This window comes from Bidens hawaiensis, unplaced genomic scaffold (assembly GCF_021521415.1).
Source record: "Bidens hawaiensis isolate Kalapana, Puna unplaced genomic scaffold, B.hawaiensis_p1.1 tig00029390_1, whole genome shotgun sequence".
In the NCBI taxonomy this organism is placed as follows: Eukaryota; Viridiplantae; Streptophyta; class Magnoliopsida; order Asterales; family Asteraceae; genus Bidens; species Bidens hawaiensis.
The window spans coordinates 21898-166076 of NW_027494874.1; the positions used below are offsets into that span (position 1 = coordinate 21898).

A 144179-nucleotide genomic window follows, 5' to 3' on the forward strand; every position below is an offset into this window, starting at 1 on the left:
CAGCGTTTTTCTGTAGTAAGCGTTTGAGTAAGGTGCGCGTAGGATCAGTGACTGTTGGGCCAATGGTAACAGCCTGGTCAGGGTATTTGCCATTGAGGGCCCATTCTTCTGGTTCGGTGATGGTTGGTTTAGCCATCTTTGGTTTGGGTTTAGATGAGACAGATGCGATGCATACCTGGGGAATACCGGTGATCATCGCTACACCCTCAGCTGTTGGCCATCCCATCATGCCGTGGACTGAAGATACCACGGCATTGAATCATGCCATCCCGTCTCTCCCGAAGAGAATGTCGTATGTGTGGTGTGGCTTCCTCATCACGACAAAGTCCACGTCTTCTGTGCGGGAGTGTTTCCCGTATGTGAGAATGACGGGGAAAGATAGGATACCCAGGGGGTGTTTGTGCTGCCGTCGAACCCTTCCATCGAGGCGTAGACCGTTTCCAGGCGTTCCTTGTCTTCGTCGTCTAGCTTGTCGAAGAACTGCCTGTACATAACCGTTGACGAGGCGCCGTTGTCAGCAAGAGTGCGGGAAGTGATGTAGTGTCCCAGCTGGCTTTTGATGACGATAGGGCCTTCTTTGCTGGGTCCTCCTAGCACTCGCGGGAAGCGCACCTTAGCTTCCTTCCACGTGCATGGTTCTGTCGTTCGTCTTTTTCTTCCTCTGATGTTACTATGAACCATGTGGATGCTGATGTCAACGGGCTTTCGTCCGTTGCCTTTGTATCGGTTATCATTCCTCCCTCCATTCTTGATTGATGCCACAAGGTGTGTAAGTCTTCCATCCTTGACGAATGTTTCAACAATATCTTTCAAGGATGTACACTCCTCAGTGTTGTGACCCTTTGTCCCGTGGAAGTCACAGGATTTGCTCTGATCCGCATTAGGTCGCTGCCGGATCATTGGAGCTTTCGGCCATGGGAGTTTTTCGGTGGCAAATATCTCCGTGACGCTTTTGGTGAGTGGCGTCCACCGGTGTTTTCGGCTTGATGGGTGCGTGTTATCCCTTCCGCCTACTAGAGGGCGGGAGCTGGATGAGGTGTCAAAGTTTACCCTTGACTGCCAAATACCTAGCTTCCTCTTTTTGTTTTGCCGGGCGGTCCGAACGTTGTTTTCTCTAGTCCTTTGCGTGTAGAGGTGTGTATTCTGGGGAAGATCCCTACCCAGTTGCTTCTCCGTTTCGGCAAAGCGCTTGGCCACCGTCATGATGGCATCCCATGTGGATGGCATGCCGTCCTTACCCGTCAACGTGCGGATAAGCTCTGGGTATTCGGCGCCCTGGATGAAAGCGGCGCGAACAAGATCTTCGCTGCTTTTTGGAGTTGAAGCGAGTGATGAAGTCTAGTAAAGATTCATCTTCCTCTCTAACGCAGTTGAGGATCGTCCACTGCTCTTCAGTATATTTCCTCTGTTGACTGAAGTGTTGGCTGAACTTGTGTTGAAAGTCCGCCCAATCATAGATGTGGTGGACCGGTAAACGATCAAACCATGCCCTGGCCGCTCCAACCAGCGTCATCTGGAACATATAACACCACGTGGGTTCCGTCCAGTTGCTGACGGTTGCCCCCGCTATGAATCTGTTCAAGTGATCGTCTGGGTCGGATATACTAGTCATAAGTGCCTATGTTGGACATTTGTTTGGCACTCTTCGGGGCGATTGCTTCCGCAATGTCCCTTGGAAACTTGGATGTTCCCGCATTTGCAACAGTTGGTCTAAAGGTTTTGGAGAAGTCACGTGGGTTTCCACCCGCGTTTTTTGGTTTGAAGGTTTCTCCAAAATTCCTTCTCGGTTGGAAGTCCGTTTCCTTACGCTTCCCTTTCGCCCTATGGCGAGGGTTTGCGTCGCTGTCGGACTCCTCCCAATCATCGTCCAAGTACTCGCACTCATTGCTCATGTTGAGCTGTTGTCGAGTGCTTCCGAATTCGTCAGCCTGTTGGAGTGAACGTAAGCGTTCATCCAACTCAGATTGGAATTCCTTTTGACGTGCTTCCGCCCACGCTTTAACTTGATCAAGTGTTTGGCGGGGGAGCCTCGTCTGTTGTCTTTCCACCTGGGTATCAATGAATCCCAGGTGAGGATTGTTTACTGCACTTGCCCCGGCTTGGGTAGCCGGGGTAGTGTTCGTAAAATGTGTGTACTCGCCGGTGTTCCCCCCAGTAGCTGGGGTTGTGGTTACCGGGGTCTCTTGGTCACTCGCTGGCCTTGGCACCGGAGTAACCTTAACCATTTTTCCAGAAGTTTTTAAAAAAACTGAGAATTAGTTCTAGCTTTTATGCACGGATGGCGCCAATGAAGAAACACTAAGTGACCCCGGGCAGATTACGGATAATCTGGGGGTTAAATAGATGTTTCCCACGAGGGTTAGGTCCGGCAAAGATGGTTGTTCTTCTGATGACCTGCAAAACAGACACCGTGAGCTCGTCACTGAGAGGGGGGGTTCCTCCTTGTGACCACCCTCCGGCGTGAGAATCAGACTAGATTGCTCTGAATATAAGTGTATATTGAGAGAGATTGCTAGAGAAGATAAGATACAAGATAATGATACCGTTCCAAGGTGTTGGAGTATTTATAGCCGAAGGTAGGTTTCCAAGCATGTATAGCCAGCTGTATAATATTCCTTTTCTACCAACTGTGGGCTACGCACGTGCCATGCTGGTAGTTGGTGGGTAGGCAGCGGCTGATAGTGACATGGCCGGCTGTGTACTATTCCTTTTCCACCAACTGCAGGCTATGTACATGCCACGACAAGGGTTGGTGAGTAGGCAGCGGCTGATAGTGACATTTTGTACTAGAGCGTGCTCCTCGTACTGTTGTCGGTGAGCTGTCACCCTGTGATTGGTTCATGGGCTACTTTGGTTAGATCTTGTCTATTTTGTCCATACCTTGGCAGGTATAGTACAAAAGATCTTCCAGAAGCGTACGGACTGGCTCATTTGGGCGGGAGTATTCCCGCCTTGCTCATTCCTTCAGGTGACTGAATTATTGAGTGCCTTGTGCGTGTAGCCTTGCTATTAGTGCGGGTAGCCTTCCCTGATGGCTTGTATCCGCAACTGCGGGAACAGGCGGGGTACTTCACCATTGGGAGGCTTTTCCTGCGGGAACAGCTGGCGTACTGCGCGTAAGGTTTTCTTCTCTGAGCATGGTTGGTCCTGCGGAACCAGTTGGTCCTTGCGCAGACGTCCCTCTTCAAGGTGAGTCTTGCGGGTCCAACTGGGCTCTGCTGGGACCTACCTCTTCAGTTAGGAAAATTATAACGACATGTAGTTCAAATGATCACTTTAGGAAAGATTGTGTCACTTGACGGTCAAATTGATTAATAGTTAATTGGGTTACCGGTAGTTAGTAATGACCACTCGGTTGTTGATTACCCAAGTTGTTTATGGTTCTAGCTAGTTAGTTCCTACCGTAGGATCGGTTTATATGGATGGATAAACTTATTTCTATCGGTCGCTTCTATCAGCAGACCATTTTCTAGTGATTGACCAATTTCCACTAATGATCATTTTTTGTACAAAATATCGTTAAATATGTAGATCAAAGCAAGTTCCAAAAGCTTCCATGTAGTTTTGGTCATCGCTTTGGGCGCCACGAGGTTCGTTGTCACAAAAGAGTGTTCACTTCTCGTATCATAACTCATATAGATGTTTAATTAGATTCACCTTTGGTTTTAAATCCCAAATAGTTAAAGTGGCTTTGTGACTCAAGTCACCAACAAACCTCTTCATCCGAAACAAGTGGGGCATGATGTTGGTTATCTAAAACTAGTAGCAAGATGTTCAAACATGATTTACTTATTGTCTTTTTTATATATAATTAAAAATCAAAGAAAATAAAGTGTAGTAAGTTGGTAACCCGTCCAGTTACACAAATCGAGCATTTGTAAACATACGATTGTTGATATGTTGTGGTCTGGGAGAGATTATAAATTTACCGAGAGAAGTACATAAAAGATGGAATACTAAGGAATGATCTACATATTAGCTGTACTTATATTAACTTTAAGTGGTTGTTAGTCAAATCAAATGTTGGAGATGGTTAGATTGAGTTTTGTATCATAATAATTTGATGATGATGGTTAGATATAATAATACATTTATGAATAAGTTATCACGTATAAGTATGTAATAATATACGAACATCTACTGAATATCTATCTTTTTAGTATAATATTCGCTCTCTAGTCCTTAAGTCAAGAGCTTTTACCACCTACTAAGGTTGAAATGCCAACTTTGGTTGTTAGCAAAGATATTCATAGGTATAATTTTATCGGTTCTCAAATTAAACTAACTAAAATATTTTAAGTTCTTTAAACTGAAAGATTGCTATAATTATCAAACTGAAATAAAATCAAATCACACTACAATGTTTAGCTTCACTGTTAAGCTCATTGAGTTTCTAACTCTCAAAATGCAACAGTACCACAAAATATTTAAGAAGATAAACAAGCAATTTAATTAAAACGTCAGACACCCATTTAACGTGTTATTAAACAAGAAGAATGTTATGAACTTCAAGAGTCAATAATTAACCTCTTATCTATAGTTTTAGCATGATACAAATGATTGGCACTGGTAACTTACATAATTATACTATTTAGTTTCATGGTCCTTAACATATTATTAATCACTAAAACATGTGATAAGACGGTTTCTCTCACTCACTAATTCTAAATTCTAATTTGTAATACCCATATTTAGGGATTTTCGGTATCGTTACGAGTTCAGTACTAAAAATCCCAAATATAAGTACCGATACTGAAAATCCAAATATGGGTACTGATACCATAAATACTTGGTACAATATCAGTACTGAAGACAAAAAATCATGAAAATATGGTACGGTACCAGTACTATTATACCAATATTGTACCGATCTAGCAATCCTAAAGCCTCAAAGAATCAGCATTGTATCAACAATACCTTATTGAATATCGATATCGATATTGATACCGATACCGGTTCGTGGCAGCCATAACCCATAAACACATTTGGTCTTGATGCTATAGGCGATTTTGGTAAAGCATGAAAAAGTATAGGATTATGTTAAACCCATAAATCATAATATTAGACCATGTGTAGTCATAAAGCTCCACTACCAGGGTTATGCGCCACGTGGCACCCAATCAGAGTTATGGTTTTGTACAAAAACAAGCTGTAGTCATAACTCTCCACTACCAGGGGTTATGCGCCACGTGGCGCCCAGTCATTATTAATTTTATTTATTTTTTTAAATACTAAATCATTTAAATAAATTAACATAAAATTAAATACCAACTCGACCTCGGGTTGGGTCTCCGAGGCGGGTTGGGAACCTGAACCCGCAAAAATGTTTGTCATTGGGTTTTGGAAACCGGGCACCGCATTTGGCATAGAGCTTTGTAGAAGTGCAATGTACGTGGCCATTTGCGGGTCATACATTTGCGGGACGGGTACGGTTGGCGTCGGGGCGGTAGATTGGTTCGGTTGTGGATTTTGGTTGCCTTGACGGGCATATTGGCCGAAACCGAGAATATTTTGGTTGTTGTTTAGAAACATTTTGGTAGAAATATTTGTGTAAAAGATATAAATTGGTATAGAAGTAGAAGGAGTGTGTTAAAAAAAATGAGTTTGGTTTGTTTATATAGTATAAATATAATTAATATATATATATATATATATATTTATCTCAACGGCTCCAACGGCTAGTTTTTTAGATTTCTGTGCCACCATGCGCGTTTTATATACAACGCACCAAAAAAAAATTATCATAACGCAGGGGGGCGGTGTACCCCCGCGTTTTCACCCAAAACGCTAGCAGTACACATGGTCTTAGAAGGTTTGGATTAAGGCGGTGAAGTTAGTCAGAGTACTAGTAGTATTCGTGACAGTCACGTAATCCATCCATCTGCTTGCTACCAGAAACCGTTGGGGTTTGGTGTAGTATATCAATCAATCAATCAATGCAGTTTCATTCTCTTACCTGCCAAAAACACATCTCCCTCAAACACACCGACGCCAATGGGTTCTTCCGACCTGAAATCCGCTGCCTTGATGGAGCAGATGAAAGCTCATCTATCCACCGACGCCGGTAAAGCCATCACCAAGAAGATCGGCCTCGTTTACCAAATCAATATTGCTCCCAAGGTTTTTGATTGATCTGTTAGAGAATTAAATTAAATTAGTTGCTGCTACTGGATGAATTAATTTATTTATTGACAGAAACTTGGATTTAACGAGGAGAGTTACGTTGTGGATCTCAAGAAAGGAGAGGTTACCAAAGGTATCAACTCCCGCCTTTATTCCTTCAAAATTAATTGTTAATTATTCGTTCAATTTGGGGAGATAATGTTTCCACCTTCATTTTAGGTTATAGTTTTCGTGTTAAGCTTGTTCTAGTTCAAATCATCATAATTATAAGCTTTGTCCCTGCAACCAACATCTAAAATTTAAATGGTATTTTTGGTTTTCTTGCTCTGGAAGCTGTGGAATGTAAGAACAGGGTACAGTGGGTCGTGGGTCATGCGTAGTAATTTTACGACCTCTAAAACCCAAAACTTTGTTTTTAATAGAATCGGTTTTGCTATTCAAAAGGGGGTTGCGGTGCAGCTTGTTGCCCAGTTACCTGCCAATGTATTTTATTCGTGTGATTTTGAGCAATATATAAAAAACCAAGATTGAAAAAAATGTTGATTTCAGTGATCGGGACTGGTAATTGATTATTTGATCTGCTTTGATCTTAATAAACCTCAAGACTTTTACTCTTCAGTAGACTGTGATCGGATTGTTTCAAGGCTGCTAGATGTATGGTTTGAAATTCATATGAACTAAATTGATCTCACATAAACTGTTCATGTTGTACCACTAATATGCTCATAAAACAACTAAGAAGCTAAAATGTTGTCTTAACTCTTGAAATCCAAGTGTGTACATTGCTTGAGTTTTCAGTAGGCTTCCTAAATATTCCATCTTTGTTAACTGTTATTGACTTGTTGTGTTTGCTATTAACTTAGAACACATAGGAATTAGGAAATGAGGTTAATCATATAGAGTGATTGCTAATATGCCCATTAAAACTACAATCGGGTCTATAACTTTTGGTATTTTTATTATCCGTCAAGTTTGAATACATATGAAATGGATTTTTGGATAAAATCTCAGGCATTGGGGTTAATATTATGAAAAGGATTCAAGTTGAGAACATTTTTCATTTGACTTTTGTTGACGGGGATTACAGGTCCATATGAAGGTGGAAAACCGGATGCCACTTTTTCTTTCACAGATGAAGACTTCTTCAGAGTTGCCACCGGAAAAATGAACCCTCAGATGGCTTTCATGAGGTAAACATTAACGACTTTTCAAACCATTGTAAAACTATACCTACATTTGCAAAAATGAGCATGTTTTTATGGCATCTAAACACGGACAATGATTAGTAACAGTATGATATAGTTGGAAATTTGATGAGTTATTTTATGGTTTGTTTATACGCACAGGGGTGCAATGAAGGTGAAAGGCAGTTTGAGTGCAGCCCAGAAGTTCACACCTGATATCTTCCCAAAACCCGCAAAGATGTAATGTTGTTGATTATGAAACTAGATAATATAAACAAGGTAATAAGTATGTTGCTTTCTCTATGTTATAATGCTTGTTAATGGAAATGATTATTGTCCAAGTCTTGTTTGTTTTGATCTATTTTATCAGTGGAATGATTGGGTTTAACTACTCAAATGAATAGGGTTTCATATGCTACCTATGGCACCCCAGTTGTTTAGAAAATGTTATTGTGACCTGAGCAAACATCAAAAACAATACCAAGAAAAGCTCAACAACAATAGCAATGTATGAATTTGAAATAAATCAACCTGTATAAATATACTGCCTAAACTTAAAAATTGCAAGACCACCAAAAATTCATGAAAGCAATTTAGCATGACCACCTTAGTAAACAAGTGTTAACAGCATATATTTGCTAGCTCAGGTGGTCAGGTCTCCGGTTTAACCCCTACTAAGTGCAAATAATGTAAATGTGGGCGAGCACCCTTGGGAAGAATTCGAACTTGGGGTGTGGCGAGCATTGCTGCCACCAAGCTAACGTTCAAAATATAGTTATATAGACTATAGTCTAGAAGCTAATATCACTTGCTATAAACAAATTTCTGATAACCGTTTGAATAACACCCCTTAAAACGAAGTTGGACACAAGAGTCATGTATATAAAATCAGTCAACCATAACCATATATTTTTGTAGGAAACAAATATCGCAAGCCACCACCGTATAAAGAGTTAAAAACAACACTAAGGCCAACTTGGACACTTAAGAAAAATAAAATAATGAATGCTAAGACCAAATAATGTTTTATGTTATTAGTTACCACTAAAAGATAACACTTCAAAAAGGTAAAAATCACAAATACTTGGTTCTGGCCAAAACTGAGTTAGTGCCAGCTGCGCTTGATCAATCACCCTCAACAATCTCCTTTTTGGACGCTGAACACATCAACTGCGTTCTAATTTTGTAACTCTGTAGTCTTCTCTCGAACTAGTGCAGCGCTTTCTCTTCGATTATTCATGAAGACCACTTGAAGCCATGCAGAGCTTCAATTTATCCAACAGTCTCAGCTTATAAAACAATGACAGCATCATATATTTGATTTGAGAACTACTTTGAAACTTGACGACCAATCTGTCATCGTCAGAATTTTATTACATGGTAGAATTTTCATGATTAAGGTAAAAGCATTGTGTAGTGCATTTAAATTCACGGGTTAGTTCGTATTTTATGTTTTATTTGAAAACACTTCACACGTGCATATTTAACACAACTAATAAGAAAAAATTAACATTAAAGTAAAAACAACAGAGGAATTGAAAACTTAACGTCAAATGAAAACCAAGCAATTCAGGCATTACAACAATATCTTTGCTAGCAACTAAAGTACAATCAATCGTTCCATAATATTGTTTAACAGAAGTCATTACTAAGAACAATAAACAAACAAAAACCACAATATCAAGCATATGAAAGCCTGCTACTCGATATACTGAAAGAGCTAACTTTCAGTGGAGTAGCAACAACCAATGGAGCTTCTGGTGAATCACTGACTGCAAACTTCTCGTGCATGAACCGACTTTCAACAATTGAGTTGTCTTTAGGGACAATCTTGTAGCAGTAGCAACTCTTTAGACCCACTTGGTTTCTGTAGCACTCGTGGGACCCATCTTTCACCTGCTGGAAGCTCCATATCACACTAAATTTGCCCACCGTGGCCACCAGGTGGCGTTCTTGCTTCCCACCTTCTGTGACCTGTCATTTCATTCAAATTCTCATATATAAATCAAAATTAAACTGCAGATTGCTTTTAAGACGTTGCATAAGTATGCAAAAAACCAAAATTACCAAACCGTAACAAAAAAATCAAGCACAACAAAAAATTGACGATTTAATTTTAAGTTTAAAAAAACGATTTTTTGATCTGCTATCGGTTTTGCTATCAAACAAGCCAAACTGTTGGGACCAAAAAGACCGATTTTAAGTAATTTCTAAGAAACTTATAAAATAGTGTACTGTATAAAAAAAAAACAAATGTGAACAAATGACCATAAACAAACGTATACTAACATACAAAAATGAATTTTCACAAATATAAAAAAACAAATCAGGCGTGTTCAGGTTCGTTCGTTTAATATATGTGAACACGAACTATCTACCAAACGGTTCACTGAATATTTAGTTTATTTATAGACATACCTACCAATAACTAATTAACTATCTTACGAAACCAGATGTTGCAATCACCACAAAACGTTAATAAACAGCATAACATGATGCAAATAAACAGAATAAAGAAAGTATAACCAATACATACCCAAGAGAATTGAGCACCACGAAACTTGTTAAACATTCCAGCCCTATGTGAATCAAGCGGATTCAACTTCAACAACCTCGGAGCTGAAATTCTGTTCCCCATACGCCCTGCAAAACCTGTCTTCGATTTCCCATCTTTATCAGTAAACAACGTGCAGATAAGAATCAGATACGTATCAGTCGTGCCCAATATCCACTTCCCATCATAAGTAACATCCACATGTGTTATTGGTGACCCAAGCCCCGGGAATGCAGTCTTTGCCTGTCTCATTGAACTAACCGAATACAACCTTATCTTCCCATCAACCGACCCGACAACAATTGACCCGTCACCAGTTGTTGCAAAACACTGAAAGTTAGTCCCTCTAGAAAACTGATGCCCTAGTGTCCAGTTCAATACCGGAGCGTTTGAGTCAGCAAGATTCTGAACAATCCCGTGTCGGTCCCGCATGTCCCATCTGCAAAGACGATTATCATCGAGACCCAAGAAAGTCGTTCCCGAAGGGTCCATCTGGGCTCCTTTACTGTCATTTGTCACGTCCCGCATTGTAATATCCGTCCCATCTTTTGCAAACTTCCACTCAGTCACAACTTTCCCGGTTTCAATATCAAACTGGTGAACCCCATTCGTGTGCGGTTTCCCGTTAACCATCGGGCTCATCAACAACATGTTGGTTTCAGCTTTCATTAACAAAGCCTTTCTAGGAGTCGAATCAACGTGGCTTTTTATCGCGTTATCGAACCCAACGTAAACCCCTTTCCCGTGTATCCCGTGACTAAAATTCTTAACCACCTGAATACCCGAATCACTTACCAAAAAACTGTTGTCTAAAGCACCCAAAGCAAGGCTTTTTATGCTTCCACCTTTCGCAGCCTCTTCAAACTCCTCTCTCAGATCATGGTTGGCCCGAACCGGGGTCTTGAAAACCGGACTTTGCGCGAAACTATCCTCCGCATCCTCCCACATCGAATCATCCGCAGCTTCCGGGTTAGCCCACGCCACAAAATCCTTACCAAAAATCATAGCTTTATTCGCCTCGTTGCACTCGAACCCATAAGTGTTTTCAAACAAACACTTTTCATACTCCTCCACAAACTTCTTATAATCATCAACATTAAAAAACTTTATCGCGTAAACCCCATTCGCCACGAAATCAATCCGCAATTGTTCCGCAATCGGCTTCAACTGCAGCTGCTGATCAACCAAAGCCTTAACCTTTGACCCAACTTTCAAAACCCAATACAAGTCCTCATCTGCTTCATCATCGTCTTCGTACTCTTCGTCTCCGTTGGATGCCGATTTAACGAAGCGAAAGGAGACGAGCTTTTCGACAACGACCCATTTGGAATCAGCAGTGTTTCCACCGGTGTGGATGTAAAGCTTGACTGGGTTGTTTACCGTTTGGTTCTTGGATTGATATTTGAGCTTTAAAGCTTTGAGCTTGGCTTCAATTTGGTCTACGGAATTGGGGGGTTTTGGTGGGGTTTTGATGGGTGATTGGTGGTCTTTTACATCTTCATAGTCTTCTTCTTCTTCTTGTTCGGAGTGTTGTTCGGATTCGGATTCTGATTCAGAGTCAGATATTAGTAAATCTTGGCGGCTTTCAGAGGCACCCATTTGGGACTGAAATGAGTTGAATTGGGTGATTAGGGTTGATGGTGAGATTTGATTTGATTTGATTTGAAAGGTGAAATGGAGAAAGAGGAGCGTCGGTAGGTGTATGTGAAGAGGCGGGCAACTTTAAATTTTGAAATTCATACTTTTTCAATTCAAGATTAGGGTTTTGCTGACATGGATTCAATTTGGGTCCAACTTTGAAAAAATTAAAAATTTAATTAAGAATTAAAAAGTGTAATTATATATACAACTTAACGTAATTATATAAATAACACTACTTGTAAATATAATTACACTATTTGATTCTTATCGTTAACACTTAATTTAATTTATATGTTAACTTTCTTCTTTACAATTAATTATAACAAGATTAATAAAGTAATTGATGACTTTGGAGAGAAAAGTATTGTGGATAATAAAGTTTATGTAACTTTAAGAATCAAGATGCAAATTATTTTGTTACAAGCATTTATATGTATAATTTTAAAATAACTATCGAGGAGACAAACTTATATGATTAGGTTGAAAAACATGTCATCCAAAACCTTAGGTAAATTATAACAATGTTTTGATTGCTGGCTTATATTTTTTGATTGGTCATATATCCATTCATAATGTTTACAGAGGGAAGCTTTGAAGTTATGTTTCTTTTAGACCTTTAGGATCTAGTATCATTAGGTCATCTTGAGATTATAACAAAATAATTAGAGTTAAAATTTACGCTTATGAGTTTTGCTTCAATTATCATCATTTGCTTCGGTAAAATAGATGTTTATTAAAGACTACCATTGACGCATTCGGTGTCAATTTTACTCTAGATATTTAAGAAAAAAAATAAGAAATATAAAACCAACTTCTTCTATCTTTTTCACTATTTTTTAATAACAAATTTTTCCACCATAAAATTCTTCAAACCTTGCATTTACAATAATTTAACCTATCGTCTTATTTTTGCAAGTGGGAGTACCGTACCATTAGACCAATAGTCATGGGTATAAGTTTCTAGCATAAATGTGATATAAGTTGTTTTCAGCCTGTGATATAAGTTTCTAGCATAAATATGTAATTAAAAAGAACTAAAGAAGAAGATTGTTTTTGTTAGCTTAAGCCTTAATATCCTGTTAGCTAACAGAATTAGTTGGTTAACAGCTAATTGACACTTTACAATTGAACCATCTCAGGTGTGGGTTGGGAAATTGGTATAAGTACAACAAATCCACATCTGCAATGGATTAGGTAATAAGATCAATCAAATCCACATGTAAACATTAATAATAACAATATTATTATGTAGACATTTACTAAATCTGCTTGGTGTTGCTAAGATATATTGCCATTATTCTTTTCTTTTTTTCTTCTTTTTAATATAGGCATCCGTTATTCACATAGTCATGATATATTTGAATAGTCGTTTTAAAGTCTTCGATAAATAAATGGGTACAAAGTGGTTACAAACACATGATTAAAATATGGATTAATCGGTGAATACAAGTACAACACTAGAGAATACAATGTTAGAAACTATAACACTTGAAATTTTTTTTAGGGATAATTGATTCTTTTATATATAACACAAACCGAACTACATCTGGATAATGGGTAAGCGAGGAACAAGCTGCGCCGCTATCCCCTTTTGAATCGCAAAGCCTATGCTACTAAATATAAATCATTGGTTCCTCGGGCTCTGCGAGTCACTATGGACCACCTTCTGCACCCGCTCCAAGAAGCGAACCGCCTAGTACACTACATGTTCTTATCTTAATTACTAGGATGCTACCATTGAGAAAAATTTTCATCAAATAGATCCGATGGTAATAAGTGGTTCTCAAGTTTCAAAATTTACAAGCCAGCCCCTGTATGCATTATTGTTCAATATAAACCAATTTTAAGTAGATAACTACGAAAACCACATAAACAATGGAAATAAAAGTACTTATGCGATTATCACAGTTTTCTATTTAAAATTGGTTTTGTATACATAATACGCCACTATGTGTATTTTTGTGTTTCAAAAAGATGATTTGTGACCAAATAAGGATAAAAATTACATTTTTTACTTCACAGAATGAACATTACACAACCCAAACCCCAATTTTGTTATACAATAAAATTAAGAATGATCATATCACAGCTATGTTTCCTTCTTTCTCAATGCCATAAAAGCCCGCGGGAAAACCGACTCATTTTTCTTTAAACTCCCCGTCTCAGGCGACCATTCATCCGTCTTAAACACGGGCCTCGAGTTCTGGTTCAAAGGGCTAATGGACCTTACATAAAACTTCATCATCTCTTCAAAACCTTCCCTCGGGCCCACCCCGAGCCCTGATTTCCGCCTTTGCCCGTGTTCAACCCTCCAGTTTCTCAAATCCTGTTCAACACCAAGCTTTCTTTGGTTCGCCTTTTCGGCTTTTTGCAGTGCAGCATCAAAAGCTAATTCTAAAGTCAACTGTTCCAGATGACTCAGGCTTTTTGATTCAGATTCCTTTGCTACATCAATTAATGATATTACTTTAGCAGCCCGTGATTGAGCCGCCTCTTGGGCTTTCTTACTTAGTTCATAATGTTCCTCCAAAGAAACTGTAACTCCCGCTTCCTGCTCGTGTTCTGGCCTGTACTCGTGCCTTTGACGTGCATCAATGCCTGCCAGAGCTAGCTTTTCTAAAGCCTTAATTTGTTCAACTGTTTCTTTTGCTTTCTTTACATCATCACGAGCCCGTGATTTCGCTTGATCCGCTTCTCGGGCTGCCTTTTGTAGTCGTTTCGGAAGGTCTGCCACTTGTTCTCGGGTTTCCTTTTCTTTTGATCGGACACGTGCAATTTCTGATCTTGTTTGGCTTAACTCACCTTCAAGAGAAGCAACCACTGTCGCCTCCAAGTGGCGGCCTTTTCTCTCTCGACCTTGGTTGTTAACGAATTTGCAGTCGTTTTTAAATAATCAATCTCTTCTATTGCTTTTGTAATGTTTTCTTTCACAGCTTTAACATTCTTCTTTCGAGACAACCCTGACTCATTGTAAGCCGCTAATTCGGTTTTCAAGTCGTGAAGCAAAGATGTAGCAGTATCTAGTTTAGATTTCTGATATTCGGTTGCGTTAATTTGTTGCTTAACTTTCTCAAGTTCTTCTTGTGCTTGTTCTAGTTCTTGCTTCCAATTCAAAGCATCATGTTCATGTGCAATGGCCGCTTCAATCCTGTGTTCTTCAGCCTTTAAATAAGCAGCATTTGTTGATTCCAAAGATTCGTTTGTCATCATCAGTTGGATAGTGAGGCTTTCCACCTGTTTCTCAACATCTTTTGATGAAGATGCTGCTTCTCGAGCTCGTTTTACAGCTACATCTTTCTCAGACACCAATAAACCATAGTCTTTATAAAGACTTTCATGCTCGTTTCTAACGGCTGCCAGCTCAGCAACTGCAGCTTCAACAAGTTCAGAATCTTGTTTGGCTTCATGTTCTTCGGTTTCTGCTCTTTTGAGGTTCAATGTTAGTTCTTCTATGAGCCTTTTAGTGCCGTCTAGCTCCTTGAATACTTGCAGTTTAGCCTCTTCTTCTGCTTCAAACTTATTATTCATTAATGCAATCTCATCATTTATGTTCTCAAGTTGTTGTTCTATATGCACGTGTTTCTGCAAGCCCGCATAAAACTTCACTAATGCTATATGTTACAGATCAAGAAAATATAAGTTAAAGAAGATTATACCTGATCAGTGGTCTGAAGTTTATGGGCGTTGCGGTTAACAATGGAACCAAACATTGAAATGGCTTCATTAACCGACTCAAAAGGTGAAGCTATATCAATATCGCCCACTTTCAAGCTCGGGTTCTTGAGTTGGTTAACCTTTATTTCATCCATCCCAGAAAGATCATACAGCATTAATACAAAGAGAGTAATGCTGATCAAACTCGGGGATATAAATGAATCTCAGTAAATTTATGGTTTATAATTATTAAATTGGTATGATTGACAAATTTATAAGCAACTGAATCTATGGTTTAAGTCCGAATGTATTATACTAACTCTTGACATTATGTTAAAAGGTAATCAATCAATATGCAACAACTAAAGAATAAACTACAATACCTACTCCATTTCAACTTCTCTACCAAAATGGGTCCAGTATTAATGTAGCGTAAAATCGGTGTTAAAACGAAAACCTTAAGCAAAACGATGACGGATTAATGTGTGCTGCAAAAACAAATTAAATTTACTTTGAATAATTAATCGTCATCCTTCATTTTAGTTTTTATACAATGCAGAATCGAAGGTAAAGTGTGTTATAGAGGGTTTGGAAGCATATTTTCATCAACTTATAACTTATTAACTTTTTGAAAAGTTAATAAGATGTTTGGCAAACCATTAGACCTTATGGATTTTAACTTATGGTGAAGGCAAAATAGGTTTTGAAAAGTTAGGAATATGTAACTTATTAACTTAATGAGTTTGATTTACCTATTACACCCCTCTCACCCTTAAACCTCATTACACTCCTTTTAAAAAAGAGTGTCTATTTTGGTCATTTTGGTTTCCCCAACACATAAGCTAATCCAAACATTCTTTTAAAAACATCTTTTCAAAATTTCATAAGTTTATAAGTCCTTATAATCAAAAGTCTTTCACTTAAGCAATCCCGAACACACCCTTAATTTTGTTTTGGGTGGTGGAGTAGAGAGCAATCACCTGTTTTATTTTTGCATCATAGGATGAGCAAAATCGGTACTGGTACCGGTTGGTTCGGTACCGAAATTGGTACCATCAGTACCGAATCGGTACCAGAGTTTTGAGTTTCGGTACCGGTATGGTACGGGACCGGTATTTCCCGAATTTTTACCTTCAATACCGGTACCGTTCTGGTCCCGTACCGGTACCGAACCTAATATTTCAGTACTGGTACCAAGAATTCGTAATTTTCGGGACCGTGACCGGTCGGTACCGGTACGGTCCCGATCTCATCCCTACATCATAGGACTTTGGGTTTATCTGTTCAATTTTGTACATGTATGCCACGTCCATGGGACAATGTTTAATTTAAGTTGTGGTCAGTGACGAAGCTTGGACAAAAATTGTGGAGGAGTCCAGGGTTAAAATACGTATAAAATTTTTCATAAGCGGAGGGGACGAGCTTAATTTTTTGGTTAAAAACGGCTAAATTTGCACCGCGTATAAAAACTTTCAGCCAAACACCGGGTGAATTTACACTACTGTGCTGAAAACGAAGGGGGCCAGGGGTAACAATGTTTCGTCAATGGGTGTAGTGGTTTGTAGTCCAATATTACACACATTTTTGAGTTAGATCGGAAGGAAAGGATATGGAAAAAATTGTAACTTTACAATTATGTCCTCATAGTAACATGGAAAAGAGAATTGAGATATGATAAATTAGTAATATTGGAATAAGTTATAAACTTTCCTTTACAATCATGTCATATTTGGCAGAAAAATTTTGAAGGAAAAATACCTAATTTTTCTTTCCATTCTCTTTCTTTTCTTTTAATGAAAAAACTCAAAAATAAAAAAGAAAAATTTTCTACCAATCTCTTAAATAAAAAACTCACACTGCAGGGTCACAGATTGTGAGTTGAGCTATCTCAAGCTATTACACAATTAGTCCCTGTCTTCTAAACTATCTGCTCTATTACATTTTTACAATTAAGCCCATATACTCTTTTACTATGTAACAAAACATTTGTATAATAATAAATTGATTATTTATAAGATAATTACAAAAAAATACATATTCTAATCCACATAACATAGTAACATACCCTAACTAATTTTGTGTAAATAACAAGACTTCTAAAAGATATACACTATATGTATTTCAAATATAAATGAATGGAAGTGATTCCAATATTCAATGTTTGCTACTTGAATAATTATGTTTCTGTATAGTCTTACCGATACCGGAACTAAGGTATGTAATTACATTCTCACGAAAATCTTTAAGTCACTCGATGGTCGGGGGTGGAAGCTTCCAGAAGTTCCACGAGTTATAATCCTCCTGCTAACGGTACACCGAAAACGGATTAAAAAAAAGTTACATAAAATGTTAAGAGAAGTTAAAGTAAATCAAACCTCTTCATGCAAAGATATTGGCGGGAAAATTCCGTTGACGAGTGCATGAATTGAAGCATATGATCTTGAGTCGATGCAGCGGTTTATAACCACCTCACCCTGTAAAACCCCCAAACAGAGACAAAATAGACTAAATCATTGTAGTTAATGAAGTTTTGATAAGTTATTAGCAGTTGCTAAGGTTTATAAGTACCTTAGGATTGATAATGAATATTTTTCCCTTGGGTATGCCGACTTTCAGGTAACTAAACTCGTCCGTGTGTCTATTTCCAAAACCAGCATAGAATGGATTCCTATCGGGTGGAAAACATACCCTGATATCCTAGAAACCGAAACAAGTTTAAAGTTTTACGAGCCTCATTTTGTCATCAATATAAACAATCATAGAAGCAAAATAATACTCCTCCAAATGTGTAAACAAGCTAATGGTGTACACAAACCGAGATACCTCAACCGTACCTGGAATAACCAATATAACCAATATAGTCAAACCTAAATAACCGAACCCTACAAGAAGCCGATGATTTGGTTTAAAAAACGATTTTTCATTTTGGTTTCGGATTTTCTGTCATCTAAAAACCAAAAATACCAAACTGGACCGAAAAACTAAATTTGAGTAATTTATAAGAAATAAAAAATGGCATAGACCAAAAACATTAGGTCTAAATGTGTAATAATCAACTAATTAAAGAAAATAGGGTCAAAGTTTCAGGCTCAAATTCATTATTTTGAGCCACTTTTTTGCCCAAACTAAATGGTAAAACAGAAAAAACCAAACCGAACACACTGTCAAAACCAAAAACAAACGGATTTCAAAAAACAAATTGTTGGTTTTGGTTTGAAGCAAAAACTGACCCATGCAAACCACTAAAACAAGCCGAGCTCGTTCAAGCTTGGCTCGATTGAAGCTTTTAGTTAGGGAGCAGATGTCGAGTAGCTCACGAGAGATTTGGCTCGTTTACACCCTAATTCCTTTGTCTCAAAAAGACAAAAATATTCTGGATGTCCCATGAAAAAAATTGGCTATTAACATCAGAAAATAAGTGTTTACTTCAAAGTTTTGACTATCTTGTACATATTGGAGGGCATTTTAGAGATTTGATGGATTCTCAAACTATTTCCTTTATGTGGAAGTCACATAGTAATTTTCATGGGAAATAGGAGTCTTTAGTAACTAACTAGGAACTAACCTCCAAGCAAGCAATTTTGAATTCATGTGGAACTCTTCTTATAACTGCAAAAGGGTAATAAAGTAATTTTAGAGACTGTCCTAAAAGGACTTTTATAGCTATATGCTATATCGTAGGATAAAAGTTGTTTAAACTAATCTAAGAGCAATGGTAAAAAGTGAATTAAATATAATACAAGCTTGCCATAATAATAGTTTGGTTACAGAGTGATTAAAAGTTGATACAACAGGCATCCATTATTTGCAGTCGACTCATCTATGACGACCGAAAGGCAAACTTTTATGAAAAATCAAGATGCACCAAACCAATACCTTCACGAAAAAGAGAAGGAAAAAGCCCGTCTGGAGAAATAACTACAGGCCCATCAGGCAAAGTCTTCCCATCCTGCATAAACATAATTGTGAGCATATAGTTAAGAATTTGGAAACAAATTATCCATAAACAGCCGCCTTTTAGGCAAGAGAATCAAGAGTTTAACTGTTCAAGTACCTGCTTAAGGTTGAACAAGAACTGCCTAGTGACAGACGCCTGAGAAACTGCCCGAGCACTTAGATAAAGCATTTGATATCCATTTTCCTACAACACACAATCAACAAAATATTAATGTGTGTATAAACGCATATCAGCTTGAGAACGAAAGATACTTGTTTGGCCGATCAGTTCTTTACTTTATTCCATGAGTAAAACAAGTTTTGGCCATTATTATGCCACTGTAACACATGTTATGACCCTTTTTTTTGTTCGAGGGTCTTACAAAAAATACCAAGGGGCCAACATACCTTTATTGCCGAAAAGAGATGCGTTACACCAATATGTGACCAATCTCTGTTAGAATAAATATATATTTTATATATATTTATATATGGCCCTTATAATTATTTATCTTATTATTGATCATTGACCTAAATAACCTTATGTTTATAACTGGTAAATCCTTGATGGACGGAATTACCCTTACTAACATTAATAGGGTTTCCCCTTGGGTGTATATATAGAGAGCTTATTAGAGAGGTTAATAACTAATGATGAATAATAACACCATAAGAATCATCCCCTACCTCTCTCTCTCAAATCGTGTTCATCAAGAACACCTAATCTCCATCCTAACCATACACCCTAAAGGGGAACTCGATCAGATTAAGAAGATGTCAATCTCAAACATCACTGGATTATCAGGTATTACATATTTCCTTGTTTCCATTATATCATCGATTATAGAAACTGATCAACTTGTGGTATCAGAGCATGATGTTGATTAATCAGTTTCTTCGATGTCCATAAAAACCCTTATGTTTACGGTTTTGATCATCATCATAAAACTGATTGGATCTGATGTTCGTATTACTTCTAACGAATTGTTAGGTCTGATTAAAACCTGTTCATTATAAAAACCTGATTATTTTCGAAATCTGTTTTACAAAACTTTCAGATTTCGATTCCAGTATTAAATCTGATAATATAATCGAAAACAGTTTCGTAAAATTCTTGAAACTGTTCTTGTTTTTTTTTCGAAGATGTTCTTGAAGAACATCATAATTTTCGAAAACTAACCTTAATTAGGATTAACTTGGGAAAATGAAATCTGTTAAAGAGATAATATTATCTCTAAGTTTAATTTCAAAATCTTTTAATATAAAATAAAAGATATAATTTTGAAATCTTATTAAAATTAGAGATAATCTAAAACTTTAAAGAAATAATATTATCTCTAAGTTTAATTTCAAAATCTTTAATATAAAATAAAAGATATAATTTTGAAATCTTATTAAAATTAGAGATAATCTAAAACTTTAAAGAGATAATATTATCTCTAAGTTTAATTTCAAAATCTTTTAAATAAGATAAAAGATATAATTTTGAAATCTTATTAAATTTTGAGATAATCTAAAACTTTATAACAGAATCTCCCAAATCCCTTAAAATTAGGAAAAGGTTATCAGGTTGATTATTCTTTTCGAATTCTGCTAATGTTGCGAATCAAGGTATCTATTCGCAACAACTGGACTCTAATCGCAACAAATGAAATGTTGCGAAATCGCATGATGTTGCGAGAATTACATATTATCTTGCGAGTAACATGTTGCGAATGTCTACTAATTATGTTGCGATCAGAACCTAGCATCACAGAATGTTGCGAAGGGACATATGTTGCGAAAAGTCACTAATGTTGCGAACCTTAAGATGTTGCGAGTATTACTTAAGATGTTGCGACGAGCTAATTTTGCAAGATGTTGCGAGTATTACCTATTGATGTTGCGATCAGCCCATAAAATCACAGGATGTTGCGAGTACTCTTAATCGCAACAATTATGTTGCGAGTGCTTTAAATCGCAACAATGCTGATTACATCACAACAACTCCATTCGCAACATCTCTCATAACAACATCATTCGCAACATCTCTTATAAAACATCAATCGCAACATTACTTATGACTGCACTGTTCGCAACATCTAAAATCCCCTAACCAAATTCGCAACATCACTTCGAAGAAATCGCAACTTTACTTATATCTTACATGTTGCGAAATGATCAGAAACCCTTATATATAACCTAACCGATTAAGGGGCCCTGCTCCGTTAAATTACTTAACTTAAATAACACTTATAGTTCACTTCTGCCCAACGGTGATGTGTAACCGAATATTGTTATTTAAGTCTAATTAAGTATGTCACTTAAAAGTGTATGTCCTAACATTATCAGACATTCGCATGACTTTAGTTTTGCTTAACTTAAACAACACTTCATGAGTTCACTTCTGCCCAATGGTGATGTGGTAGCTTAACAAAGTTGTTTTAGTCTAACTAAGCATAGTCATCTAAAAGATGAGTATCCTAAAATTGCTAGATACTCAAATGACATTAACTTTGCCTTAAATACCTTAAATGTCTCAATTCTGCCCAACGGTGATTTGTTACATTTATGTATTGCAAACTTACCTTGTGCATAACAACTTGATTGTTCCAATTCTGCCCAACGGTGATTTGTTACAATTATTTTCGCACAAGAATTTTATACTTAAATAATACATTTTCTGCCCAACGGTGATCTATTTTATTTAAGTATAATAAAATTAATTTTGGTGTTATACTTAAAATTATCACATCTTCATAATGATCCTTACATTAATGATCCTTCATTAATGATCCTAATTTCAGTCTGCCTTATTAGATTACCCATAACATAAATCACTCTAAAATTCTTCTATAAAGTTTGAATCTCAAACCTAAATCATCCACTCTTATTACAAAACCTAAGAAGAGTTTTGCTTCTAAAAGGGTCTTATAAAATTTGCCCTTTTGAGTCTTGATTATCCTTAAAGACTTGAAATTCTTACTGCTCATTCTGATAAAAGTATTACAGAAAAACACTTGAGCATAATCAGTGGGATAAATAAATATGTCTCTTATGATAATCAAGAACTCCTTACATGATTCCTATCAGGTGAGCAATTACGGATTCTAAAATTCCTAAGACTAACGTTTTTTTTTTCTATGGAAATAATAGAATCAAAACAATTCCTAAGATGCATACAAAACACTCTAATTCTAAATAAAAAGGTTAATTGGCATTTGTGAATACATCCTAATATTTAATTCCATGACCCATAAACTGAGAGCTTATACATGGAACTTAATGAAGTCTTTTCAGTGTATTACTTTTCCACCAGTACAATTAGATGCCTTAAGAATCAACTATAACACTCAGAAGTACTAAAGGAAACTGAGTGTGTTGCTAGCAATATATGTACAGGAAAAGGAATGCCTAAAATTGAAAATCAAATGTTATTCACCTTATTACCACTAAACCTTAAAAGAGGATAGTTCTAAAGTCTTGAAACAAAATACAAGTACTGCTTCCAGCTCTAAGTTCTCAAAGGGAAAGTCTCACTGCAAAATCATGCCATTAGACTAGGCACGAGCAAAGAGACTATCCATACCTCAAGGGAACAGTTGGCTAAGAAAGGTAGTTACCAATTAATGATATTTAACTCCACTAATATTAATATCCCTATTAACACATGTTAGTTGAGTTTAGTTTTATACGTTTCCTTATCAGAAATCGATAATAATTAAGATGAGAGTCAGTGACTCATTTAATGTTAAGGTTGTAAGAACCATAAAAGCTGTTTTGTATTAAGCTTTATGATACCTTAAACATTCTAGAGTTTACTCAGAATTTAGTATCAATACTAAAGCTACATTTTGACAGTTATAAGGTTTTAAATGACCAAAACAAAGTCACTACTAACTAAAACTATCATATTATCGGTCGTTATTATCTGAATAGAAACCTTATAAGATAAAACTAAGCGATGCTACAAATTTCACCACCTTTTGTTATCATAGAAATGAGAATTTAACAAAAGATAAATGAGACTTACGTACTTCATCCATTAAGACCAAAATTTTCATGAGAAATCATGACTCGGTTGACAAAGGATGAATTGCCATTAAATCTCATTCTTAGTGATTTGAAAGCATGTGTTAAATGCCCTAAATATAAACTGGATAAAGGGAGTAAGTGAGGTCCACCATAAGTTATAATTCACTGCTATTAGTGGAGCTTAGAAGAATATCAACTTATATCTAATCTGTTTCCTACTGGACAAGTTCTTTAAAGAAATCAATTCATATATACTTATCAGTATTCCTTCTAAATATGTCCTTAAAATTTCTTATGAAATATGGACAATAAGGAAATCAAGTCTAAAATGTATGAAAGTTTCCTATGACATGAATCGCCAAAACTTGTATGGAGTTTTAGAGGCCTAAAAGATCAGTGGGAGCACTGAGTGTCCTTATATGCAAGAGATGGGGAGAAACAACTTAATCTACCTCATAAAACATCCCTTGTATAAGACACTGCTCCATTATATCTTGTCTCCTTAACATTTAATGCTACTCCTAACAAATTTTGTTGGATACCTAAATATGGAAAAAATTTGAATTTTTTACCAAGACTAATTAATATAATCCTCAATTAGAATTTATTGGTCTTCTGATGTTGACCCTAAGCATGCTGAATTCTTACATATTTCTAAGGTCAGTAGGAGCAGTAAAAGTCCTTATCATAACTTGGCTAAGTACAAGACGCGGGGGGAGAGATTGTCGCTTACTTTAACTCCGATTACACCTCTTGTACACCATACTGCACCAACTCTTACATACTTAGAAACTAATATTGCTCCTAATATACCTGAAAATATGAAACTCCTTATAAACCCAATAATCAACAAACTCCTTATAAACCCAATAATCAACTCAGGAGGTCATCTAGGTCTCAAAGGCCTACTAACTTTGATGATTATGTACCCTACCTGACTAAAGATTAAATGGATTTTGGAAGGTTTAATGATCCTACCTCTTCTAATTAAACCATTAGTATCAATCAATCTTCTAAAATAGTATAACGTTTGGGATTTGGTTGAATTACCTAAAAGGTAGTCATTACTAAACTAAATCTGAATGAATAACGTTAATACACTAAAGGTATGATTGATTGATAAAGGTATACTCAAGAGGGAATAAATTATCAAAGAACCTAGTTCCTTGTCTTACAAAAGGTTACTTTGAGGATCATCACTGTTCTAGTAGCTTATAATAATTTAGAGCTACATTACATGAACATTAAAACAACTTTCCCTAACACTGGCCTACATGTTCGTAAAATAACCTGTAAGTTCTAAACTGAAGGTTAAGAACACTTAGTTTGTAAGTCAATAAAATCCATGTATGGGTTGATGCAAGAATCAATAATGAAATCATAATGCAACTCTCTTCATCAAGAACTAAGTGGATTGATTTACCTACCTCAAGATGAGTGGGAGCAACTAATGTAAACTTGTCCTTAGATAGATGACATTCTTTTGACAAGTATATGTTACATGAGTCAAAGTATTGTTAACGCATATCTTGACCTAATCAATCTCGGAGATACCTCTTATTTAATAGTTATCAAAATACACCGAGATAGACTCATTAGTTTTATATGTTTTACATGAAACGGGTTCTTACACTTGTAACATACAATATTGCTCTCCTTTAGAGGCTAATAGGATAAATGAGATTATTTCCTTATGCATCATTAATTAGATGCCTTAAGAAGGTTCAAATCTATACTCGTTTAGATATTGGTCACATTGCTAAACACTAGACTAATTATTTCTATTGTGAAGCATCTGATAAAATATCACAATATCTCTAAGAAACGAGACACAATAATTTAAAGAAGAAGAAGTGAGAACTAAAAAACGGTTGACTACTAATATTCTAACTTTGTCAACTTCTGGGTATATCCTTATGTCAGCAGACATTACTATCTCATGAAGGAGTCCTAACTAACTGATAACAACGACCTAAGTTATAATGACATAATATGTTGCTGATCATAACGCAACGTGTCACTAAATGTTGTTGGAAAACTTTATCAGTTGACTCATAATTTATTAACTTCATATAAATCCAATATTGAAGACTTATTGTGATAAAGTCAGCTACCCTTATTTCTTGAACAGTAACAGTTCAAGCGGAGCTGCATTAGAATTCGATACAAGTCTAAATTATTGTTCGCTTATGACTTAAGAACAAATAGAGGAAACTAAACTTTTGTATCGAATGCATTCATGATATGCTTATGGATCCACTAATTAAAGGTCTGTCACCCATAAGTCTCCTAAATGGCCAATAATAGAGACGGGTTTTACCAATGACCAAGCGCAACTGCGTATCGTACTATGAATGATTAATTATTAATTTTTCCTCATACGTTGAAAATTTGTTTTGTCTCTAAATACGTTCATGCATGCCTAAAGACGTATAGACACTAATTATACAAATCAACGGTAAGGGCTTATTTGTCAATTTGATCCTAAAGTTAGGTTTTAAATTTGAGTTGTAGTATGATTAATGGGGGTCCTGAGTCGAATATTGATTCAACGACTGTATTTCTCTGCTGCAATTTGGGTTTAGAACTAAAATGAGTATTAACCTCTAATCAGACTAATCTAATGCTCATAATAAATAATTACTAGGCCAAGTGGGAGAATGTTAGAATAAATATATATTTTATATATATTTATATATGGCCCTTATAATTATTTATCTTATTATTGATCATTGACCTAAATAACCTTATGTTTATAACTGGTAAATCCTTGATGGACGGAATTACCCTTACTAACATTAATAGGGTTTCCCCTTGGGTGTATATATAGAGAGCTTATTAGAGAGGTTAATAACTAATGATGAATAATAACACCATAAGAATCATCCCCTACCTCTCTCTCTCAAATCGTGTTCATCAAGAACACCTAATCTCCATCCTAACCATACACCCTAAAGGGGAACTCGATCAGATTAAGAAGATGTCAATCTCAAACATCACTGGATTATCAGGTATTACATATTTCCTTGTTTCCATTATATCATCGATTATAGAAACTGATCAACAATCTCTTCCAACCAAAGGCATGAATTGTCCAAGAACATCGGATCTGTAAGACATATGTGATAAATTTTTGATATTTGATATACTAAAACTTGGTGTGAGAACCCATAGACTTAGTAATACTTACTTGGTGATTGTTCCATCAACATCTGAGATAACAATACGAGAATCCCACCTCCACAAATAAATTCTAGCATCCACCTAAAATATATGTATGTCAAGTAAACTTACACACAACATGCACAAATACATAACAGTAAAACTACAAATAACCTTTTGTGTCCCTAGAACCGATGTTGAAAACGTGAACGTTACTGTGTTTTCCCCTTCTGATAAATTCAAAGAAGCTAGCTGCTCGGGAGTTGGAATAAGTGTGCGCACATGCATCTTATTACACTTTGGTGGTGACCATTCTTTTTCAACGTTAGTTTTTGCTACAGCATCAACCTTAGTTTCTGCTACAACATCAACCTTAGTTTCTCCTACAGCATCAACCTTCGTTTCTGCTACAGTGTCAACATCAGAATCTTTTTTAGTGTTCTCAGAAAGATTTTTACTTCCCAATCTTCTAAACGGCCACAACCTCCACCTTCCACTGCCACCTATATCGGGAGGACCACCTACAAAAAGGTTTTCTTCATATATATTCATATCTTGATATAACTATATATAACTAATATGAATCCAAATATAGATATCTTATCTATTACCAGTTGTAACGCTACCGTCTTTAAGATCATTTGAGAAATTATCAACATTTGATGGCGATTTGTTCTCCAAGTTTGCTTCTTTGATCCTTGAAACATCAGCTTCCCTGAGCAAATCCCAGTTTGAGGATTTAAGTTTGTCAACAGCACAGTCAATTTGCGTATCCTCGTCAATATCTTCTTCAATTGGATCATTAAACTGGCCCCACATGTTGGGAAGGGATTTTGCCTGCCGACCAACTTCGGCCTCAACTTCACAACTTCTGGAAATATCCAAATTACTTGGACACCTTCTAATATTATCATTTAACCCTTCAAGATCATCTGGACAGTACATCACACTCGTTGACTCACTCCCCGCCTGTTTGATTTCTTGCTCTTCGCTGATGCTTGGTTTTACACTCGTTGACTCACTCCCCGCCTGTTTGATTTCTTGCTCTTCGCTGATGCTTGGTTTTGAATCATCAAGATCACCAAATATCAACTGTTCTTCCACATACTGTTCAGATACTTGAAGGTCACCATTAGTATCATTCGTATCATCTACTTCGTTTTCAAGACTATCGTCATGATCAATACTCTCCAACTTATTTACAAAGTGTTGCTCATGCAAAACCAAACTTGTCTCTAATCTTCCACCAGTAATCTCACCGTTATCATTTCTTGATTCTCGACCGATCTTGTTATTACTAATAGTTTTAGGTGAAAGATTCGTTGACCACCTCATTTCCAATAGATCAGCAGCAATCTCAGCACTTTCAAGTGACGTCTTTCTACCAATATTTGACTCATTCTCTTCCTTTGGCAAAACTTGTTCATTCACGGACCGCTTTCCTAAAACAAACCCCAAAAGCCTAGACCGTTTAGAGCTCGTTCTAGACATAACTGCACCGTCATAATTCACACTCGTAGAAGAATGTGATGAAACCGATTCCTCTACATCAACCTCCCTTAGAAAATACGCCTCTCCACGTGGATCCAAATGCATATGAAAATCTGCATCGACCCCATTAACATTAATATCAACAACTTTTACTCTCGCTTTCAAAACCCCTTGAAACTTTCCAAATCTAACATACCAAGGAGATGATTTCAAGCTACCATCTTGTTGTTGCACCACCACAATATCAACCGCACCACCAAACGGATGAAACGGGCCAGAGACCGTATAAACCCCTTGACTTACATAGCTACCTAATCGCCCTACCGCATACATCTTTCCCTAAATTCACCAAAATCGCATCCCCAATTTCAACCAAGTGGGGGCAAAACTAAACAAGGTCAATTTTTTCGAAATACCCAACTGATTTCTATCAAAGGCGGAAGCTTGACTACCGAAATTATCAAATCTTTCCCTAAATTCACCAAATTCAGGTACCCAATTCAAACAGTTCAAAAACAATACTCAAACCAATTGTGGGCAGAACTTAACAAGATCAAATTTTTCGAAATACCCGATTAGTTTCAACCAAAGACGGAAGCTTGAGTACCAAAATTACCAATCAATTCTTTACCTAAATTCACCAAAATCGGATCCTCTATTCAAACAGTTCTAACACACAATACTCAACCCAATTGGGTGTAGAACTAAACAAGATCAAAACTATCGAAATACCCAATTAATTTCAATCAAAGATTGAAGCTTGAATACCACCACCAAATTGAGACGAACAAAATTGAAGCTTTTGTAATGAATAAATGAATGAATAAAATAATAAAGGAACGTCAAATGGATAGAATTATTATTACAGAGTTGTCAAATGGGTATAAAGCATATTCGTTTTCAGATTATTCGATTGGACCCCAAATGCCGTAAGGAATTGATGACGACAGTCAAATCAAATGGCACCCGTCGATGATTGTTTGTTTGTTGTTAAATTACACAGATCGATTGCCGGAGTGAATATGTAATTTATTTTATGATGATGATGAGTTGGGGTTGTGAGTATTGAATATGTCAGATAGATGAATCTAGGAAACAGAGCAAGTGTATATAATAATCCAAGTTATTGTTGATTTTGGTTTATTTTTATGTTTATTGATGGAGGTTCGAGTGAGTTAGGTGTGTGTGTGTGTATGTGGAAACTGGGAGATCCAGGGACCATATCGTCTTTTCCCACACCTCTACATACTTAACCGTCTTGTAACTTTCAGTTATTAACATGACCGTAACTTAAAACAGAGTGTTTTAAATCATTAGCTTCTTATCTTATCATTAGTTAAGCTATAGCGGTTTAAAAAAAATTGAATTCGAATTTGTATATGGAATTTAAATCCGAATTATGTGAAAATCTGGATATTCGAAATATTTTTTTTAATTATTAAATAATAAATATAATTTATAAATTTCGTATAATTTTTGGATATTTCGGATAATTTTTGGATATTTTGAATAGTTTTCGAATATTCAGGATAATTTCCGAATACTTCGATAATTTTTTGGATATTTCAGATAATTTTTCGGATGTTTGGGCTATACGAAATACTTTTAAAATTAGTTTTTTAAATACTTTTGTAATAATTTTTTAAAATAATTCGAATATGAAATTTTCGGATATCCGAAGTTTGAGTATCCAATACCCTTTATATCTGACTTTGAACAACCCAGCGGAGGTGAGGAGGCGTCGTTAGCCATCTCATCATGCCAAACCACACCACCTTATGATGCCATGGTCTTCCCCACACAACACCAGGGTGCTACGGTGATAAGGACACTATTAAGTGGTGCCCACCTCCCACTAATAATCAATCTTTTTCTTTTTCTTAAAAAGAAAATCTATTTAAACCTATCTAACCCATAACATTTATTAACGCTCTGCTTGCTGCGAGCGCATATAATGTATATATGTGGGAACCCTCGGGTGGGCTAAAGTGAAAGTGCACTAATTTTAACGTTATTTTATTAACATCGTGAAAATAACGTTTAAAGTGGCGGAAGGTTAATCATGCATCATGTGGTGGCGTTGATAGCCGAAAGACAACGGTAGATGCACCAATCAGTGATGTCCCGATGGTTGAGTGTCATGTGCCTTATGTCCAAGGCTTGATGCAAAACTACTATCGAGTTATGGGTCTCACCGGAAGCAGCATCTCTATTCCTACGGTATAGAGGTAAGACTGTCTACATCTTACCCTCCTCAGACCCTACCATAACATTATTATTGGTGGGATTTACTGAGTACGATGATGATGATAATGATGATGATAACCCAAAACATCTATATTTACGAGTGATTAGTTATTGCCACCCTACTTGCATGACAGTGCCGTGACATGATAACTAGTTCTTGCCATTTCTCACAACACACAGCTTTATTATCTTACAACATATATTTTAATCATGCAACACATACGAAGTTATAAGAATGTAACACATGTTTTTGGGGCAATGGGTAACTCCGTTCACGTTGTAATTACACACGAAACTAAATAATTACACAACTTGTATTAAAATTACGTATGCACGTAATTACCCAACTTGTAAAAATAGTTACGTAACTTAAAGAAATAACTCCACAACTTATTTTCATAATTATGCGTTACTTAAACTGGTTATATACGTAATACAACTAGGTTTAAAAAAATCGATTTGAAAAAAACATAACAATAAGGTACGTACAAAGCTTGATTATGGTGTAATCAAACATTGATATGGTTACATGCCTTATTATGGGATAAATTTATAAAAAATATGTTATAGAAGTTTGACAAAGGAGATAACTTGAAAAGTCAACAAACAATGATAGGTTATACCATTTTTACCCCTCTATCTATTTTTCATGTGGAATATTGATGAGGCCGAGGGCATCCTCAATATCAATCATTAATTCTTAATCCAATAATCTAAAATTCTTCCAATAAGGTGAAAATTAAATGTTTGATCATTATTTAATTTTATTTAAAAAATAAAAAATAATGCCATGTAAAAAAGTTATACACATTTTAAAAAAGATATAATTTGAAAAAGACAAAAATCATAGGCCATACTATTTTTACCGCTCTAGCTAAAATTCTTAATAGCAATAAGGTGAAAATTAAATGTTTGATCATGATTTAATATTTATTTAAAAAAGTAAAAAATAATGTTGTGTAAAAAAGTTATACATATTTTAAAAAAGAGATAATTTGAAAAAGACAAAAATCACAGGCTATACTATTTTTACCGCTTTGGCTATTTTTTTTTTGAAAAAATTGATTATGTCCGGCTGCTTACAAATTTTCCATTAACTTGAAAAATAACAAAAATATAAATAAAGAAATGTATAATGTATTTGTAGGAAGTGCTTAACGTCTATATTTGATGTTACAATTAGAATAGGTGGAGTATAGGATTATGTTTTGTTTATTATATTAAAATAAAAGGTATAAATGTAATATTGGGTTTTTTTTTTTGAAAGACTAAGTTTTTATAGGATTTAAACCCGTAACCTTTTATTTCATATCCTAATCAACATACCACTATATTAAATTGGAAATGGCATGGTTAATTTATTTTTATGTTTAATTATGATAAAAAAATAAATAGTGTTACAAATTTACAATGACAAAGTTAAACGCATCATTCTCATTTCTTAAACCCACCCACGCATCCACTAATATTGGCCATCACTTCCGTCTCGTCACTTTACAATTTGGTGCTTGGCTAAAACTGAAGCTGACACATTAGGTAACTAGCTTCTAAACTCGTGTATTATACGGGATCTGTCAAATAATAAAAATAAATAAAGTTCGTTATTTAAAAGAATTAACAAAAATAAAGGTAAAAAGGAAATAAAATAAAATATATAGTACAAACAAGGTTGAGTTATTTTACAAATGACAACAAAAATGAGAAGGGTGAAAAACCATAATTGGTTGACATGTGTCAAGTGAGATCAAAAGAAAATTTGTATAAAAATAATTATACACAATTTCTATCTCCACATACAAGTCACATGTTAATTTCCTTATCATTTTAAAACTTCTATAACTTTTTCATATGATAGTTAAAACAAAACGAAAAAATTCACCATAATAACAATTGTTTTTTTTATCTTTAATATGAGAATAATTTTGTTATATAAAAATTAAAACAAAATTATGTCATTGTGTCTTTTGGTTTACCATTGTGTCTTGTATCGTCATTGTATATTTCTGTTTGTCATTGTGTCTTTCAATTAATCATTGTATTTTTTTTAAATACTAATAACATTGGTGTGTAATAATAATATGTAAATATAATAAAAAATACCAACTGTGACATTCGTCAATTTCAGATCTCGTTTGTATTCGTTTGTGTATTCGTTTATCATGTAAACCGACCCATTTTGTAAACCAAAGCTTATGATATAATCAAAATGATGGATTTTATGTTATAATATTGTTTTACACTTGTTAGGTCTTGAAAACATTCTTTTTGGTCTTTAAAACTCCTTAAAAATGACTTAAATCAAATTTTGGGGACTATTATTGTCATTTACCAAAAACTTGTTTGACCATTTTAACCATTACATGCATCTTTACCTTATTTGTATGAACCATACTCTTACCATTATAAAAGCAAGGCTCCATACACCATTTTGGTTGTTCATCTTCTCCAAAATCTCTCTCAAATCCAAGTATTCATCTTCAACATTTTGCTATTTTGACTACTTAAGGTCAAACTAAAAGCTAACCTTGTTCTAACTAATTCTTATTACTTGAATATGGTGGTACAACATATATATAATACACACCTCTTGTTACCTTTGGTGGTTGCTTCTTCGACTCCGGTTGGTTAAGTTTCGGACCTCGTAAGGCAAAACTTCATGGAGGACTTCGTGTTCTTGATATATATACACACACATAACTTGTTGCACATATTAATCTTGTTTAATTTATGCTCTCTTTTTAGTTTATTTATCATATTTATGAAGTTCCATGGTGTGGGTTTGTATAGGCTAACCTCGGTTTAACCGTAAATAGTCCAAGCCGGAAACCGAACTTTTGCTTACTAGTTTTGTTAAAATAGTTGTTTAATGTTAGATTTGAGTTTCAAAAAATCATTTTTACAAGTTCCTTGATATTAAGCATGTGGAATCCATATATGAACTTGTTGGGAGATGGAAACCGAACCAAACTGAAACTTTTTCTTAAAAGACTTGTTGTTAACTTTTTAGTTGTAAAACTTAAATATTTTTCATTTATAAATTATTATACAAGATCTATGATAATTGGGCATGTGGAAACCATCAAGGAACATATTGTGAGATGGAAAACGAACCAATCCGATTTTTACTTGCTTAAGATACACAAGTGTGTTTTTAGCTATCAAGACTTGTATATTTCTTTAAAAATAGTTTACAAACTGATTTTGATTATTTTCTTAAGTACTTGGAATTGTTGGATCCAACTTGATCTCATAACATAGTTTGGACCGACAAAACCGAACACTTGCTTAACGTACGTTGTTAGTTCTAAAACAATAGATCTACCTACTTGGTTAAGTCATATAAAGTTTTATTGAGTTATCTCATAACATTCATTTTTTTGGAAAGTTGACTTTGGGTTTGACCAATTATCAAGACCCGAACTAACAACCCGAACACTCATTAAAGACCCGTTTTAGTATCTTTATCCCAATGGAACTTGCATTTTAGCATTTTTCCCACCTTATTACTTAACACTGGTTAAGTAAATATTAAGGTTAGATACTTTAACCCAGTTTCGAGCAAACTTACATTTTTAAAGGGTTGTATTTATAAATTCTTAGATAGTTACCTTTTAAACCTTGAACTTTAAGTGTTTACTTTTTGCAACAATTATTTTATTTAAAGATCTTCAAGACAACCTTTCTAAATCCAAGACTTTCTTTTGTTTAGGCTTCATACGTGAAACCCGTTGTAACACCCCGACCAAAGGCGGATTATACATCGGGGCGCCACATATTGTTTCATTACTCGTGACACTATTGGGTGTCAATATTTAATAAATACATTCATTCGCGCACGCGCAAAGTAAACACAAGATAACATAAATCAATATATTATAAGGCAAAATATTAGAACAACAAATAACTTGTCTTGATACATTTTAATCTAGGTCCAAAATAAAGAAAACTTCCTATGTGTCCACAAGCTCCAAAACAGCTACTGCAAACCTGAACATGTGTTAAAATAAACGTCAAACACTTGCGTGTTGATGAGAAATCAAGTTTAATATCATACATAGATAACAATAAATCTGCGCGCAACACGTGTATGTCTGGTGTTTAACAAGGGTGCAATCAGATTGTGATCAAGCCTAAATAGATCATAGCTCATAGTTCATAGTTCAATCCGTGCTCCCAAATGAGCACAAAAACGAGAAAACATCTGTGCAAGTGTAAAGAAAGAAAACCGTAAACGATAGGTCTCCCGTGTTCATCTAATGGATCCATGAAAACTTCGGAATAGGCCGAACAAAGCGGTTAATGATACACACATACAAATAAACAGCCAAGTAAACGTCCTCAACACATGGGATACTGCGCGACTAAAGTTCATAAACAAGTTTAAGACTCTAAGTTTGTATGAACACATAAACATCCCAAAACATTAAAAATAAAAAGGGATTAGGTACGAGATTACTCACTTGATAAAACGATGCGGTGTAAGATAAAGCAAGAACCAACTTTAAACAAGCACAAGTTAACCTATAATTAAAGATTATTGTTTTAACGATTTGTTTTAAGTCTTGATTATAAGTTAGCATAATTAATAAGTAAATTATTATATATAATATATATTACCGGAAAAGCAGGGCAGAACAGGGAGGAAGACGGAGGCAGAGAGGAGGCGGCTGAAGGACAACGGCAGAGAGCAAAGGAAGAGAAAGATAATAAGTGTTTGTGTGTGTAGTGTTAAGAAAATAACATTATTATTTATAGAGAAACCCTAGGGAACACAATCCCTAGAAAAGGGGAAAAGATCACAAAAAGCAAAAGATTCCAAAAGCAAAAGATATCAAAAGATATGGCAGCTGCAGGGGGCAAGATAAAGCTGACAGGGAACAGTAAACAGGCATGGGCGGGTCAGATAAAGGTACTGGTCAAGCATGGAAAAGCAGATCTCAAAAGATAATGTCAGTCACTTTTTCTGCCAACCAATGGGGTTGGTGCGCATGCTGCGCCGAAAGTAACTTTTCAGACACAAGACAGGTTAGGTTAGGTCAACAGCACAGAAGATAAGACAACACAAAAGCAAACGGCTAAGAAAACTCAAAGGGTTTAGCGCGAGAAGGCTAAGGCGCGCCGCGGGAAGAATCACATTTCTTAGCGCGCCGCGGGAAGAATCACATTTCTTAGCGCGCCGCGGGAGGAACTATAATTCCTAGCGCGCCGCGGGAAGAACTATAATTCTTCGCGCGCTGCGAGAAGAACTACAAATCCTTAGCGCGTCGCGGGAAGAACTACCGTTCTTAGCGCGCTGCGAAAAGAATTACAATTCTTAGCGCGCTGCGAGAAGAGTTCGTCTCGCGTATCGCTGGAACAGATGGTCTTCACGCAGGTTTCCTTGAAAGGAGCCTGGCGCGTGGAGCTGCGCAGACAACCTTAGGCGGGAAGGAACAAAGGACAAGCAAAGAGTTAGAAGAAAAAGAGGGAAACAAGGCTTAAGGGCGGGACGGCGACAAGAGGGAACAGAAGGCGGAAAGAGAGAAGGAGATGGACGGGACGGCGGAAAGAAAGAGAGAGAAAGAGGCGGGAAGGAAAATATATTATTATCATTAAAAGTAAAATATAAGTATAAATAAATATTAAATCATAAAAGAAAAAGATCGGGTCAGAGAAACGGGTACCTGGGTCGGGTCGGATCGGGGCAGATGTCACACCCGTCATGCCGACAAATCTTCAAATTACCAACTTTTCAAGTTTATTACTTGAATATGAGTACACTCATCCCCCGTTTTTCATCTTTTGTTTTGTAGGTGACATTTCATATTTATTCAAATTAAATGCTTTATATTTGAGTCTTAAACCACAAACGTTATTGTATACTTTACTTAAATAAATGCTCGATTTGGTGTTCTATGCTTACATGATTATATGCTTATGTGTATACCGTTTTTGAAGAGTTGAATCATAAATCCGTGAACTATATGGTATTCTCTTATAGCACGGTGCTGTTAATGTATTCTTATTAACGACCTCATGAAATCCGAATCTATTTGGTATTCTCTTATAAACGGTGCCGCTAATGTATTCTTATTAGCGACCTCATATTATCCAAATTATTGCTATATATTTGTTTGTTTCGTATACAAGATTGTGACTTTTCTTATTATTTACACATTGTTCAAAACCTATGAATTTGCTCACCAACATTTGTGTTGACAAACTTTATTTTATAAAATGTTACAGGTTTGCATTTAAGTTGATGTTGGATGCTTGGAGAAAACGTCACAAATACCTTTAGGATATTAGTAACAATGAACAATATTTGATTTGCTACATTTTGTGATATGTTGTTGTATTCGACTTATGAATATTGTTATGTGACATTTTCGATGTTGTGAAATGAAATGAGTTTGTTAATTATTGTCGCTTTAAATAGTGTCATGCGCTTATGGACAATCGTTACACCTCGGCTGTTCCGCCGCCTTTGGTCGGGGTGTGACACCAACAAATTATCTAATACATAAAACACAATGATGAATACATATTACATAATAACCTGAAGCGTAAACACAATGATGAATACATATAACACAATGACATGAAACGTAAAACACAATGAAAACTACATATTACACAACGATTTGAACGAAATACACAATGAACACAATACTATTTTTCTCAAAGTAAGTGAATGTCACATGTCAATTCCGAACAAAATACAATGAACGCATTACATAATGACTAAAACGAAATGATAAATATAACGGCAAATATTGAGCACAAAGACACAATAACGAACTAAAATACACAATGATGTAATATTGTTTTAACATTTATCTTTAATATGAGTATTAACTGAAAAACACAATGACCAAAATCTATAACATAATGCATAAAAAAACTCAATTAAAAAACACATTTAGCAATCAAATAACACAATTTAAAAAAACCCACTATTTTTTTACTTCTATATAACAATATGAATACATATTACATAATAACCTGAAGCGTAAACACAATGATGAATACATATAACAAAATGACATGAAACGTAAAACACAATGGAAACTACATATTACACAACGATTTGAACGTAATACACAATGAACACAATACTATTTTTCTTAAAGTAAGTGAATGTCACATGTCAATTCCGAACAAAAGACAATGAACGCATTACATAATGACTAAAACGAAATGATAAATATAACGGCAAATATTGAGCACAAAGACACGATAACGAACTAAAAGACACAATGATGTAATATTGTTTTAATATTTATCTTTAATATGAGTATTAACTGAAAAACACAATGACCAAAATCTATAACATAATGCATAAAAAAACTCAATTAAAAAACACATTTAGCAATCAAATAACACAATTTAAAAAAACCCACTATTTTTTTATTTTTATATAACAATATGATATTCATATTAAAGATAAAAAAAATCTTTGTTATTATGTAAAAAAAAATTTAAAAAATTTCGTATGGAAAATTTATGGACGTTTATAATAATGGGGGAATTGACATGTGTCTTGCATGTGGAGAGAGAAAGTCATCATAAATGGATTATTACCTTAATGCCCTTTTTTATCTATTTTTAATTTTAAATTAATCTTCACCATCCAAATTTAACATCAATGAATTCGATTCTTTCTCACCATTCTCATTTTTGTTTTACTTTGTATTTTAACCTTACCCAGTACAAATAATAGGAAGTCTAGAATCTCAAATTTACAAATTCGAAAACATCTCTTTGTATACAATATTTGCCAAAATTGTTTTGACCAATTATCCATGAATAGATATGATGAATGAGACGAGAGATTAGAGTATTAGAATGGAAATTATAACCTATTTGTCAAAATTGTTGACCTATGACCCATTGATAGGTAAGATAAATAAGATGAGAAATTAGAGAATTAAAAAGGAAATTATAGTTAATTTGCCAAAATTATTTTGACTAATGGCCCATGAATAGTTATGTGAATGAAATGAAAAATTAGATAATTAGAAAGAAAATTATAACCTATTTATCAAAATGGTTTTGCCCCATAACCTATGAGTATGTAGGATGAATGAGAAAAGTGATTAGACCAAGAATAAATATAGGATTGCCACATCATTATCATTATTTTCTTTTATTAGTATAGTTAGCAGTTAGATTAGATTAAATTATATTCGATTCTTGTATTAATTTAATAAGAAAAAAAATAAGAAAAAAACTTGTCCGGTATTATATTAAAAAAATAAACTAAGAAAGTGTTAAAAACCAAAATTTTATTTATAACTCTAAATAAACACTATGCTTAGAGACTTCCAACGAGAGAGCTCACAAATGGTCATAGCACACCCGCGTGACTATTTTTTTCTTCCACATTCTTTATTTGTGACCACATATTTATTTAATGAAAAAGACTCCACGTGTAGTCTCTCTTATTCATATTTGTGTCACCTCCTTCACAAATGGTAAAAAAAAATCTCACTAGAGGATCTAAGGCACCGCGTCTTACATCAACCATAAAAAATGTTTGATTTGCTTTCAACTTGAGATGTTGTCATATTGTTTTAAATTCTAACTAGTTTGATCCTTCAGTGTTACGAGAATTTATTTAAAATTTTGTTTTTAATTTTTTTTTATTTTATGATGATTTATTTTATTTTTAACGTAGTTTTGTTTTAATTTAATACATATATATTAGTTTGTTATTATAATTTTTAACGTTTGGGTTTTATCAGTTGAGATGTTTAGGTTTTTTAGATTTTTAACGAACAAACATAAACGAACACGAGCATGTTGATTTTTTTAAATGTACAAACATGAACACAATTTGTCTAATGAAAAAAAGAGGCGTTGATGTAGTTGACGACCGAAAGTTAACCGAAGATGGAGATGATAGACCATCAACGAAGAACATGTAAAGCAAATAAATTAAATTTGGGTTTGATAATGAAAGTGTCAATAAATAAGATCTTATAACCCGTTTGAGGGCTATTAGAGTTTGGTAAGACACATAACCCGTTAAAATTATTCTTTGATAGTTAACGGGTATCTCACAAATAAATGAGATGTTATAACCCGTTTAAGGGTTATCCGGGTTTGGTGAAACCCATAACCCGTGAAAATTATTGTTTGCTTATGAAATAGTTTACGAATAGATGAGATGTTATAACCCATTTAAAGACTATCCGTGTTTGGTGAGACCCATACCCGCGAATTCAGGTCAAATGCATGAGAAGCCTCCATTTATAAATCAAGCAATCCGAATAGATTTGTACAAGAACAACTTGCAAGTTATTACGTTGAATAGATGTCAAAGATAAGACCTCATGTTGGAAAGTCGCAAGTGTGAATTCTTTAACATATGAAAATGTATATAGTCTATAGATAACTATAATGAATCTTACGAGATTCATATGCTTCATTGGAAGTTATCGTGAAAAAAGTTACAACTTACAAGCATGAATTCAAACATATGAACGCATCATATGTTATGTATAATTAACTTTCGAGATTCATTGGAAAGTCTTTCGCCAATTCACTATTAATGAAAAAAGGCGTACATGTGCGCAACCTTTATGTTGTTGAAACTGTGGAAGGCTCAACCTCCAATTTGGGAGAGTATCCTAGATGCATAGCTTCAAGGAAAAACAATGGAAATTTAAACATCACTTAAGGATAATGATGTAAATTGATGCCATGTTGTTTAGTGTCAAACTAATTGACTTCGTCTCAAGACAATAGTAAATTAGTGATGGCTTAAAAAAGCCATTCATCTTGTCGATGACTCGGACTAATGCTCATGATGGAGAATGTACAAGTCAATATATAGTGATGTGTGTGGATATTAGTGGCTAATAAGCCATGATCCCAAACTTAATGAAGAAGTTAGGTACATGTGTGACGTACAATAACTGTTCAGACTTTCTTAAAAAATGTGGTTTAGGATGGTTAGTAAGGCTCGTTATATTCTTCAAACCAAGGAATGAATGTTAACAAGGGATGAAGTGATATTCCTTATAAGGTTGTAAAGTATCAAAATAATGTCTCTTTTATTTACATGTTAGAGCATTGTTGTCTATAGCAAAGACCGCTACTCGTTAGGTATGGTGCTTGGTGAAAATCATACGAACTCAAAAACATTCAAAATATAGGACACAAGAGCTTGTGTATAGACAGAACATTCAAGAACTTCATCTTAGAACGAGAGCTTGTGGAGAATTGGGTTATTGAGATCAACATCATTGTTCGTTGTTGTTTATCGCTTCCTTTAGTGTTACTCTTCTAAAAAGTAAAAGGTAAACTAACTTGGCTGAGTTGCAATGATACTTAGATCAAACTAGCTAGTCCAACTCAACTTCAACACGTAAGTACTCATTTAGTCTATAGCAACGTCCTATAGTCTAACGTACGTAAATTCAATCTTATATATTATCTTCCCACGAAAACATATTAAGTTTAGTTTTTCTTGTCTACGATGTTCACTTTTGTATCTTGACATGCATGATGAATATTTCAGAACATAAAAGCGTAATATTTCGAGAAACTCATAATTAATCCTATATGTAAGCATATATTAATATATACGATAATTCGATGCTATCTACATGAATATTTACGTGGATCATATTATTTGTATCATAATTGACTAATTGTGTGCTTGATTCCACAAACCGTCTAAGAAAGACTTCGTACAGCTCAAAGACCAACTTCTTATTTATCTTATCCACATTAATTCGTTATATTTATATATTATTTATGTGGATAACATTATTTTCTAATAAAAATACTTAATTTCTTATTCAAAACATTCAGTGTCATTTTGTGTACTCCAAAGTCCAAAGTCCTTGCATTCCAGGATGCGGAGTTCAACTTTTTTTCTAAGGCCAAACCCAATATAAATAAGGCATTTGTCTTGTTTTTGGGCTGATGTAGCCATGCATTATCTAAGCATCCCATTGGAGATGAAAGCACTTGGGCTGATGTAACTGAACCCGCTAATTGATATCTATAAATTATATCTTTTATTACATAGTAAAATTCAGTTTAGCAAAGTCGTCTTTGGTCGTTTACTCAAATCTACCATAATTTGACTCTCTCCAACCTATCTTTACCAACTCCATATATTATAATGCCACATATATATAGCTATTCGTATAGTAGTTATAGTAATGTATTAATTTAGTTGGTAAGAACTTTGCCGTTTTAATGACATATATTTATAATTATATATTATATTAATTAACTTATTCGTATCAAATGTATTCATATTGATTATGATCAATGCAATTGTATAAATGTATAATATTAGTCCAACCAACTTATAAAAGAATGATAAAAAAAACATTACTTATTACAATTATCAAAGAACAAGTTGTGGTGTTCAGACTTACATACATTTAATAATATAAACATATAAACATAGTATGAAAAGGAGTAAGTAAATTTTATAATTAACTCATTACCTTTTAATCTTTTATATTATGTTGTTGATAATAACCTTTTATTATTGAATTTGACGATGTTGAAATGCTCAAAGACAGGTACGAAATTAAGATTCAGACCAAGTTATGTTTTATTTTAATATTAGAAGCTAAGCAGTTAATGCGGAAAAATATCGAATATCGGTCAACAACCGATACCTGAGATAGATATCGGTTATCACAATGAGATGTCGGTGGGATATCGGTAATTTTAATATTATGTAAAATTCATATATATAGCAATTTAACACTAATAATTCAAGAAACTCATACCATTAACAAGTTAACCTTTTACAACTTGCAAAACACTAACAATCATAGGAAGTAAAAACTGATTAAGACTTAAAACACTAACATTGAACACTAAAAATTGATAATTAAGACTTAAAACACTGATATTGGTAATATTGATGATATATAGGTCAAATATTGCCGATATTATCGGTACCGATGTTTTGACCGATATTCTACAAAAGGGAGCGATAACTGATATATCACCAATATATCGATGATATATCGGCGATATAGATTAGAAGTACTCTAGGTGATTGTATTTCCTAGTTTAATTTTTCTTGTTGACCAACTTTGTTGTCACTTATAAATAGAGCTTAGAATTTGTATTTCGTTGTATTCGGTTTTTGATTTTCAACTAATCAAAAAGAGTCGAACATGTTTTCGGTATATGATGTTCACTTGATAATTGAACATTTATTGGATGGGAGATGAACATTAATATACCGTGGCTCCACAAAAACACATGATGTGTATAATACAGTAAATTGTATATTTGTATTGTTCAAACAAGTAAAATCGGGACCTCCACCTACCATGGATATTGGTCGAAGCCACTCTTTTAATTTCAAAATAAGGTGAATGAAAGCAACATTTTATTAGAATATCATAAATCAGAAGCTAATACTAAAAATCTTTTCTTAACTCTAAAATATCTATCTTTAACAATATATATAGTGGCCAACATAAATCCGAGAAAATTATTAATCTATAACCTAATTTATGGGCACAAAATTTTGTTTATTGTTTTTGTATACAAAAAAAAAATGATACCATTTGAATTATATGATAGATTACAGGTTTTGTCTGCTTAAAGTTTACGAATTTGTTTTTAGTTAGTTACTCGAGTGGAAACCTTTTGGAAGTCGCTATTGCTAATCATAAATTGTTTCCACATAAACAGGCATAACCGAGAGTTAAATCATAGCCAATGCGCCAAAACACATTGGTGATATTTGAGAAGTGATATTCCTTGTAACCCAACATCTATGATATGGTTAGTGTTAGAAAGGAAAGAATCATTTTGAGAAAATTATGGATCAATTTGACATTCTCTCTATATTTGTCTAGTATTGACAGCTCACAATCCGGTCATCAACTTTATTGTTTTTTCATTATTGATTTCCTTCTTTAATTATCTTGTAAAAGCCTATTTATAAAGGCTCATTTTCTCTTTGTAAAATACAATTCAAAAAGCTCAATGAAAAATAACACCAGTCATTCCCTCTGAATATTATTCTCTCTTAATATCATTGTCAACAGTTAGAATATATTGTAGCAGCATAAGGGGTGGAATAATTTGACTAAGGTGTTACACAAAAACCCTTATATATAAAATCAAAATATTTATATATATATACATCAATCAAGCTTGAACTTTATCTTCACTGGCAATGGAATTCTTACAATGAGCAATAGCAGCTTGAATGGCAGCTTGTAGTTCTTCCATAGTGCTATCACTGGCTGTACTTTTGGCGGGGCTTAAAGTTCCAGAAGCAAGTATTCCGCTGTTCGCCGGAGAAGTCCTTATAGACGCAGGAGCCAAAAACCTCCCTCTTCTCACACCTCTATTCATCTCCACAGGAAGACTACTTCTGGAGCTCAAACAGTTGCTGGAGAACGAATGCGGTGGCTGCCAGTTATATTCGTTATTCAACTTCTTAATCCTTCGAAACGACATAAACGGGTTAATCATTTTCATATACCTTTTTATGAATTTAGTCACCTCTAACTTAAGTTTCTTTTTAGGGTTTCCTGTTTCTTCTTCATCAGGTGATTTGTTTTTCGAATCGGGTCGGTTAAAAATGGAAAAGATTTAGACTTTGGTTTGGTTTGATTAACATTATTGAAGGGTATGCTTAAATCCGAGATGGTGTTTCGGTGGTGGTGACTACGAAAACTAGTGTTTCCGGTGCCCGTGGGGAGGGTAAAACTATCCATTGAATTTGTTGAAGAGCGAGGAGAGATTGAAGGGTGGAGAGGGAGTAGATGGCCTTGGAAGAATATATCATCAGCCGGTGATAGGTCAATGGCGGTCACTGGTTCCGGTGTTGGCAGTGTCAAGCAACGATTGTTATTGTTCATATAAGTGTTGTGGTTATGACCATTTTGTGTGGACTTTGGTGGTGGATGAGGATCTAGAGAAATAGTGAATGAGAAATCATGGGTAGGAGATGTGGATGAAGGTTGTTTTGGAGATATGTTATGCATACTTTCTTGTAGTAATATTGTTGTTTCTTGTTTCTTCATGTAATCATGCTCCTTTTGTATTTTATAATCCCTCATAGTTACAACTTCCATGCTTAGGCTTTTAGTTGTGAATTGTTGATGGATTATCCATGAGGAGAGGAGATAATTAGGGAGAGAAGAGAAGAGAAGAGAGACAAAGAGTTAGAATTGGATGACAAGAAATATAGTTTGGTGCATAATATACTTAGTTCTTTGTGTAGGTAAGAATTGTAGACTTGGCAAAATAATTAACCACTTTGACCAATGTGTTTCGTAAAATAAACTTGATTATAAAGTTTTGGATCAACCATTGCTTGTTTGTATTGTTAGATGGTTTGGCAAAACTTGACAATATTTAGGTAGTTTTATTAATCTCTTCTTCTTTCTTTTTTTTTTTTCAAAAAACCACCTAATTACCATGTCACTATTGTCATAAGATAAGAGATTTCAAGCACGACGCAGTAGAAACATTTTGTTACGCTAAATTCTTAACCATCTTTATAAAAAGACTCAATAGATTCTTGGATGGCGCTGAAATCCATGTTTCTAGTTACTATGCCAAGGACTCCACCAAATTGCAATCTCAAGTCAAATCGTGGTCTAAAAATGATCAGGGCATAAGATTTAATAGGCTGCACCATGATGCAAAGAGGTAACACGTAAAATTTTCTTGTTAGCTGAAACAATTTCTTAACTAAAACAAATTCTAATACAATATTTTTAAAATAAATTTAAGTCAAGATAACTTTGATGATTTATCAATGAGAAAAAGGTGTGGTGGACTGAACCGTGAGACAAACGGATATGATCAAAATTGACTGTAGAAAACATTTTGTGTCATTTTCAATATCACAACTACGAGAAAACAAAAGGTTTCATGTGAACTTGTTTCTTGTTTTAATATAACACGCAATAAAAGAGATCCAATGTTGACACGATTCTACCAGATGCTCACTGAGTGACTGAAACATTACATGATGGTCCAATCTATAATTTATATGGTTTTCTAAATTTGGCAAACTTGGCCAATTTTTTTAACTTACAAAGTGGTAAACTGACAACTAAATTTTGAAATCAAGGACTAAAAAAACGTGTAAATTATATATGCTTAATGATCTTCACGATTTAGACAAAAATAAATAAATAAAAACTGCTAAAACTTAGGAAAAGTTTTGGTGATGAATTCACAGGCTCACAGCCCCACTTCGTGTATTTCATGTCTGACAATTGGTTCGAAACACTTTTTGTGTTATCACGTGATCCGGCCTCGTCGAGTCCATTCGTACGCTACTGACAGCCCCTGGTCATAACTCTACTTACAGTTACAACCCAGGTTATGCTAATTTTATTAGGTTTAGTCTTTTTGTGTGTTGGTATACATATGTTTAGCTGGTTAATTTGTTCAACGTCTGCCAAATACTCATGAATAATTTGTATATGGATAATTAACCGATTGCTTACGAGTTGTCGAGCTACGTGATAATATCATTGTGGAATTCTCATAATGATAATCGTTTATGGATATATTATATAAGGGGAATTTCTTAAAATAGTCTTTTTTGACCATGGCGTGAATTTAATGATCCAAAAATTCCGTCGGACGGTGTTGAAACTCCGTCGAATCCGTCAAAAAAAAAATAGGCTATTTTGGGCATTTTTTACCTAGACTATTTTTGGAAAATTTTGGTCATACTAGATTATTTTGGGATTTCCCATTAAATAATTAGTCCCGGCCCTTACAATATTCATATCACATAGTTTTTTTTTTCTTATCAGATATTCCTTTTTATGAAAAAAGTTTTTCTTTCTTTTTTTAATTGTAACGTTTCTCAGTTGTACTTGTAGTTCCTTCAATAGAACTCGTCAAAATCTTCCTTCAATACAGTTTTTGTATCCTTCAATACTCGCCTGGCTCAATTATATGTTCAAGACAAGAGGACCCCTCCAATTATTAATATATATGAAATGTTTGTGATGGGGAAATCGTTGTATTTTTTCTGGTAGCTTTTGAATTATTATGCAATAATTAGGCTTTATGTGTTGGTGAACTAAGATGGTAGGGTTTAACTTGAATTTGTTGTGTTATTTGAGCATTGGGATTCTTAGAAATTTGAACTACTTGAGTACCCTGAGGTTGTTGGGCGGGATCACTTGCGTCCGTCTTTCTATGTACCGTTAACCTAGACGTTTAATTTAAGGTTATTTTTGAAATCTTGCACTAAATTATTGCAGTAAAAAGACCACTATTTCTTTTTCTTGCAACTGACCGGCTTCCTTTTCAGTCTTACCAACTTCAGGGTGGTTCCCACATGGCTACCTAAATACAAGATACAACATGTGGATATATCGAACAAATATTGAACGAATTTGATCATTAGATTATGTGCAGTGGATTTAGCTAAAAAGTTTGTTAACATGTCAAGTAGGTATTGAGACTTTAACTAACTCACTCTTTCACAAGATTATAGTGGTTAAATTAAAATCTAAATTAAAGAAAAAAATAAACAAAGTGAATGATTGGTTTTAGTGGATCCCATCTCACCTTTAACAGTCATGTTCGTTAAGGGCTTGGCGGATGAGGACCCCCACGACCCCTATTGGCGAGGGTGTGGTGGTGTGGGGGCATGAATGCGTGACATGGCATAATGGTTGATGTTCACTACACATAGTTTAATAACAGGTAGCGAGTTATTTATAGAATAACACACGTACCATAATTATAATATCTACCTATATTTTTAAAAACAAAACAATTCTTTCACATATTATTTAATTAGAGTATCCAACTAATACTATTACCATTTATAGAATTACTAACAAAGTTACAAATGTAATTTTAAATGTATTAAATGAGATTTTAAATATTTATGAATTATAAAATTTTATTTACTATTTTTTATATCTTATTAATCCATAAGGTATGTTATTACGGGATCAAATTATTCTACAAAGTACAACAAAAATGAGAATGATTTGTTTCTACACAAAAAAAAAACCCTAAAATTTTTTAAAAAAATTAATAAAAAAAATCATAACTCAATTTTTAATAAAATACAAAAATGTAAAAACACAAAAATTGTTTTCACCGTCTTTCTCGTTCTAAAAAAAACAACGGTGAGTGAAAAATATCATTGTGTCTTTTTGTTTATCATTGTATTTTGTGTTTATTTTCGTCATTGATTATATCATTTTTCCTTGATATTGTGTATTTTTTTTTCTTGATATTGTGTTATATTACTTAACAATGTGTTGTATTTTATTCAGCATTGTGTTATATTTTGCGATATATTGTGTCTTTTTTAGTTATAATTGTGTCTTTTGTTCATTTTCGTTATTGTGTCTTTGATCTCGGAATTGTGTCTTTTCGTCCATTTTTTTGTATTTTTTAAACGAGAACGATGGCGGAAACATTTTAGTTTTTTAATGTTTTTTATTTTTTATTTATATTTTAAATTATGATTTTTTTATTATTTTTTTTAATTTATTTTTAGGGGGTGTTTTGTGCGGTCACAGATTCTTCTCACACCTCTTATTATTATCTTCCTTTGTATTTTAATCTTACCATGTTATTACGTATATTATTTTTTAACCACCTATATACTACACGGGTTATATTCTAGTTAGTATAATATATATGTACATCAGATTCGTTGTTACAAAATATAAAATGCGAATGTCAGAAGGATGGAGTGTTGGACTCCACGAAATCCTGTTTATCTAGCTTTTCAATGAATAAAAATAATAGAATACAAACAAGATTTACAATCCTCCCAAAATGAGCTTCGTGCATAAACTGTAGTTGAAAAGTAGAAACTTGCGACAAAGATTCTTATCGTACACCGTGTATCTTATTATATGTATGGACTCAAGAGTCCAAAGCATAGTCTACTAAGCCACAACGCCTCACGAAGTGGCTTCAGATCACATGAGTGTGATGCTAGCGAGCACCGAAAGATCAATAAGAAAATTTGAGGAGTGACGCAGGTAAAGAAAGTTTTGTTCATGGGTAATTTGTAACCAATACATGAAACGAATATTTTCTTTCATTTTTTTACACTAAAAATGTATTTCGCCAAGCAAGTTGAGGGGTACGAAAATCCGCCCCTGCTAGCGAGAACACTGTCCCGTCATCTGATCCCAATGATGTTTTAGGCCGACGAGTTGAAATTGTCTTCTTGCTAACAAAATAGTTTAATTATTTTAAAAATTAACCCCCACACGTATATATTTCTTTTGAATGGCGACAAACGAATTATATTATAAAAGCCACTAGCAAGGAACGACACACGCAAATAAGATAGCTACATATTTTAAATAATTACACCAATTCTACCACTCCAAGCTACTTACTTTCTTCAAGCATTGTGGGAATTGATCGACAACTTATTTTTAGAAAACATCACTTCGTTCTTCGTTTCCCAAACGCACCAACTTAATAATAGCCTTACCGATTGTACCAAGCGTTTTATAACCTCTGAAGCTTGAATATGAAAGGTAAGAAGATCTGTCATGGATAACGCAAAAATAGTAGGGATGTTGCACCAAATCAAGACCATTTGCCAAATTATGGTAGCCACGTGACATGAAGTTAAAATATTATCCATTGCTTCGATCACTTCTTCAAATAATGGACACAATAATGAAGGCATCTATATAAGATAGCTGAAATCTTTATATATTACACACCAAATTTAAATTTGTCAAAATTTTAATTCTCAAACAAAATTAACCCATATTCTAACAATGTTCTCTAAAGTTTCATAGCTCTCAACACACACAACACAACATACTTACAATGAGTTGTCTCTCACAAGGCAACTCTTGATAAACTTAAAAATTACCAAGTTTAACTGTATCTACAACAGGAAGTTCATGAATCGACTAGGTGGCTGATAAGACGGATGTAATCAAGACGTCGTTAAATGTGTATGAGGGCCTTCATGCAATCTTGGCTTCATATCGAACCAAGGAGGCATTCTGGCGGGGGCGTGCATGTGTGTACGTAGGATGTGATTTAGCCTTCTATCGAGAGGGAAGTAGGGCGGCAACTAGTTGCTTTCTGGTGAGTTGCTATCACTCCTCTCCTTTCGGTTGATTCGTTACGTGTTCAGTGTGCCCTTCGCCCTCAGCTAGCTTTCTTAACCTCAAAAGCTTTACTCACCTTACGACATGAGAAATTATTTGAAATTACTAATTTTGGGTGCCTTCCTCCCATGGATGTTGAGTTTCACCAATCATAAATTAGAAGGAAGGTGTTTGATTCAAACACTTACACAATGTTTTTAGTAGTGTCATATGTCATATGCCCGCCAATTAAAATTATTCTCTCATTTGTCCCACTCACAACTCTTTAAAAACATTAATTATCTATAATCTCTTCTCTATCCTAGTCACTCTCACGAAAGTGGTCTTACGTGGTTTTTGTGGAAGAGATAAACTCTCATCTCTCACTTCCACATCACATTTTCTTTACTTCACCTCACACGCTCTCTCCTTTAAAAACATGAAAAAAAAAACCAAAAACAAAAGAAAAACAAAACAAAACATTTTATTATGGATGTTCGGGATGAAAATGATGAGCCCCCTCACCATGTCAGTTATATTTCATATATATAAGTTAAATAACAATTCTAGTCATTTTATTTATTTTTTTAGTTAAAGATAATTCCATTCTAACGGTAAATTAGCTCATTCGGCCTCCGATGGCATGCATTGCATATGGCATTCAAGTAAAATATGTATTTAATTTAATGGTATCTCAATTTTCACAAGTATCTCAAGAGAAAATATAGTTTATTCCATCATGTGAAAAATCCCCGCCTACTACTTTTTAGTCTCAAAAACCATTAGCTACCATGGGATTTCTCTCGCCCTAAGACTATGTGTTGTAGAAGATGGTTAGTTAATAAAAAAATGATGCCACGTCACTACCACGTAGGCAGTGGGATATTATCTAACGCATCGAACTTGTGTGATGGTATGGTTGGACCAAAAAAAAATCAAAAATTGTAATGACGGTGATATTGGGGTGAAGCCGGCAACACTAAAATGACGACATTTTTTTTAAGTTCTGTTTTTGAGGGTTGGGGGTTAATTAAGCACGGCAAGCTCTATTTATAGAAAATTCACAAAAATGTTTTGATTTAATTAAAAACCATAAATCACAAGTAATATATCACAAAATCCTCCTTGCGTATACAATTTTCCAAACATGTCCTTAGAAATTAGCTTTATCAAGATAACAAACTAACTTGTAACAGTCAAGCTTCATACCAGCCAATGTTTTAAGAAAAACGATGAACACTCATTCAAAAGGAAGCTACACACAATTATAAGAGATCTATGAATTCTCAAGAATTCTAAATTGCACTACACTCTAGAATGTTTGTTTCTTGAGGTAAAAAACATCGATCTTTAAAGAGTCTTGTTTAAATTCTTAAGTTTATGTAATATTTGTTTATTTCTTCTAATTTATTTATTAAACAGCATTGTACTACTTAATTCCATAAATAAAGAGTGTGCCTTTATTTATTATTTTAATTTAATTGCAACAATACTCTATTTTCATACACCGTATACATGAATTCAAATTATCTAGATTTTGAATTACATATATTCTTGGAATTTATTCATAAGAAATAACTATGAGAAAACAATTAAAAGCATACATTAAACAGTTTGAGTTGATCCAAATCTGGAAGAGAGTGAGAAATCCCATTCGACAGCGCTGGCTTTGCCTTCAAAATGCAACATTGTTTACCATCCTTTGCCCATTAACACCTGGTGATCTAAGTTCTCTTGTATTCTTTTCATTTGAAAGTATTTTCGCAAACCTAAACCAACATCCGTAAGAAACAATCAAATATACTATCAAAGTTTTTAAAAACCATTATACCATTACCAATGTTCTAACAAAGGTGTATGCATAGTGAAAAGATCTAGACAGAGCATTATATATATATATATATATTCTAATTTCTAAGAACACTAATATATATTTTATATGAACCTCGTCCTATATATACGTATTCAAATACATACCTTACAAGAGCTTGCTCATTGTTACTGCAATGATCATGTTCATTGGAAGTGCAACGATAAGGTTCGTATATGCCGGTCCCCAAATTGACCTTCGACACTGGTTTTTTCAAAAGTTCCTTGCCAACGTGCACCAGATCTTCCAAGTTCTTTCAAGTTGTAACATCCATTGAAGCCACATCTCCACTCAAAGCATCATCCTAAACCATTTCACATATGTACACACATATTTTAACTTTTGCGTGACTAAAGAGTTTTCATAAATGTTTGTAATATATATATACCTGAACACGAAGGTAATTCTCTTCCGAGTGAAGGGCCTGGAAGAGAGCAGAGAGATGATAATCAACCATATCACTACTTGATTGAGTAAATACATCTATTAATGGAGTTGAGCCGCTACTTGTTAACCACCCCAAAACTCCCCAACTAGATGATGTGCTAGCATCATACTTCTCTTCGAATTTCGGTGAGCCTGTCCCTAAGGACAATACTAGAAATCGCCCGTATTCAGTTGGTTTTATCGGAAAGAAATCAATGCTACCTTCGGTTATCTCTTGTGTCACTTCGCTTATGGCCACCAAAGTCTACAAAATGAATAATGATCAGTACAATTGCTTAATATAAACTTATAGCGAAAACTTAATATAATGATGCATTATTAATCAGTTAATTCGAATAAAACCTGACTAATATATTCTATCTAATAAAACTATTTGTTGATCAAAAGATCCATGCAACATGTTACATGCATACCGGATTATTTGCAGCCACCCCGCCATCAATAAGATTGAACTCCCCAAGTAGATTTCCTTCCGAATCTTCGGTTGCAAAAGTATGGCCAGGGAGATAAGTTGGTGCAGCTGATGTTCCGATGCATATGTCCGCTAACCATGCATCAAGACTCGGGTTTTTCTTCAGCTGGAACATGAAGTTACCATATAGATTTATTACATTTTCCAATCCTAAATTATATATGAAAACCAGTATTTCCGATACCTGATAGCTTGAGAAGATGGTAGGCTGCAATCGTCTGATATCAAACGTTGGAATAATGACATTAGTTAATGTTTCATGGAGTTGTGTCTTTCCAAGCAGTTCATAAGCAACCTCATGTAGATAAGCACCACCATACTTTGGTCCAGATAGAGCTTTGATCACTTTTTTAGCATGACCAAATGCATTGCTACAATTTTTACAACCAAAAATTGAGATGGCTTAAAAATCATGCAACTTGTTTATGTTGTTAATTAACGTACGTACTCATCATGTGGGAAGATCCTCGGAGCATGTTCAAGATAGAAGTCTGTTATATCCTTAGCTGCAAACATGGGACGGTTCTCCTCGTTAGGAGAGGTTAACATCGCTGTCACTAATCCGCCAGTGCTTGTCCCAGAAATTACGTCAAAGTAATCTGCTAGCCTTGCGTTCTCTCCATCTAGCTTCTGCAGTTGCGCTTATTTTGTTTATCGCATGTTGTGTGTAAAACATAGAGGTGTTCATCGGTTCAGTTTTCGAGTTATTCCATAAGGTTTAAACCAGTGGCGGATCTAGACGGAATTCTCAGGGGTAACGACAAAATGTTTTTTTTTTTACCATATTTCATACCATATAAACGATTGTTTTACCGTATTTCATACCATAACAAAATATTTTTAGCGTATTTCATATAATAATTTTATCTAACTTGTTAAACTGATATCATCATTTTATTGAAATTTTCGTTTAAAAAGATTGCTAATAAGATTTTGAAATTTCATCATCCAAGTTTCCTAATTTTAGAATAAAAAAAAATATAAACCCTAAATCCCTAATCAATTCCATTTTGCATTGTTTAAATATATATCCAATAAATCATAATCAATCATTCAGATATTCAGTTGCCCAAAAATAAATCGAAATTAACAATTTATAGAAACAAATTAACAATTATAATTTTATATAAAAGTAGAAGAATACCAAACTGAACAAGTATAAGTCAAAACGTGTAAGAGGTACTGACGGAACACCAATCATCGGCTACTTGGCTGTAGCGTGGAGGTCCGGTGACCGGAGGGCAACAGGGGTTGGGGTAGCGTGTGGTGGACAGTGGCTGAATGAAACTTCATTTTATTGAACGTTGATGTTGACTGTTGATGTCCGGCCCGGTCCAACCGTCCAAGTGTCCAAGCATGAAGGAACAACGAATAATAGTTTTATTTGGTTTTGGGCTTTAATTTGGTTGGGCTTAAACTTTAATTAGGCTTTAATTGGGTTTAAGTTTTAATTTGGTTGGGTTTTAAACAATTAGGGGTAACATTATATTTTTTCAGGGTTAGCGAAATGACTAAATAAAAAAATTTTTGCACCACCGACGGAAAATTGAGGGTTAGCGGGTTATGATGTAAGTCCGGCCCTGGTTTAAACCAACAAAATAAATTATATAAATTTATATTTGCATTTTAACTTTCATATATATATATATATATATATATATATATATATGAAACTTTTAGCATTATTTGTAATTGAATTTGGTTGCGATAGTATCAGCTAAAAATTATAATTTGTTATAAACCTTTTCTTTTTTCTGAAAAAGTAATTTTTTTCCCATCTTTCACACTTCGTCTCAAGTTAAACCAGAACTCACAACAATTTGATCGTAAGGCATGCACCTTTACCAATAAACCAAGCTAATAGTTGTAATTTGTGATAAAACTTAAATAACCACGAGTATTTTCAACGTGCCCTTTAAAAAAAAAACTATTTTATGCGTTTTTTTCGGGTTATTCGGTTTGAATCGAATTCAAATTTTGTGAAACAAAGCTCAAAACCATTACTAGTTTATAACACACTGAAATGTTTTATCAGTTTTGATTTGGTTTAATTTGTTTAAACTAGCTTTCATCCGAATAAAAGCATTGTAAAAATATATGTTTACCTGAAGTTGGGTTTCTAAGAAGCTGAGTATAACGCTTGGGATAATTCCTCGTACTCCACCTCCGTCAATGCTTAAGATGGTGATCAAGTTTCCATATGTTGGTCGTTGTAAAGGCACTCTTGGTGATTCTTTAGAAGGCATAATGGATAATTAATGTTACAAGGTTAATTTCTTATAAATTATACAGTTTGGAACACGTTTGTTTTTGAAGAGTCGAATGAATTGGGTGAGTATTTATAGTGTTGAAGAAGATCCAAACGGATCATTAATCGGGTTCGGATTGTGTTCTCGTATAAGTGTCAAAGAAGTCGGTTTTGGTGACACAAGAAAACAACTTTCGGGTCAAAAAATGGATACTGCAACATATATACATTTGTTACGCTTGATGTCATGCAGTTGCTGACTATTTAGGTGATAAACGATACCGTTTAAACAATCGCATTGAAAGGGTGTGTTTTTATTTCCTTGATTTATATATTACTAGTCTTGTAAGTAAAAAAATAAAATTCAACAACGAAACAAGTATAAGTAGTAAAAATTATGATATAAATAAAAAAAATTTGGAGCAGGCTAGCACGGTAAACCCGTCTACCAACTATAGGAAAATGATTTAACTTTCCAAAACTTACAAAATATGAGAATCCGATAGGCGCTCCGTGATCAAGGATAGAATAGTCCATCAAGTGAAAGTCATCTTACAATAACGTGCATGAACATGTATGACCAAGTAACGACATTAGGTAACTCTGCTAATTAGTTAAGATCCAAAAAGTTACATCTCGAGCAAATAAACAAAATATTATTTAATTGTGTTATATATATTAACACAAATATGACGTTCGAAATAAATAATTATTGGAATATACTATAAGAGATAACTCATGACCTGAGCCGAGCCGAGCCGAGCTAGAACAAGCTTGCGCGCGACTCGGTTTTAAGTCAAGCTGGCTTGGATCAGTTTAAAAAGAAACTTAAATAATGTTTTTTTGATAAATAAAACTGAAAAATATTGTTTTTTAACATTCGCGCGATTTGTTCAAGAATATGTTAATAGAATGAACAAAATATATAGAAAAGATATAGTTCTTCAAACCGATTTTAATCAAGAAAACTAACATAAACCCATATGAATCAACAATTTTTAAACCCATTGAATAAAAGGTTTAATCCATAGAAAAAAATATCTAATACTCCTTCCGTCCCTTCGAAAGTGTCTACATTTCCATTTTAGTTTGTCCCATTGCAAATGTCTACTTTTAAAATTTATTAACTAATTTCCATGTTTACCCTTACACAAATACAATCATTGAAACTTTTTAAATTTTGTCTTTTTATATATGTAAGGGGCATTATAGTCATTTGTCGAGCAAAAGTGTAATAATTCAAAGTTTCTTAAAATTTGTGTTTTTCAAACCATGACACTTGTTATGGGACGGAGTGAGTATTTCTTATATACATGGACATACATACATACATATATATATATACATATATGTATAGTAAAATAAAATAAAGGTAAAGTAACTTGAGTGAATCTGATCAAGCTAAACAAGTCAAATCGAGACGAGCTATCAAGCGATCCATCATTGGCACAGGATGAACTTGGTTACAAACCAAGTCGACTCTCTTTGCTTAATTTCAAACCAATTCTATTCCAGCAAACTGTTTTTGACCTTTTACTGAACGAACTTCAAGCCACAAGTTCATTTTTCGTACGACCCTCATTTTTTCTATTAGTACATAGAATAAAAAAGTCTGGAAAGCTGGAAGGCTTACAAAAATTGTGTGCGTACGTTATGAAAGGATTAATCTGAAAACAAATAGGCACAAAAAATAAAAATAAAAATAACTCCTACATGTTTTTAGAGGTCTGTTTTTCTGGTTCTGTTTGTATCTTTGTCTTGGCTCGTCTAGCTTCTTACTAGATGGGTTTTTTCTTAGTAAAATATTTTACGTTAAAATAAAATAAACTCCTACATGCCTTAAACTTTCCTAAATCTTTACTTTCGTTTATTACGTGACTAAAACTCTCAATTACTTAAATACTTAAATAGTATTAACATTAAGTAGACATCTAACGAATTTTAGGGTTTGAAATTTTATATAATATAAAGTAAAAGGGCTTAAAGGTTTTCATAGGATAAAGTCAGAATCGCGTAAACAACCTATTAGTCAACCGTCAAAGTGAAATATTCTAAGCCAAAATCGATAATAGTGTCATGATTTTGAGAAGTGTGCCGTGATCTCAAAAAGGTTGCGCGCTCTTGTACGTACATCAACATCTTGGATATTGTTTGTTGGTGTCAGGATTCCAATGTAATATAATGTTATATACCATTATCCTCATGTGAGGGTAACGTTGATAAGTTTAACACCTAGAATTAATGAGATTAGTTATATCAAATTTATTTGCAAGTGAAAACAAAATTATTTGACTAATCAAAGATTTAGCCTGACCACAAAAACGAAAAACACAATTCTCTCTTTATTTAAGAACACTTATGAATGCTTATAACATAATGTAAAATCAAGCAACGACTTTTTTTATTTAAAAAAATGGACAATTTGGATTTTAATGATCCTAACATTTTGCAATTGACGAATAATAATCTCATGTCAGAAAATAACTATCACCAACCCCAAGTTTCACACTAATTGTATTCATTAGACCTACATTAAAAAAAACTTAGCGTCGTTAAGTTTCTTCAAAATTCAAACTGATGTTTTAAGACTTTGATCTCGGAATGAGGATACGAGTCGATTGGTGTAAAACTTACCTTGAAACAGTGCTTCAAATGGCTTGGCTTTTTGTTAATTGAAAGTTTAGACACCTAAATTGAAGCACAGTTTCGTTGTTTGGACCACCATTTCGAGGTAACTTTTACATCAATTAACTCGTATACGCATTCCGATCAAAAGCCCTAAAACATCAGTTAGAAATTTGATTAGTGTGAAAGTTGGGACCAGTAACAACTATTTTCTAAGATGTGATTATTATCGGCCAAATGTAAAAAAATGGGATTACTAAAATCCAATTAAAAAAAAACGCTTACTTTATTATGACTTAAATATATAACAAAATGTTAGGGTGGTTGGGCGCCTTCAAGTTCAAGCTACGGGTACCATCGGCTATCGGGTTTTAATTCTTCATGAACGCCAACGCAAGCTCATCAGGTGGGGGATTTGACTTACGATTTCGGTTCACAAACTCGGAGATGAAGCCGATAAAGTTGAACGATATAGCAATTGATTTTCTTTTAAATATCGTTGTTAAATTTTTTATTTTCAGTTAAACGAGATTTAATTAATAAGTATAAATAAACATATAAATTTTTAATTACGTATAGGAATTTGAAAACTTATCTAGTTATCTATGATAAGGGTTTAGTAGTATATATAGTTGAAAAATTCAATGGATCATCACCGATGAGGTGGTCATATATAGAAGCGGCATTGACATTATCTCCTAGGTTGTTAACTTGTTATGAAGGTGTCATATAGCCGCCATGCAATCTAGTTTTGAAGACTTCGATCATTAGAGTTGTTGCAGGCTTTCATCACCAAGCTTATCTCCAAGCCACCGAACAAATAACAACTTCATCTTCCATATCTTTTTTTTTCAAGACTGAGAAAACATTTGATAGAAAGAAATAAAATGTCAGTAGGGCACCCTGATGGATATTCAACAGTCTAAGAATTTTGAATTGCGAACTAAGTTTGTGGGCCCTTAATGGTAATAGCATGAATGCACGATATAAGTAATAACATTAAACAAAACAATACTATTAATTACATCTTGCACATGTCAAAAACGGCCCTAAACTAAACCATTAAGTCCACAAATTATTAGTCCAACCAAGAAGAATATGTATAAATAGGGCCGTCCAAACCGCTCGTCGCTCGAACTCGCTCGCTTGAAAATTGCTCGTTCGTTTTTTCGCTCGATTGTAAACGAGCCGCTCTGCTCGGTTCGGTTTGTAAACGAACCAAGCAACGAGCAAGGGTTCGCTCGGTTCGGTTCGGCTCGAATATTTTTAGTTTGTTTTATTATTTATATATATATATTTAATTTTATTAGTAATATTGAAATATTAATTATTTACTGTGAGCACACTTGAAATATGAAATAAATAGAAAATAATATTAGTTGCCAGCACAAATGTGGTCAAACCCTAAATGACCAAATTTCACAATATGTATTGCCCTACTCCTATGTATCCACGATTTAATGGCCACGCCGTCACCATCCATCAACACTTTCATTTGAACCAAATCTCTTAAGTGCAAATCTGCATCAATTCAAACCAGCGCCATCACAGCATCAGGCTGTCACCCTCTCTGTCCACACGTCACAAACTCACAATCCATGCCACGGCTCCACTCTTCTCTATCCGCGCCGTTGAATTGGAGAATCCTAATCGGAATCGCACGCTAACGGCTATTCACAGGCTACTCTTCGTCTTAAGGTTGTAGTCCTTTCGTATTCTTCATTCCAATCTGAGCGAAAACGAGCCGAGCCGAGCCGCTCGGTTTCAATTCGAGTGAGTTCGAGCAACGCTTTCTTGCTCGTTTACTTAAATTTGAACCGAGCCGAGCCGCTCGGATACAATTCGAGCCGAGTTCGAGCGAACCCTCGCTCGGTTCGACTCGGTTCGTGAACAGCCCTATGTATAAATATATTATGCAGTTTTCATTTTTCATCAATAAATACACTAAATAGTAGTTTTTAAACTTTTAATAATGTCTTCATTGTTAAACACATGTATTCACAAATCACAAGGGAATTTTTTTAAAACTATTTAGATGTAACTATTTAAAAGTCCTCTTATAATACAAGAGCAGTTTAAAACATTTCAATCATAAGAGTCAAAACATTATGTAGGTCCTCTTTAGATGGATCTAACAACTTTACTCGAATCAATCCATGTTGTTAGCTAGCGGAAATCACTAACAACACTCGAATCTCGGATATTAGTTTTTAAGAAAAAGGAAGAAAGATGGAGTTGAAGATAGGTGTTTGGTATAGACAAATCTCTTTATTTCCATGAAAGTGTTTTTGAATTATGAAAGGTTGGTGAAGAAATGGGTTAAGTGACCCTTTATACAGGGTCCCCCATTTCTCCAAGTTTACACAACAAGATACAAAATAAACGTACCGAGGTGCGTAATACGCCGACTCTAAGCAAATATAAAGACATACACAATCCTAAAACTAATATAGAATATTGGCCCTACAATCTCCCTCTAGGATTGAGTATGTCCATGAACCTTCATCAAGTTCCTTGCTTCGTCTTTATTTCTTGAAATCTAGTACTTTCCTTGATCTAAGAGCTTGAACGACATTGGATCATGGAAAATTCTTTATTTTTTGATCTTGAACTTCAATCTTATTTTCTGGGAAGGATCGACAACGACAAATTTTAAAAACATCAGACGCGGGAGGCTCGACATCTAATTTTCCTTTGTTGACTTTCTTGTGCCGACTTGTTTATTTGCTTTGTCCTTCGACTGATCTTCAGACACGATCAGTTCATTTTTGGGTTCAACCGCCAACTGTCATGTTCTTGTTTCTTTTAAGCGCTTCAGCATCGGCAACTTCAATCTCTGCAGCCCATGACACTTGATCTTGATCTACATGTTCATGTAATGCTGCACAAAACTTAGAGCGAATAAGATTCGTTCTCAGACCCTCTTGAGGGTCAAAGAAGAATTTTCTTTTTCAAAGCATGCTCTTGGTTTGAAGTATTTGCATAATAACTCTGAAATTTTATTTTATATGACTTCTCACAAAATATCAATTTCAGTCCCTCAACTTGTAAATGATTTGTTTAAGTTCCAGGTTTCCAAAGAACTTTGTATGAACGACCTTGACAACAAAATACATGATTTTTCCTAAAACAAAGATTTTAACAAAATATGTACAAACACATAGAAACATAAAATCTTTTTAGAATTTTCATATATTATAATATTTCGAATATATATATATACATAATATTTTAAAGTTGAAACAAAAAATAAAACAAGAAAAATGAAAAAGATATGAGTAAAAATTAATATTATATAATAGTAATATTATATTTATAGAATTTTCTAATGACTTTAATATTTTTGCGAGAAAGATCACAATATGGAATCACATTGATCGATAACGTCCTAGATCACACTTTTATTTGGATATTATTATGCCAAAAACCCAAAGTCGATTGTAGATATATTTTGTCCACTTTAAACTTTACAAGTATTTTAATGTCACCGTGATATGTTAAGGTATGAATTAGGCACAATACTTACGCGGTCCCCTTAATCCTACATGTTACAAAATCCATCATTCCTCAGGCATAGTTTGTGTTCATCAGTATCACCTCAAATTAACTCCGACCCTCTAATGATTGATCAAAACATTTTGAGCTTATATAAACTTTTGCAAATTTCTTTCAAACAATGTTAAAGGTTGAACCATGGACTTACTAGCCATACGGACTTACACGCCTTTATATAAAGTGTTTAGGACTAACTTGTTTGCCCCACATTACGTGGTTCTAATATACCCCTTTTTTGTTTGATAAATTATCAACATTTTTGTTGTTGATTTTTGAATACTTTTTGAGCATTTTGCAGTTTTTCTGTTTTTTCAATAATTTTTTACATTTTTCAATATTTGAAACCAAAGCAAGAAATAATTGTTGGGAAAGTTTAGTTCGAGGCATAGCAAGTTTCGACTCAAATTTCAAAGAAATAAAACTTCTATCGGCACTAGTATCAAATAAAATAGAAGCCATATGATAGTTCACCAACAACATACCGTTCACGACATCGTTTGCCACTTGAGCTTGATTTGCATTCATCATAAAAGCTCGCCCTTGGTTGCCATGGTTGACTTGAGGTGCTTGTTGTGGAGGTGGAGGTGGTGCTTGGATTTATTGGATGGGTTGAATGAGTGGTGCATGGAGTTGGGGTTGGTAAGTTTGTACTTGGTAGGCTTGGGTTTGGTAATAGGGTACGGTTATGGTTTGGGCTTGGTTTGCAAAAGTTAAACGTGGGCAATTGTTGCGAAAATGGTTAGGATCTCCATAATTGAAGCAAGCTCGGGGTTGTTGGGGTTGGTTTTGTGGGTAGTGTGCGTAACGGTTTTGGGAATTTTGGGGTGTGGTTCTTGGTTGGTTAGGTTGGGTTTGTTGTGCGGATCGGCATGAGGTGTTGAGATGACCATAACGGTTACAAATAGTGCATTGGCGACATGGTAAGTGTGATGGGTGGTGGCGTTGACAATTGTTACATAATGGAAAAGTATCGGTATAGGGCCTTCGGTTTTGTTGAGGAGCTTGGGTTTGTTGTTGAGGTTGGGTAACGGCAAAGTTTCGGTAGTTGGATTTGGGTTTCTTCTTATTGTTGTTGTTGTGACGGGAAGAATTGGAGTAGTTAATGGCTTGGGTGCGGGTTCAACCTTGACTCACGGTGCGGGCTCGGGCATGGCTTTTTCACTCGGTTTCTTGAGGGTTAAAGTACCCGCCTTCACATGATTTTCCGATAGCGCACCGGCTAAAGTGATGGCGTTCTCAAGATTCACGGGTTTGCTACTCATAACTGTCACACCCCAAAATCGTTAACTTGGCAACGAAAGACTTAATTTTGTTAATTTGGGTGGTGACAACCGCTGTTAAGCCAATCATATTCAATATAATGAACCATTAGTTGGACTTTATTAAATATCATAGTTTTACACGTGTCAAACATGCACGGTTCTATTTTAAATTACAAGTCCAACTATCATTCATTCAAACGCACAACACCATTTTCCCGAATCCTTCACGAAGCATCTATTTTCTTCATTTACCTGAAAAGTATGTTAAAATAATTTTGTCAACACGAATGTTGGTGAGTTTCTCAATTAAAAACCGGGATGTAACAATTCTCAACCTTACTCCCATTTATTCATCATTCTTATCAATGATAAAATTTTTGTTATTCACCATTCTTTTCAATGGGAATTTAATTTCCACTTTTCCAAACATAGCTATATATTTCTTAAACAAAACGTGTTAGTTGTAAACGAGCAAAGAGTACAACACATGTATGACTATCATTATAATAAACTCGAAACATACCAAAATCAAAATATTCCCACCTTTTCAGCCAGAGCGACTGGAAGAGTGGGGGGCGTCGCCCCGATAGATCTACCAATATTTTTAGGCCCTTTCCCTAGGTTAACGGTTTTTTCTTTTATAATGACTTGTCCCATTTAACACAATTTGTAAAATATATAGTCATTTTCTTTACATACTTTTCCTCCAAAAACATTTATAAATCATTAAAACATTTAAAAGTGGGGATTTTACGAGAAAACTCACCTTTACCTCAGCTCAAATAACATTTATGTGTGATAACATGCCAATCATCAAGATCTTATTAATAGTCATCCAAATGATTACCTGATTCCTCCTCGCGTACGGTTCGAGTCTATAAATCTGCTCAAAACCCGCATGCAATGTGATCCGGGTATACCAACGCGTTAGTTTTTGCGGCACGAACGTTTCTCCGGTCTCGGATCGTCCATACGATACCTCAAAACCATCTAAATTTCTGATCATCGATCCCTTCGGTGGAATCAAAGATCTATATGTTACGAAGGTTCACCAAAAATTTCAGCTCGATCCGATGGTCCGATCTCCGGGAATCTACATTTCTTCAGAGCTGCGTTTTCAAAATCCGCCCAGCGAGCTGAACACTAAAACGGGTTTAGAGACCCAGCTTAAGCAACTCCGATCCTCATCTCCACCGTTTAAAATAATTATCTATGGGTTATGAACCGTCTGTAAAAATATCAAGATGATCTGACCGTTAGATCTTTAGTTATTGACCGATCTCACCGCGTTCGGGACGTCGAAAAATGGTTCCGGGTAGAAGACGGGCTTCGGCCGCCACCGGACCACCGCGTCTGTGACATTCGTCAATTTCGGGTCTCGTTTGTATTCGTTTTTGTATTCGTTTATCATGTAAACCGACCCATTTTGTAAACCAAAGCTTATGATATAATCAAAATGATGGATTTTATGTTACAATATTGTTTTACACTTGTTGGGTCTTGAAAACATTCTTTTTGGTCCTTAAAACTCCTTAAAATGACTTAAACCAAACTTTGGGGACTATTATTGCCATTTACCAAAAACTTGTTTGACCATTTCAACCATCACATGCATCTTTACCCTATTTGTATGAACCATACTCTTACCATTATAAAAGCAAGGCTCTATACACCATTTTGGTTGTTCATCTTCTCCAAAATCTCTCTCAAATCCAAGTATTCATCTTCAACATTTTGTTATTTTGATTTCTTAAGGTCAACTAACTATAGTCTTTCATTTTAACTTGTTCATCTAATATTACTAACACTTGAATATGGTGGTACAACATATATATAATACACACCCCTTATTTCCTTTATTTGTTACTTCGCCGACTCCGGTTGGTTAAGTTTCGAATGTCATAAGGCAAGGCTTCATGGAGGACTTCGTGTTCTTGATATATATATACACACACATAACTTATTATACATATCACTTATGACTAACTTCTAAACCTTTTAGTTTGTTCATCTTATTTACAAGTTCCATGGTGTGGGTATGTATAAGACTAACCTCGGTTTAACCGAAACTAGTCCAAACCGGAAACCGAACTTTTGTTTACTAGTTTTGTTAAAATGGTTGTTTAAACATGTTTATTGCTAGATTTGAGTTTCAAAAATCATTTTTACAAGTTCTTTGATATTAAGCATATGGAATCCATCTATGAACTCGTTGGGAGATGGAAACCGAACTAAACCGAAACTGTTGCTTAAAAGACTTGTAGTTAACTTTTTAGTTGTAAAATTTAAGTTTTCTTCATTTATAAACCAATATACAAGTTCTATGATATTTGGGCATGTAGAAACCATCTATGAACTATTTGTGTGATGGAGACCGAACCAAACCGAACTATACCGACTTTTACTCGCTTAAGACACACAAGTGTGTTTTTAGCTATCAAGACTTGTATATTTCTTTAAAAATAGTTTACAAACTGATTTTAATTATTTTCTTAAGTACTTGGAATTGTTGGATCCAACTTGATCTCATCACATAGTTTGGACCGACAAAACCGAACACTCGCTTAACGTGCGTTGTTAGTTCTAAACAATAGATCTACATACTTGGTTAAGTGTTAGTATATTTTAATGAGTTATCTAATAACAATTACTATGTTGGAAAGTTGACTTTGGGTTTGACCATTTGTCAAGACCCGAATCGACAACCCGAACACTCGTTAAAAACCCGTTTTAGTATCTTTGTCCCAAAAGAACTTGCATTTTAGCATTTTTCCCACCTTATTACTTAACATTGGTTAAGTAAATATTAAGGTTAGATACTTTAACCCGGTTTCGAGCAAACTTACATTTTTAAAGGTTTGTTATTATAAATTTTTAAATAGTTACATTTTAAACCTTGAACTTTAATTGTTTACTTTTTGCAACAATTATTTTATTTAAAGATCTTCAAGACAACCATTCTAAATCCAAGATTTTATTGTCATTTAGGCCTTGCTCGTTAAACTTCATCCATCCGGTTATTCATCTTTTACCGATCAAGTTTTATACTTGAACGTGAGTAACTTTATACCCCGTTTTCTATCTTTTGTTTTGGGGTGACATTTCATACTTATTAAAATCAAATGCTTTATACTTGAGTCTTAAACCACAAACGTTGTTGTATACTTTACTTGAATAATTGCTCGATTTGGTGTTCTATGCTTATATGCCTATGTGTTTATCGCTTTCGGTTGGTGGAATCTATAAATCCTAGACTACTTGGCATCCCCTTGTAGCAAGGTGTGACGTAATGCAATTAACGATATTCTATTAAATCCTAGACTACTTGGCAATCCCTTGTAGCTAGGTGGCGCTAACGTAATTCTATTAGCGATTGTCAATTTATCCAAGTTTATAGCTATTATTTATGGTTTTGTATACTAGTTATGTGGCTTTTCATACTATATATCAATTATTCAAACTTATGAATTGCTCACCAACCTTTGTGTTGGCAACTTAATTTTATGAAATGTTACAGGTTTGCATCTAGGTTGATTATGGAGTTCGGTGAAGAAAATGACACAAATACCGTTAGGATATTAGCAAAAATGAATAATATTTTATTAGCTATATTTTGCTATATTTTGTTGTATTTGACTTATGAATATTTGGTTATGTGACATTTTCGATGTTGTGAAATGAAATGAGTTTGTTAAATATTGTCGCTTTAAATAGTGTCATGCGCTTATGGGCAATCGTTACACCTCGGCATGTTCCGCCGCCTTTGGTCGGGGTGTGACAGCGTCGGACCACCACCGGCCACCGTCGGCTGCCGCCGGACCGCCATCGGCCGCCAGCTACCTTGCCGGAAACCTCTAACCTCTCTCTAACTCTCTCTCTAAAATGCAGAAAATAATATTGAAATGAATGTAAAGTGGGGGTAGGCCCACTTATATAGTGTGGTTTTAAACGCATTTTGCGATCGCGTTTCGGTATCTCGCTCCAACGAACCCGCTACTTAAAGTGACGTTATGTTTTCCAAATATATTTCGTCAAAATACTTATTCTTATTCCGTTCTCGACTTAAATTGGTCTCGTTTACTTATTATTTCCGTTAATAAGTTATTGACGATCGTTACCCAATGTCGGTTCCGTGTTATTTCGAACTAAATAAAACTAGTGTTGTTGTTTTTCCCGAAAACAACTCATCCAAACTTACGTGTCTATTTGACTTCCTTTATCTAAATAATAAACCTTAAATACGGAGATAATATCAACTTTTACAAGCTCATCGGTACATGTGCTTTGACGATCGTGTTCGAAAATACTAATTTACATTTTCCCGCTTCGTTATAACTCAGAATTGAGCCACGTTTTCGGATGCGTTCTCGGTTTTCGATCCTCTAAAAGATTCAAATGAATTCACCCCTAGAAACTTTCTCGAATGTCAGGTTGGAGTTTTACACGTTTAACCGAATACGTTCGTTTCTTCGTCATTTATCACTGGAAATTCTTTATTCCGTCTCACTTTTCACAAGTTTTACAATGTATATATTCCATTCATTCTTAGCTTAAAATAATATATTTAACTTATAGGTCTTAGTCTTCACTTAATCCAGCCTAAACATGTCTTAAACTCGTTTATGGAATATAATAATACTTTTTATTTTGCCGGGTATCACATTCTCCCCATCTTATTTGAATCTCGTCCTCGAGATTTGAATGAGCATAGAGGATATAACATTCTAATGCTTTGCTTCAACTTGCTATCTTGTAAGTAACTTACCATTATATAAATTTTCAAATTCTTTATCGTCACTAGGTGCACGTTTCTGATTTGAATAAAATATTTAGTCGGTATTAACGACAATATCTCTTCTTGATCGTATGGTTATCTTCCCTGAGATGACAGCGTTAGCTACCTATCATTGTATGGAATTTTCTATCAAGATCCTTAACTAACTCCATATCATAAGTCAAGTAGTTATTCTTATGAGTGCAACTGTGCTGTGCATAAGCACATACTCTACTTCATTATGTAAGCACACACCAAAACTTTGATAAGTCTATCAAAGTAAACTACCAGATCTTACCTCTAGTTTAAGCACTGGTTCTTTGTGGTTAATCTTATCTCTGACATGAGGAGGAATTTATCTTGCCGATATCCGCATCCATATAACTATTCTTCTAAGTTAGTCTTTTCCGAAATGATAGCAGCCGGTCTTCAGACGGACTACTACAATTCTGTGCATTCCGCGTTCTTGAAAAGAGATTTATGCAAACGCTTTCTCTTTATGACGAGTCGTAAATAATTTTGTCCTACGATTATCTCTTAGAGTCTAAGGAATCAATTACACTTTAAGCACAAACATTCATTCAGTATTACATAAATGCTAAATGTCATTATACAGAAGAACCTAAACATTTAATATTTCTCTACCATGAAAGGTTGGTAAATATTGTACGCTGGAGTCAAATAGATTATGAAAACAATGATGTCACAATAGGGTCAAAGAATTTGTAGACGTAGCTACAATGATACTTAAGGATCTTAGAATATTCTGGTTGCAAACGTTGCACGGTATTCGAAGAATATGAAATTGATGAATATACAAAGGATAACACCTTAACACTATCTTTGATTGACAAGGAGTTGTTGCTCATTAATGTTTTCCAAGAATGCAATCGGGATCAAATATGGAAGGTAAGTCTTTCACATAATTCAACATCACTATATACAATTCGGCGTGACTATATATAGTTTGTTGTGACTATGTTTATGAACGTGGTTTGCATATATACTTTACCAGGGAATGGTATACGTGATCAACTAATTACATGGAGTTGTGTGTGAACTACTATCACACTTTGTTATAGCATAAGTACTAGGTATATCTTAATATGACTTCACAATACATGCATCCGATTAAGATTTATTTTCTAGTGTCAAAAGTATTGTATAATACCCTTTAACATATGATTGGGTGTGCTTAAATATATATATTTATTATTATTATCTAAGCACACCAAGCACACAATTTCATTAGAGTTTTCAAATTTTCACAATGACGATCTTTTAGTGCAAAATACTTCGGTGTATGATTCTTCGATTATGTAACTTCCTAAGAAGTATAAGTCACAATATAAATTTGAAAATTTTACTGGTAATACATTCGTTCCATATTACTTAATGTTTCTCTAGCTAAGGAATAGGTCGACTTGCCGTTGAACATTAGTAAATCACATTTCTTTTTGTGTTCGCGTGTAAGTCTTACGAGACTATACTCATCTTTAACTGCAAAGAAGCGTAGACAAAATAAGACGTTGATCCGCTACTGTCAACAACAACCATCATTATGTGTTAAAGTGGCAACACTATGATGTTATAAGGGAATGACAAAATTTGTGTATATACGCAATACAACTAAAAATGTAAATTCAATGGTAGTTAATAGCAACAAGGATGGGGTCCCATTACATTAGACCAACTTATTCATTGAAATATACCAAATTAATGAGTGTTCAGTTCTTTAAACATCGCAAATTTTGTGTAGCGTACGAATAAGATCGAGCATTAGTATGGATACGCATGACGCATGTCATGTAACTAATGTTCTAGATTTAGGTTGGAATGTAATCGAGATAATATGTTTAAGGTCAAACTATTCAATCCTATTTGGGAAATCGGGTGTTGCGAGCACCAAGGAGGTTCGGCACAAGTTAACAAAGAGAAATGTTAATTATAATTCTATGCTACGAAATCTTGCTACCAAGTAACGATATTAGCACTAACTGTGTGTTAGTTATCATTACTAAAGGAAGAAAATAACGAAATCACAGGTGACGAATTCTAGATGAAAGATCGTGCATTTATTGCTCGGGGCAATTGATAAATCGAGTGAAATTTAAGTTTGTGGGTAATGTCTAAAAGTACAGAGTGAACAAAAGTAAAAGTTGAAATGTATTACATCTAAGGATTATTAAAATAACCACGTGTCATTTTAAATCCAGTAGTATGTAATACAATACAGTAATGATCCTACAAGATTGTTATCGTATGCATTTAGAATAAACATTATTCCTATAACTAGGTTTCCTAGTCCCATCAATTTTATTTGATCTTAAAGATGTGAAGGGTATCAAAATTTCATTTTAAAGAAAATTAAGGATGGATACATTTTTTTTTCTTGAAGGCCTAATCTCACAAAATCTTTACTTTACGTCAAATTGGGATCGACGTTTCCACTACGAGAACTGAGTTGTAAGTTTTTACTAGATGATGATCCTGAGTTTTTGCTATGATTCAAGATTTTGGAGTTTAAAGGGTGTGATTATATTCGCCATCATTCTCAGTAGTGAGGGGCTTGCTGATTTGAGAAGATCAGTCTTCGCTTAATTATGCAAATAACATTTTCAAGCCGATAATACATTCTATTTTGTGAAAGTAGCATTATCGTCATATATCTTTATGGACAATTGATTGGTTGATGATAACTTATCTTTTGTCCATCAGAAGAGAATATGAAACATGGAGGTTAATAAAATTTTGCGCGTACGTGTAATTTTTGGAGCTTAGTAGGCGACTGCAAATATGCCAGACCTGATAGTACACTCAAAATCTCCAAAGTGCCTCAAATCATAAAAGTGGTTTAGTGATTGTTGAGGTAGTAGCGCAGTTAGTTCTTTACCTGTAGATTTGAGGTCGCGTGTTTATAATGGGTGTGTTAGAATTTCGACAAGATCTACGACGCATGCTTGTCTTTATTTTATTCGTTACACCACATCTAGGTGTCACACACATATAAAGATAACGTTACTTATTATACAAGAGACGCATAAGGGAAGTGTCAGATTGGAATATTAAGCGAAGAAGTAATTATGATTTCTCAAGGAACTAACTCTTTCAAGTGTAGTCTAAATCTTGAGTATAACAATTAGGAATGTCCTACTCACGCCTACATTCCAAAGGAGACGGTTTTTCTAACAAGGGTATGGTATTGTCCTTTATGCTCAAAACCCTTTGATGCATCTACCAGAGTCAACTGTACTCTCCCAAATTCGTAAAAGAATTTGTACAGAATTTATCCTAATGATATGATCATTAAGATTTTAGATACGGAGCATAACTTATTTAGGAAAAAGAATCAACATGTATGAATGCAATCATAGTGCAAGGCCCATCACAAAATACAAATGACTAAGCTCAGAGATGATGGAATGATCAATGGGGATCGAAATAAAGGGTTCACCAAAGTCTTAAACTAGATTATTGTCTTAGTAAACTCCTGATTAGAGAATCCACTTTTGTTTTAGCACGACATTATACGAATGGATGTGTGGCTTGATGATTACAACCGCTTCATCAATAGTAATTAACTGTTATATTATACTCATAGGTCAACACAATAGAATTTCCTAGAAATCTCTCGTACCTGTAAATTCATAATTACGTGATATCAAGTTTAATTGTAAATTTACCTTACAGGATCATTCTAGTGTTCTCCTATTGTGGGTCATAATTATAGGTATCACAAGTTTACACATAGATACATGTATTAAGTACTAATCACAGAGATACATGTTTTAAATACTAATCAAATAATCCACCAATTCAATTTTTAGAATCCATACAAGGACTTTATTTTGTGTAACTCACGTACACCAAAGTTTACCAAATCTTCACACCACAGTTGGAATATTTACACTGAAATATTAGGGATTGGCTTTTTCACTATTCTAAAACAATGTTAACGTGTCGAGAAATTAGTTGAGATAATTCTTCGGAGTAGGTCGGTAATCCTTATTTTCTACTAGCACATTTGTGTCTTGTTTTCAGTGGCATATTGTCGTTTATGTTATTCTCAGATAACATAGATAAAACAAAATTCATTATTAATTATTATATGCGTTTGACTAAATATAGGAAATAATCAGTTCGCACAATAATCAATAAATCAGCCAAAGGATCATTGTGACATTTTAACTTGGAAAATTATAATACTTGTTTAAAAGTTAATAAAATAACTACTAAAATAGGTGTGAATACGCATCAGCACCAATCACAAGTTTTTAAATTTTCCATACCAAAATATCCAAGGAATGCAATGCATATCTAGATTAACAAGAACAAAATTATTGGAGGTCCAAGTACTCCATCAATGGTTCTAACACCTGAATCGAAACAGTTGTAGCGCCCACAACCGAGTTACACAACCTCAAGAATCGGTAGAGGTAGAGTGACATTGTCATTCTCGGCCACTTATTACTTGGTTAGCCATAGGATAGGCAACAATAACAAATGTAAATTAACCTGTGTAGAAAGATGAAATGTAGCCTAAAGCTAGTAGGGGAGTAGGTTATAGAAGTATGTGCACAGTTTCCAGCATAACAGAGGTAGGTGGAAGCGGTCCCCCGACTCACTATTAATGTTGTATATTTCATTTATAGTGTGTGAATAAGACGTTTGTGACATAATCCGTACAAAGTAATCCTAATAACATTAATATTTAAACAGCATATAGAAATTTATCAATTAAATTTCACATTATACATAAACAGATTAAATGCAAATTCTCTTTTGAATTTCTTATAAAAATTTGGTTACAAAATCTTTCAGCTTCGTGAAGTGGGAAAACGTTTGTTCTAAATACTGGGTTATAGTCTAGAAATTTCTTCAAAAATTTCTAGTTCGCTATAACCATTGGCTCTGATACCAACTTCTGTCACACCCCAAAATCGTTAACTTGCAACGAAAGACTTAATTTTGTTAATTTGGGCGGTGACAGACGCTGTTCAGCCAATCATATTCAATATAATGAACCATTAGTTGGACTTTATTAAATATCAGAGTTTTACACGTGTCAAACATGCACGGTTCTATTTTAAATTACAAGTCCAACTATCATTCCTTCAAACGCACAACACCATTTTCCCGAATCCTTCACGAAGCATCCATTTTCTTCATTTACCTGAAAAGTATGTTAAAATAATTTTGTCAACACGAATGTTGGTGAGTTTCTCAATTAAAAACCGGGATGTAACAATTCTCAACCTTACTCCCATTTATTCATCATTCTTATCAATGATAAATTTTTGTTATTTATCATTCTTTTCAATGGGAATTTAATTTCCACTTTTCCAAACATAGCTATATATTTCTTAAACAAAACGTGTTAGTTGTAAACGAGCAAAGAGTACAACACATGTATGACTATCATTATAATAAACTCGAAACATACCAAAATCAAAATATTCCCACCTTTTCAGCCAGAGCGACTGGAAGAGTGGGGGGCGTCGCCCCGATAGATCTACCAATATTTTTAGGCCCTATCCCTAGGTTAACGGTTTTTTCTTTTATAATGACTCGTCCCATTTAACACAATTTGTAAAATATATAGTCATTTTCTTTACATACTTTTCCCCCAAAAACATTTATAAATCATTAAAACATTTGAAAGTGGGGATTTTACGAGAAAACTCATCTTTGCCTCAGCTCAAATAACATTTATGTGTGATAACATGCCAATCATCAAGATCTTATTAATAGTCATCCAAATGATTACCTTATTCCTCCTCGCGTACGGTTCGAGTCTATAAATCTGCTCAAAACCCGCATGCAATGTGATCCGGGTACACCAACGCATTCGTTTTTGCGGCACGAACGTTTCTCCGGTCTCGGATAGTCCATACGATACCTCAAAACCATCTAAATTTCTGATCATCGATCCCTTCGGTGGAATCAAAGATCTATATGTTACGAAGGTTCACCAAAAATTTCAGCTCGATCCGATGGTCCGATCTCCAGGAATCTACATTTCTTCAGAGCTGCGTTTTCAAAATCCGCCCAGCGAGCTGAACACTAAAACGGGTTTAGAGACCCAGCTTAAGCAACTCCGATCCTCATCTCCACCGTTTAAAATAATTATCTATGGGTTATGAACCGTCTGTAAAAATATCAAGATGATCTGAACGTTAGATCTTTAGTTATAGACCGATCTCATCGTGTTCGGGACGTCGAAAAATGGTTCCGGGTAGAAGACGGGCTACGGCCGCCACCGGACCACCGCGTCGGACCACCATCGGCCACCATCGGCTGCCGCCGGACCGCAAACGGCCGCCAGCCACCTTGACGGAAACCTCTAACCTCTCTCTAACTCTCTCTCTCTCTCTCTAAAATGCAGAAAATAATATTGAAATGAATGTAAAGTGGGGGTAGGCCCACTTATATAGTGCGGTTTTAAACGCGTTTTGCGATCGCGTTTCGGTATCTCTTTCTAACGAACCCGCTACTTAAAGTGACGTTATATTTTCCAAATATATTTCGTCAAAATACTTATTCTTATTCCGTTCTCGACTTAAATTGGTCTCGTTTACTTATTATTTCCGTTAATAAGTTATTGACGATCGTCACCCAATGTCGGTTCCGTGTTATTTCGAACTAAATAAAACTAGTGTTTTTTTCCCGAAAACAACTCATCCAAACTTACGTGTCTATTTGACTTACTTTATCTAAATACTAAACCTCAAATACGGAGATAATATCAACTTTTACAAGCTCATCGGTACATGTGCTTTGACGATCGTGTTCGAAAATACTAATTTGCATTTTCCCGCTTCGTTATAACTCAGAATTGAGCCACGTTTTTGGCTGCGTTCTCGGTTTTCGATCTTCTAAAAGATTCAAATGAATTCACCCCTGGAAACTTTCTCAAATGTCAGGTTGAATTTTTACACGTTTAACCGAATACGTTCGTTTCTTCGTCATTTATCACTGAAATTTCTTTATTCCGTCTCATTTTTCACAAGTTTTACAATGTATATATTCCATTCATTCTTTGCTTAAAATAATATATTTAACTTATGGGTCTTAGTCTTCACTTAATCCAGCCTAAACATGTCTTAAACTCATTTATGGAATATAATAATACTTTTCATTTTGCCGGGTATCACAATAACGGAGTCCCGGATTTGCATAGGTAGACCCCCAATGTATTTATGCTCGCGATCAGTCGGGGTAACCAAGTGAGGGACAAGAATGCTCAACTCATAGAAATGGAGTGTATAGGCGGCATTATCACAACTTTCTTGTTTTAGGTTCCAAAATTCTTCCTCAAGCTTTTGGAGCTCGTGTTTGGGATAAAATTTCTTCATCATAAGCGCCTTGAGATTGGCCCATAGAAGAGCCATAGCCGTATCCGAACCTTGGAGGTGCATAACACTACCCCACCATGTTAGAGCGGTCTGTCTAAACACGCTTGAAACGAAATTTATCCTTTTCGCTTCGGGGAATTTGCTATGTCGAAACACACTCTCGATTGATTCGAACCATTGCAACAAGGTAGTCGCACAGTTGGTTCCAAGGAACTTGGACGGGTTGGCACTAGTAAATTGCTTGTACAAGTAGGATGCGGGTTTGGGTTCAACGGGTGCAACAACGGGTGTGGGTTGGGCAGCTTGGATTTGGGTTATAAGTTCGGGAATCACATCGGCCATTTGCTTGACGACGAACGCAGCCATGCGTCGGTTGGTGCTCTTGCGCGGTTGGCGTCTTATTGGAGGCATGCTAAAACTTATAAAGAAAATGTGATAAGTTTGAGGTAAAAAGAAATGAATATGAGGGTGTATAAAACAGAAATAAGATTTCAAATCTTTTTGATTGTGAATCCTAGAGTTAGTGAGGAGAAGATGTTAGTGTTAGATCAAATAAAGAACTTCGTTTATAAATAACAAAACCGAAAACAAACATAAAAGATTTTGAGGTGGTTAAAGCTTTAAAAATTTGAGATTTTGAGATTTATAGAGTCGGAAAATCGTGCATGAACCACCATGACTTGATATTCTAACACCAAAAAGTTTATAAAACACCATGTTGGAGTCTAAACATGTGCACGAACCACCGCGACTTTTTCATGTTTTAAACTCAATTAACGATAATAACACAATAACTCAAGATACAACGTTATGTCAAAACACTAGTCTTCGAACCACCGTAGTTCTATTGTTTTAACACCAAAATTAGGATGGCGACCGGAATGCTCACATTTGACTACTTAAAGTATTGACATGTATAACACGATTTGTGGCCTAGAAAACGAGCACTATAACTCAACCATCCCAGGTAAGTAAATCACATTCGATCATTGGAATATTTTTGTCAAATGGTCGTTTTATAATGTCTCATTTTCTATGATGGCTACAAACCCGATATAAACGCAACCTTTATGGAATTTGAAACAACGGGATCCAAGTTAATCTTGTAATCCATAAAACATAATAAAAATCTATTTTTTTGCGTTTTAAGGTAAGGATACCTTGGAAATACTATGAAAGTGTGTGTATGTGAACATTTAGGATATTGGTGAATTTTAAACAAGTTTATAAATAACATGCGATATGAACAGTCAATTATAGAGTAAACACGTATAAGCACACGTATAGGACCCTAAGCATAACAATACTAGGTCGTTACGTCTAATCACCTATCCTATTGTAAAGGCTCTGATACCAATCTGTCACACCCCTACCAAAGGCGGCATAACATGCCGGGGTGCAACGATTGCCCATAAGCGCATGACACTATTTAAAGAGATAATATTAAACAAACTTATTTCATTTCACAACATCGAAAATGCCACATAACAATATTCATAAGTCAAATACAACAACATATAACAAAATATAGCAAATCAAATATTGTTCATTTTTGCTAATATCCTAAAGGTATTTGTGACGTTTTCTCCAACTCCATAATCAACCTAAATGCAAACCTGTAACATTTCATAAAATAAAGTTTATCAACACAAAGGTTGGTGAGCAATTCATAGTTTTTAGCAAATATGTATATAATAAGAAAAGCCACAATCTTGTATACGAAATAATAAATAAATAGCAATAACTTGGATAATATGAGGTCGCTAATAAGAATACATTAGCGACACCGTCTATAAGAGAATACCAAATAGATTCGGATTTCATGAGGTCGTTAATAAGAATACATTAACGGCACCATGCTATAAGAGAATACCAGATATATCACGGATTTATGAATCAACATTCCAAAAGCGATAAACACATAAGCATATAAACATATAAGCATAGAACACCAAATCGAGCATTTATTTAAGTAAGGTATACAATAACGTTTGTGGTTTAAGACTCAAGCATAAAGCAATTTAATTTGAATAAGTATGAAATGTCACCCCAAAACGAAAGATGGAAAACGGGGTATGAAAGTACTCACGTTCAAGTAATTAACTTGAAATATGTTAATTTGGAGATTTGACGGGACGACGGGTTTAACGTATGAAGCCTAAATAAAAGAAAGTGTTGGATTTAGAAAGGTTGTCTTGAAGACTTTTAAATAAAATAATTGTTGCAAAAAGTAAACAATTAAAGTTTAAGGTTTAAAATGTAACTATTTAAGAATTTATAATAATAACCCTTTAAAAATGTAAGTTTGCTCGAAACCGGGTTAAAGTATCTTACCTCAATATTTACTTAACCTATGTTAAGTAATAAGGTGAGAAAAATGCTAAATGCAAGTTCTTTTGGGACAAAGATACTAAAACGGGTCTTTAACGAGTGTTTGGGTTGTTGGTTTGGGTCTTGATAATTGGTCAAACCCAAAGTCAACTTTCCAAAATAATGAATTTTATGAGATAACTCAATAAAACTTAATAAGACTTAACCAAGTATATAGATCTATTGTTTTCGAACTAACAACGCACGTTAAGCGAGTGTTCGGTTTTGTCGGTCCAAACTATGTTATGAGATCAAGTTGGATCCAACATTTCCAAGTACTTGAAAATAATTAAAATCAGTTTGTAAACTATTTTTAAAGAAATATACAAGTCTTGATAGCTAAAAACACACTTGTGTGTCTTAAGCGAGTAAAAATCGGATTGGTTCGGTTTCCAACTCACAATACGTTCCTTGATGGTTTCCACATGCCCAAATATCATAGATCTTGTATAATAATGTACAAATGAAAATACTTAAGATTTATAACTAAAAAGTCAACAATTCTTTTATACAAATGTTCGGTTTGGTTCGGTTTCCATCTCACAACGCGTTCATAGATGGTCTCCACATACCCAAGACTTGTAAATGTGACAAACAAACTAAAATGAGTAGAAGTTAAGCATGATTAATATGTGTAACAAGTTATATAAGTGTATATATATCAAGGACCACGAAAGTCCTACATGAAGCCTTGCCTTACGAAGTCCGAAGCTTGACCAACCGGAGTCGGAGAAGCAACTACCAAAGGTAATAAGGGGTGTGTATTATATATATGTTGTGTCACCATAAACAAGTATTAATAAGACTACATAAGCTAATTAAAATGAAAAAATAACTCAGTTTGACCTTTAGAAGTCAAACCTTCAAGAACACTAAGAAAACAACCTTAAGATCTTTGAATTTGAGAGAGTTTTTGGAGTTGTAGCAGGGAATAATGGATGGAAATGGTGGTGTATATATAGGGTAAGTTGAAATGGTCAAGTATAAAGTGTTTTGCATGAAAATGGGATGGTTTGGTCACATGTTTGCACAAAAATAAGCCAAATACGGGCTGCAAGTCTGCACCAGGTCGCAATACGCAGCGTATAGGGCTATTCCTGGGGTGGTGACTGGTGATGTCTTTCAAAAATGACAGAATGGTCACCGGAGTTCGTTTTAAGTGTTTTTAATGCGTTATAAAGACCGAAAATGATGTTTTCAAGACCCAGCAAGTGTGAAACAATATTGTAACATAAAATCTATCATTTTGATTATATCATAAGCTTCGGTTTACAAAACGGTTCAGTTTTCATAATAAACGAATACATATACAAATACAAGCAAGACCCGAAATTGACGAATGTCACAATGGGCCTTAGGTCCATGGGCTTGAGAGGGCATAAATACCCCCCCCCCCTTAAACCTCCATAAAACCCTCATTTATATCTTTCATAATTCCCTACACGCTCTAAAACACACAAATACACCCTATATCACGGTCGTGAACCAAGAGAGAAGATCCAAGACCAAACCGAACCTAGATCTTGGTAAATCTTGGATATACAAGCAAGATACAAGATTGTTGTTCATAACCGAAGCTAGCCGTGACCTAACAAACGATTAAAGGTATGTTCTTTATCTTAAAGATTACGTTTTATGAACGGTTAGTCATGAAACTTAGCCCTAGAAGTAGATTGGGTCTAGACGAACCATAAAAATGTAAACTTGATAGTTATTATGGAATTAACGAACTCATGTATGTATACGGCTCATGAAAAAACCGTATATCTAGCCCAAGAACGTTTTAAACCCATAAAGGTCCAAGCTTTATGGATAAACGAGTTAAGTCTTGGACGAAAATGGAAGCGGGAACGTTTATGGGTTGATGTCGAACCATAATAAGGTGTTAAGGTCATGAAATGTGATGATAACGGTGATAAAGGAGCCAAACTGTAACAACTGGTTCGATTACACTACAAGGATTCGATTACATGGTATAAATCCGAATACAATAGATAAACTTGCATACAATGTAATATTCGATTACATTGAGCAAACTCGAATACATGTTTACATTTGATTACACTGCACCTGTTCTAATACATGTGTATAACTCGATTACATTGAGACTCGAATACAATGGTGACCTTTGAATACAATAGCATGACTCGCATACACTATACTTAATCGATTACATCAAAGACTCGAATACATATGCACGTTCGAATACAATGGCATGACTCGCGTACATGCTCACATTCGAATACATACATGACTCGAATACACTAAAGGAATTCGAACACATGCATGCATTCAATTACATTACACATACTCGATTACTTGGATACATTCGAATACAATGGAGGTTTGGAAAGTTACATACATTCGAATGCATGCTTTATTCGATTACAATGCATGGTTTGAATACATGTATTGTGACACTCGTCAATTTCAGGTTAACCCCGTTAATCCAAACTCTGTTAATTCAAACGCAAGATCACACGAACTATGTCATTCCAGTCAACGCATTTCAAATTGCATTTAATTAGGATTAAATGACACATGACAATCGTTACACAAGTAGTCTTTCGGAGTTTAACCGAAACACACACGAGTTGACTCAAACCGTTGGTGAACAAATCATTAACAAGTACTTGATACAATTACGTGTTATGTTCATATGTGACTTCATGTGTGCATGTATAACAATTATATTATGGATGAAAAAGAATAGTTGTGCTATAACTAAGTAAACTAGAAGGTTAGGGGGTAAAGTGTAACTTGGATAATTATTTAAACAACTTAATTACCTAAAACCTAATTCCCTTTCCTCTCCCTCTCCCTCTAGCAAAGGCAGCCCTCTCAGCCCCTCTCTTTGATCGATCGAACACACACACACATACATACAAGAATAATTACAAGTTGTTGAAGATCCAAGGTTGCTAACTAGGTAAATTAAATACCCTATCTAATCTATTTTATCAATTATTTGCATCATTAAACATGATAATCATAAACCCTAAATGTTAAATGTATTGATTATTGATGAGTTAGGGTTGTATGCATGATTCTTGGTTCATAAATTAGTAGTTTGTTGAGTTTTTTTGATGAAAACTGATGCTGGACAGACTCATAATTGCATGTTAAAACGACTGTAACTGGATGTTAATGAAGTGTTTGGAAGTGATTATTGATTCTATGATGTAGTAAGTTGAGTCTGGTTTCTAAAGAGTCTGAGCTTGTAATTTTTGGACGTGTGGAAATTAGTTTTTATTAATATACAAATCTGTTGTGCGAGTCTGTTTCGAGAAGCCTTCTTGTAGGCTGTTTTGTAATTAGTGTATCTCACAAATTACAAGACCAATTGAGTTGATTCAACTTCTGGAAGTTAATAATTTGAGTATAGAATCTAACCCAATTGGCCTTGTATTGATTGGATTAACCATGTAACATGAATAGTAAATAAAGTTTTGTTGCGCATGATAATGACTGCTGTGTGTTTACTGTGTTGTTTTGATCACTGTGAGAAAACCGTATGTAATAAAAATATAATAAAAATATTTTTAGAAACCTAACTCAGTTGTGCTTCTGTGATGAATTTTGGTGATTTTATCTACATGTATGGTTAGTGAAATAGAGTATTATTGACGTGTTAAAATCTGTCTCGTTAACTTAGCTGCTGAATTCTTTGATTTAGCATGAAAAGTGATTATTTGACCGATGTTTGCTATGTGTTTGACATATTTGCCCTTGTGGTAGATATTTTACTGATGATGTACTGTATTAACGCTTAACACTATACTTGTTCACACATGTAACTTATCACCAACGTGTTTGTCGAGTCGCACTTGTTTCACAAACGAACACATCTCATGCACAACTTTTATGTGTCGAGTCTAGAGACTCACTCGTAGTTCAAACACTTAGAAATATCATTTTTGTTTTTAGAGCACTAGTGAGGATTTCTGTGACGCACACTTTTCTTGGATTTTTGTTAACTTCGCAAACAGTGAGTTTCACGGCCCCTTTTACTCTTTAACGTTTTTATTAGGGGGATATAACATACTCCAACGCTTTAGATTTTGTTACTCTTTATATATCACTTGTAAGGCTAAGTGGCAACAAACCTACTAAGTCCTTCTGAACATCGAAACGGATAATATTGGATAATAGCGAGTCACCTTTGAGTAGTACTACTAGGTTTGACAAACCCTACCCAACTCTAAACTCGACTGTAGGTCGAGTGCGTGTAATTTTGGCTAACACATTACCATGGTCGTGGTTGACATGATGGCAAGGCAATTGTATAAACAGTCAGCTTCGGTGTCGAACACTTAGTAATACATGCTTGATAGGTTAGCTACCTATTGATACATAATTGACATAAAACTATCTGGTAACGCTAAAACGCAACGCTTAATTTATGTAAACCTGTGAACTCACCAGCCCTGTGTTGATACTTTTAGTATGTTTATCTCAGGTAGCCGAGGCGGACGAGCGGTATAGGACATGCATACTCTGAACTCTATTGTTTTAAACTTCTTTTAAATTTTATCATGATAACTGTTGCTTTAAGTCGTCCTGTGTGACGCCACTATTTGCTTTACAGTTTACGTTTCCGCATTTTATTTAAGACTTGATGTCTTGGTTGGTTTTGAAAAATTTAATTATGGTGTTTGATATAACTAATGATTCCGATCATGTTAGTTCACACCATCTGACGGTAAAACTCCGTTAGTGGATTTTGAGGGTGTGACATGTATGTACTTGAATACAACATAGATTTCAAATACAAGTGTATACTCAATTACGCCATGGTTCGAATACAAGGTATGGACTCGATTACACTATATATAATCGAATACATTGTATTACTCGAATACAATGTACCTATTCGAATGCCTTGTATGACCCGATTTCAATAAAGAAAAAAAGGAAAGGGATGCACAAGTATGTTATAATCAAATATCAAGGGTATTCATATTGCATCCGAGTACATGTATAATGACTACGTGTTATGTTCATATACACATCCATGCAAGTGCATGTGTATTCTAACATCAAGTCAACTGAATACCTTAATGATGAAATTATATTCTAAGTAGATTGTATCCTAATACAAGACCATGCTAATGAATACGATACTTTATAAGGCCATTAGAATAGACCAGACTTAGCCATTTTGGCTGAAACTCGAATAATGTGAATAGGAAAATTATTGATACATGTAATTAATGTACAGTTAGCGAGCACAGTTAAAGAAAGGGATAACCATTTAATGGAGAGGGTGACAGGATCCAGGTGAGTTTCTAGCCCCATTCCTTGTTATGTTTTCGGGGCTGTGTGCATACTCGATGTGAATAGTTAATACACTTATCTTAAGTGGTAAGTGTATGCCATATATGTTTGTGTGAAATATATGAATGATTGCTTGTTGGTACGTAAACGATCTTCGGATATTGCATGTACTTCCAGGTTATAATTAAAGATATGAATGTTATATATAATGAATGGATGATATATGTATGTTATGAACGAATATAATGGGATGGCAAGGTACAGAAGAAAGGGATCGAGCCCTAATAATACTCGAGGCAGAAAAGGGACCGGACCCTAATAATATCCGAGCCAGAAAAGGGACCGGGCCCTAATAATATCCGAGGCAGAAAAGAGACTGAGCCCTAATAATACTCGAGGCAGTAGGACGTAAGGCTCTTTAAAACGTATAAGTATGTAAAGTGTGACATCTGCCCCGATCCGACCCGACCCAGGTACCCGTTTCTCCGATCCGATCTCTTTCTTTTATGATTTAATATTTATTTTTACTTATACTTTATTTTTAATAATAATGTTTTCCTTCCCGCCTCTTCCTCTCTTTTTCTTTCCGCCGTCCCGTCCCTCTTCTTCTCTCTTTCCGCCTTCTTTTCCCTCTTGTTGCCGTCCCGCCTCTTTCTCTCTCTTGTCGTCGTTCCGCCCTTACGCCTTGAACCCCTTTTTCTCTTAAGTCTTTGCTTGTCCTTTGTTTCTTCCCGCCTAAGGTTGTCTGCGCAGCTCCACGCGCCAGACTCCTTACAAGGAAGCCTGCGCGAAGACCTGTTGTTCCTGCGACACGCGAGGCAAACTGTTCTCGCAGCGCGCTAAGAACGGTAGTTCTTTCCGCGACGCGCTAAGAATTGTAGTTCTTCTCGCAGCACGCTAAGAATGGTAGTTCTTCCCGCGGCGCGCTAAGAATGGTAATTCTTCCCGCGGTGCGCTAAGAATGGTAATTCTTCCCGCGGCGCGCTAAGGATAATAGTTCTTCCCGCGGCGCGCTAAGGTTTGTTCTGTCAGCCTTCGCCCTCGCGCGTGCGCTCGAGCCTTCTCGCGCTAAACCCTTTGAGTTTTCTTCTGTTTAATCTAGCCGTTTGCTTTTGTGTTGTCTTATCTTCTGTGCTGTTGACCTAACCTGTCTTATGTCTGAAAAGCCACTTTTGGCGCAGCATGCGCACCAACCCCATTGGTTGACAGAAAAAGTGACTGACATTATCTTTTGAGATCTGCTTTTTCCTTGCTTGACCAGTACCTTTATCTGACCCGCCCATGCTTTTACTGTTCCCTGTCAGCTTTTCCCTTGTCCCCTGCAGCTGCCATATCTTTTGATATCTTTTGCTTTTGGAATCTTATGCTTTTTGAGATCTTTTCCCCTTTTCTAGGGATTTTGTGTTCCCTAGGGTTTCCTTATAAATAATAATGTTATTTTCTTTCTAACACATCACACACAAACACTTAATTTAACCTCCTCCTTGCTCTCTCTGCCGCCTCCCTCTCTGCCTCCGTCTTCCTCCCTGTTCTGCCCTGCTTTTCCCGGTAATATATATATATTATATATAATAATTTACTTATTAATTATGCTAACTTATAATCAAGACTTAAAACCGATCATTAAAACAATAATCTTTAATTATAGGTTAACTTTGCTTCTTGCTTTACCTATCTTCACATCGTTTATCAAGTGAGTAATCTCGTACCTAATCCCTTTTTATTTTTAATGTTTTGGGATGTTCATGTGTTCATACAAACTTAGAGTCTTAAACTTGTTTATGAACTTTAGTCGCGCAGTATCCCATGTGTTGAGGACGTAGACTTGGCTGTTTATTTGTATGTGTGGATCATTAACCGTCTTGTCGGTCTATTCCGCAGTTTTCATGGTACCATTAGATGAACACGGGAGAACAATCGTTTATGATTTCTCTTTTGTTTACACTTGCACAGTTTTCTTGTTTTATGCTCAATTGGGAGCACAGATTGACTATGAGCTATGAATCTTAGACTTGATCCCGATCTGATTACACCCTTGTTGAAAACCAGACATACACATGTTGCGCGCAGATTTATTGTTATCTATGTATTGTAATTAAACTTGATTTCTCACCAACACTCAAGTGTTTGACATTTATTTTAACACATGTTCAGGTTTGCTGTAGCTACATTTGGAGCTTGTGGACACGTAGGACGTTTTTACTTTTGGACCTAGATTAAAATGTATCAAGACAAGTTATTATTGTTCGAATATTTTGTCTTATAATATATTGATTTATGTGAATTATGTTATCTTGTGTTTACGTTGCGCGTGCGCGAATGAATATATTTATTAAATAATGACACCCAATAGTGTCACGAGTAATGAAACAATATGTGGCGCCCCGATGTATAATCCGCCTTTGGTCGGGGTGTTACAGATTGGTATCAGAGCTCGTTGACTTTAGGATAGGTGGTTAGACGTAACGGCCTAGAATACCTAAGAGTCCCTTCTCGCGCATGAGAGAAATCTCATGTTTGCGCGCTTATTGTTAATTACTCGTTATTTATAAATATGCTTGCGCAGACGCAGTATTTGATTTTATGATTTATTTCGCGATATTTCGATTTTTGCTGAATTTCGATTTTTATTGATTTTACTTACATATTCGTTTGTTGGATTTGAAAATCCGAAAAGTCATGGTGATACATGAATAGTTGATTTTCAATTTCCATTTACGATTATGTTCTGAGATGGGAGACTTGAAAAGTCATGGTGATACATGAATTGTCAACTTCCAATACTCATTTTCTTGTATATTTTATATTGAGGATTGAAAAGTCATGGTGATACATGAATCGTCAATCTCCAATACTCGTTTGCTCGTATATTTTAAATTGGGAATTCGGAAAGTCATGGTGATACATGAATTGTCGATTCTTGATTCGAATTTGTTACCTTTATTAAGTCTGCATTTAGGGTCATTTATTTTACTTTAACTTTTGACAGTAACTGACTCCGTGAAACCAAGCTTTATAAGATTATACTTTGCGCTAAGACATTAACCAAAATTAAAACTTTTATAGAATGCCTCCGCTATCTCGCCGTCATCAAAGGAGAGAAGCCTCGCGCAGGCGATCGCAGCAACGTTCCCAGGAAATGGCCGCCGCAATAGCCCAAGCCTTAAACCAAAACAATGCTAATACCTCCAGTTATAACATTAAGTCCTTTAATGCGGGTAACCCTCCAAAGTTCACAGGTCTTGAAGGAGCCACCGTGATGCTCCAGTGGCTTGAGAAAATAGAAAACACTTTCCTCCACACCCAATGCCCCTCAGACAGACGAACCCTATATGCTTCTAGTGTCCTGGAATCTAGAGCGCTTACATGGTGGAATGGAATAGCTCATGCGCGTGGCGCAGAGGCTGCTACCAGCATGCTCTGGGAGGAATTTAAGGATCTCTTGACGCGAGAATTCTGCCCTCCCAACGAAGTAAAGCGCCTGGAGGAAGAATTTTGGAACCTAAAGCAATACAGTGGAGAAGCGCGCGAGTACGCGACGCGCTTCCACGAGCTAAGCTTACTGGTCCCTCACCTTGTTACCCCTTCACGCCGAGCAATCGAGAAATTCCTCGGGGGTCTCCCCATGGAAATTCAAGATTCTGTATGGGCCAGAAACCCAGCAACCCTCTCTGACGCCATCGAGTTGGCCGCTGTGCTCAGCGACAACCATGTCAGAGCAGGAACCCTGTTCCTGCGGGGAACTGAGAAGACCAAACCCACCAAGACTGTCCCTGAACCAACAAAAACCAAACCAGAACCCTCAAACCGTAGCAACCTCAAGCGCAGGCGCAAGGCCTATGCGCTTACCAGCCCGCCCATTGTCCAGCAACCCATCTACCAACCTCCAGTTTACGCGCCTAACCCACTGTCAACCTACCCAACACCTCCTGTAGTCCATAACTATGCCTTAACCAATCCGGTACTCCCTGCCCCGCCAACTAAGAAACCTTACACAGGAAACCAACCCTTTTGCCCAACCTGTAGATTTCACCACCCAACCCAAACCCCGTGTCGACTTTGTCACCGATGTGGCCGCGCTGGTCACATGGCGGAAAACTGTAGAGTTCTTCCCGCCAATCCAATTGCGCCAACATCACCAGTCTACCCGCAGAACCCACAACCAACCTACCAAAACCCACGACCCAGATCGTGCTTTAACTGCGGTGATCCCAGTCATTTCCGGAACACGTGCCCGAGACTACAAGTTCAGATTACGCAAGCGAATCCGGTGAACCAGATTTCGAACCAAGTGACGCGTGGACGAGCTTTTAACATAACCGCACACCAAGCGCAAGCGAATAATGACGTAGTTAATGGTACATTTTTACTTAACGGATTTTATGCTTCTGTACTTTTTGATACTGGCGCCGATCGAAGTTTTATCTCTCGCGCGTTTGAGCAGAAGCTTGCGCGACCGCGCAGCGATTTAAAAGAAAATTTTTCAGTTGAATTGGCTAATGGTGAAACTGTTTTGATTAACTCAGTGATTAAAGATTGCACGCTTAACCTTAACAAAAACGATTTTCTGATCGACCTCATCCCCATGCCTCTTGGAAGCTTTGATGTTATCATTGGTATGGACTGGCTCTCGAATAATCGCGCCGAAGTTATTTGCGCCAAGAAGATGATTCGCATACCTCGAGAAAATGGTGATCTTCACATCTACGGCGAAAAACCCTCCAGCGGTCTTAAACTTATGTCTTGCGCCGAAGCCCGAAGGCTCATGCGGAAGAAGTGTATTGCTTTCTTAGCCCATGTGGTTAAACCCGATGAAGGAAAGAAGAAGCTTCGCGATATCCCTGTTGTGCGTGATTTCCCTGAAGTTTTTCCTGATGATCTTCCTGGTATCCCTCCCGCTCGTGAAGTCGAGTTCCGTATTGATCTTGTCCCTGGTGCTTCCCCCGTAGCTAAATCTCCTTATCGTCTTGCACCCGCTGAGATGCAAGAATTGGCAAGCCAACTTCAAGAGTTGACCGCTAAAGGATTCATTCGCCCTTGCTCTTCGCCCTGGGGTGCTCCGGTGTTGTTCGTTAAAAAGAAAGATGGTTCGTTTCGCATGTGTATCGATTACCGCGAGTTGAACAAACTCACCATTAAGAACCGGTATCCCTTACCGCGTATTGACGACCTCTTTGATCAACTCCAAGGTGCCTCTTGTTTCTCCAAGATTGATCTCCGCTCTGGCTATCACCAGTTGCGCATCCGCGATGAAGATGTTCCGAAGACTGCTTTTCGAACTCGTTATGGCCATTTTGAATTCTTGGTCATGTCCTTCGGTTTAACCAACGCACCCGCCGTTTTCATGGATCTAATGAATCGGGTGTGTAGGCCTTTCTTGGATAAATTCGTGATTGTGTTTATCGATGACGTTCTGATTTATTCTAAGACCAAGGCCGAGCATGAGCAACATCTTCGGTTGGTGTTGCAAAAGCTTAGAGCCGAGCAGCTCTTTGCCAAGCTCTCCAAGTGTGAATTTTGGTCGGATGAAGTACTGTTTCTTGGTCATGTTGTAAACAAGATGGGTATTCATGTCGACCCATCCAAAATTGAAGCAATCAAGAACTGGATTACGCCATCCACTCCTTCTGAGATCCGTTCCTTTCTGGGCTTAGCTGGTTACTACCGGCGATTTATTTCGAACTTCTCGAAGATCGCATTGCCTTTAACAGCTCTGACGCACAAAGGTAAACTGTATATTTGGGGCTCGAAGCAAGAAGAAGCCTTTCTGACGCTCAAGCGTTTGTTGTGTGAAGCTCCTGTTCTTGCGCTACCTGAGGGTAATGATGATTTTGTCGTGTATTGCGATGCATCCAACCAAGGTCTCGGTTGTGTTCTTATGCAACGAGGCAAGGTTATCGCTTACGCATCAAGGCAACTCAAGGTTCATGAAAAGAATTATACAACTCACGACCTCGAACTAGGCGCAGTTGTTTTCGCCTTGAAGATCTGGAGACACTACCTTTATGGTACCAAGTGTATCCTCTACACTGACCATAAAAGCCTTCAGCATATCTTTGATCAAAAGGAACTCAACATGAGGCAACGCCGATGGAACGAACTCATCAGCGATTACGATTGTGAGATCCGGTATCATCCTGGTAAGGCTAATGTGGTAGCCGATGCGCTCAGCCAAAAACCCTGCCAGCTTAACTGTATCTTGCCGCGCACGCAGCTTCACTTCGCGCCGATTCAAAACAACCTTGAATCGCGTATTCGTGACGCGCAGCGCGCATCCATCAGTAATGGTAACCTTCGCGCCGAGTTAGCGTGTGGCGCGGAAGCGCACTTTGTCCCTAATCTGAGTGGAATTCTCTGTTATCTTAATCGCATCTGGATTCCCTTTGATGAGAATCTTCGCGCTGACATCCTGAGTGAAGCGCATAAATCTCGGTATTCTATTCATCCCGGCGCTGATAAGATGTACAAAGATTTGCGCATTACTTATTGGTGGCCCGGTATGAAGAAGGATATTGCTGTGTTCGTAGCTAGATGCCTGACTTGTTCTAAAGTAAAAGCTGAACACCAACGCCCATCTGGTTTGCTCGAACAACCAGAAATTCCTACGTGGAAATGGGAAGGTATAGCGATGGACTTTATTACCAAGTTACCTTTGACAGCAAGCAAACATGATAGCATTTGGGTAATAGTGGATCGTTTGACTAAGTCTGCTCACTTTCTGCCCATTCGTGAAAACTACCTTGTTGAGCAACTCGCGCAGCTTTATGTCAAGGAAATTGTCTGCCGCCATGGTACTCCTTTGAGCATCATATCCGATCGCGATGGCCGTTTTATATCTCGCTTTTGGAAATCTCTCCAATCTGCGCTAGGAACTCGCTTGGACATGAGTACGGCATATCACCCTCAGACTGACGGTCAGTCTGAGCGAACTATTCAAACTCTTGAGGATATGCTCCGATCTTGTGTTCTTGATTTTGGAGGTAATTGGGATTCGCACCTGCCTTTGATCGAGTTCTCTTATAATAACAGCTATCATTCCAGTATTGGTATGGCCCCATTTGAAGCACTTTACGGTCGTAAGTGCCGCTCCCCGATTTGTTGGAGCGAAGTGGGTGAAGTTCAAATCACAGGACCCGAACTAGTTCAAGAGACAACCGATAAAATCGCCAAGATCCGTGATCATCTGCTGACTGCCAGAAGCCGACAGAAGAGTTACGCAGATCGCAGGCGAAAGCCTCTCGAATTTCAAGTTGGTGATCTTGTTCTCCTCAAAGTATCGCCTTGGAAAGGTGTTGTCCACTTTGGGAAGAAAGGTAAGCTTGCTCCTCGATATGTTGGACCATTTAAGATTCTCGCGCGTGTAGGAAAAGTTGCCTACAGACTAGACCTGCCGCCCGCGCTCAATAATGTGCATCCAACGTTCCATGTATCCAATCTCAAGAAGTGTTTAGCTGACGAGAACCTTCACATTCCACTTGATGAAGTTCGAGTTGATGAATCTATGCATTTCGTTGAGAAGCCTGTTGAGATTATGGATCGCGAGGTTAAGCAAACCAAGCGCAGTCGTATCCCTATCGTGAAAGTTCGCTGGGAGTCCAAGCGCGGAGCCGAGTTTACATGGGAAAGGGAAGATCAAATGAAGATCAAGTACCCGCACCTGTTCTCTGCGCAACCTACTTCGAGATAAATTTCGGGACGAAATTTCTTAAAGTAGGGGAGACTGTGACATCTGCCCCGATCCGACCCGACCCAGGTACCCGTTTCTCCGATCCGATCTCTTTCTTTTATGATTTAATATTTATTTTTACTTATACTTTATTTTTAATAATAATGTTTTCCTTCCCGCCTCTTCCTCTCTTTTTCTTTCCGCCGTCCCGTCCCTCTTCTTCTCTCTTTCCGCCTTCTTTTCCCTCTTGTTGCCGTCCCGCCTCTTTCTCTCTCTTGTCGTCGTTCCGCCCTTACGCCTTGAACCCCTTTTTCTCTTAAGTCTTTGCTTGTCCTTTGTTTCTTCCCGCCTAAGGTTGTCTGCGCAGCTCCACGCGCCAGACTCCTTACAAGGAAGCCTGCGCGAAGACCTGTTGTTCCTGCGACACGCGAGGCAAACTGTTCTCGCAGCGCGCTAAGAACGGTAGTTCTTCCCGCGACGCGCTAAGAATTGTAGTTCTTCTCGCAGCACGCTAAGAATGGTAGTTCTTCCCGCGGCGCGCTAAGAATGGTAATTCTTCCCGCGGCGCGCTAAGGATAATAGTTCTTCCCGCGGCGCGCTAAGGTTTGTTCTGTCAGCCTTCGCCCTCGCGCGTGCGCTCGAGCCTTCTCGCGCTAAACCCTTTGAGTTTTCTTCTGTTTAATCTAGCCGTTTGCTTTTGTGTTGTCTTATCTTCTGTGCTGTTGACCTAACCTGTCTTATGTCTGAAAAGCCACTTTTGGCGCAGCATGCGCACCAACCCCATTGGTTGACAGAAAAAGTGACTGACATTATCTTTTGAGATCTGCTTTTTCCTTGCTTGACCAGTACCTTTATCTGACCCGCCCATGCTTTTACTGTTCCCTGTCAGCTTTTCCCTTGTCCCCTGCAGCTGCCATATCTTTTGATATCTTTTGCTTTTGGAATCTTATGCTTTTTGAGATCTTTTCCCCTTTTCTAGGGATTTTGTGTTCCCTAGGGTTTCCTTATAAATAATAATGTTATTTTCTTTCTAACACATCACACACAAACACTTAATTTAACCTCCTCCTTGCTCTCTCTGCCGCCTCCCTCTCTGCCTCCGTCTTCCTCCCTGTTCTGCCCTGCTTTTCCCGGTAATATATATATATTATATATAATAATTTACTTATTAATTATGCTAACTTATAATCAAGACTTAAAACCGATCATTAAAACAATAATCTTTAATTATAGGTTAACTTTGCTTCTTGCTTTACCTATCTTCACATCGTTTATCAAGTGAGTAATCTCGTACCTAATCCCTTTTTATTTTTAATGTTTTGGGATGTTCATGTGTTCATACAAACTTAGAGTCTTAAACTTGTTTATGAACTTTAGTCGCGCAGTATCCCATGTGTTGAGGACGTAGACTTGGCTGTTTATTTGTATGTGTGGATCATTAACCGTCTTGTCGGTCTATTCCGCAGTTTTCATGGTACCATTAGATGAACACGGGAGAACAATCGTTTATGATTTCTCTTTTGTTTACACTTGCACAGTTTTCTTGTTTTATGCTCAATTGGGAGCACAGATTGACTATGAGCTATGAATCTTAGACTTGATCCCGATCTGATTACACCCTTGTTGAAAACCAGACATACACATGTTGCGCGCAGATTTATTGTTATCTATGTATTGTAATTAAACTTGATTTCTCACCAACACGCAAGTGTTTGACATTTATTTTAACACATGTTCAGGTTTGCTGTAGCTACATTTGGAGCTTGTGGACACGTAGGACGTTTTTACTTTTGGACCTAGATTAAAATGTATCAAGACAAGTTATTATTGTTCGAATATTTTGTCTTATAATATATTGATTTATGTGAATTATGTTATCTTGTGTTTACGTTGCGCGTGCGCGAATGAATATATTTATTAAATAATGACACCCAATAGTGTCACGAGTAATGAAACAATATGTGGCGCCCCGATGTATAATCCGCCTTTGGTCGGGGTGTTACATAAAGTATGAATAGATGTAAAGTATGCAAAGAAAGAATAAAGGAAAGAATGAAAGAAAGGGAGAAGGTATATGCTTATGTATGCACTAAAGTAAGATAAGCAGGTTAAGTACATATAATATGTATCTTTGGATGCGTATGTATAAGTATGTGAAAGTATTGTATGTTACTTGATTAACTAGAACTCACTCAGCGTAGCTGACTTTTAGTATGCACGCATGTGAGTAGGATGAGGCAGCTAGCTTGAAGAGGACACATGGTGGAAGAATAAGAAGCTGACATCTGAAGACCTATGACGTTTTTATTTAAATGATGTTTATGTTTGAAAGACAAAAGATGTTAATTGAGACAAGTTTTTGTAATGATTTGAAATGTTTATTGAAGTTTTAATATTCCACAAAAGTTTTATTTAACTCTGATGTTTAGAACTGTGTTTATGAGTAAATCCAACGTCCAACTTGATGCACCGGCAGCGGGGCCTTACAATATAACAAAGTTGAAGAGATTCAAGCCGAAGCCTAGCAGCTGACGCTGGATCCATCACTTGAGAAGCGCTCGACAAGTTGTGGTTGATCCATTTGAGCATGGATGGCATTGTTGAAACACAAAGTATGAAACATTTCCTTTTCCTTGTAGTTCTCCCATGTTGCTTATGAAAGACTCGAATCCGCCATCAAATGGTTTAGCATTAAATAACAAGGGTTCGTCTTCCATCATATGTCGGGTGCAACCACTATCTAAGCACCGAATACTCTTGATAGTCCTCCTTGATTGACCCTACATGCACTAAGAGTTTAAATGGACATGGGTTCCCGAGACCTAGTTGTCTCGGGAAAGTCGACCATAGATCGACTAAACTTCATTTTATTTTCTGAAAACAATTTATTTCTTGGCGACTCATCGCTTGAAGAACAGTCCTTAGGAATCCAAGCATAAACTTGTTCCTTGGTTTTGGCAATTTTGGACTTTTGTTTTCTTGATCTTAGGAAAATTGGATTTTAATAATCCCTATTTAATGGTATTGGCATTTGAGCATTGTTGAAACACAAAGTATGAAACATTTCCTTTTCCTTGTAGTTCTCCCATGTCGCTTATAAAAGACTCGAATCCGCCATCAAATGGTTTAGCATCAAATAACAAGGGTTCGTCTTCCATCATATGTCGGGTGCAACCACTATCTAAGCACCGAATACTCTTGGTAGTCCTCCTTGATTGACCCTACATGCACTAAGCGACATGGGTTCCCGAGACTTAGTTGTCTCGGGAAAGTCGGCCATAGATCGACTAAACTTCATTTTATTTTCTGAAAACAATTTATTTCTTGGTGACTCATCGCTTGAAGAACAGTCCTTAGGAATCCAAGCATAAACTTGTTCCTTGGTTTTGGCAATTTTGGACTTTTGTTTTCTTGATTTTAGGAAAATTGGATTTTAATAATCCCAAATTGGCCGACAATAATCCCTATTCATTTTATCGCCACTAGCGGTCCCAAATTCAAAAAAGTTGGCCCCCAATGGTCCCCCGTTAAAAAGGACTTAACGATGTTATATTTTTTTCCGAATTTCAAACTAACTTTTTAGGGCTACTAATCGGAAGGAAGATACGAGTTGAATGATATCAAACTTAGCTCCAAACAATGATTCAAACGACTTGATTTTGGTTAATTGTAAGTTCAAACACCCGAATTATTGTTTCGTCATTATGAAGCACTGTTTTGAACTATGTTTTACACCAATCGACTCGTATCCTCCTAACAATCAAAAGCCATAAAACATTGGTTTAAAATTCAGAAAAAACTATAACCCCGTTAAGTCAATTTTAAAGGGGGGCCATTGGAGGCCAACCTTTTTGAATTTGGGACCGCCGGTGGCGATAAAATGAATAGGGATTATTATTGCCAATATCATTTAATAGGGATTATTATAATCCAATTTTCCTTGATTTTAAAACTATTTTTGGTGAATCCTTTGACTTTTCAGTCTTAGGATCCTTTTTGATTTTATCCATTTTTAGTTTTCCAAAATGGTTTTCTCTTGTGTTTTACCTTATTGACTTTGGATCTCACATCCACTTCACTGGCTTCACTATCAGCTTGATCAGTCCTTGAAACTGGGCTACTAAAAGCATCTTTTGGGGACTGACTAAGCCGCTTTTGAATATCAAGTTGCTGTTTGAACCAGTGTTTGCAATGTCTTGCAAGGTGAGAAGAATGACCATAAACAAAACGACACTTTCTCCTAAGAGCACTATAGAACTCATCAGAACTATAAAATGGTTGTGTGGTGGGAAAGGTGATCCGTGGAAAGGAACATGATTATAAAACACATTTGATGATTGACCCCAATCATCAAAAACATTAGTGTAATATGGATCAACAAAATTTTGTTGATAATGACCATAGTAATTGTTATCAAAACAGTTGTATGACTGAGGATTTTGTGATTGATTAGTTGTTTGAGAAAATGATCTTTTATTTGGTGACATGTATTTACATGAATTACTCAGTTGATTATCATTTTCAAACACTTTTCTTTTACTTGAATTATCCTCGGTCTCACAACTTGATGATGAACAACTTGATATGTTCACCTCAACAGGCCTTTCCATCGATCCACTTTCTTCTACACAAACTGCCACAGAAGATGAACTACTATTAGGATTAACTGAAGAAACAGCTGGATTAACAGTCTTGGTAGCAGCAGGAACAAATGTCTTTGATATGGGCACATGACCAATACCATAGACCATTTTTTCCTCAGGAGAAGAGTTAAAATCAAAGTAAGGAAGGCTAGTATAGTTATTATTAAAGGGCGGTGGTACGGCAGAACTATTATAGCCTATTCCAGTCTTTATCCTTAACTCCATTTGTGACCCAATTAATTTATTCAGCTTTTCAGAAGCTAACTCAAAAATTTTCTATGGCAACTTTTCTTTGGGTTAACTCAATTTCTAATTTAACAATTTTAGTGTTTAGTTCAATTACATGGTTTTCATGACGTTTGGCTAAATTTGTAGCAATGGAAACTTTTTCCCTAAGATCTGCCATATCATTACCATGAGTGTTGATCATAGTAGTATAAATCTTTGCAGTCTTTTTAAGATCTTCATTCTGAATTTCAATGCTACGAATTTGTTCTAGAATTTTAGCATTGTGGTTTCTATAATGAAGAACTTTATCAATACAATCTTGTGTGCAAAGTTTGTGTACCTCGGGAATGAGCGGGGCAGGTGTAGGAATCCTATTAGCGGAGCTTGACGTGGTGCTTGCTTGACTACTTTCACATGCAGCACACTCGGGGATAATAGGACTTGCTTGACTGCTTACACCCGCAACACTTGTCTCATCTTTTTTTTCTTTGCACCAAAACTTGATGGTAGAAGTCAACTCTGAGAGTGTTAAAGTATCCAAGTTTGTTGCTCTCTTGATGGTAATCACACTGCTACTCCATGTGTAAGGCAGTGAATTCAACAATTTCATGTTGATCTCAGATAACTTATTTGTGATACTGACACTTCTCAATTTAGTAACGAGTGACTCAAATCTGTTGATGAGAGAGGCAATTGATTCTCCTTGAATATGTTTAAACATGTTGAATTCTTCTTTAACATGTCCTTTTGGCCTTCCCTCATATTGAGACTCCTTCAAGCTTAGAATTGCAAAACATTTTTTTTTCAACGGGTCAAAATCAACGGTCAACGGGTCAACTCGAAATAATTTGACTGGATTAGATTAGAATTTTTTTTAAAATAATTATAATAATATTAAAATATAATAATATTAAAAAAAATATTATAACAAAAATAATATTCATTCGAATACAATCTACTCATTCGAATAGATTTTCTTTAATAAAAATATTATAATAATATTAAAATAAAATAATATTAAAAAATATTCATTTGAATAGAAATTTATTTTAATAAAAAGATTATAATAATATTAAAATAAAATAGTATTAAAAAATATTCATTCGAATACTTTTCATGATCTAATACATTTTTTTTAATAAAATAATTATAATAATATTAAAATAAAATAATATTAGAAAAATATCCATTCGAAGACAACTTATCATTCGAATAGAATTTTAATTTTTTTTTCCAGAAAATATGAAGCCAAAGATCAATAAAGTCTAAAGGACTTTAGCCTAAAATCAATAGATTGGTCTAGATCTGAGTTTTTATACCGGATTTGAACCCGAGCACGAAAACCAAGAACACCAAAAACTTAGATTTGAAGATTTTCGGATATTTCTAGGATGTGAAGCACTCCAAAAGTAGTCAGTAACACGAATAACAACCTCAAATCTACCAAAAGCTAAGATCAAAACCCGAAAAGTTTGACCCGAAACCACAAAGTTGAGCCGAAAGCTTTGATACCACTTGTAGGTACTCTTTGGATGGATCTAACAACTTTACTCGGATCAATCTGTGTTGTTAGATAGCGGAAATCACTAACAACACTCGGATCTCGGATCTTAGTTTTTAAGAAAAAGGAAGAAAGATGGACTTGAAGATGGGTGTTTGGTAGAGAGAAATCTCTTTATTTCCAAGAAGGTGTTTTTGAATTATGAAAGGTTGGTGGAGAAATGGGTTAAGTGACCCTTTATATATGATCCCCCATTTCTCCAAGTTTACATAACATGATACAAAATAAACGTACTGAGATACGTAATACACCGACTCTAAGCAAATATAAAAACATGTACAATCTTAAAACTAATATAGAATATTAGCCCTACACATTATCCAAACAAGGTACAAACATGATCGAAATTTTGGACTAGTATTAAGAAGTGAGATGTTAATAAGAACTGCAAGTTGGCACACTCCATAAACATTTAGGAACCACAATAAACCATCATGTATTCACCGGTTGATACGCTATACTTTCTATAAACATTGTCTATGTTTACTCTTCGTAACAAATTACGTCATTTACACTGACTTCCATTATAAACTTTAGTTACTGTTTTGAAAATGACAATATTACCCTAACTATATAATCAAACTTGTAATTTTCGAAATTGTGTCTCTTTTCTTTTAATTTTTTCATCACTTTTATTTCATAAATTATCTCTACATAATAACTTTGTTAATCACCTCTTCAATAAAAATAAAATTATTAACCGCGTACCAACTCACCAAGAGAATTTGTCACATCAAGTCGAAAGGAAGGAGGTGAAAGTGGATGAGATTATAGGAGACATATCACATAAGTCGCTCGGTTATCTTTGGTTTAAAAATAGATCGATAGATTGGTTAAATTGATGTAAGTTTTTCTTTATGTAACTTTCCCCTTGTGTTTTCTTTTTGGTGTTGCTCTGTTCTTCGGCTTGTGGAGGCTGAGCGTTCTAGGTGCTTTTTTGTTGGGTTTGTTTTTAAAAAAAAGGGAATTTGTCACATCATATAGAATTCTAGATCACTAAGAAGGTGTTTGGGATTGTTTATTTTCACCAACTTATAACTTAATAATTTTGTGAAAAGTTATAAAGTGTTTGGTATTGTTTGTATTGTGAGAGGAAAAGTTTCATAAGTTACAATGTTGTAATTTATTAACTTAATAAAAAGTTATAAGGAATCCCAAACACCGCCTAAGACGTTTGTCTTTTATGGTCTAACGTAGACGTGCACAAAAAAACCGGTTCCGGAACCGAACCGGTGGAACCGACCCGGAACCGGTTCCAGTTCCTACCCGATGGACCAAATACCCGGTCTGGGTATTTTTGTACCCGAAAATCATACCCGGTTCCCCTAATTGTATTTCCCAAGCGGTTCCTACCCGGTTCCTAATTGTACCCGGTTTGGTTCCTACCTGAAAAAACCGGTTCCAGCGGGTTTTTTTTAAAAAGGTCAAACTAGCCGTTGGAACCGGTTCCAACGGTAATATAGCCAAACATCGGGGCATCTTGTTGTTTCGATCACCATAATAACGTCGTCATTAGTTGTCATTTGTTGTCGGTTTAAGGTTAAGTGTGTTTTGGAGTGTGTTTTATAGTTTTGGAAGTGGTTTAACAAGTACACACCATACCTTGCTATTTATAATTATAGAATGAAAATAACCTAATTATAGTAAAAAAAACCGGTTCCAACGGTCAAAAACGGCTATATAGCCGTTGGAACCGGTTTCTAACGGCTAGATTATTTGAATTTCAAAAAAAACCGGTGGAACCGGTTTTTACGTAATAACCGGTCCCGGTTCCTACCCTACCCGGTTCCTAAAAGTTGGCATTTTGGGGCATCGGTTCGGGTCGGGAACCGAACCGGTTCCTGACTGGAACCGGTGCCATTTCCTACTCGGTGTGAAAAAAACCAGTTCCAAACCGGTTCGGGTTTTTCAACTGTACCCGATTTGTGCACGTCTAGTCTAACGTAAGCTATGTGTTTTTCCAAAAGAGAACTACTGTTTAGGATAATTCGTCTTAGGGGGTGTTTGGGATTGCTTATTTTCACCAACTTATAACTTATTGAAAAGTGATAAGGTGTTTGGGATTGCTTATATTGTGAGAGGAAAAGTTACATAAGTTACACTTTTGTAATTTATTAACTTAATGAAAAGTTATAAGGAGGCAAAATAAGAAATCCCAAACACCCCCTTATTGTCTCAGCCTAGTTGGTTCAAGTATGAAGTCCTTAACTCCTGTATGATACAGGCTGTATCAATATGTTAGTAACCAAAATGCTAAATGTGAAATTTTGATGTAGTTTAAAAGAATAGCATCACCCACTTTTCTATGTGCTTACAAACAATCATCATGTGTATAAAACATCACTTATAAAAAACCATGTTATTAAAATAAATTGTTTTCTAAAAATAAAAACCAACTTGATTATGAGAATCATATTACTTTAATCTTAATAAAGCTTGGTTTTAGAAGAAATGAAGTTCCAACATACTTTGGTAATGAAAATCAACGCACAGTTGTCACATTGGCGAGACTCGCATTCACTAACTTGTTAAACTTTGAACATGTGAAAACTAATGACAAGGTGGGCCGAACATCAAGATCATGATAAAAAAAAAACGTTTTCCCCTCAAATCGCTTACAATAGTAAAATGGTTAATCAGAATGCCAAAACAGAAATTACAGACTAGAATCTAGAACGAGACGGTGTCGAGCATCGTACCAAGGGTCTGAATAATATTGGATGACATTAGATTCGAGACATGCTCTTCAAGATGTTTCTTTGCATCTTGTCTTCCCACATTTGCAATAGCTAACTTCTCTGGAGACAATTTGTCCTCTTCCTGAACTGCTTTGTTATATTTGATAGCGAGACTCAACATCTCCTGTAACACGTAAACAACCCAATTAAGATTATGCTAATATTCTTATCTCTTAACGGGTCATATGGGCGGGCCCAACAAGTTATCTGGGTCATTTCATTTAACAAAATATGTAACTATTACATAATTACAGCTTTTGCAATCATATTTGATTATTCCACAAGGCATAAAAAGTGGTTCAAGTCATCTCTCACGAGCCAAGCCGCTCGTGAGCTAGTCCAGATTGGCTAAAAGCTCGAATCGAGCTTAAACCAGCTTGAGCCTAAAAATAAGTTTGTCTAGTAAACGAACACAAGCCTAAAAGTAAGCTTGTTTAATAAACGGGACCGAGCCTAAAAATAAGCTTCTTTAGCTCAAACCTCAAATTAAGTTTTGTTTAACGAACGCTCGCGAGCCAAAAAGAACCTATTGTTTATACAATTTAATTTATTTCAAACATGTTAACACAATCATATAAACTATGATAAAGAATAAAGATAACTAAATAATATATATGATGTTTTTGTGTTATACATAAATATTATAATAAAAGATATACAAAAGTAACTATAAATATATATAAATCAATTAAGAAATAATAAATGAGCAGGCTTGAGCTTCAAAAACTGCTCCCGAGCTTTAAAAATAGAGCTCGAAACGAGCTCATTATAAATCAAACAAGCTAAGCTCAAGCTCAGCTCGTCTTGTTACACCCATAGATAAAGCCAACAATTGGCAACCATGCACTATTACAAAAGCTTTAAACACTCAGTTTTTGTATAATCATGATTAAGTTCTCATGTTTTATTTTGTGTTTCTTGTGGGGATTCTAACATGTACCCACATAAACTAAACCACTATTTTATCAAGCAAGTGTGTATCAACATTCAACAGGCACATGTAACAACTATCATAGGTTGTGAACTTGAGATCTTACCTGGACAGTCTGCTCGTTGGTTTTTGAATGGGTGTCAAACCGTTCAAGTTTCAGTCCATCAGTCCACTTCTTCTTATGAAGATTCAATAGCATCTTCTCTTCAAGTTCATTCTTCCTGTAATTAATAGCAATTGAATAGTAGTGCCTGTTCAAACCATGGATCAAAGCCTGCAAAACAAATATCAATAAATATCACTAGATCATCCTCAATTTATCAAAGGTTGAGATATGTTACAACTTATAAAGACTCACTTGGATCGATGGTTTGTTGAGATGACCAAGGTTTGAAGTTGTTTGGCGTGGTTCTTGACCAAGCATCATGGTTTGAGGGTTAATAAGGCGGAACGCGTCAATTACAACTTTTCCTTTGACACTCTGGATTGGATCCACCACCACTGCAACAGCTCTTTGATTCAGAGCTTCAAAACTCTGCAATTCAATAATGATACCAAGTAAGTTACATTTCATATGATTGATAATCGATAGGATAATAAATAACAGAAAGTTAATGCAGAACTTGTTGTGTGTTGATGTCAACTCCAGATAACCAACAGCCAAATCCAGGATGAGAATGGTACCAGCCAACCACCATCTCTGGTCTGTGAAAACAAACAGACATATCAGTCAACTAAACAATACAAGTATTGTTGTGAAGTAAAACGAAAACCCGTAGAAACAAAGTTGCAGTGTGCAACTAATGTGTTCCCATAGAGCGTTAACAACTCATTTAACAGTATTTTATAATTATTAGTTCGACATTAAAGGCAATCGGAATTTCTATAAATGCACTAAAAAACGATAACATGGATCATTAAAAGTTATCAGCCACATTTTAAACAACTCATTTTAGCCTAACAAAAAAATCTTAACTGGCCCTTAACCACATGAAGAATCCAAAATTATTCAAGTTATAGCCTGTCCCGGTTTGAGTATCACATCCATACCAGTCATTATCTATCAGGTATTTACCCATCGGAGCTGATACCAAACGGGTATGGACCGGCGACCCAAGCCTGGACTGACCGTAGCTTAAAAAATATTAATAGATTCTTTAGCAGGTTCAGAGCCGAGATAAAGCGTTTATGTCAGGAGAAGGGGAAGCTTAGCTTTTCCTACACTTTCGGTTGCCCTAACGCAGTCTTGGCGTATGTTAAGAGAGTGTGTTACCTTATTAATGTATTTCACTACTATAGTCTTCTCACCATTTTGTGTTTTCATAGTTTATTACTATTAATTTTACTAGTCTTTTTAAAGCAAACAACAAAATAAGGAAAAAGTATCTATAATATACCTTCCAGTTTGTTTAAGCATATCAAGCATATTAGTCTGGAAGACATGATCAACAGCTTCAACACTAACACCGGTCCCACTCTGCGGCATAGCGAAAACATCGACGACACGAACGGTATACTCATCCACAAATTCCCCAAGCATCAATCCCATAACCTCCATAGGGACTCCAGCTCTCCCTAACCAACACCCAAAACCCATTCATTAAACCCTAATAATAATAATAATAATAATTTCATCAAAGGGTATAATAAATTGAAACCCTAGAAATTGGTATTTACCGTGTTTAAGCATCTTGAGAAGAGCTAGTGATGAGATGTAGACTTGCTCTGAGGTATCGAGAGTCGGTGAGTCCAGTGGCGGGTGACTTAACGCGTCTCCGGCTCCGCCGAACATCCTCTGTATGCGTTCCATTAGCTTCCGATCAAGTGGTTTGAGGTTTCTTTGGCAGCAAGAGAACAATGGCACAAATACAAAGGTTTCTATGTGTTTTGATATATTATTAAGGCCTTAAGGGGTTGTTTAAATAGGTCACTCAACTTTCTCAATTTTACAATTTGCACCTTATTATTATTTTCTTTACTTTAAAAACAAGTTTTATCAAAATGTTATTCTAGCTTTCAAAATTCTTTGTAGTAACGTTTTTTACTTAACTATTTATCAATTTTGAGTCTTTGTTGATCTTGGTTTTGGACGATGAGTAAGATTGTAAGCGAAATTCTGAGTTTGTTTACTACATAAAATTTTACTGAATTAGAGTCTCAGTTTTATTCTATAATATGTCTGGTTTACAAAATTTGTTGAAATTGTAATCTTAGGTTTATTTATGATGTGTTTGATTGAGAGGGGAAATAATATTGGAATTGAAATCTCTCTTACTAATAAAAGAGTGGATTTCAAATCAACAAAACTTTTATATTTAACCAGAATCCTTTAAAATGTCACATGGCAAATTGTAATTATTTGTTATTTTAATTTAATTTAATTCATTATAAATCATCATCCATACATTCAAAAAACACGTGGTTTAACAACCAAGTCAAAATTTCCTCCATTCTTAATTAGATTAAATTCAAAAAATTCAACTTCCAGATCTTCCCTTCACCTTAGCTTCACGTGGGTTTAACAACCCATTAATTCATCTTTAACATTGCAGGTAACTTTGATTTATCAATTCACATCCAGATCATTTATATAATTATAATCACTTATCCAGATCAATGTGAGTTATATGATTGTATAATTAAACTGTTTGATCGATTGAATATCATTAAACTGTCATGTGAAGTTTAATTGATTGTATAAGTAATTATAATTATAATTCAATATGCACTCCAACTGTTTGATAAGATGCCTAAATGAACTTGATTTTCTTTGTCATCTACTTAAAAGGTTTTCTGGTCATTTTATATGGTTTAATCTATAATAAGATTTTGTTAGTTTATCGCTTAGGCCATTCTATTAAGTTTTGTTTTGTTGGTGAATTGTATTCGATAATCTGACCTTTATATTGCTTTAGGGTAAGGGTAAGTTCTAAACAAATTCATTCTTTTTCTTATCGTGTTAAAAAAATTGCACCCTTAAAGATCACATTTGATGTTCATTTTAATATTAAATGTATACAGTAGAATTCAAAAAGTTGGATTTTAGTTCCATAATGTTTTAAGGGTGAACTGCTGATACATCAGATTTTGTTTGTTTTTCGCTCTGACCTTTATATTGCTTTTGGGTAAGGGTAACTTTGATTTTGATTTTACTATTAAATGCATACAAGTAATTGTTGTATAATTTGGTTCTTCATCATGCTCCTCCAATTGGCTCAGGAGGTATACTATCAGTATTTGGATAAATAAAAGTAATTCTTGATAACTGCTTAATTTAGATTGAACCAACCTGTTTACAATAAACAGTTTTAATTTTTTGATTATTCTTGGTCGATTCAAAGTGTTATCTCAATTATTTGCCAGATCATGTATCAGTAATTTTTTTATTATGTTGTTCGATTCTATTTTTCATGCACTAACACTTTTAACTCCTTACTTATTATTTATTTCATTATGTATGTACAATTCAATGAGAGACTACGCAGCTACTACGAATTCAGATCATAACGCCCTCGATATGTACAACAATCAAACAAGTGATTCAGGTTATAATTTATTTTATTCTTACTTCATTTATCAGTATCATTTGTGGACTTTTACCGTTTTTAAGGGTACGATATCCTTCAATGGTAACAATATGATGTCTCTACATAATACTAATACTGTTTATTTATATAGGCATCACCAATGAAAATTTAGCCTCTACACATCAAATATCACAACAAAGATTGACCAAAAAATGTAAGTCAAATTTTTGTTTATTTATTTTTTAAATATTATTCATTTTAAAATCACTATTATATTTTTTTTTTACTTTAGATATTTGTAAGGAAAAGAGAGAATCGAACCCTTATTTATTTATCGTTTGGGTTTAATTTCGGTTTTGTTATTAACTTTATTTATTCATTTTTTTGTCTTAAGCCATGTCAAAGGAGGGAATAAATTATGTCTTTTTTCTCATATATGAACTACCTTGCCTATGGAACCTACTTCAGGTATCATATTAATTCTTTCATAACAGTTACTACAATTACTTTAATCACATATTTGTATTTATTCAATGTTATTCAATTTCATTTTTATTATTTTAACCTTATATGATTATAAAAAAATAATGAAATATATTGTTTTAAATGTTCAAACGATTTTTGTTTATATTATTGATCATTGAAATACAATTTACACAATGATAAATTTTAATATTATTATTATTATTATTATTATATCAATTACAGTATAGTAATAATAAAGAATGAAATAATAAATTCTACAATATGTTATAATCTTACTTTTGAAAAGATTGCGTAAAGGTTTTAAAAACTTATTTTGTACTAAAAAATATATTATAACTTTTAAAATAAAAGTAGTATAACAGTACAATCTGGAATATGATTAGATTTTTTAAAAAACACTTTTAAACAGAAAATCATCTTAATTTATATTTAAAATTCTTTTTTAAATATATTCATTGAAATACTATAATTGTTATTTATTTAACAAACTAATAACATAATAAACGAATTTTAAAATTTTTACCTAATCCATATAATTTCAAAATTCGAAATTTAAAAATACGTATTATCTTTAATTACCATTTTATTTTTATTTCAAAATTTTCAAAGTTTGTTAATACTAATAACAACATACGAACGAATTTTAAACTTTTTAAATTTTAACATAATCCATATAATTTCAAATTTCAAAATTTAAAACTACATATTATCTTCAATTACTAAATTTTTTTAAAATTTTCAACTAACCTGTATATTAACGATTCTTATCATTTGATATTTTAACTCTCCATTTTCATTTTCATTCTCAGCAGAACTTACCATCAAAACATCATTATGTCTTCTTCAAAAGCTGTTGTTACTTCATCCTAAGATAACAGCTCAGTTTTTTGTCAATTTAATCTTTAATCATTTCTTTCATATTTATATTATTTAAATAACATTTTGTTATTCATCATAATTATCAATTTTTGAATTATATTATAAATCTATTCTTTTCAGCGTGCTGGGTGACAACAAAATAACTTATTTGAGTGAACTTAACAATTCAAAAGAATATTCAACTATTAAAGTGAGAATCATTAGGCTTTGGGAAAACAGAAACCCCAAGCCCCACATGACTTATGGACCATGGAAATGGTATTAGTTGATGAGAAGGTACTTTACACATCTTATTGTTCACTTAATATTATGTTATATTATAATTAAGAATGTTTGTTTTTACTAACTTATAATTATTTCTCTGATTTTTTAGGGTAATAAAATGAGGGCTAGCATGCTTACAAAAATCTTCTTGAAGTTCGGGATCAAAGTTAAACTTAACGAAACTTTGTTGATTACAAATACGGTCCTTGCAGACCTTAAGCTTAACCAAAGGATACTTGGCTGCCCACATAAAATAAGTTTTAATTTATCTACTCAAATGGTTTTGGTCGATGATTTTATTGGAGAGCCGTTTACATTCTCTTTTGAAAGCTTTGCGGATGTGAATGCAAACAAATTTGATCAACATCAGACAGTAGGTTAGTAACTATTTTTTTAATTAAAGTGAACTCAAATTGTTATTTAATTCCATACAAATACTTGTGATTATTAATTTTTTTTTCTAAATAGATATTATAGGTTTCGTTACTCACTAGACGCCCATTGCTTCTTTTGGAAATAAAGGTCCTAATGACGTAAAAATGACTTTAATAGTTAAAGACGATTTGTGAGTATCCGTATTACATTTTTATTTATATTTTTATTTTCATTTTTATTTTCCTATGATAATCATATTTAATTTATAACTTCTACAGTAATCGGTCAATTAAGGTAACTCTTTTTGGTGATTATGCAAAACAAATGGACACATATATCACCCAATACCCTGATGCTTACAATGTTGTTATCGTATTGCAGTTGGGCAAGTTCACTTATTTTAAGAGTAAGTTTATATAACATTTAATTTTAAAAATATTATTATAATTTTAATTCATTTTTAAAATTTGTTATATTTAGGTGAACCTGGGGTCTCCAACAACTACTATGTGTCTAAGCTTTTTATCGATAAAGACATTCCTGCTATTAATGGTTTTAAAAAAAGGTAATATCACCAATTTTTTTTTAATTTTTTTGCTTTTCTGCCACTACAATCTTTTTTTATTTATTTCTAATTTTTAATTTTTAATCAGGATTGAACAAGGAAGTGCACTTTCTTCGTCAAGTCAACGTTCAATTTCATCATCCTCCGTTTTCACGGTGATTGAGGATTTCCTACAACGAACAACATTTAATTTAATAGTAGAGATAGAGCGTTTGTTATTATTTCCATTTCTTTTATCCAAAGATACAAATACACACACATTTTTATATAAATTATTTAAATTTTTATAATACTTTTTAAACAGATAAAATCAGTTGTTATCCTTGCCACCATTGTGCACATTCCACCAGTTCAAGAGTGGCATTATTTTGGTTGCCCGAGATGTTCAAAATCATTGACTAACAAAGAAACTCCGTCTGACACTGACGATCTGTACGAGTGTCCGAATGAAGGATGTAAAGGAACGGAATTATTGCCGGTTTCCAAGTATTTTTCATATACTATTCAATTTTTTAATTTAAATTTTTTTTGTTATACTTTTGTGTTAGTTATCTTATAATTTATCTTATACAGATTTAGGATCCATATTCGTGTTCAAGACACTAGCGGTACTGTTTCATTAACATTATGGGACAGGAATGCTTATAAAATATTAAATGTAACCGCAGAAAAATTGGTAGAGGAAAACAACGGTGTAAGTATATACTTATTAACATCTTCTTAATTATTAATTAAATGTCTATTATTATTATTATTGTTGTTATTGTTATTATTTTATTAACATCAACTTTTTTATTATTAATTTTGCAGGGATTTGATGTACCAAGTATCTTTAACACTTTACTTCAAAAAAAATATACTTTTAAAATTGACGTGAAGGAATACAATATTGTGAAAAATGCAATGAATTTCAATATTACAAAGTTTTCTGAAGATCCAATCATTGTGAACTCTTTGGAAAAAAAATTATCAATGACAAGGTATTCAGTTTATTTTTATAAACTCAGCACGATTATGTTTTTAAATTTATAGTTTTACTTTTTTTAATATATTTATGCAGCCAGAGATTTCTGAACAAAATCAGCTTAGCAGCGGAGATTGTCAATCCGAAGACACGGTCATTAACAAGGTAAATATTTTTAACCTATTAAATATCTTCATATCTAACATATGCACCAATCATAACATCTTTCTTATCAAATTCTTTTCAAGGAAATTTTATCATTTACCGGTGAGAATAGCATAACTCCAATTTCAAATGATGACAAAAACCGTCCGAGTTCTCCACCATCCAATTTAAAGAGAAAACTTGGAGATATCTATGACGTTGACGATCCTCCTGTTGCAAATTCAAGTACCAAATCCAACGAAAAACATGTTTTGCGTAACAATTCTGGAGATAACAAGAATCTATTGATTCCAAAAAAGGAAAAATAGATATGATGTCACTTTTAAAACAATATTTGTGTTTCTTTTGTTTTTGAGGTTGCCGGTCATGATTTTCCGGTAAATACATTTGTGTTTGTGGATTTTTTTTCATGTTTGGTTGCTTTGACATTTAAGACTTTTTTAATGGTTTAATGCTTTGACATTGGGTTCATTTACGTTGTTAGATTTTAACTTATTATCATTATTATTATGTTAGATTTGTTGGTTTGACAATTAATTGGTTATAATTAACATTTTAAATTAATGGTTTCTACTTTCAATATTTAAATTTTTAATATGCTTTTCAAAGGTTTATGCTAAGTTTGGTTAATATGTTTTATAAATTTTTTTTTAATCAAACCCGTGTGTGACACGGGTTTTAACCTAATTATTTACTCAAATTGTATCATGTAAAGGAATTCTATAAAAATAGAATCTCTAACAATTAATAACACAATGTCACATCTGCCACATGCCACCTAGACTACCCTGTTGTGGTTGCCCACGGTCTTGTCAATCCACTATCATTGATGGCGGAGGAGACATCAATATTTGTGTCAAAAACCGGTGTTGACAGTGACACTGACTTGGTAATTTATAGATGTTGATTGATTTGATGGCGGGGGCAACCAGTAGGTGGTTGTGGCGATGGTTTCTAAGTTGGTAGTGGCGGTGGCAACTAGTAGGTGGCTGTGGCGATGGTTTCTAAGTTGGTAGTGGTGTGGGGCGATGTCCGTCCAGCAAACGTACTTTAATAGGTGGTGAGCGCATTAACAGATTCCAATTTTGATATGATTATTTTGTCATCCAAATTCATTATAAACTAGTTGTGTCACCCGCCGCGTTGCGGCGTAGCTGGGTTGCCGGGTGGATGTTGGGGGTACAAATGTATTATGTTCGGTCCATATTAGTGTTGCTAATATATGTTACATGTACATACATGGTAGTTAATATCCAAAACATATATTTCACTTCTACATGCTAGTTATGGTTTCTGCGTTCACATACCATATGATATTACTACCATTCTAAGTCAGCGTACATTGCAAAAAGATATGTCCTTGTGTTGCTGAGTATGTATTTGGTTGTGATATTCCCAAAAAAGCTTGTGTCTCCATGTTGTTCATTGCATGTTTTGAGTTTTTTCTTCTAGATCTGTCATTTTATAAATTGGTTAGGTATGTTACCACAATTTGCAGGAAAAGGATATATTTAAAAACAACTCGAAATAACATAAATCCATACTTTCTAAAATCAAAATAACATAACTTCATACTTTCTAAACCCAGGTTCACCAATATTAACCAATCACCAAACAGCCTAACCTCTTAAAAATAGACAAACCAAAAGTATAAAAACGTTCATATTCGCACCTATCGATAACTACCCAGCCCAGCTTAAGTAGATTTGACAAAAATCTCTTCAAAATAAACAAACCAAAACTATAAAAACGTTCATATTCGCTCCTATAGACAACTACCCAGCCCAACTTGACCAGATACATTACGCGATAATAATAAATTAATAACCGAATCTTTCTTTAAGTAGATTTAACAAAAATGCCCTTGACATCATATTTGAGGGGGGGGGGGGGGCAGGTTAATTTTTCAATCAAACTAACCTGTATCTAATTGTGAATCTCTAAATTGATGGCATAGCTACATGTATCAACACATTAGATCGTTCTCGTAACTCAATTATTAATGCAAAAGTAAAAGTTACATAACATTAATTATAACTACACATGTGACTAATAAAACAAACTACATATAACGACGTACCGTAAACAACTTGGCTGCCGGTAACCAAGAATCAGTAGCAACAGAAGACCTGTTACAATCTGTTCATACGAAAATCCCGATCATTATCCAAAAGCATAAAGCATAATGTCATCAAATATTATAAATTGTATCCTAAAGACAAAAGAATCCTGCCCATAATCTAATGTGATGAAGGTGAACATCATATTACAGATGATTTTATATGAATCTTGGTACCTGGTGTTTGTTCCTTAGGTTTCTTGGATTTGGGGTCTAGATATTATGAGTATACCTATGGCCATTATTAAACAGTTTATGTTGTTAGTTGCATGTGGCCTTTATTTCATCTAGGAAGTCGGAATACACAACGTTTTTGGTGATTTGAGGCTCTTCATTGGCTTGTGGAACAATCAAAATTTTTAATGACTGTGGTGATGTTGCCCTTGACAATGCCACGTATAGCTGTCTGTGTGCAAACACTGGATGTGGTAGGCACACGCCTATTTTGTCTAGTGATTGTCCTTGGCTCTTGTTTATCGTCATTGCGTAGCAAAGTCTAATCGGGTATTGTTTTCGTTTCATTTCGAATGGTAATTCTTTATCTTTATGAGTAAGTGTTATCCTAGGAAGGTAGACGCGACGGCCTATGAACTTTCCTGTCATAATGCGAGCCTCTACTATTGTTGGCAGCAGTTGTGTGATGATCAGTCTTGTGCCATTACATAAGCCTTCAAGAGGATTTAGGTTCCTAAGAAGTATTATTGGCGCGCCAACTTTTAGTTCTAGGATGTGTGGCGGTTAACTCTTAATATCCAGTAGGTTTAGATACTCAACAGGGTATAGGGATTCATTGTCATTGTGGTCACCTGGATGCGCAACAATTGAGTCGCTGCTGATGTATTTTTTAGTTGCTCCTGGAGTTATATTGAGTATGAATGTGTTTAGGTGATGTACTGTTTCGTTTTTCGGACAAACGATAGACTTGGATGATAATGTTGCGGCTGATGGGTTATGTAAGATGTCATCGTCATAGATAAATTTGATTAGGTCCTTTAATGCATTTTCATTGTTGGGTACCAGATATTGGGTAGGAATTTCAACAGTTTTGGTACTTTCTGGTTCAGCGGGATCAGGGGTTCCAATATTTCCGTCTCCTATGGCAACCAACCATGACGAAAAAGATGAGATGACATTCTTTTGTTCAGTAGTCAAGTTTGGTCTATGAAGTCGCATGTTCTCTGTCAGCTTGTAGACGTGGAAATGTGGCCACAAGTGAGACCTTGGCAATGACGATGCCACTATAGTTGTCTTTGGTTCGTTAGGTATTATAGGTAATGTTTGCCTGAAATCGCCACCAAGTAATACGGATCTGCCACCAAATGGTTGAGTATTGTTGAATAGGTCTTTAAGTGACCTGTCTAGTGTCTCAAAACACTTTCTGTCATTCATAGGGGCCTCGTCCCATATGATGAGTGATGTCTCGTGCATCAGTTGTGCAAGTTGTGTGTTCTTTTTTATGTTACATGTTGATTGATCTGTCAAGTCTAATGGGATTTTAAACCGAGAGTGGGTTGTCCTTCCTGAAGGCAGTAATAATGAGGCGATACCAGAAGCAGCAACAGCCAAAACAATTTTCCCTGTTGAACGTAGGGCAGCAATAATTGTTGTCCATAAGAATGTTCTGCCCGTTCCGCCATGGCCATATACAAAGCATAACGCCTGTTGATCTGATGATATAGCAAGCATGACACAATCATATATCAACCGTTGTTGTTGATTAAGTTGCCGTAAAGAAGACATATATTCGGTAGCCAAGGCATCTCTGTCATAGTTTTTTTCGTCCATCAGAAGTTTGTTTCAAAGACGTTCTAACATGTTAGCATTTGGCATTGGCAGACCATATTCTTTCAATGATTTTCCTGAAGGAGTTGACTTTAGTAGAAATTCCAGCTGATATAGGACGTATTGGCTTAGGTCGTCTTCGTTTACAATGCCGTATGTGCGTTGACCGTCGTCTCCCATTTTTCTCCAATGTTTGTTCCAAAGTTCAACGGGGTTTGAGATATCACAATACAAAAGCATATGTGTGAAAAGGGTACGCAGCTCTGATGCAGAAGCCCAACATGATGCTTCTTCTATTGCGGATGACCATTCTCTGTCGTCTCCTAGCAGCCCAAGAACTTCACATGATGCACGAAATGTTGGATAGGGCCGACCATTAACTGTACGTATGCAATGGTAAGATTGACATCCTTTTTGGTATCCTAATAGCATACGCAAGTAGAAAGTCTCGCCGCAACTTGGGTGTATGTAAATGAGTCTCCCAATTGTGGGTTGAGTGTTTAACGTTCTTCTTACCCAGGATCTTGATTGCAAATTCCATGAGTACTCTGCAAGATAGTCTATGTATCTTAGGTGACGTCCAGTGCTGTCATATTTGTTGTTACTAAGCCACTCTGTCAGCGTGGTGCGCCTGTTGAAAGTGTTGGACGAAACATTATGTAGGAGATCATTGTCCCTAAAAGTAATGTTCTGCATATTCTCTAAATGAACAACGAGGGATTGAACAGCTGGGTTTCTCTCATGAATATGAAAATTGAGAATCCTCCAACATGCCTCGTGTGGGCATATGAAACGACCATCAAGAAAATTTTGAATCTCATTAAGATGTGGCTGTTGTTGTTGTTGTGAAGCATCTGTCAGACATTGTGAACTTGTTATGGTGTAGCGAACACGATCAGCACCCTTTGAAATGTATTTGAAAAGATACTTGATAAGCATGCTCCAACCACAATATTCAACATTGATGTGAGCCATGAAATGCAAAGAAAGAGTACGGTTGTATGGAACAACGAATCCGTCATCCAATTTTAGACAACCTTTGAGGACGGTAAAACCATCTGATTGGCGTTTATAATGTACGTAACCGTTGCTATCAAATGATGTTTCTTGTCGGTACGGTTTAGGAAAACCTTTGGAGCACTTGCCTGATGACATACACGGTGATGTCGGCTTTAGTAAACCGCATGGACCATGTATCATAAGATCAGTGACAATCTGATACAGCTGAGGGTCAATAGAAGGGTCAGGAATTTGTGCAGATATGTATTTGTCAACAACACATGCGTCTTTGATCTTGTAAGCATGAGCTACCCACAGAAGTAAGTGGCAGTGCGGAAGACCTCTTTTCTGAAATTCAATCGTGTACACATCTGTGATATCCGGAAAACAGAGATGGTGTAAGATCACTACATCATCGATGAGGTAGACAACTTTATACTAAACACAGGGTGTAAGTAGCAACGAACCTGCAACAACCTCACCAAAAGGTCTTTTTGTCTTTAGGAATTTGATGAGGGACTTAACTTTCATTTGAAAGACTCTAGCAATGATGTCGGGGCGATCTTGTGCTTTTAGTGTGGGAAATTTCGACATGAATCTTTGAATTTCTGGCCACTTAACATTACATGTAAAAGTAATGAAGTATTGCGGGATACCATGTACTCTACAAATAGCTAATGCATCTTGATAATGCTTGTACATATAGCGTGGTCCGCCAGTAAATGAAGATGGCAAGTATGTTCGCTTACCAATGTCTCGACCTTCGGTGTCACTACGCTGTACCGCATCATGAATACCTTGAAGTAATTCAGTACGGAAAATTCTTTGGTTGTGTCTTATGTAGTCTAGCCGATTTTCTTCAATACATACATAAGCGTCAACAATGCACTGCTGCGTAAGACGACCGCCTCTTAAAGGTAACGTGTACACATTACTCCTGTCATGAAGCACATAGCTATAGTACATGTTGATAGTAAGTCGTCTCTCCCAATTGCCCTCAGGAACACGTAAAGAAAGATTTGGTGACCATCCACTATCACCATACGGGAAAAGCAATGGATATTGTAAAGACATGTATGATGGGTGTTGCTTGTTTATCTGTTGCACCCTGTCATTTTTATGTCGAATAACAATGTCATATTGATGACATGTTTGGTCACCATCAGAAATAATGGCCCCAAGTGTGCCGCCGGTTGGCAGATTATATGAACAAAGCCTATCAGAACCATAAAGAGACACCAAAATTGGGTGTCTCAACAGTGGATATCAGATCCCTCGCTGTTCGGAAAAGTTTGACCAAGTCGTTGCATTTTTCAAGTACATTGACCAACAAACTTACAGTTTCGGCATTGAGTTGAGACTGACTCTCATTACTAAAAGCATGAAGTCTATTGGAGATTTCGTTTTCAGTGTCATAAACATACATTTGCAAGAAACGTGGTCTTTCGCCAAGAGGCGGACAAAGAGAACCTAGCCAATGATGAATCTGACCAGATATCTTGAAAACATAAGGACCTGAACCTCGGTTAATATTGTTATCAACCTTAGCACCAAAAGATGTCATAGAGAAAGCAGAGTTGTAAGCCCTAATGTTTGACATGAATTCAGACTGTTGGAAAAAATGAACGACTGTGACATAAGGTTTTCTAGGAAGTGGTAGAGCAACGGTACCACCTTTACAACATTGATTGTATTTAACATTTTGACGGGAAGATTTGGATACAATCCGTTCGTCATACCAGAAGAGAGCACCGCAATGGCCACAAACTTGGTCACAGTCCCCATTGTCTATATAGAAAGGTGACACAACATCCGAACAACATACAGCAGCCGACCGGCGGGCTGCAGCAATAGATGACTCACACCTAATGTTGTCAGTTGCCATTGATGATGAAGTAGCAGTAGCGGGTGTTTGAGAATTAAAACGTTGTCGTTTACGTTGTGACATGTTTATACGATAATTTTTTTTTGTCAATAAAAAATGTGAAAAGCGAGCAAGGTTTTAAAGAGGTGCGTAAAATAATTCTTTTTTTACAAAAACCAACACCTTAAAGAAAATTAAGAAAACACATTACAGAACAGTTGCCTAATATCTACATATGAAGAGTGGATGAACAATAAGAAACAGTTACAAAAGACAAACCTTAGATGACAATGTGGCCAACCTTCTTGTGTTACAACCAGGAGATGCTCGAAAACTGTAACGTTTGGCAATGAGAAAAAACTTTATCAGCAAATGAGAAAGAAATAATTATCTACTATCTAAAGAGCGAGAAGTAAAGGTGCAAGACGGCTAAATATATAACACATCTGGAAATGTATACAAAATCAAGCAAAACACAGTTTTAAAACACATGCCTATAACCATATTCTAATTATACTAACAAAACCACCTTGGTAGTTTCTAAACGTTCATTTAACATAAATATAGATGGCCCTTTTAGTTTGAACCAGAGAGCAGCATACAGAGAACGAATGATCATTACGAAACTAAAGTTATGCTAGTAAACTGTTCACAATGGTTTAAATCATTTGACACCAACCGACCGAAAGTGAGAAACTAAAACCGACCGTAGAACCAAACCGAATTTTTTTTAGTTAGATATTTTGTGTATAAATAATTATATTTGTATAAACTATATAATCAATAGTTGGGTTTGTGCGTGCAAGAAGTTTAGATATATTTAAAACATAGCAAAAATAATTTAAATGACTTATGTTTAAAGTAGTGATTTTTATAATATGATAGCTGAAAAATGGGTAAAACTAATCCTATATAAGGTGGGCGGATAAACTATAGTGGGTTGTAAACAAAGACTAATATATAATGAGCGTCCGATTTCTAGTCTTAATGGTTTGGTTGATCAATTGTGAATCAAACCGTTAAAATTTGGGACATTCAACAAAACAAATATCTCTCAAGCATTTCATCAAACACCTGGCATGCATATTAGATAGGCAAACCATTTCGTCCTTGTTAAACAACAATTCATACCAGAAAGACAACTAAGCTTTCAACAAACAGCTTACATGATAAGTAAAGTAAAATTTAAACCATAGAAGAAACAACACATACACATAAAACACAACAGCCTATATCGCAACCACAAACGAAAGCCAAAAGTGAGAGACAACAAACGTACCTAGCAATTGCAAACTCAATATCACAGCCCCCTTTCCTACCAGCATCACCTGTGAAAGAGAAACACGATGTGGAATACGCTAATAAAGAATCATTACATGGAGATGTAATTATGTGGTAAATGATAAACTAAGAAAACCAAGGTACAAACACTCAAACAGCAGTAACAGCATACAGTAAGACATAATTGTTTATTTATAAATTACAAGTTCACATTCTTTTGTTTTAAGTTTTTTTTTTTTAACTTTCAAACCTTTTTGATAAATTTCAATTCCTAACCTTAAAATGTTTAGTTTAATATCGATACAAAATCCAATAACTAAATGTTGATGGAATCAAGCTAACAATTAAACAACACGTTGTGGTAACAAATTGTAATCACAGTGTACATATTCGTTAGAAGATATTAACAAAAGTTTTCACTTTTCACCATAACACCATTGAAATTTTTTTTGAAATGAATTGAAATGAAAATTTATTAAAGTGTGAAATAATTTCTAGAATGAGAGAGAGGTTGGTGATGGTCTTTAGGAGTTTCGTATCTCAGATTATACATAGACCTTGTCAGTTTTTGTCTAATGAGTTGGATAATAATCCGGTGTTCCGTCATTTCAAATGGCGGATCTGATACATTTTTTCTGTCTCCCGTCATTTGAAATTGCGGATGTCGGTTTTTATGATCCGCCAGTTTGACTGGCGGTTGACGATTACCAAAAGTAGTTTACCCCTATATGTCAAAATACATTTTGACATACATATGCTATTTGAAATGGTAAGTGTCTTCTTGACACCTATAATTTCAAATGACAGGTGTGAATAATGACAATGCCAGACCTGACTAATTGACAACTCAGTCTCCTTTTTTTTCTTTTTATATTTATTGTATTGTTTTTTCACTTTTATTTTATTTTTCAAAAAGACATTATTAATTATTAGAAAATAATTTGTATAACTAAAAACACTAATAGGTTTTTAATTTTAATTATTAAAATTATTATTAATTAATAATTAATTATTATTAGTATTAATAATTAGTATATATTGCTTTTAATTAATAAATAGTCGAGTTCAGCGATATTCGGTAGGTTTTTTTATAAAATGGAGTTTCGCAATTTGAAATGACAAGTGTCTTCTTGACATCCATTATTTCAAATGACAAATGGTGAATGTCCAGATGACACTTGTCATTTCAATTGGTATAACTCAATATTATAAAAAAAAATTCACTTGTAATACTACATTCACTAATAAAAATAATATTTATATTAGAAATTAAACACTTACTATTAATAATACTAATCATAATTTTTAATATAAAAATATTAATAAATAACAAAAAAACACGGATATAATAAGAGAAATGAAACATTAAAAATATTTGTGGTCAAATCTGGATCAGATCTGATAGTACAGGTATTGTTCACACCTATCATTTGAAATAACGGATGTCCAGACGACACTTATCATTTCAAATGATAGAATTCAATATTATCAAAAATCAATTGTAAATATGGCGTGAACTAATTAAAATTACATTTACTAATAAAATTTATATTCATGTCAGAAATTAAACAATTAGTATTAATAATAATAATTATAATTTTTAATATAGAAGATTAATAAATAAAATAAAAACACATTAATATAATAAGAAAAATGAACATTAAAAGAATAAGTTATTAAATTAAATCTTGTAATACGGGTGCTGTTCACATTTATCATTTAAAATGGTGAAACTTAGTTTTATAAAAATAACCAACAGGAAAAAATTTGATTGGACTCAACTATTTATAATTAAAAGTAATATATACTAATTAATGATAATACTGATTATTAATACTAATAGTAACTAGTAGGAAGCTCGTCATGTTGCGGCGATGTACTGACGTGAATGTGATCGGTGTCAGTTAGACTCATTATGGCCCGCCCCCGACATTAAATTCAAAAAACAAATTTGTAAAAGCCCAAAATAGTATCGACGTACGTATAACTTATGATTTTCACGAAGTTAGTCGATATTGGTTAGGTTCGTTACAATATCGGCATTAAAACAAGAAGTTTTTTCAAAACGAAAAGATAACAAAAAAGAATATTCTAAAACTCGGACTGAAGAGGTAGGTCCCAGCAGAGTCCAGTTGGACCCGCAAGACTCACCTTGAACAGGGACGTCTGCGCAATAATCAACTGCTCCAGCAGGACACCATGCTCAAAGAACCTTACGCGCAGTACGCCAGCTGTACCCGCAGGGAAAGCCTCCCAATGGTGAAGTACCCCGCCTGTTCCCGCAGCTGCGGATACAAGCCATCAGGGAAGGCTACCCGCACTAACAGCAAAGCTACACGCACAAGGCATTCGTTCAGTAGTCACATGAAGGAATGAGCAAGGCGGGAACACTCCCGCCTAAATGAGCCAGTCCGTATGCTTCTGGAAGGTCTTCCGTACTATACCTACTAAGGTATGGGCGGAACAGACAGTTTGACCAGAGCAGCCCATGAACTAATCACAGGGTGACAGCTCACCGACAACAATACGAGGATGAGCACCCTCTAGTACTGTTCGTCACTATTAGCCGCTGCCTACTCACCAACCCTTACGATGGGACGTGCGCAGCCTACAGTTGGTGGAACAGTGCGCAGCCGGCAGTAAAAGGAACAGTATACAGCCGACCTTATTACTGTTGGCCGTAACCTATCCACCAACCAGTATGGCTTGTGCGTGATCCACTGTTGGTAGAACATGAATACTATTCAGCCGGCTGTACCTGCTTGGAAACCTACCTTCGGCTATAAATACTCCAACACCTTGGAATGGTAAGGATCATCTGATATCTCAATCTTATATAGCAATCTCTTAATATACTCTTATATTCAGAGCAATCTAGTCTGATTCTCACGCCGGAGGGTGGTCACAAGGAGGAACCCCCCCTTCTCAGTGACGAGCTTACGGTGTCTGTTTTGCAGGTCTCCTGAAGAACAACCTTCTCAGCTAGATCTCATCCGTGGGAAACATTACTTAACCCCCAGATTATCTATAATCTGTCCAGGGTTCACTTAGTGTTTCTTCATTGGCGCCATCCGTGCATAAAAGCTAGAACTAATTTAGTTTTTTCAAATTTTCTGAAGAAATGGTTAACGTTACTCCGGTCCAAAGGCCAGTAACCGACCAAGAAACCCCGGTAACAACCCCAGCAACTGGGGGGAACACCGGCGGTTATACAATCCTTACGAACACTACCCCGACTACCCAAGCCGGGGCAAGTGCAGTAAATATTCCACTGGGGTTCACCGATACCCAGCTGGAAAAACGAACGAGGGTCCCTCGCCAAACACTAGATCAAGTGAAGGCGTGGGCCGAAGCACGTCAGAAAGAGTTCCAAGCTGAATTGGACGAACGCTTGCGTTCAGTTCAACAGGCTGACGAATTCGGCAGTACTCGCCAACACCTCATTATGAACAGCGAGGGCGAGTACTCAGACGACGAGAGGGAGGAGTCCGATACCGACGCAAACCCTCGCCATAAGGCGAAAGGGAAGCGTAAGGAAACGGACTCCCAGCCAAAAAGGAATTTTGGGGAAGCCTTTAAACCAACAAATGCGGAGAGAAACCCGCGTGACTTCTCCAAAACCTTTAGACCAACTGCTACGAATGCAGAAAAGTCAAAATTTGCAAGGGACATTGCGGAAGCAATCGCCCCGAGAAGTGCCAAACAAATGTCCAACATTGGCACTTATGATGGTCTATCCGACCCAGACGACCATTTGAACAGGTTCATTGCGGGGGCTACCGTCAGTAACTGGACGGAACCCACGTGGTGTTACATGTTCCAGATGACTCTGGTCGGAGCAGCCAGGGCATGGTTCGATCGTTTACCGGTCCACCACATATATGACTGGGCGGACTTTCAGAACAAGTTCAGCCAGCACTTCAGCCAGCAGAGGAAGTATACTGAAGAGCAGTGGACGATCCTCAACTGCGTTAGAGAGGAGGATGAATCTTTACTAGACTTCATCACCCGCTTCAACTCCAAGAAGCTGAGTCTGGGCAACATAAGTGAAGATCTTGTTCGCGCCGCTTTCATCCAGGGCGCCGAGTACCCAGAGCTTATCCGCACATTGACGGGTAAGGACGGCATGCCATCCACATGGGATGCCATCATGACGGCAGCCAAGCGCTTTGCCGAGACGGAGAAGCAGCTGGGAAGAGATCTTCCCCAGAGTACACACCTCTACACGCAGAGGACAAGGGAGAACAACGTTAGGACCGCCCGGCAGAACAAAAAGAGGCGGCTAGGTATTTGGCAGTCAAGGGTAAACTTTGACACCTCATCCAGCTCTCGCCCTCTTGTTGGCGGAAGGGACAACACACACCCTTCAAACCGAAAACACCGGTGGACGCCACTCACCAAGAGCGTCACGGAGATATTTGCCACGGAAAAATTGCCATGGCCAAAAGCCCCATTGATCCGGCAGAAACCTAATGCGGATCAAAGCAAATCCTGTGATTTCCACGGGACAAAGGGTCATGGTACTGAAGAATGCACATCCTTGAAGGATATTGTTGAGACATTTGTCAAGGATGGAAGACTTGCACATCTCGTGGCATCAATCAAGAAGGGAGGAAGGAATGACAACCGGTACAGAGGTAACGGACGAAAGCCCGTCGACATCAGCATCAACATGGTTCATGGCAAGGTCAGAGGAAGAAAAAGACGAGTGACAGAACCATGCGCATGGAAGGAAGCTGAGGTGCGCTTCCCGCGAGTGCCAGGAGGCCCCAGCAAAGAAGGCCCCATCGTCATCAAAAGCCAGCTGGGGCATTACATCACTTCCCGCACTCTTGCTGACAACGGCGCTTCGTCGACAGTGATGTACAGGCAGTTCTTTGACAAGCTGGATGATGAAAACAAAGAACGCTTGGAAACGGTCTACGCTTCAATGGAAGGCCCCAGCAAAGAGTACCAAACTAAACATAGAAAATAAATTCTTAAAATGACCATATTTGAAACAAAGAAAAAACAAAAACTAGTAAAAGTCGGGTGTTGTGACGCCTAAACGCCACAAACTTGATCGGCATCAGTTAAGTCGTTATGATAGTGAAACGAAACAAAAAAATTACATTCTTAAAATAAACATATTTAAAGCTAACAAGAAAAATGCTAGAGATAAAAGAATTCAAATAAAATATTTAAATGTTTACGACACCAAATTCCGATTTTTATCTATACGGTGTAATTAATTATTACTCCATCCGTCCCATTATAAGTGTCATAATTTGACTTTTCAAGTCTTTCTTTTGCAACATTGACCGTAAATATTTTTGTTCGTGTCATATAATACTTGATGAAAATTATATCAATGTAAAATACATTTAAAACCCAATCCATTCATATATTTACATCACGTATTATATAACACAAATAAAAATATTGTCGGTCAAAGTTAAACAAAAAAGACTTGAAAAATCAAATTATGACACTTATAATGGGACGGAGGGAGTAATAAATAATTCTTTTAACAATTTAAATTAAATAACATATTAGTGTTTTTAATAATACAAATTAAAAAATAAAATAAAAGTAAAAATACAAAACAATAAATATTAAAGAAAAAAGAGACTGAGTTGTCAATAAGTCAGATCTGGCACGGTTACTATTCACACTTGTCATTAGAAATGACGGATTTTAAGAAGATATTTGTCATTTCAAATAGCATATTGCTGTCAAAATGTATTTTGACATATAGGGGTAAACACCTTTTGGTAATCATCGACCGCCAGTCAAACTGACGGATCATAAAAACTGACACCCGTCATTTCAAATGACGAAACATACAAAAAATATATCATATTCGCCATTTAAAATGACAGAGCACCATATTATTGTCCAACTCACCAGATAAAAACTACAAAGTTTATGTCTAATCTAAGATCCTTCGTTTCACCAACATTTCTCTCTCCTAAAAACCATTTCACTCTTTGATAATTTACCATTTCAAAAAAAATTCAAACACCATTGTACAATACATTTGTTGATCAATGTCTGATATGGTTCCAAACCGGATAAAGTCATAAAACATAAAAATATTCCACTATATTTTATTGTATGCCGCATATTCCCCCACGATCTTCGGTCTCGGCGTCGTAAATTCTATTCTAAAACCTTGTAAAACTGTTTTAACCAATTCCCAAAGATTTTGTTACATTACATTACATTACATGATGCATGCATGCATAATAATATCAATATTATCATGCTTTCCCGTACATTAATAATCAAAACCACCCTCAACTATGCACCAAATCGCCTCTATTCCTCCTCACCTTCATCCGCCTATAACCGAATCCTCAAGAAGCTACAAAATGCCTGTTCTCCCGCCCAACCCGGTCCCCTCCTCTACCGCCTCCGACCAAACTCCTTCTCCCGCGTTGCCGTTGTTTCGAGCATTTTATCCGCCGCCTTTGCCGTATCCTACGTTGTTTTCTACGATTACGACGAGTTTCACGAAGTCCGACGTAAAAAAACCCGCATGATCGAAGATTTCACCATCGAACGCTCCAACGAGTCCGTCAGGAGGATCATGGACACCGTGAAGCATACGGGTGTTGCTTTATCGGTGTTGTGGAAGTCGTTGAGTTCTGTTTTGTCTTCAGCTAACCATGAGGTTCGTGCAGGGTTTGAGGTTAAGGTTGCGGCTTTGTTGGCGGATATTGTGGCGGCTGACGAGACCAGGAGGTCTGCCATTGTTGGTGCGGGCGGTGGGTTGGTGGTGGATTGGTTGTTGGACTCCGTGGCGTTGAATAGAGGTGGGAGTTATGGTACGCAGGCGGAATCGGCTAGGGCTTTGGCGTATTTGATTGCGGATCCTAATGTTTCTGAGGCGGTCCTTAGGCGGCCTCAAGCGGTTCTTAATCTTCTCCGGTTCATCTTCTCGACCCATCGTCATCGCCAGGATCAGGTATAATTAGTTTTTCACCAAATGGGACAAATGTCGTCCCAGATGTCACAGACAGACAGTGTTCCTGTAAAAATATAATATACGTTTGTTTGTTGTCTGTCTGTGACATTTGGCCGTTTGGATAGAGAGGTCGGACGGATGTTTTGACCAAAAAATTTAAAATTTGATCTTTTATAGTCAAAATGGCCGTCCAAATATTGTTCAAACGGCCTTCTGACAGATAAATTTCAAACTTCGACTTTTTTGGTCAAAATGGCCGTATGAATGTTTTGGGGATGATTGTTTGATGGTGTGAAATCAGATGGGGTGGTGTAGATATAGAATGACCCATTCAAAATATCAAATGAGAAACATTAATTAATATGCTGCATTTCCAATTAAGCAGAAAGCGAGCCCTAATTCGTATAAAACTGCTGATCCACTAAAAGGCAGGAGCATGCTAGTTGCAGCAATAATGGATATTGTCACCTCACATGATGATGATAATGTGGATAAAATCAAGCTGAAACCAAAGTTATCAAGAAAAGCTGCATTGCGAGACATTGCAGCTGCACTGCAAGTGGTTGAAGAAGGTGGCACAAACTGGAACGAACCAGAACCACCCGCTTCTAGATCGAACATTTCAAAGAAGCTAAATCCGCCATATGCTAAACGTAAACATAAAAACAAAAGAATGTTATTCAACAAAATAGGTGCTAACTCTGCAACTTTTATCCCTGGTTTATGGGATGATTTGCATTGCCAACATGTTGCAGTCCCTTTTGCTGCTTGGGCTTTAGCCAATTGGGCCATGGCTTCAGATGTTAACCGGTCGCATATCCAAGAACTTGATCATGATGGTCAAGCCATCATGACCGCTTTGGTTGCACCCGAGAGGTCTGTGAAATGGCATGGGACTTTAGTTGCAAGGTTATTGTTAGAAGACCGAAACCTTCCTTCAGAAGAGTTTGTTCCCGACTGGGGCTCCAGCCTTCTGTCCACAGTGTCACAAGCAAGCGAAAGCGATGATGTCCCGTTGACTCGTGTGGCTTTATCTGCTTTCTTGTTATCACTTGAACGATGCCCCGGGGCTCAAAAGGAGGTTATGGAAAAGAGTCTTTATTTAATGAGGGAAACTGCTAAAAGAATGAAGAAACATGAGTCTGTGCAAGAAGCGTTGGCGAAAGGTTTAGAATCATTATGCACAGGGAACATGCATTTGTCTCTTGATGAAGGTCAAAAGTGGTCAAGCATTCTGCTTCAATGGGTGTTTGGTGAAACTTCTTCTGATGCTACGCGTTCTTCAGCTGTGAAGATTCTTTCGCGTGTTCTTGAAGATTATGCGCCTTCTTCTATACCAATTTCTCAAGGTTGGTTAGCTATATTGTTGAGTGATATTCTGAAGCATAGAACTGCATCACTTAAAGGACAACCTAAAGATAAAGTGAAGGTTTGTAGCTTCATTTTTTGTTTTAAACTGTAAAAGTGGCTACATGTTTTAACTGAATCGTGTAATTAGAATGAATGGGAACCCTCAATTAGGCCTCTAACGAACCGAATGAACATGAACGAGGCATGTTAGTGTTCATTCGTTTAACTTTAATCAAACAAACGATCGAACACGAACAATTAAACGAACAGGGAGTTCTTGTTCTTTTTCGTTCATGAAGAAAATGAGTGTGTCCGTGTTCATTTATATTCGTTCGTTAGTATAAATGGACACGAACAATTAAAAATTGTTGTGGGCCTTTCAATTTATATGAATACATACATGAATGAACTTAACAAACGTAAACTAAAGAGCATAAACGAACGAACGTTCATGAACATAAATGAACGAACGAGACATGTGTTCATGTCCGTTTGTTTAAGTAAATGAAGAAAAAGTTGCGTTCGTGTTTATTCGTTTAGTAAATAAATGAACTTCCCACTGAATGGTTCACGAACAATTCATTGAGCGTTTGGTTCGTTTATAGCCTAAGAACTTAAGATCACCAAAGAAACATAACTTGGGCCTACGGGCCATGACCTAATAAAACCTTATAATTACTGGTAATAATTATAATCAACATAAACCATATACATGCATTGTATTTATTTGTTGATCATAGACTTACAATAACTGATTAAGCTACTTAATTCTTGTAGACTCAAATCGACCAGGCAAATGTTGTATCCGGCACACAGGCAGCTAAGCAATTAGCCAGTGCTGTGGTTAACTTAACAGTTAATCGGTTGGGAACTGAGTCTTTAAAAGATCTTCTTTCCATTGAACCCTTTTTGACATCTTTTAAAAACATTAAGAAAAATGCACCCAAAGTGAATGTTGTAGATTCTGCACTCGCAACTCTTAAGGGTATCAAAACAATGTCTGAAATATGCAGCGATGACACCGATTGTCAAACGAGAATAATCGATTATGGTGTCGTTTCTTTACTTCGCCGCCTCATGTTAAAAGATGACTATGAGAAATTAGCAGCAAGTGAAGCATACAATGCATCAACCGATATGAAATCAAGTGATCAATCCGATCAAAATCCATCTGGTGTTCGGGTCCCACCTGCAGCCCATATTCGCAGGCACGCAGCCAAGTTTTTAACCATTCTTTCGGTTCATCCAAAAGTTAAGGAATTTGTATTAAATGATAAAGTTTGGTGTGATTGGCTTGAAGATTGTGCTAATGGGAAAATATCTGGATGTAATGATCTCAAGATTCGAAGCTATGCGAGAGCGACATTATTAAATATTTTTTGTAACGATGATGATGAAACACGTAAGTGTCCTCATTTTAGTGAGATGATTTATTTAATCAATCCCAACTTGCCTCACTGGAAATGGAAGTACGCGGTAGAACAAAGGTGGGAATCTGCTGTTAATGCACCGCTGGATAAGGGTCGGGTCAACCCATTTTCAGAAGTCCATGAGGGTTATCTTGACTATGATACCAGAATGTATGATGATAGCAATAGCGAGTCAGTGAGTCACATGGATCCTTTGTTTGATGTTGTGTTTGTTCACGGGCTGCGTGGTGGCCCGTTTAAGTCATGGAGGTTATCTGAATGCAAGTCGTCATCAAAATCTGGACTTGTGGAAAAGATTGATGAAGAAGCAGGAAAGCATGGTACATTTTGGCCTGCTGAATGGCTTTCGACTGATTTTCCTCATGCGCGTATGTTTACTCTGAAATACAAGGTTTGTAATAGTACTATTTTTATTGACATGTTTATGAAGTTATAAAAGTCGTCTTGTTTTTATGAAACTTTTGCAGACGAATCTAACACAGTGGTCTGGATCAAGCTTGCCTCTTCAGGTTTGCATATTCATGTGTTTGTATAATAAAGATTATTTGTGTAACTGTGTAGCAAGTATATTTGGATTATGCAGGAAGTGAGCTCCATGTTATTGGAAAAGCTAATTACTGCAGGCATTGGAGATCGACCCGTTGTATTTGTAACTCACAGGTCCGTCTAATATATGTTTTGGTTACTTATTTTCTAATATGGAATTAGTTTTAGGGGTAACTTTATAAAACAATAACCAAGTTTTCCAAGTGTTCCACTAAAGTCACTCTAAAAGGTTTTTTTGTTCATCCAAAGTCACTTAACTTTCATTTGGTGTTCCAGTCTTATGGATTTTTTTATTGTAAATGTTTAAGATTTGTAAAATTGAGGCAAATAAAATAAATATAAATTTTGGTTACTATTTAGTGATTATCATTTTCCAGTTTGACTTAAGTTGAACAATTATGGAAGTTGGTTATTATTTAGTAATTTTTTTTTTATCATGATTACCTCTTCCAGTCTTACTTCAAGTTCCTTTGGAAAAAATAATCAACAATAACTAGGATTCATATATGTTCCATTTATGTCACTTAGTTAAAAAAATTAATCATTTATATAAAAAAAATCATAAGACTGGACACCTGATGAAAGTTGAGTGACTTTAGAGGAACAAAAAAACTTATGAGTGAATGTAGTGGATATTTTCTCTTAGTGTTAATCACAATGCATCATTATTGCAGCATGGGTGGCTTAGTTGTCAAGCAGATGCTTCATCAAGCTAGAAATGAGAACATAGATAACCTTGTTAATAACACAATTGGTGTGGTATGTTCATTTCAAGAATAATGTGTATATACACACGCGCACGTGTGTTTTAAATTTTTATTCATGATCCAGGTGTTTTATAGCTGCCCACACTTTGGTAGCAAACTTGCAGATTTGCCTTGTCGAATGGGCTTTGTTCTACGCCCTGCACCAACGGTATCACTGTTTTTGATCTTTTTATGTATATTAATTATCATGGAAAGATACGTTTGATATTTATGTTTTTGCAGATTGGAGAGTTGAGAAGTGGTTCTCCAAGATTATTAGAACTTAACGATCTTATTCGTCGCCTGCATAAGAGAGGGGCCCTTGATGTACTCAGTTTTTGTGAGGTAGTACCGTTAGTCCATAAGTTCAATCACTTTTTAGATTTGACTTTTTTTAATTTTGACTTTTAACTTTGATTGTTTTGCAGACTAAAGTGACTCCAATAGTTGAAGGCTATGGAGGTTGGGCTTTCAGACTTGAAATAGTTCCAATTGAATCATCATATCCTGGATATGGGAAACTTGTGGTATGTTTTCAATTCTTTAAATTTGAAACTATATGTATGTGTGTATGCATGTATACACCGATGATTTTGACTGTTCTGTTTTATGGTTCACGACAGGTGTTAGAGTCAACAGATCACGTAAACTCATGCAAACCGATAAGTAAAACTGATCCGTCTTACAGTGAAACATTACATCTTTTACACAAACTTAGAGAAAGTATCCATGACAATGACAAGTCATTCTAGCCATGTACATTTACATTATAGTCCTCGAAACCATGTAAATACCAACGTACAGAGTGAAGCTGTTAGGATAAATTTGCACTAATCAAATATTGTGGTCGATTTGTACAGCTGACGCACACTAACTTACATAGACTTGTAGCATGATCGTACTTACATAGCTATAGAGACCATTGAAATGACATTTATCCCCTATTGCTCTCTTCGCGTATTTTCAGAGGAAGGGCTTCTGATGGGTATTTTTGACATTGTAACAATGTATTTAAAACATTCTGTTTGTAATACTTTGTAGTTTGTATATTGGACATTAATGTTATCTTTCCTTTCTTTTCTTTCTTTTTTTTGTTTCATTGATTGATTGTATACAAATTGTGTATATTAGAGTTTTGTTCAGCTTTTATTGAAAGTTAGTTATTTCTAACTAGCTAAGGGAAACATAATTATTTCACTGATTTACACAAATATTTACTATGGTAGATACACTAAACAAGCGATACAAACCTAATATAACCAAACCTCTAACTAGATCCCTCAATAATGAGAAACAAATCAATCTTGTACCCCTGATTCTGGTTTATAAGTTTGAATAACAAAATGATCAACAACTTTTAAAGTAGTAACTGGATCTTGAAGAGAAGAGTCAGCCCTCCATTTACTTGGATACTTCCTTTGGTAACTCAACTGGTGCTCTTGTTTTAACTCATTATCCCAATTAGAATCCAACTTCCATTCCTTTGGGACCTAAGTATATCAAATTCCAAAACATTATTCAACCAAAACAATAATAATAACAATAATTGTATTAAGGATTAACTAGAAATTATCAAACAAGATTCTCACTTTATCAACTGCAAGAGTGAAAACTTCAAGATTTCCATCCTCCATGATGTGAAACCGTGTGAACGACTTGTAATTAGCAATCCGAAGAGATGAAAACGCTTCATCAAAATGCAAATGGAGCCAGTTTATACAGATATACAAATAGCTTCCAAATACAAGTGACACCACGGGAGTCGAGAACACCCAAAAGTAAAGAAAAACCGACGCGTAGTATATAATCGCGGTCCCACGAGAAAGTGAAACCATCCCGTTTTTGCATATGTTCGTCCTCGTCACAGCCATTACCTAAAAATTCAAAACAGTTAACAACATATAACATAATCTATATCTAATAAATAAGTAACTAGTTGTGCCGTGTCACAATTTTGTGAGTCCAAGTTTCTTTTTCCCGCTTCTCTTATTTTACCCTTCGTATTTATACTGTTATAGTAATAAAACATAATATATTATTTAAACAGAGCAAGTTATGTGAGATATTTAACTTCAAATATATTAAAACAGTAGTTACTAACTTATCATAATTGCAAACATATGTTATCTCAAAATATCATTTTATAATACGTAAATCTTCATTACTAACAATTTAATATTTCCTTTATTCAACCCATGTAATACACGGGTTTCTAACCTAGATTTTAATTCAAGAAAAATCAAAATTCAAAAATCCAAAATAATTAAAGTTTCCAACCTCGGGAACATCAAAAGCTGACATAAGATATTTAATACACGCCGGATAAAGACCGAGAGTCCATTTCTCTATACGAGCTCTGAGACCCGTGGGGTCCGGGAAATGTTCACTTTCCACTGATCTATACCATTCATATAACGAGTGATAACCTGAAAAGATATACATATGCATAGAGCAAATTATATATATACTTGTGAAACATTTTAATTTTATAAAATATTAAAAGAGATAAATACAGTTTTAGTCCATGTGGGTTGACCCAAATAACTCTTTTAGTCCATTAGTTTGAATCTGGCTTTTTTGGTCCATAGTTTCATTTTCGTAACAATTGAAGTCCAGCCCACTAACTCCATCAAAATTTTCTGTTAAACTTTGATTAAAAGACCAAAATACCCTTGGATTATTGTTTATAAAATATGTACATTTTGCCTAATAGATTATACCTGTAGTATATATATACATTATATACATTATTTTTAAGTGGGTCCCAAAAATTTTATTATTTTGACCAAGAAAACAAATAATCTAAGGGAATTTTGGTCTTAAATAAAACATTAACAGAAAACTTAGATGCAGTTAGTAGGCTGGACTTTATTTGATACAAAAATGAAATTGTACTACAAAATTCAAATTTAAACTAGTGAACTAAACGAATTATTTGGGTCAAACTACAGGGACTAAAACCATATTTAACTCTAACTAAAATGAAACAAAAACATACCTGATGTTGCCAAAAGATTATGTCTAATGCAGGTTTCAACACCGAGCTCCATTAATAATATGAGAACTAAAGCGGAAACTAAATGGGCTGAAACATGAACGATACCGATTGCTACTTTTTTTTTCTTGGAAACTTTGGAGGGAACGAATGATATAGCAGCTGCCAATAATAATAAAGCACCCGCAGATGATACATATGATTGACCAAACATGTACATAGACAAATCCCACACTGTACTAAAAAAGCTTTTTACGTGACCAGAAAATGTATCGGCTTGTAAGATATGATCTAGCTTGCACTGTGACAAAAAAATAAATAAATAAATAGTCGGCTTTGGTTAAAAAAAATAGAAAATAATAATAAAAGGTTAAATTGATGAAAGAATACCAGTGGAAACAATGAAAAAGTCAAGATAAAGTATATGAACCCGCCAATGAAGTCAAACTGCCAGTTTTTCTTCCGGAACTTTAATATGTTTCCCAGAGCGATCTGCATACACAATTTTTTTAACCCAAAATGTAGCGAAAAAAGTGAATAGGGAGATGGGTCTACTTGGGTCATGTTTTATCTCTAATGGGTCAATGGATAAACTAAAAAGATGGCTAAAAATGGGTCAACGGGTCATCGTCCATACCTCGTTAATCAATCGTCTAATTAAAATATCCAGCTTATTATTATCTATGAAATAAAGTTTAGTAAACAGGATTTAACATAGTGATTGTTTATACAAAGAATTAAACTTCAGGTCACCCCAACCCATTTTGACCAAAAAAAATTGCAGAGCAACTTTCGACCCAAAAAATGCAGTGAAAAAAAGATGAGAATAATGGTAGAGGTGGAAATTTTGACCCATTTTTTATGAATGGGTCCATTTGGATAATGCTTTATCTCTAACGGGTCAACAGATAAACTAAAAGATAGCTAAAAATAAATTGTCAAACGGTGTCAAAAGTTGTACACACCTCCTTAATCATCTTATTCAGATATTCAGCTTATAATTGAAATAATATAATTATAGTCAACAGATTTAACATGGTTGTTGTTTACAAAAAATAAATAAATAAACTTTCAGGTCAAGCAAATCTGGTTTGACCCAAAAAATTGCAATTTTTGACCAAAAACTGCAGTAAAAAAAAGGCTAGAACTATGAGTGGAGCTGGACATTTCGACCCAATTTATTATGAATGGGTCTATTTAGGTTATTTTCTATCTCTTAACGGGTCAAAAGATAAACAAAAAGTTAGCTAAAAAGAAAACGGGTCAAAATCGTCAATACCTCCTTAATCATGTTATTCAAATATTCACCTTTTTTAATAGAAATAACATAACTTTATTAAACAGCTTTAACATAATGATTGTTACATACCCTGCTTGAATCTTGAGTGGATGGATAAGAGGCTTTGGTTTCATAACGTGTTCCATACGCTCGATTAAAACCACTAAACACATGTGTCGGATGCAAAAACGCCCCACCACACCCGTTCACAAGTAAATGTTGCACCATGGGTTTTTCGGACTCAACATACGAATGTCGCATATAATGATGCAAGTCCCCCGCTACCCTAAGTTTACACCTCCCATTTAAATAATCGCGTATAAGATGGGTGACATTCTTTCCCGTGACATCATCCCAATACCAATCAAGAATCCAACTCGGTTCATGTGTCATAATGATCACCGAATCGGTTTCCTTAACTTTTTCTTGTACAAGCTCCGAAAAAAACTTGAATTGATAACTATCGATATCACTATGAAGAGCTAGATCGAGACCGAACACCCACCACCCTTTTGGTAGCTGTAAAGCAAAGTAGCTTTTCTTTTGGGGCATTAACCATCCACCTAACCAACTCTTGTGGCAAATGTACCTCATGAAAGTTTGAAGCCCATCAAACCAATCTGAAATTGCCAAAAAGGAACAATCTTTATGTTAAAGAACTAAACTGTAGACATAAAGTATTTAACTTTACAATAAAAACAAAAGGGGAAAACTTCACATAATAGTAACCAAGTTTATCGGGTGACCCATTAAAGGCACTCAAAGCTTTTTTGTTCCAATCTTGTGAATTTATTTTCTAAATGTTGAACTTCTTTTTAAATTAAGCCACCTTAATAGAACATATATGAATCATAGCAACTACTTAGTCAATTTTTTTTTAAATGAACTTAAAGTGGATGATAATAATGAAGGAAAAAGATTCACCAAATAATAACCTAAGTTTCATAATTGTTTGCAGTAAAGTTAAAAAAACTAATCACTAAATTGTAACCATAATTCATATTTGTTCAATTCAGGTCAGTTAACTTGTTAAAAAAAGTGACCATTTATAAAAAAGAATTCATAAGACTGGAACACCTATGAAAGTTAAGTGACTTTAACGAGACACTTGGCAAACTTGGTTACTAATCTAATGTGTAAAGTTAACCAAAAAAAATAACAAAACAATAAAAAATAGGACCCACCATGATTTCCAGGGATAATAAAACACTGGGGCCCGTCATATAGTTTTAGCTCAGAAACACCACGAGGTAATTCGGGTTTGTTTACGGCTATATGCTCTTCTTTATACCAAGGTGGCGGTTGAAGAGCATACTCAAAAGGACGAAATAACCGTTTTTCATAAGTGAATGACGATGGATTAGGGTACCTAAACATAACATACAATTAATATTAACTTATATTCAACTTTTCTTATTTAATAAACTATAAATTGCGGAAAAAATGTGGAACTTACGCAAGATCGCCTCCAATAAGAAGAAGGTCTCCACGAGGCAATTTGTTCAAAGAACCGTTGTTCCAAACATGAAGTGATGGTTGAGCAAGAAGTCTAGCAACTGAATAAGAAGAGTTGCCACCATCACCGGTATCGGCCATAAAGTCAAACCAAAAGTCGTCCTTTTGACTAAAATGGTCATATAAAAAGTCTTCTTGTTTAGCCCCTTCATGACCACCACTCATTGCCGCCTACAAAATGAACCAACATTAACGAAATGAAAAAAACATAATAAAAAGATAAGAGATTAGAGGTATCTAAAACCTGCATCATGCGCATATCAAATCGTCCCACGAAAACTGTTACAGATACAAGGAGGTCAAACACGGTCTTGAATAAATCAGCTGATGTTCTGCAACATAATATGTATTCTTGCATTTAATAATGAATATTACTTCTCAGTTATAAGTACAAAGTATAAACATGCGTAATAGGGGTGTGCATGGGTTCGTTATGAGCTCAAACCGAAACAAGAACTGAAAATTCGGTTTTTGAGTTTTTGTATATCGTTCGGTTTCTGTTTTAGGTATGGGCTCGGTTTGGTTCCGGTTTTTTCGATTTTATCACTTGGGCAAGAAATATTTAGGCCCAAAAAAGGCCCAGAATAATGAATTGGGCCTAAATCTTTTTATTAATTGATAATTACTTGATTTTCATACATTTGGGTTACACTATTATCAAATTCTTATAAATTGCTTAAAATTAAAAATAAGAAAAAGAAAATCCATAAATTCAGCTTGGTTCGTTTCAGCTTTTTCGGCTTTAATTACATGCAAACCGACCGAACATTCGGTTTTCAAGGAAACATAAAAAAAACCGCCGGTTTTTGTTTGGGCTCGGTTATTTTGGTTCGGTTTTTCGGTGATGGATCAGCTTTCTGGTTTCATGCACACCCCTAACACATACACACTAGTATGTGTGTGTAAAGAGAGTAGAAATATATACCCCGAGTACCAAGGAACCATATCCAAGAAACTAGGTTTCATCTGCTTGTTCTTCAACCTCTCGGTTTCTTTGACCGAAAGAGGGTGGGTAAGAGCCCATCTGATAATTAAGATTCAAGACCAAAAATTAAAAATATAGCTAATTGTGTAAACAACAATTAAACAACTAAACGTTCGTACCCGGTTGATCTTTCCACAACATAATTAGCAATATAAAGACCAATAAATGTCGCCCATAACGAATATATTGGAGATATTTCATCCGATGATACACACGGACCACTGCAAGAAAACTAAAAGAAAAAAATATACAAAATTGAATTAAAACAATATTAATAAAATTAAGATAATTAAGAAAATAAAGTATACCTCTCCATATATAACCCATTTAGAAAGAAGTGGATAATCACGGGCGGACCCGACTGGTGCAAACCAAGATTTGCATACTTCATCTTTAAACTCATACATTTTGAGAAACTTGGCCAACAAGTCACCCGCTTCACTTTTTTTCCAAAGTGAAAACAAACCCGAATCTTTTCGTCCAAACGGTGTTTCGTTTAACGCATGATTTCCACAGTGGCTATAAAATACACAACAGGCCACACTTAATACCTACATGCATAGCAAGCCCATAAAAATAATGAACAAAGCTAACACTAAAATATAATATTTTCCCAAAAAGATTTTGTCTGATGTCCCCAAAACCTTTAAAAGTTGGTAGGCTTGAAAACGAACCAAGCAAAAATGGATGCAGCATGTTCATGTTCGTTCACTTAACTAAATGAGCAAAAAAACTTGTTCATGTTCATACATTTATTAAATAAGAAAACGTAAACGAACTTCCCACCAAACATAAAGGTTCACTGAACGTTTGATTCGCTTACAAGCCTAACAATTGGTAACAACCTAACAATGACAATGGGCAAATAGGTAATTTCCATTGGGTTCAACTTACAGTACAATTTTGAAGAATAGTCAAGATATCGGGTCTCCTTCCCGCCACATGAGATACAAGTCCAATATACCAAAGGCCAAAGAATACTAAATGGAAAACAAGGAGAACAAAAATAGAAGAAATGAATATTGTCAAATATAGAGATAAATTCATCCTCATATCTACGCCCATTGACTGAAAGCTTGGAAGATGGTATAAAGCCGCAACTAATATCCACGCGATATACCTACACATCATAAGAACTTGCTCGTTAGACCAAAAACTTCAGGAAGTTACAATCTTTAATCTAATCATAAAATAAACACCATAAACACTTGCCCATTCAACCAAAACTTCAAAAAATTACAAACTTTTTAGTCTAATCAGAAAATAAACACCATAATAACTTGCATATTTAATCAAAAAACTTCAAAAGGTTACAAACTTTGATCCTATCATAAAATAAAACACCATAAAAACCAGCCCATTCAGCCAAAAATTTCAAAAAGTTACAAACTTTAATCTGATCACTAACCAAATATTTCAAAAGGTTACAAACTTTAATCTAATCATAAAAACCTTCCCATTTAACCAAAATTTTCAAACAGTTACAAGCTCTCAAATCTAATCATAAAGCAAGAAGTGTAAAGAACAACTTACCATCTACTGAAATTTGAATAGCTTGGTTTGATCGTCTTCCCCACAAACGGGGACGAAAAGAAATAGAAAAAACCAAGCAAACCCGCGTAGATCGACCACCACTTAATATTCTTGTCTAGCTTCTGGATCAATGTATGCATATTATCTGACGAAATGAAAAATAAGCAGCCGACAACGACTGCAATAATCGCGTGGCGCGAATGCTCATGCGGGTACGGGTAATATGTATGGGTTGTTAACATACTCCTTACAGTCTCCATGTTAATGGTATCTAATATACCAACAGGCTGCCTATCTGTCCCCATGTTCAAACTCTAAAAATAAACTTGATTCACAATCTATTCATGTAACCGGTTCCAGAATCCTGAAAACCAAAAACACTCTTTTAAAAAAATTATAAATAGTAACCTATAAATTATCTTAAAATCATAAAAGCCCTCTTTTTGACAAAATCCCAAAATTCATCCAATTAACATAAATGCAAGTATTAATAGCAAAATTCAGACATGCATTTCACCATCAGAATATTATTCAGTAAAGACAAAACTAGGGTTTTACTAAATATCAAAGTTTGTAACCAAGAATCAAGCTAATTAACACACCCATTTTGGATCAAGATTGCTGGGATCAAGAAACACAAAAAAAAAAAAAAAAAAAAAAAAAGATGAGAAATTGAGTACCTTTAGTTAATATGAAGAAATTAAAAGGGTATGTGAAAGAGAGTATATATATGTGTATGGTGAAGCCGAAAGAGAGTATGAGCATCTGAGAATGTCTAAAAAGAACCCATTTAGAATCAATGGCATATGCTTTCTTTTAATTATTATTATTATTGTTGTTGGGTTAATTTTGATCTTAGAAAGTGATGGACAATGAGAAGATTAAAAAGATTGCTTGCGTTGGGGAACTGCGGCGTATAGCTTGACGACAGATTAATGGCCGTTGGATCACCTCCGGTGCCCATTGTACACACGTGTTATTTTCTATTTATGAGGGTGTTTTTAAAGTAAATTGTGGTTTTCGTTCATGTGATTTGTCTAAATTTGTGTTTTTAGTCAAATAGTTTTAAATTTTCGATTTTCGATGTGGTTTTATTTCACTTGCAATTAAACCCGACTCCACTAACCTCGTTCAGTCCAGTCGCTAAACCCATCAGCGTGCCCCTCACGATAAGGGCAATTTTGTCTTTTTTTCCTATACACCCCAACCCCTCTCGTGAGAGGGCTTGCGAATTAGGACCGGGGATTATTTGGGGAGAAAAAAGGGAAAACTGCCCCTCACGTGATGGCCACGTTGATGGATGTAACGACAAGGCTTAACGGATTTATTGTAGTCGGGTTTAATTGCAAGTGAAATGAAACCATAGGAACGAAAATTGTAAATTTAAAACTATTGGACTAAAACCGAAGATTTAGACAACCCACATGGACGAAAACCGCGGTTTACTCAGTTTTTTAATTAAGAAGTTGTGCCTAGGGTGTCTAAACCAGTTGCACCTGATTAACCTGGAACCCGAATAAGACTGTTAGGGTTGGGTAAATAGAATTGAAAATTTTTGATACGGTTAATTGGGTTAACATGATAAACCCGAGTTGTAATTAAGGTCGGGTTTCGAATTTATAAGAAAACAAAAGGGTTTCGGGATAAACTGAATAACCCTAAATATGTTAAATGATGCAATTGTGTAATGACTACTAATTGGAGCCCTCTTTTGTTTGTTTTTTATGAACCTAAAAGAATTTTGAATATTCGGGTGACGATTCAGAATATGTTGCATACTAAATCTTAAAACAAATATAAAGCTAATAAAAAAAGTAAATAATAAATTGTTGTAGAAAAAAATTTGTGCAAGAAAACAATTGATACTATGATCACGAAAAAAAATAAAATAAGTTTTTGATGATTAATTTGGATTCATGAATTTTAGAACCCGACCCTATTTATCTGAAACCCGACAAACCCGAGACTCAATAGGGTCGGGTGACGAGCGAATTTTGTTTTTTTTCTTGAATCCGATTGTGACATCTGCCCGAATCCGACCCGACCCAGGTACCCGTTTTCTGATCCGATTCTTTTTATGATTTAAAATTTAATTATTTTCTTTTAAAACTTGACATTTAAAATATATATATTACTAATAATATTTTCCTTCCCGCCTCTCCTTCCTCTCTTTCTTTCCGCCTTCTTTTCCCTCTTGTTGCCGTCCCGCCTCTTTCTCTCTTGTCGTCGTTCCACCCTTAAGCCTTGAACCCCCCCGTCTCATTTTGTTTGTCCTTTGTTTCTTCCCGCCTAAGGTTGTCTGCGCTGCTCCACGCGCCAGACTCCTTACAAGGAAGCCTGCGTGAAGACCAGCTGTTCCAGCGATACGCGAGACGAACTCTTCTCGCAGCGCGCTAAGAATTGTAATTCTTCTCGCAGCGCGCTAAGAACGGTAGTTCTTCCCGCGACGCGCTAAGGATTTGTAGTTCTTCTCGCAGCGCGCTAAGAACGGTAGTTCTTCCCGCGACGCGCTAGGGACTGTAGTTCTTCCCGCGGCGCGCTAAGAACTATAGTTCTTCGCGCAGCGCGCTAAGAATTGTAGATCCTCCCGCGACGCGCTGTGAATTTGTAGTTCTTCCCGCGGCGCGCGCTAAGGTTTGTTCTGTCTGCCTTCGCCTCGCACGCTCAATCTTCTCGTGTGCGCAGCCTCTCGCACGCGCAGCTTTCTCGCGCTGTCTTGTGTCCTTTCTTCTGTTTTAACTTGCTTGTTTACTTTGGATATCTTATCTTTTGTGCTGTTGACCTAACCTGTCTTATGTCTGAAAAGCCACTTTCGGCGCAGCATGCGTACCAACCCCATTGGTTGGCAGAAAAAGTGATTGACATTATCTTTGGAGATCTGCTTTTCCCATGCTTGACCAGTACCTTTATCTGACCCCCCCATGCCTGTTTACTGTTCTCTGTCAGCTTTTCCTTGTCCCCTGCAGCTGCCATATCTTTTGATATCTTTTGCTTTTGGAATCTTTTGCTTTTTGAGATCTTTTCCCCTTTTCTAGGGATTGTGTTCCCTAGGGTTTCTCCTATAAATAATAATGTTAATATCTTAACACTACACACACAAACACTTATTATCTTTCTCTTCCTTTGCTCTCTGCCGTTGATCCTCTGTCGCCTCCCTCTCTGCCTCCGTCTTCCTCCCTGTTCTGCCCTGCTTTTCCGGTAATATATATATTATATATAATAATTTACTTATTAATTATGCTAACTTATAATCAAGACTTAAAACCAATCGTTAAAACGATAATATTTAATTATAGGATAACTTTGCTTGTTAAGAGTTGGTTCTTGCTTTATCTTACACCGCACCGTTTATCAAGTGAGTAATCTCGTACCTAATCCCTTTTTATTTTTAATGTTTTGGGATGTTCATGTGTTCATACAAACTTAGAGTCTTAAACTTGTTTATGAACTTTAGTCGCGCAGTATCCCAAGTGTTGAGGACGTTTACTTGGCTGTTTATTTGTATGTGTGTATCATTAACCGCTTTGTTCGGCATATTCCGAAGTTTTCATGGATCCATTAGATGAACACGGGAGACCTATCGTTTACAGTTTTCTTTACACTTGCACAGATGTTTTCTTGTTTTTGTGCTCATTTGGGAGCACGGATTGAACTATGAACTATGATCTATTTAGGCTTGATCACAATCTGATTACACCCTTGTTAAACACCAGACATACACGTGTTGCGCGCAGATTTATTGTTATCTATTATCTATTAAACTTGATTTCTCACCAACACGCAAGTGTTTGACGTTTTATTTTAACACATGTTCAGGTTTGCTGTAGCTACATTTGGAGCTTGTGGACACGTAGCACGTTTTTTTTTTCTTTTGGACCTAGATTAAAATGTATCAAGACAAGTTATTATTGTTCGAATATTTTGTCTTATAATATATTGATTTATGTTGATTTATGTTATCTTGTGTTTACGTTGCGCGTGCGCGAATGAATATATTTATTAAATATTGACACCCAATAGTGTCACGAGTAATGAAACAATATGTGGCGCCCCGATGTATAATCCGCCTTTGGTCGGGGTGTTACAGATTGGTATCAGAGCTCGTTGACTTTAGGATAGGTGGTTAGACGTAACGGCCTAGAATACCTAAGAGTCCCTTCTCGCGCATGAGAGAAATCTCATGTTTGCGCGCTTATTGTTAATTACTCGTTGTTTATAAATATGCTTGCGCAGACGCAGCGTATGGTTTTATGTTTTATTTCGCAATATTTCGATTTTTGCTGAATTTCGATTTTTATTGATTTTACTTACATATTCGCTTGTTGGGATTGAAAATCCGAAAAGTCATGGTGATACATGAATAGTTGATTTTCAAATTCCATTTACGATTATGTTCTGAGGTTGGAGACTTGAAAAGTCATGGTGATACATGAATTGTCAACCTCCAATACTCATTTTCTTGTATATTTTATATTGAGGATTGAAAAGTCACGGTGATACATGAATCGTCAATCTCCAATACTCGTTTACTAGTCATTTTAAATTGAGAATTCGGAAAGTCATGGTGATACATGAATTGTCGATTCTCGATTCGAATTTGTTATCTGTATTAAGTTTGCATTCAAATTCATGTTTTACTTTAACTGTTGATGGTATCTAACCCCGCGAAACCATGCTTTATAAGATTATACTTTACGCTAAGATATTAACAAAACTAAAACTTTTATAGAATGCCTCCGCTATCTCGCCGTCATCAGAGGAGAGAAGCCTCGCGCAGACGTTCGCTGCAACGTTCCCAGGAAATGGCCGCCGCAATAGCCCAAGCCTTGAGCCAAAACAATACCTCCGGTTACAACATTAAGTCCTTTAACGCAGGCAACCCCCCAAAGTTCACAGGTCTTGAAGGAGCCACCGTGATGCTCCAGTGGCTTGAGAAAATTGAAAACACTTTCCTCCATACCCAATGCCCTCCTGACAGACGAACCCTATATGCTTCCAGTGTCCTGGAATCGAGAGCGCTTACATGGTGGAATGGAGTAGCTCATGCGCGTGGCGCAAAAACTGCTTCTAGCATGCCCTGGGAGGAATTCAAAGAAATTCTGACGCGAGAATTCTGCCCTCCCAACGAAGTTAAGTGCCTGGAGGAAGAATTTTGGAATCTTAAGCAATACAGTGGCGAAGCGCGCGAGTACGCGACGCGCTTCCATGAACTAAGCCTGCTTGTCCCTCACCTTGTTACCCCTTCCCGCCGAGCCATCGAGAAATTCCTTGGGGGTCTCCCCATGGAAATTCAAGATTCTGTATGGGCCAGAAACCCAGTAACCCTCTCTGACGCCATTGAGTTGGCCGCTGTGCTCAGCGACAACCATGTCAGAGCAGGAACCCTGTTCCTGCGGGGATCTGAGAAGACCAAACCCACCAAGACTGTCCCAGAACCAACAGAAACCAAACCAGAACCCTCAAACCGTAACAACCTCAAGCGCAGGCGCAAAGCCTATGCGCTTACCAGCCCGCCCATTGTCCAGCAACCCATCTACCAACCTCCAGTTTACACGCCTAACCCACTGTCAACCTACCCAACACCTCCTGTAGTCCACAACTATGCCTTAACCAATCCGGCACTCCCTGCCCCGCCAACTAAGAAACCCTACACAGGAAACCAACCGTTTTGCCCAACCTGTAGACTTCACCACCCAACCCAAACCCCGTGTCGACAATGTAACCGATGTGGCCGCGTTGGTCACTCTGCTGAGTACTGTAGAGTCCCTCCCGCCAATCCAATCGCGCAAACACCACCAGCCTTTCTGTAGAACCCTCAACCAGCATACCCTAACCCACGACCCAGGTCGTGCTATAACTGCGGTGATCCCAGTCATTTCCGGAACGCGTGCCCGAGACTACAAGTGCAAATCACACAAGCGAATCCGGTGAACCAAATCTCGAACCAAGTGACGCGCGGACGAGCTTTTAACATAACCGCGCACCAAGCGCAAGCGAATAATGACGTAGTTAATGGTACATTTTTGCTTAACGGACATTATGCTTCCATACTTTTTGATACTGGCGCCGATAGAAGTTTTATTTCTCGCGCGTTTGAGCAGAAGCTTGCGCGACCGCGCGATAACTTAAAAGAAAATTTTTCAGTTGAATTGGCTAATGGTGAAACTGTTTTAATTAACTCCGTGATTAAGGATTGCACGCTTAACCTTAACGAAAACGATTTTCTAATCGACCTCATCCCCATGCCTCTTGGAAGTTTTGATGTTATTATTGGTATGGACTGGCTCTCGAATAATCGCGCCGAAGTTATTTGCGCCAAGAAGTTGATTCGCATTCCTCGAGAAAACGGTGATCTTCACATCTACGGCGAGAAACCCTCCAGTGGTCTTAAACTTATGTCTTGCGCCGAAGCCCAAAGACTCATGCGGAAGAAGTGTATTGCCTTTTTAGCCCATGTGGTTAAACCCGATGAAGGAAAGAAGAAGCTTCGCGATATCCCCGTTGTGCGTGACTTCCCTGAAGTTTTTCCCGATGATCTTCCTTGTATCCCTCCCGCTCGTGAAGTCGAGTTTCGTATTGATCTTGTCCCTGGTGCTTCCCCCGTAGCCAAATCTCCTTATCGTCTTGCACCCGCTGAGATGCAAGAATTAGCAAGTCAACTTCAAGAGTTGACCGATAAAGGATTCATTCGCCCTAGCTCTTCGCCCTGGGGTGCTCCGGTGTTGTTCGTTAAAAAGAAAGATGGTTCGTTTCGCATGTGTATCGATTACCGCGAGTTGAACAAACTCACCATTAAGAACCGGTATCCCTTACCGCGCATTGACGACCTCTTCGATCAACTCCAAGGTGCCTCTTGTTTTTCCAAGATCGATCTCCGCTCTGGCTATCACCAGTTGCGTATCCGCGATGAAGATATTCCCAAGACTGCTTTTCGTACTCGCTATGGCCACTTTGAATTCTTGGTCATGTCCTTCGGTTTAACCAACGCACCCGCCGTTTTCATGGATCTAATGAATCGGGTGTGTAGGCCTTTCTTGGATAAATTCGTGATTGTGTTTATCGATGACGTTCTGATTTATTCCAAAACCAAGGCCGAGCATGAGCAACGTCTTCGGTTGGTGTTGCAAAAGCTTAGAGCCGAGCAGCTATTTGCCAAGCTCTCCAAGTGTGAATTCTGGTCGGATGAAGTACAGTTTCTTGGTCATGTTGTAAACAAGATGGGTATCCATGTCGACCCATCCAAGATTGAAGCAATCAAGAACTGGATCACGCCATCCACTCCTACCGAAATCCGTTCCTTCTTGGGCTTAGCTGGTTACTACCGGCGATTTATTTCGAACTTCTCAAAGATCGCATTGCCTTTAACAGCTCTAACGCACAAAGGTAAACCGTATATTTGGGGCTCGAAGCAAGAAGAAGCCTTTCTGACGCTCAAGCGATTGTTGTGTGAAGCTCCTGTTCTTGCGCTACCTGAGGGTAATGAAGATTTTGTCGTGTATTGCGATGCATCCAACCAAGGTCTCGGTTGTGTTCTTATGCAACGAGGCAAGGTTATCGCTTACGCATCAAGGCAACTCAAGATTCATGAAAAGAATTATACAACTCACGACCTCGAACTAGGCGCAGTAGTATTTGCCTTGAAGATCTGGAGACACTACCTTTATGGTACTAAGTGTATCCTCTACACTGACCATAAAAGCCTTCAGCACATCTTTGATCAAAAGGAACTCAACATGAGGCAACGCCGATGGAACGAACTCATCAGCGATTACGATTGTGAGATCCGGTACCATCCTGGTAAGGCTAATGTGGTAGCCGATGCGCTCAGCCGAAAACCCAGCCAGCTTAACTGTATCTTGCCGCGCACGCAGCTTCACTTCGCGCCGATCCAAAGCAACCTTGAATCGCGCATTCGTGACGCGCAGCGCGCATCCATCAGTAATGGTAACCTTCGCGCCGAGTTAGCGTGTGGCGCGTAAGCTCATTTTGTCCCTAATCTGAGTGGAATTCTCTGCTATCTCAATCGCATCTGGATTCCCTTTGATGAGAATCTTCGCGCTGATATCCTGAGGGAAGCGCATAAATCTCGGTATTCTATTCATCCCGGCGCTGATAAAATGTGCAAAGATTTGCGCATTACTTATTGGTGGCCCGGTAAAAAAAAGGATATTGCTGTGTTCGTAGCTAAATGCCTGACTTGTTCTAAGGTAAAAGCTGAACACCAACGCCCATCTGGTTTGCTCGAACAACAAGAAATTCCTACGTGGAAATGGGAAGGTATAGCGATGGACTTTATTACCAAGTTACCTTTGACAGCAAGCAAACATGATAGCATTTGGGTAATAGTGGATCGTTTGACTAAGTCTGCTCACTTTCTGCCCATTCGTGAAAACTACCGTGTTGAGCAACTCGCGCAGCTTTATGTCAAAGAGATTGTCTGCCGTCATGGTACTCCTTTGAGCATCATATCCGATCGCGATGGTCGTTTTATATCCCGCTTTTGGAAATCTCTCCAATCTGCGCTAGGAACTCGCTTGGACATGAGTACTGCATATCATCGTCAGACTGACGGACAGTCTGAGCGAACTATTCAAACTCTTGAGGATATGCTCCGATCTTGTGTTCTTGATTTTGGAGGTAATTGGGATTCGCACCTGCCTTTGATCGAGTTCTCTTATAATAACAGCCATCATTCCAATATCGGTATGGCCCCATTTGAAGCACTTTACGGTCGTAAGTGCCGCTCCTCGATTTGTTGGAGCGAAGTGGGTGAAACTCAAATCACAGGACCCGAACTTGTTCAAGAGACAACCGATAAAATCGCCAAGATCCGTGATCATCTGCTGACTGCCAGAAGCCGACAGAAGAGTTACGCAGATCGCAGGCGAAAGCCTCTCGAATTTCAAGTTGGTGATCTTGTCCTCCTCAAAGTGTCGCCCTGGAAGGGTGTTGTCCGCTTTGGGAAGAAAGGTAAGCTTGCTCCTCGTTATGTTGGGCCATTCAAGATTCTCGCGCGTGTGGGAAAAGTTGCCTACAGACTTGACCTGCCGCCCGCGCTCAGCAATGTGCATCCAACGTTCCATGTTTCCAATCTCAAGAAATGTTTAGCTAACGAGAACCTTCACATTCCACTTGATGAAGTTCAAGTTGACGAATCCATGCATTTCGTTGAGAAGCCTGTTGAGATTTTGGATCGCGAGGTAAAGCAAACCAAGCGCAGTCGCATCCCTATTGTTAAAGTTCGCTGGGAGTCCAAGCGCGGAGCCGAGTTTACATGGGAAAGGGAAGATCAAATGAAGATCAAGTACCCGCACCTGTTCTCTGCGCAGCCTACTTCGAGATAAATTTCGGGACGAAATTTCTTAAAGTAGGGGAGACTGTGACATCTGCCCGAATCCGACCCGACCCAGGTACCCGTTTTCTGATCCGATTCTTTTTATGATTTAAAATTTAATTATTTTCTTTTAAAACTTGACATTTAAAATATATATATTACTAATAATATTTTCCTTCCCGCCTCTCCTTCCTCTCTTTCTTTCCGCCTTCTTTTCCCTCTTGTTGCCGTCCCGCCTCTTTCTCTCTTGTCGTCGTTCCACCCTTAAGCCTTGAACCCCCCCGTCTCATTTTGTTTGTCCTTTGTTTCTTCCCGCCTAAGGTTGTCTGCGCTGCTCCACGCGCCAGACTCCTTACAAGGAAGCCTGCGTGAAGACCAGCTGTTCCAGCGATACGCGAGACGAACTCTTCTCGCAGCGCGCTAAGAATTGTAATTCTTCTCGCAGCGCGCTAAGAACGGTAGTTCTTCCCGCGACGCGCTAAGGATTTGTAGTTCTTCTCGCAGCGCGCTAAGAACGGTAGTTCTTCCCGCGACGCGCTAGGGACTGTAGTTCTTCCCGCGGCGCGCTAAGAACTATAGTTCTTCGCGCGGCGCGCTAAGAATTGTAGATCCTCCCGCGACGCGCTGTGAATTTGTAGTTCTTCCCGCGGCGCGCGCTAAGGTTTGTTCTGTCTGCCTTCGCCTCGCACGCTCAATCTTCTCGTGTGCGCAGCCTCTCGCACGCGCAGCTTTCTCGCGCTGTCTTGTGTCCTTTCTTCTGTTTTAACTTGCTTGTTTACTTTGGATATCTTATCTTTTGTGCTGTTGACCTAACCTGTCTTATGTCTGAAAAGCCACTTTCGGCGCAGCATGCGCACCAACCCCATTGGTTGGCAGAAAAAGTGACTGACATTATCTTTGGAGATCTGCTTTTCCCATGCTTGACCAGTACCTTTATCTGACCCCCCCATGCCTGTTTACTGTTCTCTGTCAGCTTTTCCTTGTCCCCTGCAGCTGCCATATCTTTTGATATCTTTTGCTTTTGGAATCTTTTGCTTTTTGAGATCTTTTCCCCTTTTCTAGGGATTGTGTTCCCTAGGGTTTCCCCTATAAATAATAATGTTAATATCTTAACACTACACACACAAACACTTATTATCTTTCTCTTCCTTTGCTCTCTGCCGT

At 36.0% G+C, this 144179-nt stretch overlaps 10 protein-coding genes and 2 pseudogenes across 10 annotated transcripts; 3 read left to right on the top strand and 9 right to left on the bottom strand.

The window, feature by feature from the left end:
* The first annotated feature begins 5912 nt into the window (after positions 1–5912).
* On the top strand, positions 5913–7668 carry LOC143578916 (sterol carrier protein 2-like). Its single transcript, XM_077062366.1, has 4 exons — positions 5913–6120; positions 6196–6256; positions 7211–7313; positions 7470–7668. The coding sequence occupies exons 1-4, from the start codon at positions 5995–5997 to the stop codon at positions 7549–7551; spliced, it is 372 nt and encodes a 123-aa protein (XP_076918481.1). The 5' UTR covers positions 5913–5994; the 3' UTR covers positions 7552–7668.
* Positions 7669–8856: 1188 nt separating this feature from the next.
* Positions 8857–11629, bottom strand: LOC143578901 (protein CYPRO4-like). Its single transcript, XM_077062354.1, has 2 exons — positions 9844–11629; positions 8857–9281 (listed from the first exon to the last, which is right to left on the bottom strand). The coding sequence occupies exons 1-2, from the start codon at positions 11458–11460 to the stop codon at positions 8988–8990; spliced, it is 1911 nt and encodes a 636-aa protein (XP_076918469.1). The 5' UTR covers positions 11461–11629; the 3' UTR covers positions 8857–8987.
* A 1811-nt stretch (positions 11630–13440) lies between these two features.
* Positions 13441–15312, bottom strand: LOC143578917 (protein WEAK CHLOROPLAST MOVEMENT UNDER BLUE LIGHT 1-like; annotated as a pseudogene).
* A 1819-nt stretch (positions 15313–17131) lies between these two features.
* LOC143578907 (phosphatidate phosphatase PAH2-like) lies at positions 17132–28821 on the bottom strand. Its single transcript, XM_077062358.1, has 12 exons — positions 27277–28821; positions 26880–27225; positions 26443–26789; positions 26297–26370; positions 26172–26215; positions 19501–19544; positions 19211–19297; positions 19033–19105; positions 18722–18765; positions 17725–17853; positions 17532–17630; positions 17132–17457 (listed from the first exon to the last, which is right to left on the bottom strand). The coding sequence occupies exons 1-12, from the start codon at positions 28090–28092 to the stop codon at positions 17404–17406; spliced, it is 2157 nt and encodes a 718-aa protein (XP_076918473.1). The 5' UTR covers positions 28093–28821; the 3' UTR covers positions 17132–17403.
* A 14243-nt stretch (positions 28822–43064) lies between these two features.
* Positions 43065–44240, bottom strand: LOC143578904 (BRI1 kinase inhibitor 1-like; annotated as a pseudogene).
* Positions 44241–50678: 6438 nt separating this feature from the next.
* On the bottom strand, positions 50679–54098 carry LOC143578903 (patatin-like protein 2). Its single transcript, XM_077062355.1, has 6 exons — positions 53956–54098; positions 52299–52480; positions 51792–52221; positions 51320–51622; positions 51039–51235; positions 50679–50830 (listed from the first exon to the last, which is right to left on the bottom strand). The coding sequence occupies exons 1-5, from the start codon at positions 54094–54096 to the stop codon at positions 51188–51190; spliced, it is 1104 nt and encodes a 367-aa protein (XP_076918470.1). The 5' UTR covers positions 54097–54098; the 3' UTR covers positions 50679–50830; positions 51039–51187.
* A 43875-nt stretch (positions 54099–97973) lies between these two features.
* Positions 97974–100965, bottom strand: LOC143578918 (26S proteasome non-ATPase regulatory subunit 14 homolog). Its single transcript, XM_077062367.1, has 6 exons — positions 100761–100965; positions 100481–100658; positions 99707–99788; positions 99442–99618; positions 99190–99357; positions 97974–98276 (listed from the first exon to the last, which is right to left on the bottom strand). The coding sequence occupies exons 1-6, from the start codon at positions 100891–100893 to the stop codon at positions 98085–98087; spliced, it is 930 nt and encodes a 309-aa protein (XP_076918482.1). The 5' UTR covers positions 100894–100965; the 3' UTR covers positions 97974–98084.
* Positions 100966–104224: 3259 nt separating this feature from the next.
* LOC143578900 (uncharacterized) lies at positions 104225–106616 on the top strand. Its single transcript, XM_077062353.1, has 11 exons — positions 104225–104251; positions 104349–104612; positions 104717–104772; positions 104893–105020; positions 105095–105179; positions 105268–105334; positions 105484–105665; positions 105753–105873; positions 105990–106124; positions 106240–106308; positions 106392–106616. The coding sequence occupies exons 1-11, from the start codon at positions 104225–104227 to the stop codon at positions 106614–106616; spliced, it is 1359 nt and encodes a 452-aa protein (XP_076918468.1).
* Positions 106617–109165: 2549 nt separating this feature from the next.
* Positions 109166–110212, bottom strand: LOC143578910 (uncharacterized). Its single transcript, XM_077062360.1, has one exon. It carries the CDS (start codon positions 110210–110212, stop codon positions 109166–109168), a length of 1047 nt encoding a protein of 348 aa, XP_076918475.1.
* A 12-nt stretch (positions 110213–110224) lies between these two features.
* On the bottom strand, positions 110225–113156 carry LOC143578911 (uncharacterized). Its single transcript, XM_077062361.1, has 3 exons — positions 112435–113156; positions 111676–112316; positions 110225–111579 (listed from the first exon to the last, which is right to left on the bottom strand). The coding sequence occupies exons 1-3, from the start codon at positions 113154–113156 to the stop codon at positions 110225–110227; spliced, it is 2718 nt and encodes a 905-aa protein (XP_076918476.1).
* Positions 113157–120594: 7438 nt separating this feature from the next.
* Positions 120595–124544, top strand: LOC143578919 (uncharacterized). The gene is made up of 3 exons (XM_077062368.1): positions 120595–121302; positions 121688–122731; positions 123430–124544. Exons 1-3 carry the CDS (start codon positions 120598–120600, stop codon positions 124516–124518), a joined length of 2838 nt encoding a protein of 945 aa, XP_076918483.1. The 5' UTR covers positions 120595–120597; the 3' UTR covers positions 124519–124544.
* A 2048-nt stretch (positions 124545–126592) lies between these two features.
* On the bottom strand, positions 126593–134514 carry LOC143578905 (uncharacterized). Its single transcript, XM_077062356.1, has 15 exons — positions 134362–134514; positions 133682–134045; positions 133043–133268; positions 132457–132699; positions 132268–132380; positions 132089–132187; positions 131408–131495; positions 131105–131334; positions 130833–131017; positions 129739–130268; positions 128760–128861; positions 128373–128670; positions 127652–127800; positions 126964–127248; positions 126593–126864 (listed from the first exon to the last, which is right to left on the bottom strand). The coding sequence occupies exons 2-15, from the start codon at positions 133984–133986 to the stop codon at positions 126673–126675; spliced, it is 3045 nt and encodes a 1014-aa protein (XP_076918471.1). The 5' UTR covers positions 133987–134045; positions 134362–134514; the 3' UTR covers positions 126593–126672.
* Between the last annotated feature and the right edge of the window lie 9665 nt (positions 134515–144179).

What these genes read in the sequence shown, in the direction of transcription:
- LOC143578916 (XM_077062366.1), top strand. Translation starts at nt 5,995, where the DNA reads ATGGGTTCTTCCGACCTGAAATCCGCTGCCTTGATGGAGCAGATGAAA. An exon ending in AAATCAATATTGCTCCCAAG is followed by an intron (nt 6,121 to 6,195) that starts GTTTTTGATTGA and finishes ATTTATTGACAG; the next exon opens with AAACTTGGATTTAACGAGGA. An exon ending in GAAAGGAGAGGTTACCAAAG is followed by an intron (nt 6,257 to 7,210) that starts GTATCAACTCCC and finishes CGGGGATTACAG; the next exon opens with GTCCATATGAAGGTGGAAAA.
- LOC143578901 (XM_077062354.1), bottom strand. Translation starts at nt 11,460, where the DNA reads ATGGGTGCCTCTGAAAGCCGCCAAGATTTACTAATATCTGACTCTGAA. An exon ending in GTGGTGCTCAATTCTCTTGG is followed by an intron (nt 9,282 to 9,843) that starts GTATGTATTGGT and finishes ATGAAATGACAG; the next exon opens with GTCACAGAAGGTGGGAAGCA.
- LOC143578907 (XM_077062358.1), bottom strand. Translation starts at nt 28,092, where the DNA reads ATGTATGCGGTAGGGCGATTAGGTAGCTATGTAAGTCAAGGGGTTTAT. An exon ending in AGACGGTAGCGTTACAACTG is followed by an intron (nt 26,790 to 26,879) that starts GTAATAGATAAG and finishes ACCTTTTTGTAG; the next exon opens with GTGGTCCTCCCGATATAGGT. An exon ending in TCCTTCTCTTTTTCGTGAAG is followed by an intron (nt 18,766 to 19,032) that starts GTATTGGTTTGG and finishes ACCCTTTTGCAG; the next exon opens with TTATAAGAAGAGTTCCACAT.
- LOC143578903 (XM_077062355.1), bottom strand. Translation starts at nt 54,096, where the DNA reads ATGCCTTCTAAAGAATCACCAAGAGTGCCTTTACAACGACCAACATAT. An exon ending in TCTTAGAAACCCAACTTCAG is followed by an intron (nt 52,481 to 53,955) that starts GTAAACATATAT and finishes GCGCAACTGCAG; the next exon opens with AAGCTAGATGGAGAGAACGC. An exon ending in GGGTGGCTGCAAATAATCCG is followed by an intron (nt 51,623 to 51,791) that starts GTATGCATGTAA and finishes TTCATTTTGTAG; the next exon opens with ACTTTGGTGGCCATAAGCGA.
- LOC143578918 (XM_077062367.1), bottom strand. Translation starts at nt 100,893, where the DNA reads ATGGAACGCATACAGAGGATGTTCGGCGGAGCCGGAGACGCGTTAAGT. An exon ending in TCTCAAGATGCTTAAACACG is followed by an intron (nt 100,659 to 100,760) that starts GTAAATACCAAT and finishes GGTGTTGGTTAG; the next exon opens with GGAGAGCTGGAGTCCCTATG. An exon ending in ATGCTTAAACAAACTGGAAG is followed by an intron (nt 99,789 to 100,480) that starts GTATATTATAGA and finishes TTGTTTTCACAG; the next exon opens with ACCAGAGATGGTGGTTGGCT.
- LOC143578900 (XM_077062353.1), top strand. Translation starts at nt 104,225, where the DNA reads ATGGAAATGGTATTAGTTGATGAGAAG. An exon ending in CATCATCCTCCGTTTTCACG is followed by an intron (nt 105,335 to 105,483) that starts GTGATTGAGGAT and finishes CTTTTTAAACAG; the next exon opens with ATAAAATCAGTTGTTATCCT. An exon ending in TGGTAGAGGAAAACAACGGT is followed by an intron (nt 105,874 to 105,989) that starts GTAAGTATATAC and finishes TTAATTTTGCAG; the next exon opens with GGATTTGATGTACCAAGTAT.
- LOC143578910 (XM_077062360.1), bottom strand. Translation starts at nt 110,212, where the DNA reads ATGGACGAAAAAAACTATGACAGAGATGCCTTGGCTACCGAATATATG.
- LOC143578911 (XM_077062361.1), bottom strand. Translation starts at nt 113,156, where the DNA reads ATGTCACAACGTAAACGACAACGTTTTAATTCTCAAACACCCGCTACT. An exon ending in AATTTTGGTGTCTCTTTATG is followed by an intron (nt 112,317 to 112,434) that starts GTTCTGATAGGC and finishes TAAAAATGACAG; the next exon opens with GGTGCAACAGATAAACAAGC. An exon ending in TTTTGGTGAGGTTGTTGCAG is followed by an intron (nt 111,580 to 111,675) that starts GTTCGTTGCTAC and finishes CGGATATCACAG; the next exon opens with ATGTGTACACGATTGAATTT.
- LOC143578919 (XM_077062368.1), top strand. Translation starts at nt 120,598, where the DNA reads ATGCTTTCCCGTACATTAATAATCAAAACCACCCTCAACTATGCACCA. An exon ending in ATCGTCATCGCCAGGATCAG is followed by an intron (nt 121,303 to 121,687) that starts GTATAATTAGTT and finishes CCAATTAAGCAG; the next exon opens with AAAGCGAGCCCTAATTCGTA. An exon ending in AACCTAAAGATAAAGTGAAG is followed by an intron (nt 122,732 to 123,429) that starts GTTTGTAGCTTC and finishes TAATTCTTGTAG; the next exon opens with ACTCAAATCGACCAGGCAAA.
- LOC143578905 (XM_077062356.1), bottom strand. Translation starts at nt 133,986, where the DNA reads ATGGGGACAGATAGGCAGCCTGTTGGTATATTAGATACCATTAACATG. An exon ending in CTTATTGGAGGCGATCTTGC is followed by an intron (nt 131,018 to 131,104) that starts GTAAGTTCCACA and finishes TGTTATGTTTAG; the next exon opens with GTACCCTAATCCATCGTCAT. An exon ending in TCACTCTTGCAGTTGATAAA is followed by an intron (nt 126,865 to 126,963) that starts GTGAGAATCTTG and finishes TGATATACTTAG; the next exon opens with GTCCCAAAGGAATGGAAGTT.